The sequence below is a fragment of the Coregonus lavaretus genome (genome assembly GCF_964263955.1).
Source record: "Coregonus lavaretus genome assembly, chromosome: 19".
Taxonomy (NCBI): Eukaryota; Metazoa; Chordata; class Actinopteri; order Salmoniformes; family Salmonidae; genus Coregonus; species Coregonus lavaretus.
In genome coordinates, this window is record NC_140006.1 from 34,746,657 (window position 1) to 34,880,462 (window position 133,806).

The window sequence follows — 133,806 nt, forward strand, 5'->3', positions numbered from 1 at the left end:
TCTCCAGCTTAAACAGCATCCCTGAAGACCAAATTGAATGTGCTGAGGGAGAGAAGAAAGAGAGAGAAAGAGAGAGAGAGAGAGAGAGAGAGAGAGAGAGAGAGAGAGAGAGAGAGGGGGAGAGAGAGAGAGAGAGAGAGAGAGAGAGAGAGAGAGAGAGAGAGAGAGAGAGAGAGAGAGAGAGAGAGAGAGAGAGAGAGAGAGAGAGAGAGAGAGAGAGAAGGAAGGAAGGAAAGAAAGAGAGAGTGACTGGTGATAGACAACTATGAGAAAAGGAGAGACAGTGTGAAACAGAGGTGCATGCATTTGAGATGCTTTGGGTGGGAACTAAGGAGTCCAGGAGTTACATTGAGTTAGAGACTGGTCACTACAGCTTTAGAAGAGATGCAGAAATCAATGTCCACCCACAACAGGTAGTGGGCTCTGTCATGGAGCTCCATGATGGAGCACTGGAACAGGTAGTGGGCTCTGTCATGGAGCTTGGGGACAAAGAGTGGGTTCTGTGGTGGAACAATAGCATGCCCTGTGATGGAACTATGTGACAGAGCAATAGTAGGCCCTCTGTGACAGAGCAATAGTAGGCCCTCTGTGACAGAGCAATAGTAGGTCCTCTGTGACAGAGCAATAGTAGGTCCTCTGTGACAGAGCAATAGTAGGCCCTCTGTGACAGAGAAATAGTAGGTCCTCTGTGACAGAGCAATAGTAGGCCCTCTGTGACAGAGAAATAGTAGGTCCTCTGTGACAGAGCAATAGTATGCCATCTGTGACAGAGCAATAGTAGTTCCTCTGTGACAGAGCAATAGTAGGCCCTCTGTGGCAGAGCAATAGTATGCCATCTGTGGCAGAGCAATAGTAGGCCCTCTGTGACAGAGCAATAGTAGGCCCTCTGTGGCAGAGCAATAGTATGCCATCTGTGGCAGACCAATAGTAGGCCCTCTGTGACAGGGCAATAGTAGGCCCTCTGTGACAGAGAAATAGTAGGTCCTCTGTGACAGGGCAATAGTAGGCCCTCTGTGACAGGGCAATAGTAGGCCCTCTGTGACAGAGCAATAGTAGGCCCTCTGTGACAGAGCAATAGTAGGCCCTCTGTGACAGGGCAATAGTAGGCCCTCTGTGACAGAGCAATAGTAGGCCATCTGTGACAGAGCAATAGTATGCCATCTGTGGCAGAGCAATAGTAGGCCCTCTGTGACAGGGCAATAGTAGGCCCTCTGTGACAGAGAAATAGTAGGCCCTCTGTGACAGGGCAATAGTAGGCCCTCTGTGACAGGGCAATAGTAGGCCCTCTGTGACAGAGCAATAGTAGGCCCTCTGTGGCAGAGCAATAGTAGGCCCTCTGTGACAGGGCAATAGTAGGCCCTCTGTGACAGGGCAATAGTAGGCCCTCTGTGACAGGGCAATAGTAGGCCCTCTGTGACAGAGCAATAGTAGGCCCTCTCATGGAGCAAAGGAACAAAGTGATAGCTGCCCTTGTGTTAGAGCCCTGAAACCATTATGCCATCCGAGATTGGAAAATGAGAAAAGATTTTCCACTATGAGGGTGAACGGCCTTCAGTTTGATAAAAAAAAAAATTCTAATTGTCTGTATTTCTGCCATGTTTTTTCCTCAGGCACAGTAAATGGCATAGCAACAAGACAATTGCAAAGAGCATACAGTATCTGTTCTCAGCACATCGACAGCAAATATCGTAGATTAATCCTTTATTATTTCAAATCTGCTGTAGGGATTCCATGATTGCAGCAACAATGCAATAGACACAACCCATTGGACACAGATGTCAATTCAATGTCTATTCCACGTTGGTTCAACTAAATTTTAATGAAATTACATGGGAACAATGTTGATTCAACCAGTGTGTGCCCATTGGGAGGGTACTGGGTCTAAATCATGCATTCATATTTCAGATGGATTTCAAGGGGGTTATTCTGTCAGGGCCAATACATGATTCCTTGGCTCCAGTATCTGATGCAGTCATGTGCAACAATTGAGTCCTGTCGACATCTTGGAGGAACAAGAAAAACCATGAATGCAATAATGTACAACATAAAAACCCAATCTACAGTACATGGAGCTCCATTGGACACGACTCTTCTTCACCACATTGTATGCTTTCTTTTTTCTCTCCCTAGCAGAGCACACACACACACACATACACACACACACACACACACTCACACACACACACACACACAAACAAACACACAGACACTGGTGTCCTATTTAACCGTCACCAGCAGCCTCTGAATCTGTGCAGAGAAGTACCGCAACTTTGCTGTCTCAGCCGCGTTGCCATGGTAATCCCGGAGAGGCGAGAGCTCTAGTCCCTGTTCTCCAGATAGAAGAGAGCCTGCGTTACCAATCAATGCTTTTTGTCAAAAGATGGGCATGAGTGTGCAGCATTGTGGACTAGACATTATTAAAAAGCCAAGACAATCGTGTTGTTTGTAGTTCAAGATGGAGGAGCTGTCAGTATCTCTGTGTTGCTATGTGTGCTATGAGAGAAACAGTCATCCCTGTATCCGCCTGATCCGTCTATGTCGTATTACTCCCCAACTCTATGAGGTTTTCAAAATCAGAGGCGGGGAGGGAAGAGAGGGAAGAGAGGGAGGAGAGAAAACAATCCAAGAGCTGTAATGTGCTCTCTGGCCCTGAGGTGCAAAAACAAAATGAAAACCCAAGTCCAATATCTCTCCCGAGGGGGATATGTTTTTTTATTTCTGCATTTTTGATGAGCCTCTGCGAAATACTGTATAATGGTGGAGCCTAGGGAGGTATATAGACAGAAGGATATTGAGGCATAGACAAGTCATAAAAGCATGATAGTGATGGCTAGATCAAGGCCAGGGGCGTCGATATGACAAACTACTCTAATTAAGTTGTTTCATTCACTGCTTTTATGTGTCTGGGGCATTCCTTTGAATGTTGAATGAATGGTTGATAAGACACTGTAGGGCTTCACTTACTCTATCTTTCTCTCTATCTACCTCACTCTCTCTAGTTTTTTATTTATTTATTTCAATTAATCTCACTTCTCAGGGCTACTCTCTTTCTCTTTGTCTCTTTGTCTCTCTCTTTGTCTCTCTCTTTGTCTCTCTCTTTGTCTCTCTCTTTGTCTCTCTCTTTGTCTCTCTCTTTGTCTCTCTCTCTCTCTCTCTCTCTCTCTCTCTCTCTCTCTCTCTCTCTCTCTCTCTCTCTATTTATTTAAATCCATCTCTCTTCCCTTTCTGGGGTATTCCCAAATGGAGCACTAAGGCAAATTTTCCAATTAGTCGACATGTTGGGACTGCTAATGTGGGTGGGACTGCTAATGCACCCAATTATTTATTTATTTCTCTTTATATTTATTTATTTACATATTTATTTATTTCTCTCTATATTTAGCCACCCACAACATCTGAGCCAAACAAATGTGGTCAGGAAAATCTAGCCACTCATTTCTCAATGAGACCTCTCTTCCCAGTCAGAGAGTTGGCACTGATATTGAAATACTATGCTCCGCTGACAAAATACTGTTCCAATATATCTAGTGTCCTCTTCAAGGTAATTTGATGGAGGTCGGCCACACATACACAAAACATAGAATGTTAGCCTAACAAAATATCTCAGCATTCACTGTCAGTATCATATAACTTGTTGCATAACGCTTGCTTGCGAATAATGTATCATTTTGTCATTGCTATGTGATTAGTAGGAACATAAATGTACAGGGAAATGGTGAGAACCATCTTTCTATTGAAGCCAATGCACAAGTGGGATATTTCTCTCTCACACATGACACACTGTAATATAATCAATTTACTACAGTGTGGGGGATGCAGTTGTGACCTTGCCATTGCACTTATGAGCTGCTGAACAGTTGAGTGAAATCATCAGAGCTCTGCAATAGGGGTAATTCTATGGGTGCGACCTGGCTGCAACACGGAACCATTAAAATAATTTTCCCTGTCAGAGAGTTGAAGACACTGTACTGGAAGGTCTTCAGGTTCAACTCTATGGTCGTTAATTACTCACTGGCTTTCAACAGAGTTTTATGTTAGCACACGTGTTGCTCTGAATTTAAAGGTGCGGATTAAGTCTATCCTTGACTAAAAACCAATGGAGGATCTCCAATAAAATAGATTTTTGGTCCAGGATTAGGTTTATGAGCCCAGGAAACCCCAAATGGTCCAAATGCCATTCAATATGTTAGGATAAAGCAAGTTATCTTTGTGAATAGGTTTTTACAGCCGTATTTAAGTAATGTTTGTCCTTGATAGATTTTTACTGTTAATTTTAAATTATGCTGCAACTTTGATGCACTTCTGCATCATCTGTTCAGTTTGTCTCTCCCCTCAGTTTAGCTCTTACTCAGCTCTTGTTTAAGCTAAGTATCTTTTATTTATTTGTATTATATTGTTTTATCCTTTTTTAGTTGTTTCTCTCTCGCTGTACAGTGTCCTTGGGTTTCTTGAAAGGCGCTTTAAATCCCATATATTATTGTTTGTTAGTTTGTTTATTTGGATCCCCATTAGCTTTTGCAGAAGCAGCAGCTACTCTTCCTGGGGTCCACAAAAAACACAAAAGATGACAAGTAACAAAAAACTGATTGACAAGGAAAGTCACACAAATGTAAAATACAACAATATACAAACAATAAAACAACAAACATTATGTGTGTGTTAATGTGTCTGTGTGTGCGTGTGTTTGTGTGTGTGGCCCCTCACAGTCCCTGACCTTCCATGAGATGTTTAATCCGTTTTTTAAATGTAATTTTGCTGTTTGCTTGGGTAATTGGAGATGGGAATTACATGCGATCATGAATTCGTTTTGAACTTGGGGACTGTGAAGAGACCCCTGGTGGCATTTCTTGTGGGGTATGTATGGGTGTCTGAGCTGAATGTTATTTGATTATGCAGACAATCTGGAATGTTCTATCACAGTAATATTTCTCATAAAAACTAGAAGAGAAGCAGTTAATCTCTCCTCAACCCTCAACCAGGAAATACTTGCATGCATGTTGTTGATATTAATTATGTATGTGCAGTTAAGGGCAAGGTGTGCTGCTCTGTTTTGAGCCAGCTGCAGCTTTGCTAGGTCTTTCTTTGCTGCACTTGACCATATTCCCGGACAGTAATCAAGATGGGACAAGACCAGAGACTGAACAACTAGTACTGTTGATTTTTGTGTCAAAAAACACAGAACATCTTTTTATAACAGAAATACCCCACCCCATCTTCACAACAACTTTGTCAATATGACTTGACCATGATAATTGACAATCCAATGTTATACCTAGGTGTTTAGCTTCCTCAACTTGCTCAACGGTCACACCCTTTATGCACAACTCCAATTGAGGTTTAGCTCTTAGAGAATGTTTAGAACCAAATACAATGCTTTTAGTTTTAGATGTATTAAAGACCAGTTTATTATTAAGCACCCATTCTGATACTGACTGTAACTCCTTACTTAGAATTTCAGTGAGCTCACTGGCTTTGGGTGCTGACATGTAGAGTGTGGAATCCTCCGCATACATACATAGTCATTATAGCTTCTTGTATGACCAGGATTTTCATAGCTAGGGGATACACAAATCCTTCCTCCTTCCTTTGTTTCTCATTCCCACTGAAATACATGAGAGGGTTTCATGGCTCCTTGGTTCCTTATTTGGTCATCATCACACTTCTGCTCCTCTCTGTTATTCCCCTCTCAGTGTGAGGTCATCACACAGACATGACGGAGAATATGATCCTTCCACTTCCAAGATGGCTCCCCTCTTGGCGGACGTGTGGCATCTCTCAACCCCCAATCCACAATACAAATCTACAGAAGGCAGCTGTCTGCTGACCCCAAATACATTCCACTCTGCATGCATATACACAGACACAGAAACAGACACACATACATACACACACATACACACACATACACACCACAAACGCACACACACACACACCCTACGTCATTGCCTGAACTTGTCTGACACTTTATGTGGAGCCAGTTCAGCCTCAGAGTCCACACCTCTGCTGTTTAGTGAGGTCTATCAGAGATAAGGGCCTCAGAGTCCAGTCCTCTGTTGTTTAGTGAGGTCTATCAGAGATAAGGGCCTCAGAGTCCAGTCCTCTGTTGTTTAGCCTCAGACTGAGTCAGTAATGAAGTGGCACACTATCAGACATCAATTAAGCTCATCTCTGTCTGGCTGGAGAGAGAGAGAGAGAGAGAGAGAGAGAGAGAGAGAGAGAGAGAGAGAGAGAGAGAGAGAGAGAGAGAGAGAGAGAGAGAGAGAGAGAGAGAGAGAGAGCTATAGCCTCAGATAATACAATTTAGTGCTAGAGAGGTCAAAAAGTATATTACTATACAGCTATTATACTGTAAGAAGTCATCCATCTATTACATGCCTACCTGTGTGGTATGAATCAGTCATGATACTAATTTTGTCAAAGATAGGGGTGTTATGGGTGCTATAACCGAGATGTTTCATTACTAGTGTCTATCTTCAGTATCGGTGGAATAAAACAACAATCGTTATAAGCAATTGTTGTGACAAACAGCTTTTCTGTTGCCCTGAAGCACCCCCCATAGACTTCAGTTCTACACAAAATAAATGGAAAACTATTCCTATTGAGATCACTATTATAGAGCTATCATGTCTTATTCTGGCAGAGATATTCATGGGGGCTTATTCTCTCTAAGACGAAGAAGATGGTTGGTCTAGAGAATGTAGGTCAGGCCATGAGAGAGAGATCCTGTGAATGAGAAGAGGAGACGAGAAAGAAGGAAAAGTTAACTGATCTTCAATTAACGCTAATATAGCCATTACAATAATTGTTCCTGGTCCCTTTGTGGGGTAAATTACTGAGTCTTTGTCTGTTCTTGTTCCCACTGGTTATTCCACTCAGAGAATAGAGAGAGAATGTCAACCATTTTGATTTTGAGTACAGTACAATGATACATGCTGCCCAGAAGCAGTAAGACCTTTCTTTATTGCCCTTAAGTAATAAATAAAAAAAACTCAACAACTATGAAACAACAGTGTTACTACATAGTATAACAACAATATCAAATATTATCTAGAAATCTATCACCGGTGACAATACAGGCTAGGAAAGATGACAAGTGAAATGTGACCACACATCAATGTCAAATGTACTGTATATATCGAGTGACATGTCCTGGCGATTGCAGCCATAAGACACCAGTGACGACATAATGCGCTCCGCTTAATGTACGGTTCAGTGCTCGGCCAAGTTTTACATGAATTTAACACAAATACTCCCACGGCTATAGAATATCTTCTGCCCGCAGTAATGTAACGTGACTCTCTCAACAGCCCCTCACAAACTGATACCTCAGCTGAATTTCATCCCACAGGGCAAACTGAAGGTTTGATGCTCAAGCTTCAGTACATATAAGGCTGGCAGAGATTCAAACACTACCCTGTGGAGAGCTGCTTCTGGGGATCTGTGGGGCGAAGCTGCATAGGTACAGTTTGAAGTGAAAGTGAAGTTCTGTCCCAAAGCAGGAGTGCTAGAATAATACTGTAAGAGGAAAAAGAGAATGTAAGTGATAGGGGTAAGTGAGTAGTAGCAGTTTCCCACACTGTCACTATAAATAGGTATGTAGGTGTTACTACTAACCCTGACTTCATCCCAGTCAAACTGCATGGCTAGGTTGGAAGTAGGAAAAGTTAGTAAAACTAAAGAAATGGCTTATGGGCTGACTATAAACAGCTAGGTCAGCATTTGTGTTCAGTAATCAGGTGATCTCCACAGGATGAGCTCCATAGCAGGAGTTCCACAGGGGGAGGTGTATCGGTGGAAGCCCCATGGAGAGGCACCCCTGGGCAGGTAGCCGAGGCTGGAGGTGATGGAGATGACAGGGGATTGATTGAACAGCGCAGGACCCTGGTGCTCTGCAGGATCTGAGCTCTTATTCACTGATAGGCTTCATTCATTAAGACCCAGGAGCACAGGAGCAGAATACTGAAGACCTTAGCAGAGCGAGGTTGGTGTGGTGTGGTGTGGTGTGTGTGTGTGTGTGTGTGTGTGTGTGTGTGTGTGTGTGTGTGTGTGTGTGTGTGTGTGTGTGTGTGTGTGTGTGTGTGTGTGTGTGTGTGTGTGTGTGTGTGTGTGTGTGTGTGTGTGTGTGTGTGTGTGTGTGTGAGAGAGAGAGAGATAGAGAGTGAGAGAGAGAGCACGAGAGAAAGAGAGAGAGAGAGAGAGAGAGAGAGAGAGAGAGAGAGAGAGAGAGAGAGAGAGAGAGAGAGAGAGAGAGAGAGAGAGTTTGTGTCAGACGATCTTATGGGTAATCAACACTCATATGCAAGTATGCAATAAATCCTCAATAGCATAGAGGAAAATTGGCTACGTAGCAAACAGCATGTTGCTTGGGAATATTTCATGTATAGCTAAATGAATGTTTTCAAACATCATGTTTTCAAACACCATCTTTCCACAATAAGCACAACACTATCAAAGCCACATTAAACCTCCCTTAGATGTGAACGCGATTAAAGACAATCCTACATAGATCTAAGTCACTGAGCAGAAGCAGGTCTCAGGAGGACCAGTGTGTTTCGATACTCTCCGTCAGCTCAGCCAGGCATTACTTCTACATCAGTCACACACACACACACTGATGTGCTAAACTGACATTTTGGGCAAACGTTTTAAACATGTCTTGACCTGCTGTACTAGATGGTTTTCTCAAGCTCAAAGAACCTAGGCCTGAATTTGCAAAGAGTCTTAGAGTAGGAGTGCTGATCTAAGATCAGTTTTATGTTCTAGATTTAATGTAACGTAACGCTATATGGACAAAGGGGGACCTGATTCTAGATCAGCACTCCTACTATCAGACTTTATGAATACAAGTGCGATAGTAACAAGAATAAAAACACTTCTACTTTATTACAGTTATTCCCAATTGTTTACACAGTAAAAATGGCCCATGAGGCACAATGACCCAAACCTGTAACTCATTTTGCAGAACCAGACACCACATCTGCAATACTACTGGCACATGTTTTGCTTTACACTCAGATTGCAACTCTATAACAAACATTTGGCAAAACACAACACACACTTCTCTACCTTTGGCACAACCTTCACAACTAAAATATATTGTGTGCAAATGAAAAGCAACACTGTTCAACAAGCTAAGCTCAATTACCAATTGATCACTTTCACTCTTCACATGTGCAAACACTAATTGCGTAAATGTTAACTTTGAAATCAGACTTTTGGTATGGTTAAAAAGGCTACAGGTGAGTACTCCTGGGAGCAAACTTAGCAGGTGGAGGTGGAGGTGGAGGAGGTGGAGGTGGAGGTGGAGGTGGTGGAGGTGGAGGTGGTGGTGGAGGTGGAGGAGGTGGAGGTGGAGGTGGAGGTGGAGGTGGAGGTGGAGGTGGAGGTAGAGGTGGAGGTAGAGGTAGAGGTAGAGGTGGAGGAGGTGGAGGTGGAGGTGGAGGTGGAGGTGGAGGTGGAGGAGGTGGTGGAGGTGGAGGTGGTGGTGGAGGTGGAGGTGGAGGTGGATGTGGAGGTGGAGGTGGAGGTGGAGGTGGAGGTGGAGGTGGAGGTAGAGGTAGAGGTAGAGGTAGAGGTAGAGGTGGAGGTGGAGGTGGAGGTGGAGGTGGAGGTGGAGGTGGAGTTGGAGGTAGAGGTAGAGGTAGAGGTGGAGGTGGTGGAGGTGGAGGTGGAGGTGGAGGTGGATGTGGAGGTAGAGGTGGAGGTGGAGTTGGAGATGGAGGAAGACCAAGAACAAGGAGTAATCTCTGATGAAATTTGGGCGACTGTGGTGGACCATGTGGTCAACCATGGTTTGACCATGAGAGAGGCTGGGCAGAGAGTGCAGCCCAATCTGAGCCACTTCACTATAGCATGATTATCCGGACGTTCCAAAATGAGAATACTGTAGGTATGTACTGCAGACATTGGACCTGTCTCCTACTTTTACTACTTGACAGTAGTTAACATAAAGCACAGTAAAGACTGTAGATACCAATACATACTGTAAGTGGAAACAAAGTAAATATTTAATGTATTACTGTATGTATGAAATTGGGAGCTATACTACTTTGTAACATGTTTATCTGGTATACTGTATTACTGTAGTGTTTACTGTACTGTATGCTATTCTGTTTTTGTAGAACTGAAAGACGACCACCACGTGGTGGTGGAACGTGTCTATTTACAGACGAAAAGGAGGCTGCCATTGTGCAAATGGTAGTTGAAAATAATGCCATAAGACTGCGGGAAATCCAACAACAGATTATTGAAAACCCTGACATCTTCCATAACATCATAGTGAGCTTATCAATCATAGCCCGCATCCTCAAGAAACACCATTTCCGGAGTCCCATTTGAAAGGAATTCCCAAAGAGTGAAGGATAAACAGTACAAATATGTGCAAGTAAGTAATGTACTAGTATTACACTCTTGAAACATTAGAGACTCATGGATGTTGCCAGTGAACTTTACTATACAGCAATTACAGTATTTACTGTCGTTTCAGAGAATCATGGAGTTGGATGCAAGTCCCATCCCCCAGGAACTCATATTCATAGATGAGGCTGGATTCAATTTAGCGAAGATGGGAGGAGAGGAAGGAACATCATTGGTCAATGCGCCATCATTGAGGTACCTGGCCACATTGGGGGAAATGTCACCATATGCGAAGCTATAAGCCACAAAGGGATCCTCCACCTCCATGCCACCCTTGGACCATGCAACACTGCCCATCTCCTTAATTTTCTGAACATCTTACATGACAATCTTTTTCAGCCAGAGCAGAGACGGCCAGGTGATCCTGAGCAGCAAATGCACGTTCTAATTTGGGACAATGTGAGTTTCCATCGGGCTGCTCAGGTCCGCAACTGGTTCCATGACCATCCCAGGTTTACAATTCTATATCTCCCACCATATACCCCATTTCTCAACCCCATTGAGGAGTTGTTTTCAGCATGGCGGTAGAAGGTGTATGATCGCAAACCCCATGAACAAATGGCCCTTCTTCCAGCAGAGACCTGTCAGGGGTGGATGCGTCATGCCAGAAGATATTTCCCCCGCTGTCTGGCCAAGGAAAATACCGCCTGTGATGTTGATGAAAATCAATAGCCGGACCAAAACACAAGACATGACTGATTTTGTTTTCGCAATGGAGTATTTGTTTCTTGACTTATGAATTTGATTTTACTGTATTTTGACAGTTTCTTTATCTATTCCGTACAATTGATCTAACATACAGTACTGTAGTACAAACAGGCCTATTTTTCTTCCTTTGCATATGCAAAATATATTTCCTGTATGTTTGCATGTTTACTGTATGTGTGCTTACAGTATGCGGTTTGACATGTATTGAGTCATGTTGAAATATAGAACAAACATTTTTCCATTTGTGTTCCTTTCTTGTTTGAGTACACAAACAATATACAGTGTAATAACAAGATCTTAGTCTTTACACTGAAATAGGTTCTGATAGTAATGTTTTGAATATGTCACATTAGTGTGATCTTGGTTGTCACTAAGTTAGATTCATTTGATGTGTGTGTGTGTCTCATTTGTACACAGAGTTTCATTTTGAGCAGGGAGTACATGATTTCGATTGCTGTGTTTCATTTTGCAAGATGTCTGTGGGGTTTGGGGAAATTGTGTTTTGTGTTTTGTGTTTTGTGTTTAGAGTTTTGAGTACCTGAGATGTAGTTTCAGCAAACGTGTGTTAACAATTTGGAAAAACTGTAATTAAAACCTAGAGTCGATGTCCACGACCATGTGAAAATCTAATTAGCATTATACAAAAATCTCCATCAAAATCTGTCTGTTTAAACTAGAGATATCTGGTCTCAATCCACCACAAGGCCTTCCGCATCTGCGGTGGAAGGTGACCGAGCTACAGTGGTGCTTGTCAGACCATGAGACATCCCGAAAATCGGTCTTCTCACGAAAATGTCTGTAGGGTCCGAACAATTTGGCCTACAAATCTAATATGACCCCTCTATGGAAAGATGAAAAGCCTTACAAGACGCGTCTGAAAGTACGAAAATGTATGCACTCACTAACTGTAAATCGCTCTAAGAGCATCTGCTAAATGACTAAAATGTAAAATGTAAGGTTGTCCAGTATCAGTATATATGGAAGTACTTTCGTCACAAAACAAATTGGTTAAATATGGGTCAAAAATAATAATAATAATACATTCCTGATCTTTCTTATATCTGTCAGATTTACATTTATTTTTTTACTATCTGTTTTTCCATGTATGAATCTGTTATTCAATGCGTTTCAATGGGCTAATAGCAGTAAGGCCAAATTCAATGTTTCATCAAATAAATGTGTCATATTCTTTTATACCTAAAGGGGTCCTAAAATTCTAAATCAAATACCTAAATGATCCTTGGTATGACCATTTTATAACAATTCCATATGTTAGCTTAGTAGAACCCTGGCTTAGACTCTTAAGGATTAAGACATGAAAGCAAATTCAGTAGCTACACATTGCATGACTGCCTGTACCTCCAATGTTCTGACATACAGTGCATTCGGAAAGTATTCAGACCCCTTCCCTTTTTCCACATTTTGTTATGTTACAGCCTTATTCGAAAATATATTAAATTAAATGTTTTCCTCATCAATCTACACACAATACCCCATAATGACAAAGCGAAAACATTTTTTTCCAATTTATTTACATAAGTATTCAAACCCTTTGCTATGAGACTCGAAATTGAGCTCAGGTACATCCTGTTTCCATTGATCATCCTTGAGATCTTTCTACAACTTGATTGTAGTCCACCTGTGGTAAATTCAACTGATTTGACATGATTTGGAAAGGCACACACTTGTCTATATAATGTCCCACAGTTGACAGTGTATGTCAGAGCAAAAACCAAGCCATGAGGTCAAAGGAATTGTCTGTAGAGCTCGGAGACAGGATTGTCGAGGCACAGATCTGGGGAAGGGTACCAAAAAATTTCTGAAGCATTGAAGGTCCCCAAGAACACAGTGGCCTCCATCATTCTTAAATGGAAGAAGTTTGGAACCACCAAGATTCTTCCTAGAGCTGGCCGCCCAGACAAACTAAGCAATCGGGGGAGAAGGGCCTTGGTCAGGGAGGTGACCAAGAACTCGGTGGTCACTCTAACATAGCTCCAGAGTTCCTCTGTGGAGATGGGAGAACCTTCCAGAAGGACAACCATCTATGCAGTACTCCACCAATCAGGCCTTTATGGTAGAATGGCCAGACAGAAGCCACTCCTTAGTTAAAGGCACATGACAGCCCACTTGGAGTTTGCTAAAAGGCACCTAAAGGACTCTAACCATGAGAAACAAGATTCTCTGTTCTGATGAAACCAAGATTGAACTTTTTGGCCTGAATTCCAAGCGTCATGTATGGAGGAAACATGGCACAATCCCTACGGTGAAGCATGGTGGTGGCAGCATCATGCTGTGGGGATGTTTTTCAGCGGCAGGGACTGTGAGACTAATCAGGATAGAGGGAAAGATGAACGGAGCAAAGTACAGAGAGATCCTTGATGAAAACCTGCTCCAGAGCGCTCATGACCTAAGACTGGGGCGAAGGTTCACCTTCCAACATTACAACGACCCTAAGCACACAGCCAAGACAATGCAGGAGTGGCTTCGGGACAAGTCTCTGAATGTCCTTGAGTGGCCCAGCCAGAGCCCGGACTTGAACCCGATCTAACATCTGTGGAGAGACCTGAAAATAGCTGTGCAGCGACACTCCCCATCCAACCTGACAGAGCTTAAGAGGATCTACAGAGAAGAATGGGAGAAACTCTCCAAATACAGGTGTGCCAAGCTTGTAGCGTCATACCCAAGAAGACTCAAGGCTGTAATCGCTGCCAAAGGTGCTTCAACACAGTACTAAGTAAAGGGTCTGAATACTTATGCAAATTTGATATTTCCATTTCTTTTTTTATACATTTGCAAACATTTCTAAAAACCTGTAGATTGATGAGGGGAAAAAAAACAATTTAATCCATTTTAAAATAAGGCTGTAACGTAACAAAATGTGTAAGTCAAGGGGTCTGAATACTTTCAGAATGCACTGTAGAACATATAGCAAAGCATAGCATCATCTCTCCTGTGTCTTCTCCACTGATGTAGAAAGAACATTCTATTCAACAGCCAGATTATCCTCCCGAAACAGCTTTTCAATGAGGAAATCTCTCCTCTCATTTCTTCACCAGCCAACCCACCGTGTTATACAGCGATACCAGTGGTCTATTCAGGAGAGTACAGTGTTACAGACCATTCAAATAGAAATGTATTGTATAGAAAATGCATTATTCTCTGTCATATACAACAATGAATTGTGTCAGCTTTATACATTGCATTTCTATCTGCATCGCTCCAACAGGTTGCACTACACTGAATAATCCCTATGTGTAGACTTGCCATAGTTCACAGTCTGATGTTATATAACACTGTGCGTGTGTGAGTGTATAAATTGAAGGGGTGCTTACAGCTGAATGCTGTTTTTTCTTTTGTATTTTTCAGAGTTTTTGTGGGTCTCTCCACAGAAAGCTGCTTGACACACAGTGGAGGGCTGCGGAACATGCGCTCCTCGATTGCCCATGTAGACATTTACCATGGCAACCATGCCATGGAGACAGTGTAAACTCAGCAGGTTGGAGCGGTCAACTCAAAGAGCTCACAAACACACATACACACACACACTGCGTGCACAAAAACACACACAATTACACACACACCCACATCTGGACCAATCAGTCATTCAGATATCAAGGGTGTGTGTGCGTGCGATTGTGCGTGTGTGAGTTTGCGTGGGTAGGTAAGTACGTGCATGTGACACATTCGAGAGAGGGAGAGTGCGTGACTATTCAATACAGTATGCATATATCTGCGTGAGTAAGTGGTTCTGAGTTGATTCGAAGTCAGATTAATGTTCTCCACAGCAGAGAACACAGTATGAGCACAATATCTGTATGGGGTCTGTGCAGGGGTGTACTGGCCATCTGGCATTTCATGCAAATGCCAGATGGGCTGGTCCATTTTTAGCCCAGTGGGCCTGTCTCACTTGGGTATTTTGTGCAAAATGATAATTATCTGGCAAATAATGGGGGCCTCAAAGGAAAAAATGGGCCGGTGTGGGGGCCTCAAGGAAAAAAATGGCCTGGTGTGTTAGAAATGGCAGGGCCGATTTCTGGTCCCAGCCCACCCCTGGGTCTGTGGTTGCCTGGTGGTTAATATTCAACCTCCAGGCAATCCCAAAGAACCCCACACTCTAATCCCAGGGGTTAATCCCATTTGATTTCAGTTTGACTGAACCCAGAACAGTCAACAACAAGGGTGAGACAGTGTCAGAATTCACAAGCTGATCCACAGACAGACAGAGAGGGAGGATGTTCAGTAGCTGTAGCTATCAGGCTGCCAACAATCTGTCTCCCCTGATAGATTCTGTTGTCCTTTTCAAATCGGTTAGGATTGCTATTATGACACAAAATAAGAGTGGTATGCTGTACACTCTTAGAAAAAAAGGGTTCTTTGTTTGTCCCAATAGCAGAACCCTTTTTGGTTCCAGGTAGAACACTTGGTGGTGAGAAAGGTTCCACTTAGAACCTTTTAGAGACGAAAGGGTTCCACGTAGAACCTTGTATTAGTGAAAGGGTTCCACTGAACCACATTTTTTTATTTGCAGAGGGTTCTCCTATGGGCACAATTGAAGACCCCTAAATGGTTCTATGTAGCACCTTCTTTTTTAAGAGTGTAGCCCAGGGGTATTCAATTTTTGGCCTGCAGGGCCAAAGTGCTGTTGGTATTCTTTTAGTAGTTCATTAATTGATTCATGTTCTGATTGGCCACCGAGTCCACTCCCCTAGTCTCCCAGTTCTGATTAACTTCCTGATTAGAAATAGAGAAAACCAGGAGTGTTTCTGCCCCTGCTCTATTCATTCACCAATGCTGAGTGGATTTGTGACAGACACTTTGAGAGGTCTTCTGCCTCTGTTGCCTCTTCCTCTCTGGTGTCACTCAAAAGAAAAAACCTCTGGAGATGTGACCTGCCATCCCATATTCATCACTGGATTAGTCTCTCGTTCCAGTTTTAGATGAGATGTATCATACTGCCACCTGCTGGTTCTAAAGTTTCACCAATATCTGATCAGCAGTGTTTATAATCATTAAGGGATACCACAAGCAATTTGAGAGAATTGGAAAAAGGAATTGAAATTGGGGAAGAAATACTACTTTTCTCTTTAGGGCCACCATATTTATACACATTTTGTTGATGTCGTTTATTTTACTTCCTAATGATTCCTGGTCATCTGTCTTTGCCCTGCTGTAAACCACTTGACATTCTAATTTACATCATGGACATATTTTCATGAATAATTCTGAATCTGCACTTTCACATCAACGTCAATGCAGCAGATCACTCTCATCTATCCCATAGACATATCATTGGTGTAGCCTATCCCCGCTCTGTGTTGAGGTGTACTGAGATCATGTTGTCTAGATATGACCTGAAAAATCCCTGAATGTTCTGAAAGTGTTGAAAGCCATGGCATATGGGGGTATAGTGAGATACCCAACGAGCTGATGGATTCTTTTCTCATCACTCATCTTGAAAAAACGTATACTAAAAACTTGGAAATCAATCCGCCATCATTAACACATTAAATATTGAAATAGCATGGGCGACCGAGAAAAACAAATTGGTACAATTTAAGGCCATGTGGCAAACAATAATGCAGGCAGTAAGGATGGGGGTGTGAGCATGCGGGTCTGGGAAGATGAGATGTAGTCGTTGTTTGTGTGCATCTGTAAGTTGTTGTTCATTTGTGTATGTTTGTATCTGGTGTGAAAAATAAAAAATAAAACAATTATAATAGTAATATATGAACGTGTTGAAAACCAGGTAGGTGAGAAGATTGTGTTTGCTTCTGAAGGTGACCGCAGCCAAAACTTAACTTGTGGCCCATTTGGCAAAATAGGAAGCTTCAGGGTATGCTTTGAACTTGGAACAAAATGACATCATCATTCATCATTCTCTCTTAATAAGCAATAATATATAGGGGGGCTTATAGTGATTTTAGCGCAGCTGTGATGCGGTTGGTCATAGGTATGCTACAAGGTGCTAGGTCATAGGCTACAGCAGTGTTTCCCAACTAGGGGTCGCGAGCCTGATTTGAAACCACTAGATGAGGTTGTAATGAACATAGCGGTTTCGGTTTTCTTCCTACAAATGTGGATCTATTTTTTTAACCGTTTCATCTACAAAATATTATGACCCCATCACTGAAAGATAAGACTCTCAGGAATACATATATTCCCTCTACAATGCCCACAAGCCTCACAGAGTGGACAAGACCAGGCACTAAATCAGACTGGGGGGAAAAGAACATCAATGATGATGTTCTTTTCTACACAGAAGACCATACAAAATTATTGCCTGATGATCTTCTGAACTTTCCAATACCTTTCTGATGCATTTCAGTCACTTCAAACCATACTTCCTTCAGATTGAAATACTGTCAAAACTACTGTCCGACTGCTTTGTAATAAACTGTCATAGCCCCAATTTAAAAAGTAAACATTGCCCATTGATTACATCACTTTCTTTACATGGTGGGGTTGCGAAAACATTTTGATATCAAAATGGGGTCGCGGCCCAAAAAACTTTACAGTGTTGTAATGATGCAACTCTCAGAAGTCACACGGACCTGTGTCTGACAAAGTAACCAGAAATGTCTCACAGAGTGGCATTCACTCACACGTACAGGGCACACACGCAGAAGAACCTGCTAAAACTGGAGCCAGACACTCATTTGCAAACCATTGATCAATGACAAATTTGCCTCGGCTGCCAGATTGACCGATTAATTAATGGCAAGTCGCTAGAATTCAGTATCCATGACAACACAACAGAGCCCACACTGCACATGAACTTGAGGTCGAAAGACACTTATATATAAAGTAGATGGCCTATAGATAGTAGAATCTGTCTGTTGACTCAACATTTGACTCATTTTCATATGGTTTGTGCGATTTCATATCATTGGGGTTTACTTCTGCTCCTAGCCATGTAATCACATCAGAACTTTGATTGAGGGATGACCTGATTTTGCATGTAAACAGGCAGTCTACAAATCATATTTTTCTGGTTAAACCTAATATTACAAATGTTTTGTCAGACAACTGTTCCTTTCAGTCCAAAATGTTGCTGAATCATCAACAATACAGCGGACTTGCCTGCTAGATGAGGCAACAGAGTGGGTGTCACAGTTCTTACGCAACCCTCCTTATGTACAGTCAGAAAGAGTCTTTTAAAAGACCAGCTCCCAGATGCTGGATGTTTTTATGGGAATGACCACACCATGTGGTTGTTTCCCACTAACCTGACACATACCTCTCTCATTAGGTCAGTCATGACACAAGGCTTTGTGGTAAGATAGCATTGTGACCTAGAAGCTAGAAGAACCACGGGTCTACCCACTGGTCAATTCAACGTCTATTCCACATTGGTTCAACGTAATTTAATTGAAATTACATGGAAACAACGTTGATTCAACCAGTGTGTGCCCAGTGGGTAGCAATTGTGGTTCTCAATGTTCAGCCCATTTTTACTGATATGAACAGGTCATGAAGTAAAAGATTTATTCAGCAGATATTCAAGCCGAATGGACACATTTGCAACTATGTCATGTAGGCTATTTTATTTGCTCCATCTGATAATCAACTTGTCTTCTAGAGTATAAACCGTCTGCTAAATGGCATATTATTTATTTATTGTTATTTATATTATTATAAACCGTGTGGATCCATTCACAATGGCTACAGTTCAAAAGCCTCCGCAGCTTTTCTTCTATGGCAGACCTCTGCTGGCCAATTGATGAAGAGGAGAAATTATCAAACACAAAGCCTTTGTCTGACCACATCCATCTGTCTGGACTGGAGAAGGGTCATAGGAGAGAGAAACAAGGTAACATGCGGAGAGGTAATGGAAGGAAGAGATGGATAGGGAGACACAGGTAGATGATTAAAGAGGAGGATGAGACAGAGAGAGAAATATAAGAGAATTGGAAAAGCAGAGGAGAAACAGAGAAAAGGGTGATAGAGGGTGATAGTCCCGTGTAGCTCAGTTGGTAGAGCATGGTGCTTGCAACGCCAGGGTTGTGGGTTCGATTCCCACGGGGGGCCAGTATGAAAATGTATGCACTCACTAACTGTAAGTTGCTCTGGATAAGAGCGTCTGCTAAATGACAAAAAATAGAGAGAAAGAGAAAAGATTGTTTGGAAGAGGGTGAGAGAAAAAAAACAAAAGAAGAGGAAAAGGGTGAGGATCTTGTAAGAGGTCGGATTTCTTGGGCGTAGTCTTGAATATTGTCTGAGGACTATGGCTTACGGTCTCTCTCAGTCGTGGAGGCAGATAGCCTAGCGGTTAAGCGCGTTGGGCCTGACCTTCTTGCCCTGGGTTGAACTTCTATAGCTAAACCTTGTAATGGTCAGAGGAATGTCCAAGGTTGCCTAAGCTATGTAACCTATAGCTATACCATACACAGGCACAGGAGTTTTTCCTGACAATGTTTCCTGAACAGGAACAACTCTGGACCCTAGTTATATAGACTATTGCAGGCCCAGTAGTTTTTCCTTGTCAGATCACATGATCAGGTAAAACTCCTGGCCCTAGCTATTTGTGTCCCTTCCTTGTGCTATTGGGTGGCAGGTGGCCTAGCTGTTAAGAGCATTGGTCCAGTAACTGAAAGGTTGCTGGTTTGAATCCCTGAGCCGACTAGGTGAAAAATCTGTCGATTTGCTGTTGAGCAAGGCACCTCACCCTAATTGCTCCTGTAAGTAACTCTGGATAAGAGCGTCTGCTAAATGACTAAAATGTAAAAAAATAAATAACATGTAATTGCCTCAGTGTTGAGGCAGGACAGGGAAAGGCGACAGATGCTCTCTCTGGGTGGTGCGACTGTAGCTGTCATTGAAGGGGACAATAAACCTGCTGGCCAACAAAATACTTTAGATGATATTGGAGCATTTAAAGAACACTGTAATGTGATGGCTGTACTTGGATGACCTTTGTTAGAGTAGTGCAACTTAGAAAATAAATCTACTGCTGTGTGTACAATTATTAAACACATATATGATTTTTGCTTCTGTATGGGATTTGAGTACTCAAATACATTTGACACTCAAATCCCACAAGAAGCCTTTTGAGGAGTAGGAATTCTGTTAGATATACTGTTATAACTCAATCTCCTCTATGTGTTTTTGTGTATGTGTGTGTGTGTGTGTGTGTGTATGTATGTGTGTGTGTGCATGCGTGTGTCACTTCCAGTGTGTTCTGACCGCTACTGACGTGTTCCTGTTCATTAGAGGCTGCACTGAGAATGTCCCATGCCACCGAGGGTGTAATTTTTTAATGGGAGCGCAAACAAACGCAACACCATGTGGGAATGTCTCCCACCTGGGTGTGTTCTGGTGCAGTCTGTGAGCTGTCCCAAGCTGAGGTGATTTGTGGATGCATTATTGTTTGACCAGCAGGTATATTCTGTACCTATGAGCTCACTGTTGGACATTCCACTGAGATGAGAGAAAGAGGCCTACAACATAGCCCAAAAATGCATTCATAGAAATTCTCAAACAGAAATAAACACACTGAGCTTAGAGGAGAAAACAGGCAGAGAGAAGCCACAAGTGCAAAACCTTATAACATGACTCACACAGACAGACAAGGGTATTTGGAGACGTGTGTTGTTGCCATAGCTACACTCCCACTTCCCACACCTGTCCCCTCATGCCTGCATGAGGGATGTGCTTAGAGCGCGTGTCAGTTATTTATGGAATCTTTAACGACTTGGCCGTAAACATGCATGTGCTATGGGTGTTCAGGACACTGTCTGTCCCAGGGTGGAAGTGGTTAACAAAAAACTCCAAAACATTCCCTGGAATAAATTCAGATATGGAATACATTTGAAATAAAACATTGGGGGTTGCAGTATCACATTTACGCACAGAATGACTGTTGGTAAAAACTATTGTTCGATAGAAATAACATGACTGTGATGGATGACTACTTTAGGTTTCTAATTCTTCTAGGTTCTAGCTCAATGTCTGTCCATGTTTGTCAAGGAGGACCAAAGCAAAGACAGCTGTGCACATTTAGAGAAAAGGCCAATTTAGAACTTTACAAGGAAAGCAAAGAGGAGCTTTGTTTCACAGTGAGATGATGAGAGCAAGCACACGGCTTTCTCAAAGCTTCAGTTAAAGGGTAGGAAGCAGTTTTTAGTCACCAATGTAACAACACAGTGTGGTCAGACTCAGTAACTTAGTTGTAGTCACGATCTGGTTACCTATAAGTACAAACATACTTATTTACGGAAAACATCTAAACTACCCACAGTGCACTATTTCTCAACGTCATATGGAGGGCCTACTCTGTGCTATCATATGTATCATATATATCATATGCTAGTTCATATGCTAGCTCGGTAGCTGGCTCAAGCTGGCTAACGTTAGCCACACCTCATGCTATTCACAAACTTTGTGGCTCTGTTATCTAGTGGGAACCCGTTAGCACAGCAGGCTCTGGTGCTTTCTTGCCATGGGCTCAAAATGAAAGAGAAAATCGTCTGTTCTCCTTTTTCGTTATGTCAACTTTTCGGCATATTCTCTGTGAAGTAGGCTACGGGAGTTTTGTAACTTTTTCCACATTGGCTTAGTGCTAGCGCGCTAGCTGACTGACACATGTACATATTACCTCAACTACCTCAACTAGCCGGTGCCCCCGCACATTGACTCTGCAACGGTACCCCCCTGTATATATAGCCTCCCTACTGTTACTTTATTTTACTTCTGCTCTTTTTTTTCTCAACACTTTTTTTGTTGTTGTTTTATTTTTACTTTTTTTTGTTAAAAATAAATGCACTGTTGGTTAAGGGCTGTAAGTAAGCATTTCACTGTAATGTCTGCACCTGTTGTATTCGGCGCATGTAACCATTAAATTTGATTTGATTTGATTTGATCTGGAATCTATCTATTTTGGACTTTGGCCTGGTGAAGCACCCGCCTACCCCTTGCTTTGGTAGCTAACTCAGCCTGCACTCTTTCAAAAGTTTTACCATCAGATGGGCCCCAACCATCAATCTGTAAGTCTCTGCTTGTCTTTGCTTTTAATCTGCAGTTATGTTTTAGTTGTGTTGTGTTAGTTGTGTTCTAGCTGGTCTCCAGTAGTTGGGCTCTAGCTTGCCGATCATAACCGTGGTGGTTGGCTAGGCTCACTAGACTAATAGCTAGTTGGCTAAACAACTAATGTTAGCTGGCTGGCTAGCTTTCTGGCTAAAAACTGCATATAGCTAACATTCTTTGATAAGTGGTTAGATGCCGTTATTTATTTCCAAAACTTTTACTTTAATGTAGCTGTAAGCTAGGTGTTGATAGCAACTGGCTGACTCATTCAGTGCTAACATTATGTTAGCAGGCTGGTAGGGCTAACGTTAGCAGGCTAGTAGGGCTGACGTTATCAGGCTAGTTGGCTATAAACCTTGCAAGTTGATTTGTAAGAATACATTTGTAAGTTGGCTGAAAGTGTAATTAAAACCAGTAGTCATGAATGCAAACGATTTTGTTTAATTTGAAGTTATTTCTGTTGGAGTTTAAATTATAGGGAATAGGCTGGCTTGCCGGGTCCTCCATGTTCCATCACACCCTTGAAAAGTCATGACTTCGGCATTCTTCGGAATACTGATCAGTTTTATGTAATAACTCCAAAAATAGAAAAGTGAGGTGTAACTTTGTATTGGGACTTTTGATACATATACTAATGCAAATCCATATGTTACATGTGGTTATGTTTATGCTACCTACCTTTTAAGCCTGCCAGTCAGTGAGAGGTGTTACTTCCCACTGGGCAAAAACTGGTTGAATTAACATTTTTCCATGTCATTTCAACCCAAAAAATCAATGTGATGACTTTGAATCAAGGTGGAAAAGTGATCGCATTTTTTTGTTTATTTTTAGGAACTTTGAGGGTAAATCCAATGACATGGTGACATTTTTGGTTGATTTAACGTTGGTTGATTCACGTAAGTCGACAATTCAACAAAATGTGAATCAAAACTTGACGTTGAACTGACGTCTGTGCCCAGTGGGTTTCAACACTTGCCCTGTTGCTATTGGTGTAAAGGCAAGCTGCCAATCATGCCTAACCATGGTTCTGGTCAAGCCACCCACACTGTACATTACTGTCGTGTTGTGCGGGACAGAGCGCTGTCCACTGTCCGCCAATAGTGAACTTGGGTCACGAAGGCATTTATAATCCATATCCAGCACTTGTTCACGCACAATTGGTGAGTGTTCTTGCCATTTTCTCAAACCGTTTTTGTTTGGCAATGTTGTAAAATAAGGCTAATAGCCTAACCACCGATCAAGCAACATTATGGACTAAACTTTAAAATCCTGTTGCTGTTGTGTATTTTGTCAAATTAAGATCCTGCATATATAACTATGCAATACGTTATAACTTTGTATAGGTTTTAACCTGAGTTCGTTATATTGAAATAGTTTCAACATAAATTCACTCTCATATGTTCAATTGCTGTTTTAGCGTGCCTATATAAAACAATTGGACAGGGGCACTGCGGGGTCTCCAATAATCTCTTAATGCTTAATTTAAACCGCTTCAGTTTTTACTGTCAGTGTTCCTCTTCTAACATGCGAAAGCATGGGGATTTAATGTCATCTTATAGGAACTTTTACTTGGCACACTGTTGTTTCACTCATGCGAGAGCTGCACACTCACAGTCGACTATTTCTCAGTCCAATGTTTGTGCAGTGCACTCAAGCGCTTGTTCTCCCTTTGTTTGATTAATTGTGTGTATAGGCTATTCTAATTTAGGACTTTGGAAAAGTACCAAAATAGGTCTAGAATATTATATTATTGACAAATGCTTTGCATGAGCCCTAATCAGTCATTTTTACCATTGGAATGAAATACACACCAATGAAATAATAGAATAAAGCATAAAGAAAAGTAAGGAAGAGTTGTATACTACAAATATGCATACTGTTTCACCATCCTACTGTACATGTGCCCTTTTGAAAACCATGTGTCCATGCATTTATTGTTGTGGAAGCAGATGCCCCAACAGATTTGCTGCCTGGCTAAGTCACCACAGTGATCAGCTTAGGGCAGGCAGTTTAGCGAGAACCTCCTTCCACTAGAACTGTCTGTCTGCCTGAGGAGGGATTGGAGCTGACCATCACAGCTTAGAGCTGCCACTCTTCAAATGGGGACATACTGAAACATATCCGATTGATCTGGGCAGGTGGTGCTGAGGAAGAAGTAGCCTATAATATGTCTATAAAGAAAAGAAAAGAGTCTGCATACTGCAATGCTCTGTATGTGCCCAAGTGTGATGTATCAGGCCAGCTAAACAATGCATTGTTGCTTAGGTCTTTCATCAGGTCTCAAACCTTCTCAGAAGTGATGAACTAAGGGTCAAAGCAGTGTCTAGCCTAATTAGGCTGTGTTTACACAGGCAGCCCAATTCTGAGCTTTTTTTCACTAATTGATTTTTTGACCAATCAGATCAGCTCTGAAAAAGATCTGATTTGAAAAGATCTGATGTGATTGGTCAGAGAAATGCAGCCTTTGTCACACGTGGGAGGACATATGGCACAGTTCATAATGCTGACCAGGGTTGGGATCAGTGAGTCCCATTTCAATTATTTATATGCAGGAGATTAATTGAAATTCCTCTTCAAGAATTGAAAAGTGCCATTCATTTTCAATGAGGATTTTTCTAATGTATTCTTGTTTAAAATCCTATTTAGACTTTTCATTTTAACCAGGAAAATATTATTGAATTGGAATTTCATTGTTTATACAGAGCTGTGTGATGATGTCACTTTGTAATCATGATAGACATAACTGGCCCTATGCCACATGGCAATATTTCATCACAAGAGCTTTATGTCAATAACATTTAATAGCTACATGTATTACAACCATAACAGCTGCCCAAATGTTTCTACATCACCCAATTTCATCCTACAATATCAGAGTAGTGTATCTCCCATGCCCTCATAGGAGAACCAACAAAATAGAATAACATGTAAATGAAGAACAAGAACTATACTTTAGTTCTAAACAGTTCTACCACCTGTTTGCTTATCTCTGTTTTGAAGAGAGAGGCAGACACATGCTTTGCCGCAGAGTGCAGCACTTGTCTATTGCTGTTATGACCTCCTATTTTTAGACACTCCTTGAGTTTACAGTGTTTTCAGAAAGTATTCATACCCCTTGACTTATTCCACATTTTGTTGTGTTACAGCCTGAATTAAACATGGATTAAATGTTTGTAAAAAATCTCACCTATACCCCATACTGACAAAGTGAATGTTTACACATTTCTTGGAAATTAAATACAGAAATATCTCATTTACTTAAGTATTCACACCCCTGAGTCAATATTTTGTAGAATCATCTTTGGCAGCGATTACAGCTGTGAGTCTTTCTGGGTAAGTCTCTAAGAGCTTTCCATACCTGGATTGTGTAACATTTGACCATTATTATTTTCAAAATTCTTTAAGATCTGTCAAATTAGTTGTTGATCTTTGCTAGACAATCATTTTCAGGTCTTGCCATAGGTTTTCAAGCAGATTTAAGTCAAAACTGTAACTCGGCCACTCATGAACATTCACTGTGTTCTTGGTAAGCAACTCCAGTGTAGATTTGGCCTTGTTTTTTAGGTTATTGTCCTGCTGAAAGGTGAATTCATCTCCCAATGTCTGGTGGAAAGCAGACTGAATCAGGTTTTTCTCTAGGACTTTCTCTGTGCTTAGCTCCATTCCATTAATTTTTTTATCCTGAAACACTCCCAAGTCCTTAACGATTACAAGCATACCGATAACATGATGCAGCCACCACTATGCTTGAAAATATGGAGAGTGGTACTCAGTAATGTGTTGTATTGGATTTGCCCCAAACATAACACTTTGTATTCAGGACAAAAAGTTAATTGCTTTGCCACATGTTTTGCAGTATTACTTTAGTGCCTTGTTGCAAACAGGATGCATGTTGTGGAATATTTGTATTCTGTACAGGCTTCCTTCTTTTCACTCTGTCAATTAGGTTAGTATTGTGGAGTAACTACAATGTTGTTGATCCATCCTCATTTTTCTCCTATCACAGCCATTAAACTCTGTAACTGTTTTAAAGTCACCATTGGCCTCATGGTGACATCCCAGAGCGGTTTCCTTCCTCTCCGGCAACTGAGTTAGGAAGGGTGCCTGTATCTTTGTAGTGACTGGGTGTATTGATACACCATCCAAAGTGTAATTAACTTCATCATGCTCAAAGGGATATATTTTTTACCCATCTACCAATAGGTGCCCTTCTTTGCAAGGCATTAGAAAACCTCCCTGGTCTTTATGGTTGAATCTGTATTTGAAATTCCCTGCACGACTGAGGGACCTCACATATAATTGTATGTGTGGGGTACAGAGATGAGGTAGTCATTCAAAAATGTCCATTTGTATTTGTGTTTGTATTTATTATGGATCCTCATTAGCACTTCCTGGGGTCCAACAAAATTAAGGCAGTTCATACAATTTTAAAAACATTACAATACATTCACAGATTCCACAACACACTGTGTGCCCTCAGGCCCCTACTCCACCACTACCACATATCTACAGTACAGAAATCCATGTGTACGTGTGTGTATAGTGCGTATGTTATCGTGTGTGTGTATGCATGTGGCTGTGCCTATGTATGTTTTTTTTTTAATCTGTTTTTTTAATCTAATTTTACTGCTTGCATCAGTTACTTGATGTGGAATAGAGTTCCATGTAGTCATGGCTCTATGTTTTATTTTTATTTATTTATTTATTTAACCTTTATTTAACCAGGTAAGCCAGTTGAGAACAAGTTCTCATTTACAACTGCGACCTGGCCAAGATAAAGCAAAGCAGTGCAATAAAAACAACAACACAGAGTTACATATGGGGTAAACAAAACAAACAAAAAAATACAACAGAAAATATATATACAGTGTGTGCAAATGTAGCAAGTTATGGAGGTAAGGCAATAAATAGACCATAGTGCAAAATAATTACAATTTTGTATTAACACTGGAATGATAGATGTGCAAGAGATGATGTGCAAATAGAGATACTGGGGTGCAAATGAGCAAAATAAATAACAATATGGGAATGAGGTAGTTGGGTGGGCTAATTTCAGATGGGCTGTGTACAGGTGCAGTGATCGGTAAGGTGCTCTGACAACTGATGCTTAAAGTTAGTGAGGGAGATAAGAGTCTCCAGCTTCAGAGATTTTTGCAGTTCGTTCCAGTCATTGGCAACTCGTACTGTGCATCTCCTATAGTATGTTCTGGACTGTGAAGAGACCTCTGGTGGCATGTCTTGTGGGGTATGTACGGGTGACCGAGCTGTGCGCAGGTGCATCCAACATGTCAATACCTCTCATAAACACAAGTAGAGCTGAAGTCAATCTCTCCTCCACTTTGAGCCAGGAGAGATCAACATGCACATTATTAATATTAGCTCTCTGTGTACATCCAAGGGCCAGCCGTGCTGCCCTGTTCTGAGCCAATTGCAATTTTCCTAAGTCCTTTTTTGTGGCACCTGACCACACGACTGAACAGTAGTCCAGGTATGACAAAACTAGGGCCTGCAGGACCTGCCTTGTTGATAGTGCTGTTAAGAAGGTAGAGCAGAGATTTATTATGGACATACTTTTCCCCATCTTAGCTACTGTTGTATCAATATGACAGTTTACAATCCAGGGTTACTCCAAGCAGTTTAGTCACCTCAACTTGCTCAATTTCCACATTATTTATTACAAGATTTAGTTGAGGTTTAGGGTTTAGTGAATGATTTGTTCCAAATACAATGCTTTTAGTTTTAGAAATATTTAGGACTAACTTATACCTTGCCACCCACTCTGAAACTAACTGCAGTTCTTTGTTATGTGACTTGTTAAGCACATTTTTACTCCTGAACTTATTTGGGCTTGCCATAACAAAGTGATTGAATACTTATTGACTCAAGACATTTCAGCTTTTCATGTTTTATTAATTTGTTACAATTTCGAAAAACATAATCCCACTTTGACATTATGGGGTATTGTGTGTAGGCCAGTGACCAAGAATATCAATTTAATCAATTTTAAATTCAGGCTGTAACACAACAAAATTTGGTCAAGGGGTGTGTGTGTCTACTGTCTGTAGTTAGGGTGTATATTGTAGTTTAGGTTGCAAAATAGAAACTTTCCCCAAATTCCCCAGTTTAAAAAAATATAAAAATAAAAATTCCAGTGTGAGGATTACCAGAATCAGGAGGGAATGAGCAGTTATGTACAGAACATTTTAGCAATAACTGGAAGGGCCCATACTCTCCTCACCTATTAGACTGCTATCTCTTTCAGGTTCCTACCTCTTTGTGAAGAGCAGATGTGGAGGCTGCTGCTGAGTCATCCCATTAAGGGGGCTGTCTGAGGAATTAGCTAGTCTAGAATATATGTGGAGCATGGTGAGAGACAGGAAGTCTGCGGTAGGGCTCGCATTTCGTGGAAAGATGTAAGAAGAGACCAGGGAGATGCTGGCATGCCCTTTCAGGGCCATATGTCATCACTGTCACCACACACAGAAGCACACCCCTGAAGTGCCCTAGAGTCCATATGTTTTTGCACTTTATGAGTTTTGTAAGTATGCGTATCGGCATTCCTGTTGGAGACTCTTGTCTTGTAGGTCAGTACATTTCTGGAATAAGATATTAGGGGCCTGAATGCCATGCTCTCTCAGACCAACAATTACAGTTGAGTGTGTTAGTGGCTAGACCAGACTCTTGTTTCAGATCTGGTCAGGTAGACTTGAGTGTGAAACCCCTCAGCTATGACTAAATCATCTGTCATCTGTGACATGGTGGAACTCAAACCCTCTTGTTCCTGGTCAAATTTTTCAAGTCACTTTTTCAAAGTGTGTCAATCACCACTGGCACTATTCCTGGTTCAACGGTTAAAGGGGTAGTTCACATAAAAAGGTGAACTAACCCTTTAACCTTCCCTCTCAATGGATTATAAAGCTCTATTCACTGGATGACTGGTTTCTGTGTCAACACATCACTTTTTAGCTGCTGTTTTTATTCCAGAGTTTCCTTCTCATCACCACTGTTTTTTCTTTCTTCATTTTTCTTTGGTCCAGGGTCAGTATGGAAGAGGCAGACCTGGTCAAGGAGCGGCTCCAAGCCATAACGGTAAACTGACATCGAGTCCTGGTTCTCTTACAGCAAATAAACTACTGAATAATATCTGTGTCAAGTACTTTAAGGTTCACAACTTTCTTTTTTAAATACTTTATCTGCAGGATAAGAGGAAAGTCCAAGAGGACATTGCTCATAAAAAGTTGGAGATTGACAAGGAGAAACTAAAGCTTCAGCACTTAAAGGTACAGTTCGGTAATTTGACCATCAATGAAGAGATAACATTACAGTTTATCTTACTGCCATTTTGTCAAACCACATTGTTTCAACAACATTTGCTTAATTCGTAAGTATCTAATGACAGTGAGAATACCAAGTATCAAAGCTTGCTGACAGTTTTTTGTGTGCAAAAATAACATGTCAGACATGACAGTTAAGACATAATGCTGTGTCACCCTGTCTTATTGTGAACAGAAAAAGTCCTTGAGAGAACAATGGCTCATGGATGGAGCAGCAATGCAGAGCCCACAGCAGAGAGACACCTTGAGGGGAGATCAACAACAAACTAAGCTCCTCCAGAACAGCATTCACAGGTACAGTAAGCCAGGACAACTGATACTCCATTTGTGCATGTCTAAACTGATCTACAGTATGTTTACATTACTGGTTTAACATGGCTGCCTGATGGAATATAGACCTTGTTATGTTGAGATATGTTTTAACAAATATTTCATCTTGGATGCTTCATTTGTTAAAACCTTACCCATATAAAACATTGGTACCACTTACGGTGAAGTTTTCGCTTTTAAATGGGGACACCTGTTTTATTTATTTGATTTCTATGCTCAACGGACAAGCACTGCATCACGTTGCATGCATGAACACCCTGGCAACATGTATTGGACTGTTTGTGGTGAAGGGCAGTCCATCAACTGTCCAGTTAGACCTACATTTGTCCGTAGATTGGTCTAAGTGGCAGTCAGTGCATTTCCTGAAAACCCTAAGGTGCTGGTAATAAGACAGCAGCAGAGTGAGCTTTAGGTTCACCAACTCCCGTAACTGAGATGGAAGTAACAGAGTTATTTTTTTTTACCTAACGAAAACCACCTTGGATTTAAACAAACAGTGCATTTGGAAAGTATTTAGACCCCTTCACTTTTTCCACATTTTATAACGTTGCAGCCTTATTCTAAATTAGATTTAAAAAATATATTTGTATCAATCTACACACAATACCCCATAATGACAAAGCGAAAACAGGTTTTTAGAATATACCTTATTTACATAAGTATTCAGACCCTTTGCTATGAGACTCGAAATTGAGCTCAGGTGCATCCTGTTTCCATTGATCGTCCTTGAGATGTTTCTACAACTAGATTGGAGTCCACCTGTGGTAAATTAAATTGATTGGACATGAAAAAAGGCACACACCTGTCTATATAAGGTTTCACAGTTGACAGTGGATGTCAGAGCAAAAACCAAGCCATGACGTCAAAGAAATTGTCTGTAGAGCTCCCGAGGCAGGATTGTGTCGAGGCACAGATATGGGGAAGGGTAACAAAAATGTCTGCAGCATTGAAGGTCCCCAAGAACACAGTGGCCTCCATCATTCGTAAATGGAAGACGTTTGGAACCACCAAGACTATTCCTAGAGCTGGCCACCCGGCCAAACTGAGCAATCGGGGGAGAGGGCCTTGGTCAGGGAGGTGACCAAGAACCCAATGGTCACTCTGACAGAGCTCCAGAGGTCCTCTGTGGAGATGGGATAACTTTCCAGAAGGACAACCATCTCTGCAGCACTCCACCAATCAGGTATTTATGGTAGAATGGCCAGACAGAAGCCACTCCTCAGTAAAAGGCACATGACAGCTCGCTTGGAGTTTGCCAAAAGGCACCTAAAGGACTCTCAGACCATGAGAAACAAGATTCTCTTTGGCCTGAATGCCAAGCGTCACATCTGGAGGAAAACTGACACCATCCCTACGGTGAAGCATGGTGGTGGCAGCATCATGCTGTGGGGATGTTTTTCAGCGGCAGGGACTGGGAGACTAGTCAGGATCGAGGAGCAGATGAACAGAGCAAAGTACAGAGAGATCCTTGATGAAAACCTGCTCCAGAGCGCTCAGGACCTCAGACTGGGGCGAAGGTTCACCTTCCAACAGGACAACGACCCTAAACACACAGCCAATACAACACAGGAGTGGCTTCGGGACAAGTCTCTGAATGTCCTTGAGTGGCCGAGCCAGAGCCCGAACTCAAACATCTCTGGAGAGACCTGAAAATAGCTGTGCAGCGACGCTCCCCATCTAACCTGACAGAGCTTGAGAGGATCTGCAGAGAAGAATGGGAGAAACTCATTTACATTTACATTTTAGTCATTTAGCAGACGCTCTTATCCAGAGCGACTTACAGTTAGTGCATAATTTTTTTTTTTATATATATATATTTTTTTAAATATATATATATATATATATTTTTTTTTTTTCATACTGGCCCCCCATGGGAATCGAACCCACAACCCTGCCGTTGCAAACGCCATGCTCTACCAACTGAGCTACATCCCTGCCGGCCATTCCCTCCCCTACCCTGGACGACGCTGGGCCAATTGTGCGCCGCCCCATGGGTCTCCCGGTCGTGGCCGGCTACGACAGAGCCTGGATTCGAACCAGGATCTCTAGTGGCACAGCTAGCACTGCGATGCAGTGCCTTAGACCACTGCGCCACTCGGGAGACAACTCCCCAAATACAGGTGTGCCAAGCTTGTAGCGTCATACCCAAGAAGACTTGAGGCTGTAATCACTGCCAAAGGTGCTTCAACAAAGTACTGAGTAAAGGGTCTGAATACTTATGTAAATGTAAATTTCCGTTTTTGATTTTTAATAGATTTGCAAAAATGTCTAAAAAACAGTTTTTGCTTTGTCATTATGGGGTATTGTTTGTAGATTGATGAGGATTATTATTTTTTAAATCCATTTTAGAATAAGGCTGTAACGTAACAAAATGTGGAAGAAGTCAAGGAGTCTGAATACTTTCCGAATGCACTGTATACAGTAGGTATTTGTCACTATTAAAAGATGGTATAGTGTTCTGGCCATTTTGTTTCTTTAGTAAGAGTGAGGAACATCCACAAATACACTCATTCTGCCTCCCCCTTCCTGCCTCCACCCATCTCAACGGAATGGACACTTGTTAGTATTTCACAGGGTAGGTGCCAATCTGTTAGGGTCGTACCGCTTTGGGGTATAGCCATTTGGACTGTAGGTGTCAAGTGGCAGGGTTGTGCCATTCTAATGGGGTGATTTGATGCCAGTTGGGTGGGATGGCACAGCATTGGATGGGGTTGGCAGAGGTGGGATGCCCGGGTGGTTGACCCTGAGTCTGTCTGGTGCCAGCCATGATCAGTTTGCCAAGTTACACCTCTGACAAGATAACAGTCAGAAAAGGAAATCTTCAGAAGATGAGAAAACTGTCAGTCCACTGATCCGTTCCTCATCCCTTCTCTGCCTGTCTATGAGGTGATATGACCTTTGACCCTTTCTGTCTCGGCTTGCAGGATTGAGAAAGAGATTGAGGCTCTGGAGAGGGAAGAGACGATGATATCGAAAAACGAGGGCTTCATACTGAAGAGGCTGAAAGCTATCGAGAAAACCCCTGAGGAGATAATAAAGGTACTTGGACATAACATAATTGATATTGAGATATTTCTGGCTTAGATGTTTTGCTTTGGCCACAATGAGGGTACTGTTAATCTGAGGATTTGTTGATCTGAGTTGTATCTCTAAAAGTGCTGTTTTTATGTTGTCTTACAGGAGGCAAATGAGAATTTCAAAGAAGGTAAGTCCTTTTGCTAGCTTGCTGATTGCGGTTTTCATTTAATGTATTTGATCAAGCATATTACACTATACACATAATTGGAAATACAAAAATAAACATTGCTCCTTTTCTTTCGCAGAGCCAATCCATATCGCCCCAGCTAGTCCAGATGTCCCAAAGTACTACAAACCTCAAATTTCAAGGAAGCAGTCTAATAAGGACACACCCAAACAAAGTAAGAAACTTCATAGTAACATTAATTACAACAATAGCATGTACTGTAGATATGACAAAACCCTATTTTTTTAAATCTAACTTCAACCCCTCTCTCTCCATCTCTCCCGTCCTCGTACTCTTTGTCTCTCCTCCTTCTCTCCTCCTCCAGCCATGTTTGCAATGGAGATCAATGTCCAGAAGGACCTCCGTACCGGGGAGAGCCGGGTCCTGTCTACATCCACCGTCACTCCCCTTGAGCTCCAGCAGAGAGGAGTCAAAGTCTATGACGACGGCCGCAAGTCCGTCTACGCCCTGCGGTCTGATGGGTCTCACCTGGGGGATGGCTCTAAAGGAGTGGATGAGCTCAGCCCTATGGAGGTGGAGGAGCTGCTACGAGCAGCCACAGAGCAGAAGAAGTCTCAGAGTGGACCTCGGGAACCAGCACCTGCATTCTCCTCCAACTGTGGCCCTCGTGGCCCCCAGGAGCTCAGCCCTATGGAGGTCGAGGAGCTGCTCCGAAAGGCTACAGTGCAGAAGATGCCTCAAAGCGGGGCTTTCCCACGGGACCATCAGGTTCACCAGGAATCAGTGCCTGCATTCTCCACCACCTCCGGTAGGAGGGCCTCGGCCTCAAACAGGCCCCAACAGAGTCATGCTAAAGTCCTCCATGGAATCAACGGGAACGGGTATCAGCAGGAGTTGTATGAGCATGACGTCCTCTCCAGGAAGGAGCTCCACTACAATGATGGAGTCCACTACTCAGGGCCGAAGAGTCTCTCCTCCTCCCCTCACATTCCAGTCCGCTCTATCATCTGCAGGCAGGACGAGGAGTACTACCAGCCAACCAGTGGGTACAACCAGAACCCTTTCTCCTACGGCGGGGAGTTTCACCCCACCCACAACTCCTACCATAGCCCTAGAGAGAGCCAGCAAGGCGGGATGTTTTACAACTCGTCGGCTAAAAAGGAAACATCTCCGATCTACCAGGAAGACTCACACTTCAGTGTCCTGAACGCCATAGACACGTCTGAGCCTGTCTCTGCGATCTTTATGGGCTACCAAACCGCTGAGGATGATAGTGGACGTGGTCTGGGCTACGAAGGATCCATCCGGGCCGAGCTTGTCGTCATTGGCGATGAGGATGGGGTGGACGAGAGTAACCCTCAGCTTAACTCCTACAACCCGGACGGATACAACAACTGGGGTTACCATCACTCTCAACCTCAACAGAAATTAATACAGTACATGGCAGAGCCCACCGCTAATTTTAACACTAACTACGTGTCACCGTACACAGCGTCAAAGAAGTTGGTCTACCCTGGTCAACAGACCAAAGAGGCACACTACCCGTATTCAGACGGACAGTTCGACAAGGACAGAACAGTGAAGTACTCAGCCCCAGGTATCAGAAATATTAAAAATATTAAAAAGAGAACGAAGCCATGCTGCTCGCTCATGTAACCAACCTGCAACTGCTGACACTAGCTAACTAACATCACTTCCTTTGCTTTCACTTTTGAGGTCTCTCATTGGCTGGCTAATGTGTTGAACTGGATGCTGGGTAGTTGGGTTCTCTGTTGCATAAGTTTTTTCTTGTCTTAACCATTGTAACACAGACTGACCTGAAACTCTCATTCTAATCACTATCACTGTATACATACATAGTGTATCCATACCAGAGCTTGTTGTGATGCTTCAAATCAAACTCTGCCTCTCTCTAGTGGCTGAGAGGCAGTAATGCTGTAACTTTGGTTTCCGACACAAGGCCAAAATGTGCTTGACTGCTTGTATAATATGTTAAATATTATTTGATATTTTTTATGTTTCTACTTTTGGATAACAACGATAGAATTGACTTTTTTACTGACATATTTTAAATAACTAGTGTGAAGGTACAGTGCAAATCAAATTACGCTCTGATTAAATAATTGTTTTGCACTAACTTAATATTTATTATTTTGAATGTGTGTTTTTTTAGAATCTCTTTTCTACATTGTAATGTTGTTATACCATGGCTGTCCTCTGTATACTTACAGTAATATGCATGATTGCTTGCCCTGTAACTTAAATAATAATTAACTCATTATTGACTGGCTTAATCCTCGTGTAACAATGATCTGTTTGATTATGTGAGTGTGTGCGTACATGAGTGTGTGCATATAACATGCACGTGTGTGTGTGTGAGAAAGCGGTTGCGCTTTTTGAAATAAACATGTAACAATATGCACTGAGTATACAAAACATTAAGAACACCTGCTCTTTCCATGACATAGACTGACCAGGTGAATCCAGGTGAAAGCTATGATCCCTTATTGATGTCACTTATTAAATCCACTTCAATCCGTGTAGATGAAGGAGAGGAGAAAGGTTAAAGAAGGATTTTTAAGCCTTGAGACAATTGAGACATGGATTGTGTATGTGTGCCATTCAGAGGGTGAATGGGCAAGACAAAAGGTTTAAGTGCCTTTGAACGGGATATGGTAGTAGGTGCCAGGCACACCGGTTTGTGTCAAGAACTGTAACGCTGCTGGGTTTTTCACGCTCAACAGTTTACCGTGTGTATCAAGAACAGTCCACCACCCAAAGGACATCCAGCCAACTTGACACAACTGTGGGAAGCATTGGAGTCGACATTGGCCAGCATACCTGTGGAACGCTTTTGACACCTCGTAGAGTCCATGCCCCGACGAATTGAGGCTGTTCTGAGGGCAAAAGGGGGTGCAACTCAATATTAGGAGGGGGTTCCTAATGTTTTGTACACTCAGTGTATTTCTGCTGAACTATTTTTGGGTATTTGTTCAATGTTTGCTTTATTTATCATTAATACATTTCATCGCACCGACACTATGTAGCTAATGAGATTCAGTACAAAGTGGAAGAAAGTGCATGGGAATATGTTAAGGTCTTCAGTAGAACTGTAACTGAAGCTGATGTCAAACAGATGAATAATTTCCTAGACATAACCATCACCGTGTTATTTCTAATCACTTCACATCTGAGGAGTCAAAAGAAGACGGATAAGACATATGTTTCACCCAACAACACTCTCACCACATCTGACAGTGCTAACGACCTCTCGGTCCAGACATCAATCAGATCATTAGACATGGATGTCTCCCGAACTAAGAGGTTTTTAAAACGAATGTGTCATCCTGTAATATGCGATTGAGACACACTTATATAACTATAATTTGAGTTACATAAATGCCGATGACACATAACTGAGGACATACACCAATCTTAGCTCACCAATCTTCGCTCTCCTGTGGATGGTTCAGACAGTGTTTTTCCTCACAACTGTGTCTGCTTGGTGAGTAGTTGGAAGGGGGGTGTTACTAAACTTCACAGAAAGGCTTGTCCCATACTTTTGTCATGAGGTTATTTCAGGACACACATTATTACAAACATAACACGACTAATCTGGATGAACCTTAATTAGTCCTAATTGATGTGATATGATATTTACATGGTACATTTTCTCTTACATTCCCTACAGCTTCAAGTACGTGTATGGAGAAACCTGAACAGTTTGTGTAGAAATACGCCATGAAAGACTCATCAGCCCTTCAAGTTCCATGACGAGAAAGGAAGAAAACCAACTTTGCACAACACATTCGACTAACACCAAGCACGCTTCTGTGAGGCCATCAATAGCTAAAACCAGAGCTTTATATTTGGATTCTAAATATAACTCTCAATATAAGGTTCTGTTTAAAACTGTAAAACATATGTTTGCTCATAATGTTTCCTTACACAGAGTATTAGAGCTTAAAATATACAAATTGTCATTTAAAGAAGGAACAACCAGTCTAAAACAGACTTTTGAAATGAATATCTGATTTTAATGCAAAATCTGCAAGTTCCATGTTCCTGAAGATATACAGTGCATTCGGAAAGTATTCAGACCCCTTGACTTTTTCCACATTTTGTTACGTTACAGCCTTATTCTAAAATTGATTAAATAATTTTTTTCCCCTCATCAATCTACAGACAATACCCCATAATTTTTTGACATTTTTGCAAATGTATTAAAAAACAAAACTGAAATATCACATTTACATAAGTATTCAGACCCTTTACTCTTTACTGTACTTTGTTGAAGCACCTTTGGCAGCGATTACAACCTCAAGTCTTCTTGGGTATGACGCTACAAGCTTGGCACACCTTTATTTGGGGAGTTTCTCCCATTCTTCTCTGTAGATCCTCTCAAGCTCTGTCATGTTGGATGGGAAGCGTCGCTGCACAGCTATTTTCAGGTCTCTACAGAGATGTTTGATCGGGTTCAAGTCCGGGTTCTGGCTGGGCCACTCAAGGACATTCAGAGACTTGTCCCGAAGCCACTCCTGCATTGTCTTGGCTGTGTGCTTAGGGTTGTTGTCCTGTTGGAAGGGAAACCTTCGCCCCAGTCTGAGGTCCTGAGCACTCTGGAGCAGGTTTTCCCTGACCAAGACCCTTCTCCCCCGATTGCTTAGTTTGGCCGAGCGGCCAGCTCTAGGAAGACTTGGTGGTTCCAAACTTCTTCCATTTAAGAATGATGGAGGCCAATGTGTTCTTGGGGACCTTCAATGCTGCAGAATATTTTTGGTACCCTTCCCCAGATCTGTGCCTCGACACAATGCTGTTTCGGGGCTCTACGGTCAATTCCTTCAAGCTCATAGCTTGGTTTTTGCTCTGACATGCACTGTCAACTGTGGGACCTTATATGGACAGCTGTGTGCCTTTCCAAATCATGTCCAATCAATTGAATGTACCACAGGTGGACTCCAATCAAGTTGTAGATACATCTCAAGGATGATCAACGGAAACAGAATGCACCTGAGCTCAATTTCGAGTCTCATAGCAAATTGAATACTTACAGTGGGGGAAAAAAGTATTTAGTCAGCCACCAATTGTGCAAGTTCTCCCACTTAAAAAGATGAGAGAGGCCTGTAATTTTCATCATAGGTACACGTCAACTATATGACAGACAAAATGAGAATTTTTTTTCCAGAAAATCACATTGTAGGATTTCTAATGAATTTATTTGCAAATTATGGTGGAAAATAAGTATTTGGTCAATTACAAAAGTTTCTCAATACTTTGTTATATACCCTTTGTTGGCAATGACACAGGTCAAACGTTTTTCTGTAAGTCTTCACAAGGTTTTCACACACTGTTGCTGGTATTTTGGCCCATTCCTCCATGCAGATCTCCTCTAGAGCAGTGATGTTTTGGGGCTGTCGCTGGGCAACACGGACTTTCAACTCCCTCCAAAGATTTTCTATGGGGTTGAGATCTGGAGACTGGCTAGGCCACTCCAGGACCTTGAAATGCTTCTTACGAAGCCACTCCTTCGTTGCCCGGGCGGTGTGTTTGGGATCATTGTCATGCTGAAAGACCCAGCCACGTTTCATCTTCAATGCCCTTGCTGATGGAAGGAGGTTTTCACTCAAAATCTCACGATACATGGCCCCATTCATTCTTTCCTTTACACGGATCAGTCGTCCTGGTCCCTTTGCAGAAAAACAGCCCCAAAGCATGATGTTTCCACCCCCATGCTTCACAGTAGGTATGGTGTTCTTTGGATGCAACTCAGCATTATTTGTCCTCCAAACACGACGAGTTGAGTTTTTACCAAAAAGTTATATTTTGGTTTCATCTGACCATATGACATTCTCCCAATCCTCTTCTGGATCATCCAAATGCACTCTAGCAAACTTCAGACGGGCCTGGACATGTACTGGCTTAAGCAGGGGGACACGTCTGGCACTGCAGGATTTGAGTCCCTGGCGGCGTAGTGTGTTACTGATGGTAGGCTTTGTTACTTTGGTCCCAGCTCTCTGCAGGTCATTCACTAGGTCCCCCCGTGTGGTTCTGGGATTTTTGCTCACCGTTCTTGTGATCATTTTGACCCCACGGGGTGAGATCTTGCGTGGAGCCCCAGATCGAGGGAGATTATCAGTGGTCTTGTATGTCTTCCATTTCCTAATAATTGCTCCCACAGTTGATTTCTTAAAACCAAGCTGCTTACCTATTGCAGATTCAGTCTTTCCAGCCTGGTGCAGGTCTACAATTTTGTTTCTGGTGTCCTTTGACAGCTCTTTGGTCTTGGCCATAGTGGAGTTTGGAGTGTGACTGTTTGAGGTTGTGGACAGGTGTCTTTTATACTGATAACAAGTTCAAACAGGTGCCATTAATACAGGTAACGAGTGGAGGACAGAGGAGCCTCTTAAAGAAGAAGTTACAGGTCTGTGAGAGCCAGAAATCTTGCTTGTTTGTAGGTGACCAAATACTTATTTTCCACCATAATTTGCAAATAAATTCATTAAAAATCCTACAATGTGATTTTCTGGATTTTTTTTTCTCAATTTGTCTGTCATAGTTGATGTGTACCTATGATGAAAATTACAGGCCTCTCTGATCTTTTTAAGTGGGAGAACTTGCACAATTGGTGGCTGACTAAATACTTTTTTTCCCCACTGTATGTGCCTTGCAAAAGTATTCATCCCCCTTGGAATTTTTCCTATTTTGTTGCATTACAACCTGTAATTTAAATTGATTTTTATTTGGATCTCATGTAATGGACATACACAAAACAGTCCAAATTGGTGAAGTGAAATGAAAAAAATTACTTGTTTCAAAAAATTCTAAAAAATAAATAACGGAAAAGTTGTGTGTGCATATGTATTCACCCCCTTTGCTATGAAGCCCCTAAATAAGAACTGATGCAATCAATTACCTTCAGAAGTCACATAATTAGTTAAATAAAGTCCACCTGTGTGCAATCTAAGTGTTACATGATCTGTCACATGATCTCAGTATATATACACCTGTTCTGAAAGGCCCCAGAGTCTGCAACACCACTAAGCAAGGGGCAGCACCAAGCAAGCGGCACCATGAAGACCAAGGAGCTCTCCAAACAGGTTAGGGACAACGTTGTGGAGAAGTACAGATCAGGGTTGGGTTATAAAAAAATATCAGAAACTTTGAACATCACACAGAGCACAATTAAATCCATTATTTAAAAAACGGAAAGAATATGGCACCACAACAAACCTGCCAAGAGAGGGCCGCCCACCAAAACTCATGGACCAGGCAAGGAGGGCATTAATCAGAGAGGCAACAAAGAGACAAAAGATAACCCTGAAGGAGCTGCAAAGCTCCACAGCGGAGATTGGAGTATCTGTCCATAGGACCACTTTAAGCCGTACACTCCACAGAGCTGCGCTTTACGGAAGAGTGGCCAGGAAAAAGCCATTGCTAAAAGAAAGTAGTTATGCATGCTCAAGTTCTGTTTTTTTGTCTTATTTCTTGTTTGTTTCACAAGAAAAAATATTTTGCATCTTCAAAGTGGTAGGCATGTTGTGTAAATAAAATTATACAAACACACCAAAAAAACATTTTAATTCCGGGTTGTACGGCAAGAAAATAGGAAAAATGCCAAGGGGGGTGAATACTTTCGCAAGCCACTATAAATAAGGTATTTCCGTTTTATATTTTTAATACATTTGCAAACATTTCTAAAAAACCTGTTTTCACTTTGTCATTATGGGGTATTGTGTGTAGATTGATAAGATGTTTTTGTATTTTTTTTATCCATTTTAGAATAAGGCTGCAACGTAACAAAATGTGGAAAAAGTGAAGGGGTCTGAATACTTTCCGAATGCACTGTAAGTGCCTTTGATGTTTACTGTACTCTCCAGCCTTTGATGCTGCTGTCAGATGTATTTTCCTCATCTACTGTCGGCTACTAGCCAGCACTTTTGATATGCTAATGAACCTTTTTAGAGTGCCTTAATGTAATTTGCTGTTGAAACTGTAACCTGTGTGCATATTTGCAAAAGATAATCATGCTAACTAAATAATTAAAAAGCTAATTGTCACACAACTGTGTGTTAAGCTGTTATACAAAGGAAATGACAATAAGTAGTTGAAACTGAGATTTTCTTATAATGTCCCTTGATAAAGGCTACATGATATTAACTTTCTTTAAGTGGTGCAGTGGTCTAAGGCACTGCATCGCAGTGCTTGAGGTGTCACTACAGCCCTGGGTTCGATCCCAGGTTGTTCCCCGTGACTGGGAAACTCATGAGGCGGCGCACAATTGTCCGTGTTCGGGGAGGGTTTGGCCGGCCGGGATTTCCTTGTCCCATCGAGCTCTAGCGACTCCTTGTGGCGGGCCGGTTGCCTGCAACCTGACTTCGGTTGCCAGTTGTACAGTTTTTCAACCGACACATTAGCTTCCTGGTTAAGTGAGCAGTGTGTCAAGAAGCATTGCGGCTTGGCAGGGTCGCATTTCGGAGGACGCATGGCTCTCGACCTTCGCCTCTCCCGAGTCCGTACGGGAGTTACAGCGATGGGACAAGACTGTAACTAACTACCAATTGGCTATCACGAAATTGGGGAGAAAAAGGGTAGAAGTAAATAAATATAAAAAAGCATAAAAAAACAAAAATATATATACAGAACAATTTCTTTAAGGCACAAAATAGATATTTGTCGATATCCATTATAAAACACAGAAACCTATATATATATACTTTCTAGTGCCCCAAATGTCTCTCACTCAAAATATAATTATCTTCACTGACCCTATAGTGTCACGATCGTTACAGGAAGCGGCGGACCAAGGCGCAGCGTGATATGCGTACATTCTTTTATTTCAGTACACAACACGAACCAAAACAACAAAACAAACGATACGTGAAGTCCTGGGTTGAACACAAACCTTCCGGAACAAGATCCCACAATCAACTGTGGCTGCCTAAGTATGGTTCCCAATCAGAGACAACGAGCTACAGCTGCCTCTGATTGGGAACCACCCTGGCCAACATAGATCTAAACGATCTAGAATAAACACACAGAACAACTAAACATAGGAACTAACACCCTGGCTCAACATTAAAGAGTCCCCAGAGCCAGGGCGTGACAGTACCCCCCCCCAAAGGCGCGGACTGCGACCGCGCCAACCAAACACCACAGGGGAGGGGCCGGGTGGGCATTCCGCTCTCTCGCCCTCGTGGTCTGGCCCTGCTGACCGGAGCTGGACTGAACACCGGTGGAGCGGATTGCTCTGGCTCTGGCGTGGAGCAGCTGACCGGTGCCAGACCAGGCACAGGTGGAACAGGCACGGACCGTGCCGGACTGACGACGCGCACCACTGGCTTGGTGCGGGGAGCAGGAACGGGCCGGACCGGGCTGACGACGCGCACCACTGGCTTGGTGCGGGGAGCAGGAACGGGCCGGACCGGGCTGACGACGCGCACCACTGGCTTGGTGCGGGGAGCAGGCACGGGCCGAACCGGGCTGGCGACGCGCACCACTGGCTTGGTGCGGGGAGCGGGAACGGGCCGGACCGGGCTGACGACGCGCACCACTGGCTTGGTGCGGGGAGCAGGAACAGGCCGGACCGGGCTGGTGACGCGCACCACTGGCTTGGTGCGGGGAGCAGGAACGTGCCGGACCGGGCTGGCGATGCGCACCACAGGCTTGGTGCGGGGAGCAGGAACGGGCCGGACCGGGCTGGTGACGCGCACCACTGGCTTGGTGCGGGGAGCAGGAACGTGCCAGACAGGGCTGACGACGCGCACCACTGGCTTGGTGCGGGGAGCAGGAACGGGCCGAACCGGGCTGGCGACGCGCACCACTGGCTTGGTGCGGGGAGCAGGAACGGGCCGGACCGGGCTGACGACGCGCACCACTGGCTTGGTGCGGGGAGCAGGAACGGGCCGGACCGGGCTGACGACGCGCACCACTGGCTTGGTGCGGGGAGCAGGAACAGGCCGGACCGGGCTGTGGAGACGGACTGGAGGTCTGGAGCGAAGAGCTGACACAACCCATCCTGGCTGAATGCCTATTTCTACACACTCTGTGTGAGGCATCAGCACAGGACGTACAGGGCTGTGCACTCGTACTGGCACCACAGCACGTGGCACTGGCGCAGGATATCCGGGACCGAGGAGGGGTACTGGAGGCCACGAGCGTTGAGCCGGCACACTCCGTCCTGGCTGCATGCCCACCTTAGCACGACACGTGCGTGGTGCTAGCACAGGACGTACAGGACTGTGCCGGACCACTCGCGGCACAGTACGCAGCTCCGCATAACTCGGAACCTGCCCAGTCTCACGCTGCCTAGCCTGAGTACGGGGAGTTGGCTCTGCTCTACCTCTAGGCTCCGCCAACCTCCCTTCCAGCCCCCCAAACCTGGTGGCCTCCTCTCCTAATCCGCCGATACGTCCTGTAGCTGCCTCCAGCATCCCCATCGTCCATGCCGTGTGCCCCCCCCAAAAAATGTATTGGGGTTGCCTCTCGCCTGTCCGACGACGACCCGGTTGGCGCCGCTTCTCCTCTCCTGCCTGGGCATCCTCCCTCATTGCCCTCCGGTAGCGGACGGCCTCCTCCTCCGTGATTCTCCCCCAACCGAGGAGGACATCTACCAGAGTAACCTCCTGTTCCATACCCGGAGTTTGCTCCTGCACACGCTGCTTGGTCCTATTTTGGTGGGATCTTCTGTCACGATCGTTACAGGAAGCGGCGGACCAAGGCGCAGCGTGATATGCGTACATTCTTTTATTTCAGTACACAACATGAACCAAAACAACAAAACAAACGATACGTGAAGTCCTGGGTTGAACAGAAACCTTCCGGAACAAGATCCCACAATCAACTGTGCAAAACAGGCTGCCTAAGTATGGTTCCCAATCAGAGACAACGAGCTACAGCTGCCTCTGATTGGGAACCACCCTGGCCAACATAGATCTAAACGATCTAGAATAAACACACAGAACAACTAAACATAGGAACTAACACCCTGGCTCAACATTAAAGAGTCCCCAGAGCCAGGGCGTGACATATAGAGCATTGTTTCCCAACCCTGGTCCTCCTGTACCCCCAACAGCACACAGTTTCGTTGTAGCCCTTGACAAACACACCTCATTCAATTCATTGAGGGCTTGATGATTAGTTGACAAGTTGAATCAGGTGTGCTTGTCCAGGGTTACAATAAAAATGTGTACTGTTGGGGGTACTCGAGTACCAGGGTTGGGAAACACTGCTATAAAGGAAAGATAAAATGTGATGCCAGAAAAAAATCCATATTCACAGATCTTAGTGATTATTTTACCATTCAAAAGTAATATTTTGTATATTTTCTTAGGATCCCCATTAGCTGCTACTAATGCAGCAGCTACTCTTCCTGGGGTCCACACAAAACCCGATAGGCAAAAAGAGTAGCTAACAGCTAGCTGTGTAGGAGGCTGCGTGGGGGAGTCTTTGTATTAATTCCCAGCTGTTGGTGCCATGCATGTAACAACAACACATCAAATAGTCAGGTTGTTGTTTTGCATCTTCATTCTGCTGCTGCTCTGAGCCAGTGTGATTAATGAGGATGAAGGAGATTAGAATGTCAAGTTGAGAGATAAAACACGTGCCATATGTGAAAAGTAGTAAGTCCTTTGAAAAGGTTGTGTGTGTGAGTGTGTGTGCGTGTGCGTGCATGCATGTATGCTCTACACTGAGTGTACAAAACATTAGGAACACCAGCTCTTTCCATTACATAGACTGAGTGCACAAAACATTAGGAACACCTGCTCTTTTCGTGACATAGACTGACCAGGTGAAAGCTATGATGACTTATTGTCACTTGTTAAAACCACTTCAATCAGTGTAGATGAAGGGGAGGAGACGGGTTAAAGAAGATTTTTAAGCCTTGAGACAATTGAGACATGGATTGTGTAAGTGTGCCATTCAGAGGGTGAATGGGCAAGACAAAATTTTTAAGTGCCTTTGAACGGGGTATGGTAGTAGGTGCCAGGCGCACCGGTTTGTGTCAAGAACTGCAACGCTGCTGGGTTTTTTCACGCTTAACAGTTTCCCGTGTGTATCAAGAATGGTCCACCACCCAAAGGACATTCAGCCATCTTGACACAACTCTGGGAAGTATTAGAGTCACCATGGGCCAGCATCCCTGTGGAACGCTTTCGACAACTTGTAGAGTCCATGCCCCGACGAATTGAGGCAGTTCTGAGGGCAAAAGGGGGTGTAACTCAATATTATTAATGTTTTGTACAGTCAGTGTATTTACCATGTGGCTGCCCTAAGTTTGTGATATTCATTGTGTGAGCCTGTGAATGCATGTCACACACAACTGTCACCAAAGCTTCTGTTTTGTGATTGGCTGATTCCTACGCAACCGATTTGTGTCGCTGCCTGCCGCTGTGGTGACTGTGTGAGTGTCAGACAGATGCAGACAGGCACACTCCACTTCATCACTCCACCACTAGACCGGTCCGAGCCCGAATCACCGTGGAAACACCCTGAGAGGTAAGAGGGCAGTAGGACAACATGACGTTTGGTCATCACCTAGATATTCAGCATCAGGCTGATGACCATTAGAGACGGTGACCAAAGTAGGAAGTTCACAAAAATGTACTTTGCACTTGACAGTCTTGTAGAGGTTGTTACCAGTTCATTGAGTTAATACTGCTGGGACAGTGTTCTGGAAGGCAAAAAGAGTGATAAAGATGGAGAGAGTGAGAAAAACGGGGAAAGAGAGATACAGAGAGAAAAGGTGAGAGATGGGGAGTGAAAGATAGAGAGATGGAGGCCAGAGTTTGAGAAAAAGAGGGGCAGAGAGCTCTGCTTAAACATAAGTAGGTTGTGTTTTCGGTATTTGGTTGATTCTGTTCTTACTGAGGCTTCAGTGTGTGGGTGAAGTGGATAGAAACAAATCTCTGCCCCAGTGAGCCAGCTGAGCTGAGGAGAAAATAGAGTGAGGGTGGATTAAACTGTAGAAACACTCACAGCAGCACTGAGCATTCCTGCACACACTGGAGAGGTTGTCAAGTGTACCACTGGTTTAAGACTGAGAGTAGTGTTTTTTAAATTAGTTTTATAGGTTTTAATGCTGGATGGAGGGCTAAGAAAAGTTGTTGTGAGTTGAGGAAGCGCTTTTGAAAGCTACTCTGACATACAGTTTCAGGAATTTTGTACAGCTGGAACCCAAAAGGTCAGAGTTTACAGGCCATTCACATTACAAGAGATAGAGATATATACGGGGTATACCATTTTAACTAATTTGGGCCACTAAAACGAACTGTACGTTGTATCGATTTCTTGACGTACGTGGTAGATATGGTGGCTTTTGTTGGGGTTATCCTCTTATTTTTATTTTTTATTTTTATTTAACCTTTATTTTATCAGGGAGTCATACTGAGACCAAGGTCTCTTTTACAGATGAGCCCTGAGTTACATAAATTACAGAAAATACACACATCAAAATATAAATACAAAATGCAAGCAGAAAGAAAAACACGGTCATAAAAAACAAACATTCATCAGATTAATTTAACACCTTTAATGGTAGGCATACTGCCTCATTTATCACAACATGTCCAAAGTGAACAACTGATCCCAAATTTTGGACACAGAACAGCAGAGGAGCATTAAAAGATTAAATAGCCAGGCCTCCCCTGGCACTCGCATCCACCTCACTTAAAGATCCATCATTTCTCCAGATTTTAATGGCTTTTTAATAGCAGTGAGTTAACTGTGTCTAGGGGTTAGTCTTAAATACATGTGCCCTCACCAAAGGCTTCACTCACTGGCACCACTCAGCTCTGGTTTATCCTTGAAACAACTGAAGCCGATTTCTCCTGGAAATATTTAGATGTTCTAATTGTCCACTTAGTTACAGAATGTTAATACTACAAACCAGACAGCCCAAGCAATGAACTTTGGGGTCAGTCATATTAAATAAATGTATGGACAAACTGACAGCTGATTAACCTATAAGAGTTAAGATAAGGGACAACACTGAAGCCCTTTGTGGAACGGAATTATAATGGACCACAATGAATAATCAGTGAGCTAATAATTTCAGAGCACCAGTGACCTTGGTCATGGAAATCGACAGGGTTCTAAAAAGTGCAGGCAAAATCAAACACTCAATAGCTGGTCTCTGAAAGAGATGGAGCCTGGGGGCGATACCTTGATGCTACAGTAGCCGATGCATACGCGCCCAACGTATCTATCTGTATGGGGATTGGGGGAGGATGCTGTGAGAGAAGCGCGGGGGGTCGCGGGGGATGCAATGCATTTCAGTGGCGTTTATGCCAATACTTATTGCGTCTGCTCTAGTTAACTTCAGACAAATTTGCCTTTAGGATCGATAATTCCGACCGACACCCACCACACACACCCACATAAACGCGAATCTCTTCCTCCTTCAAATTAAACCGATGAATTACTCGCGACGGGTGGCCGCTTGGTTGAGTTCTCTACCTGTGAATGTAGTTCAAATAATATGTGGCCGCTTCGGTAAGTTGGAGATGATATCCTTCTGGTTGCTCTGTTGGAGGCTGCTGGTAGGTACCAGATATTTTATGCTATCCACGTATGCTGTATCTTTTCGCCACGGCCAGCTTGTTTTGATTGGCAGCATGCTCAAGGCTTGGATGGGTACATAAATCACATGGATTTTGCTCGGCTACGGCAAGTGAGTTTATCTGTCACCATTCTGGGCATTTGCTGGTCGGTGCATGTCTATTTGCTATCTACATCACCCTGCAGAATAGTGGAAATGTCTGTAATTTGCGCAGTGGGCATTTTGCGCGTGACTATTTTATCTGTCGTCCAAAATGTCCTTGGTCCTCAGCCATATGACAGGTGGTTTGCCTTTATAATAATATGCCATTTAGCAGACGCTTTTATCCAAAGCGACTTACAGTCATGTGTGCATACATTTTTACATATGGGTGGTCCCTGGGATCGAACCCACTATCCTGGCGTTACAAGCGCCATGCTCTACCAATTGAGCTACAGAGGACCACATCTTTATGAAAGAAAAGTGTCACTTTAAATTAAGGCATTTTTCACATTATCAGCAAAGCAATTCATTCTCATAAACATATTTGCTCTCTGAGATTACCTATAATTGTATTTTCACATTCTGGCTCCTTTTCCCATTGGTTGGGTATCCTGGGAAAATTGTGAACAGGTTATTCAGAGTACATCACGCAACCATTGATGCAACAAGGGAAGGGGTGTGAGGGACTCTCCTCATACTCAAAAATCAAGTCATCTTTCAGTTGTATTTTCTACCTCCCACATAACAGAACTGAGGGATTTCATCCTGCTGTAACCAGCTGTTGATATAATCATTGCGTCTGCAGATGATCAAAGCAGTAAAGCTATCTTGGCTGTGCAGACAGCAGACTTCATTTTGCAATGATTGAGTAGAAAACAGAACACATTACCTGTAGGATGTGCTGGTCCATCTGCCTACAGCAGACCACGTGGTCATGATATAACAGTACACATGGACAACACAAAGATACATGGCCATGTAGGTGAAATTAGTTGCTGATAGCCTGGCAGGTGAATCCATCCCTAGTTAATTTGACCTTCTGCAAAGCACTCAAATATATTTTCAAAGTGTACTGTACATGTAAACATTCATAATGCTATTCAGTAAAATATTTCTTTATGTGTGTGTAAAGTAAAGCTTCCCACTGGGCACAACCTGGTTGAATCAATGTTTTTTCAACGTAATTTGTCAAGGTATTGTGATGTGGAATCTAAATGAAAAATACATTGGTTTGCAAAAAGTCATCAAAACTATTGTTTTGAGGGTAAAATTTCAACCACAGAATTATGTCATCATGGTAACCAATTTTCAACATAGACAAACCTATGTTTAGTTTGTACCTTTGAAACAATGTCAGATCTTCAATGTTAAATCCACTATCAGAAAAAACAACTATAGGCCTAGCAGCACCTCCTACTGGAGAGTAGATGTATCTACAGTGATGCATTTGGTCTCCCATCCAGGGGTTTAACCAAGCCCAGCCCAGCTTTGATATTTGTCACTAACTACTACCAATGTACTACCGTGAGAATGATTATTTAGAGATTTCTTAATAACTAAATATATTCACTATTGCTATCGAAGTCATTCCAAAGGGTAGGGTTAACAGTGCAAATGAAATGTAACCATACTGTATAAGCATTTGCGAAGAAATCAACATCTATTGTTACAATTCAGCCCAGGGTTCAACTAAAAATAGACAATACATATATCCCTAGGGTTTCAAGCTTTAGTTGATGTCAAATTTAATCTTCAAGTTAATAATAAATATGTTGGATTCACATCTCCATTTCAACCAGAAAATCTAAGTTAAAGAACAGGACTAAATCAAATCAAACTTTATTTAAAGTGCATTTAAAGTTTGATTTGATATAGTCCTATTTTTTTACTTCGATTTTTGGTTGCGATGGAGACGTGAATAAAACAAATAAATGATTAATTTGTAGACAAACTGGAATTAAAGTCAGACTAAGCCAGTGGCATAAAATATATATCTCCATCAAATGTTGATATTTGGTTGCGTTGACAACCAAACACAATTCAATCTCACTTTTGCAATAAAGTAAATAGCCTATTAACTTGTCTACAAGTTAACACATTATATGTTGGATTCACATTTCCAACTAAACCAAAAAATAAAAGTTAAAGAATAGGATTAAGCCAGTGGCTCAGATGAAACTATCCAAGCATTAGATACATCTCCTTTAAAATGTTGATATTTGTTTGTGTTGTCAACCTAACACAATTCAATATGACTTTCGTAATACAGGAAATAGCCTAAAGTTAAGGCTATGTAACAGTTTTTATTCAACCTTAAAATGAGCAACTCATACATGGCCACATTTTGAGGCTACTATTACTCTAAAAGTCTTATTATGTAATCATAGAAAGTGTGCATGTTCAAGATAGCATGCAAAGGTAGCAGGTCTGTGGAGATCTTCACAATATAAATATCTGTGCAGATACTTTAACAGATATTGTAATATAATCTAAACTACAATCCAGGTCATTTGGTAGTGCTATTAGATATAGCACAGTGATAAAAAAAATTAAATTAAAAATATGCCATTTAGCAGACGCTTTTATCCAAAGCGACTTACAGTCATGCGTGCATACATTTTTTGTGTATGGGTGGTCCCAGGGATCGAACCCACTACCTTGGCGTTACAAGCGCCGTGCTCTACCAGCGCCGTGCTCTACCAGCTGAGCTACAGAGGACCACGATAACACATTAAGTTGTTGTATAAATACAAAATATCTGACATTGTATTCCCATTTTAACTTTGTTGTGTTTTTAAATGGTTGAAAGTGAAGTGATAACACATTGGGAATTCAACAAACTTCTAGCTGGGTTAATAAAGGTTGAGATCTCATTGATCAACGTCTCAACCAAAAATTAGCCACATTTCTATGTTGAAATCACGTGGTGTGCCCAGTGGGTTAGGCTATGCTACTTTTTAACACATGTCCCTGCTGTATCATTCAAGATAAATCTGGTCCATCTGGCAGATCTAGCCATTACTGGTATTGCAGAGAGCTTACTGTACATTTAATACTGCTCTATGTACATTAAATATGACCCAGAGGATAAAAAATATGAAAAGGCATCTCTCTTACAAGCTGCTCCCAGGAGGGCTTGGATTTTCATATCAGCAAGTTTCTAGGCAACCGTTCCAAAGCTATATTTATACCGTATACAGTACAGCATGTTTGCTAAGAGATTCACACCAAGTGGACTTGATCTCCAGCCAGAAAGCAGTCAGAAACACCAGTAAGATGGGAGGAATAGTTTGTATGGTGGTGCACTGGAGAAGTAAAACTACTACAAGTTAAGCGCTTCCCATTGGAAACTATACAAAGAAACCACTCCAACCATCGGCTTTAGGATTGACACACCATTATGGATGAACCAGTACAGCTTGAATTCAGGTCTTAGTACAGTGTTGTGGATGGAGGCTGGGTTGGATGCCCTGAGGGCTCGAATGTACTGATTCCCTGTACTGCAGTACCAGGACCCAATGTTCAAACGCTATGGGGACACAACCGAAATGGCGGAGGCGAGGTATTTCATCCTTACATAATGGATCCAATTTGTTCTTTCAGATGGGTTTATTCTGTTCTCTGCCCAATGCCATTGTCACAGTACGCAGTGCCATATGTGCGCAAACAAACAAACAAACACACACAAACATGTGCAACGCTTTCATTATGTTTTTGTTTATCTTCAGATAAAGCAACTGTCGATTCTTTGCAGATATGTGGTCTCCAAGCTTTCAAACAACTTAGGCAATAAGCACACTATGCAGCTTGACTTGAAAAATAAGTGCTGTCCAACTGGTGGACAGTAGCCTATGCCAACTCCAATGGTGTGAATTAGCAGTGTTGTTGTGTGGGTGTATTCACTATGCAATACATGTTGTCTTAGCAATAGCTAGGTATGTTGATTAGGGATATTGTGTGGGGTGTTTGTGTGCAGGCTGATTTGCACACATCCCCTAATCAAGAAGTCAGTTTTAATCACATGTAAACTGTTATTAAGGGTCACAGAAAATGGTCTGGTCACCATATTTCATGCATACATGTACTGCATGTAGACAGCTTGCATCTCTTGCATGAAAACCTCATCCAAATGTTCATCTAAAGACACATACAGTATGTATGAGAACAAGCCCATCTCCCTTCACCTAGACATAAAAATGTATGTATGTTAGCAGCGTGTTCTTTTTGACATCCACGTGTTATCCCTGGCAGAATCACATGCTTGGCTGTGAAACGATCGAAATCATGCTAATTCTCACCCACTTACAGCGATGCCATGCTCGGTTTGAAGCATGTCTCATGGTGTTTTATGCTTTCAAAAGATTTCCTCCCACCCTCTGGGAGTACCAGAGTGAAGATGGCGTTTTGATGAAATGAAAGTGGCGTGGTGAAGCCCTTGTGTGTCTGCTAAATGACTAAAATGTAAATGTTAATATCAAAGAGAACCAAAATGATAACCAGTTACTGTGGTGGGTGTTAAAAGGATAACATTATACCACCTATAAGGAAAAACTATATATTTTTACATGGAACTGAGGGTACTGGCTGGTATAGGTGTTTCTTAATTTGAGATTCAATATCTAAGGAATTCCACTCGCCACCACACTTCATCAAAACTGCCATCGAAGAAAGACAAACATAGAAATACATCATACCAAGACAGTTTCAGTAGGCTATCCATTGATCTATTCAGAATACATCATACCAAGACAGTTTCAGTAGGCTATCCATTGATCTATTCAGAATACATCATACCAAGACAGGTTCAGTAGGATATCCATTGATCTATTCAGAATACATCATACCAAGACAGGTTCAGTAGGATATCCATTGATCTATTCAGAATACATCATACCAAGACAGGTTCAGTAGGATATCCATTGATCTATTCAGAATACATCATACCAAGACAGGTTCAGTAGGCTATCCATTGATCTATTCAGAATACATCATACCAAGACAGGTTCAGTAGGATATCCATTGATCTATTCAGAATACATCATACCAAGACAGGTTCAGTAGGATATCCATTGATCTATTCAGAATACATCATACCAAGACAGGTTCAGTAGGCTATCCATTGATCTATTCAGAATACATCATACCAAGACAGGTTCAGTAGGCTATCCGTTGATCTATTCAGATTCTTTATTTTTTCTCTCCCCCTTATTCTCCCCTTAACGTGTTTTATTTGACTTCCATAGAGAGCCACAGCTGGAGTGAAGAGGATAAAGGGGAATGAAGTGAGAGAGAGCTGCAGTGCCAGCAACACTCCACAAGAGAAACAACAAGAACAAGAATCCCACTCTGGGGCCGTAGCCATGGAGACCAGCCAGCTTTCAGAGATGGATGACCGAACAGACAATAAAATGGATTCTGGGGAAACGGAGGACCAGAGACGCCTGCTTAGCGAGAGCGAGGAAGAATGTGACCAAGAACCTTTCGCAGAATACAGAGGAACAAAAGAGAACATAAAAACGTCAGTGGATGAACCAGACGAGGATAATGAAAGTGGAGATGGAAACAGAGAGGAGGGGATTCTCAACTTTGGGACAGGACAAGATGACTTCAGTCTAACAGAGTTACTCAACTCCTCAAGTATATTTGGAAGTGAACCCATTTGTAAGGTGGAAGACCTGCTTGCAGAAGATGACATGGACAACTCTGCTCCATCAGAAATGACGGTGACACAAGAGTCCATCTTGGAGCAGCTTATCCGAGAGGAGGTCTCCTCCGACGTCTCAACGGGGTCCTGTCACGACCTTGACCGAGACGACCTGAGTGACTGTCTCCAGGTAGAAATGGCCATTGTGTCATCTGACAGCGAGACTGACGAACAATGGAGGTCCACTTTTGCATCTACAGTCAACAAGGAGGAAGGGTGTGACGGAAATGCTCAAGATGCTCTCGAGAAGGACAGAGCCGCAGGGGAGGCAGAGAATGGGGCCAAGGATGAAACTGCGGATAGTCCTCACAAGCTTGAACAACCCGATTGCCCCACAGAATGCGAGATCCAAGACCAAGATATGTCCTCTGGCCAGTTCCAGGGCTTATCAGAGATTCCAGAGGATGAGGAAGAGGCCAGCCAAGGTGGGACTTGCAAAGTACGTCGTTCTACATCTGCAAGCTCTTCTGCAAGCTCTGACCCTGACAAGAAGGTTCCTCAAGACTACTGTGTGATACAAGAAATGACGAGCAAGAACGTTAGTACAGAGCATGTGGACTTCCAGGGGGCTCGGAAGCAGTGGCGCCAAATGGAGGAGCAGACCAAAGGACAGGTCCAGGTCCACCAGCCCACTGTCAGACAGCAGGGGACGTGCCAGGGAGGCCACAGCGCCATGTACACACCCGTCAGGAACATCGACCGACCCAGGAGGGACCCCGAACTCGACAGCCTCGCCCTGGGCGACTTTCATCACACCCAGTTCAGCCCATGTTCAGAAGACTCAGGTCTGGATGACCTCAGCTACAGGTCCCCTTACGAGGACTCAGACAACCCTGTCGAAAGGGAGATACGACAGACCATAGAGCGTGAGGAAAACTTCAGGCGGGAGAGAGGGATCGCGAAACAGGGTCAAGCTGGAGAATCATCTGCGCATCCCAGACCAACTACTCTCTACCCCGGCAAGTACGGGAAAGGTTTTTGCCAGGAGGTGGAGGAGAAACGGAAGATGTTTGACTCTAGTGATCCCGGATGCAGGCCATTGAGGTCTCCCGACGCAAAAAACCCAACCTTCTCCATAGCCACCTCCCCCTCACCCACACCGAGGGGTGCGACCTACCACGAGATGACCGCCCAAAACGTGATCATCCTGGAGCCAGACTCCTACCCCACCAGCCCAAGGCACCGCACCCGAGGATCCCTGCTCTCCCCGGGTCCCAGCCGTTACAGCGAGTGGCCTTTGGAGACGTCAGCCAACGTCATCATTCTGGAGACGTCCAACCTGATCATCCGGAGCGCCTCAGAGTTCTGCCTGAGTTCTGCCTCCTGCCAGGAGACCCAGGAGAGCACATTTGTCAACAACCCCTTCTTCAAGCTGCGCTCGCGGAGCTCCATGTCCCTGGTGGACCAGGAGATTAAGATGGTGAAGCAGAGGGAGGAGGAGTGGAGGAGGCAGAGGAGCCAGATGCACACCAGGGAGAAGTATGACACTGTCGTGGTGTCCCCCAACCTGGAGAACCTGAGCTTTGATACAGCAGGTATGTGCTGATGACTGATGAAGAGCACAGTTAATATGGGAAAGAGTTTGTGGTTTGTAGCTGTGTTATGTTTTCATTGCATCACTAGTGGTCACCACTAGTCCAAATTCATGATGTCTCTAATCATATGAATGTATGAGCATTAATGGTTTCTCTCTCTTCTTCAGAAGTGCCACTGAAATGTGTGTCTTCCCCTTCATCACCATCAAGGACTCGAAAGCTGGACCGCTCTGCCCTGTCATGTGACCATAGGGTATGCCCTATCTTCTCCAATAACAATTAATCAACGAACAGATGCTAGCCTAGTCACCTGATCAAATGTTTGTGCTTTAGTCAACTCCCCTGTGGTGTTCGTTGTCATCCGATTGCCTCACTGAATGTAATCTGAATGCCTCACTAAATAACAATTGCATGTGTTCATGTTTAATTGTGTTCATTACATTTTCTGAAACAGTTTTTTCATTACAAACCATTTTAAACACCATCCATTTTCACCTTGAAACTGGAAACTGCATGCAGTTTTACAGGTGAAACTCTTTCCCCCAGTTCCCAGAATCACTCTCCACAGGACCAAGGAAAAAGAACGCCATGGCTCAGAGATGGGAGGCAAGACTACTTGTCAACCATGAACAAGAGTGAAGAACATCAAACCAGAATAATCCCATTCCATATTACTACAGCTTCCAACTTCCTGAACTTTGCTAGATGTTTCCAGTTCTACTATTGATACAGCTTGAATATACATATTCATTACCGGTACTGTACTTTTAAAGTTATTGTGAAATAAATATGTAATATGTAATTGGTATTGTAAGAGATATGACACAATGTAATGAACATAGATGGACTACCGGATGAGTACGTTACAATATTGTCCAGTTAAGGTCTTTACATATTTTTAAGTACTGTCTTGGTTATACAAAAGAAAGATATTTATGGTATTTTCGTATTGTATTTTCTTCTAAATAGAGTTTTAACTAAAAAGGCTATAAGAATATTATGAGAAATGTGGTAATCCAAAGCAGTAAAAAACAATTATATCGCTGGTCTAAAATAAAGTATGTATGTATATTATGCTTACCTGTATAATTAACTTCATTCAAAATGTTTAATATGATAGCCATTTATAGTATAGGATATTCAAAGCTTGACCTGACATTGCCGTTTTGAGATGCCTTTTTCAACTATATTACTGTTTTTTATGCTTCAAAATGTGATATTTTTGGTTTGCAGCTGGTTTAGTTTTACGTACTAAACTAATCCAAAACTCCAAGGTGAATACTTGAAAGTTTAAATTGCATTCTCGGTTATTTTAAGTGTTAAGTTGTTTCATGGAGATTTCGCTTTTGTTTAGTTTTTGTTATTCTCAATTGATAATTCTGCATCAAAATAAAGTTGTATTGACATTAAGGAAAATAATTGACTTTGTCCTCTTGTTACCTAGACATGTGTGTGCCTGTAAGCATGTATGGTTGTGTGTGTTGATTGGGTTATTGACTGGGAAGTCCTCACTAGCAATAACACCAATAAAATAAAACCACATGTACAGTAGTCACAGGATGGGATAGTTAACTCTACAAATTCATGCATCATTCAATTATACAGTATTATACTACAGAATAAATTCAGTTTTGGAAAGATATCTGACATGCACATAAAAGTTGAACAAAAAGTGATTTATTTTATGCAATTTACAGCATAAATAGTTACATTAAAATGCTTTTCTCAATCAACCTTTCATATTTTTTTTATCTGAAATTACAAGATCTATATTTAAAGTGGCCTGTATGAATTTAGCTGCATTACATTGAGTATAACAACTTTAAGGAAACACTTGATTCTTGCCTATATGGCATGCAGTACAGAGATTCTCTGTTCAGATTTAGACTAATTATAGTTCTCTTTTCAACAAAATGTGATTTAAATGTGATTTAAAATGTGATAGATTTACAGTACTGAGAAGTTGGGATAATAACATTAGTACAAAATCAATAGTGCAAAAATGCTTTTGGTATGTGTGTGTAAAATTGATAAGCTATCCAGTAAAAATATTTTTTGTTTAAAATATTCCCTACCATTTCCTGTCCCTCGATCCAGAGATTTACATCTGGTTCAGTGCCTTGATCTGTCTGTGGCTGAATCTGAATAAGAATCTGGATCCTTCATCATTCTAACAGCCAGTGAGTTGTCTTGTACCATGAAATGGCCATCCTCACAGTTTTGTCACAATACACCGATGGTGTAAATAAAGCTGACTAGGAATCCGCTATTCCCAATAACAAAGGCAACCATTTTGAACCATGCATCCTGTGAAAAAAGGATGACATTATATTAAATTGTCAAAAGTGCACAATTAAATCATATCCGCATATGATATCCGACAAATAGAAAGTCTCTTTGCACCAATCTGTCAAGACATAATATGAAACTGTTAATGAGTAGCTAACAAACAGCAGCTGATTAGGTTCTGGGGGCCAAGATTATACTTTGCACAATCAGTTACTAGTAAATACCATATATTTATTCATGAACAGTACAGCTTCTTGCAGTATCTAGTCAGACCAAGACGACTTCATCAAAATATCAGGTCCAGGAGAAGAGTTCCATCCTAACTATCCGTCATTGGCTTTAAACCGGAATTCTTACTGGCCCTTACACTTCAAATCACTTCAAAGCTTCACAGAGATAACTCTTAAGTCTGTGCTTATGGCCTTACCCAAGTGCTGCCCTCTGAGTGGTCAGCAAGAATCCCCTGCTGGTCATCAGGGTCACTCGTTGTGGAAACAAGGTCACAACATCACATAACAGGAAATTGGTGCTGAAAAGCTTTTTACCTTTGAATATTGAACAATGACAGCTCTTTCTACAGAATGTGATCAATCAGGTACACAACCTTTAACCTGCTATATATGTTAAAATTAATGGAAAAAGTGCATTGTCTGAAAATAAGGGATAAAATCCTATGACTTACTGGTCATTTTATATATTCAAGCAACAGACCTATCAATCATGAAACAACTCACGTGTTTTAATGTAGCCTTTTTTATGGTGCCCAAGGAACACCCTCAAGAAGAAACCCTGCCAGAACCCCCAGCCGCCAGGGGTGAGGCAGACTGCTGACCCATCCCCAAAAACATGGCCGCCACTGCATCAAAACAGGAAGTGAGCATCACATGAGAAGGGTCGTCACTAGCTTCTATAGCCACAGTCACAAGCCATGCCCATTTCTACAATTTATCTTCTTAAAATTAGATTTTAAACCTAACCTTATGCCTAACACTAACTTTAAATTAAGACCAAAAAGCTCATATTTGTTGCCAATTTTGACTTTGTGGCTGTGGAAACTGACTTTGTGGCTGTGGAATGTGACTTTGACCTGACCAGGAAATTGATGTGCCCAAGTTATAGATAGGACCAAGAGATTTTCCTGTTAAATTCAGGAAACACTACTGGCTCTAAACAACAATTATTCAATGATGGGAAGTGGTCATAATCAGCTAACTGCGCAGTAACAGTGTCATTTAATATGATAAAATTAGGATAAGGTATGCATTTTAAGTTGACTATCAAATAGAAACAAATATATCTTCTAAAAGAACAGAAGAAGTTCCAGAAGGTGGACTAACCAGCCATAATCTCAGCAACAGTGCCGGCTCCCCAATACATCCAATTAAACACCCACCTCCTGCATAGAGAGAACAGCTAATCAGTGGTAAGAATACAGGTTAATAATAGAAGCACACATTATAACAGCCATGGAGAGGATTTACAGAAAACAACAGCACCCCATTAAACACAGCATCCATCCACACATGACATACACAGGTAATAACCAAACATCCACACCAGCAGTTTAGAGAAACCTTATTTTGCAGCATCAGCATCTTTAGAGTATGATCATGTATGAGATGTAGATGAGAGTTGGGCTTTATCTGGAGGAGTCAGGGGGAGGTCTGAGAGAGGCCATTATGGGCTGAATGAGAGCCAGGGCTGGGGCAGTACAGCCCAGGAGATGACAGGCACAGTAGCGGTGCATGGGTAAATTCACTGTGTTGTGATAATTGCGTTGTTTGCTCTATAACCTTAGTTCATATGCCTTGACACCGTGACAATAAGAAGACACAGTGGCAGAATAAATTCAACCACACCTTTGTTTCATCACAAAACCAGAGAGCAACAGCTGTCTGGTGAAATCCACAAAGCATATGGTATGCAACTAACAGTTAAATGACCTACGGCATGGTCAAGCAAGTTAATGTTTCCGACATTTTCGGACTACTAAACAACTATTGATTTAGAACCACAGAGAGTTACCGCAAGTCGCAAAGAAAACAGAAGTTGCCTCCACTATTCCAGCACCATTTCAACTTTAACATTTCAACATCATCAAATCGCCTATGCTTAGTCTAATACAGTGACAACTAAGATACCAAAAACTATTTAGTCCAATAAATGTAAGCTAGATATGATGTGGCTGTCGATGGTACTGATTTCTCTGTGTGTGTGTGTGTAATTGTGTGTGTGTGAGTGACTGAGTGCAAGTAGAAAAAACATGTTGACTCACCCTACTTGTAGAGAAAAGCCAATGCCATCCTCCTCTCTTTCATGACTCTACATACATACAGTGCACGCCTTTAGATTTTGTTGTCCTAGGCTACCTGGCTAAAATGCTTGCTTGCTTGCTAGCTAGCCTAACTTCCTTTCATGGGCAACGATGTGCCAAGCCAGCTAGTTAACATTAGCCTACTACATCTAGTTACATATTGAACTTCTGTCCTCTCAGGCCAGCGGCACAATGTATGAATTTATGATTAGATCAGAATCGCCATTATAATCATAGGCTAGCATGGAGAATTAAGTAAAACCACAAGTCCAAATCCCTATCTCCATCCATGGCTAATTTAGGAAAGGGACAATTTTAACTAGCTAGCTAGCCACCGGACGACAACAACACAACGAGATGCAACAATTCAAGTTTTTTCTGTAAATGATATGTTGGTTTTGATGTAATGTGATTGGTGTGAAGCCAAATCCAAACTGGCTTCCCTTGCATTCAATACTACAGGTGGAAACAATGTCATACTCTTTTTGACCAGACAGCATCAGATAGATGGCCTACACGTACTGAGACAGAGGGGCGCTGTTTCGCTCCGCTCGGATGCTTTTTCCAATTAAATACATGTGAAATACTTGTGAATTGAAGGAAAATTAGGAAACACAGAGAGACGAAAGATCAATTATTGTTTGGGGGAAGCCTGGCTTCCCTTGGCATCCATGAGTACACGCTACTGGATAGGCAACATACTGTACATAAAACAATGTTTCCACTGACAAGATATGATGCCCTCTGCTGGCAAACCAAAGTTAAAGCAGGGCATAACATAGCAAGAGTGAGGCAGAGTAAGAGGGGGACCTGTATGTTTGCTGTAGCTCACCTTACACTATCCACCTTTGTAGATGAAAGGAAGAGTGAAGGTCACACAGATAAGCAGCACTGTTAACACCATCAACCCTCGATGCACCTGAACAAACACAGGACACATACACTGTATCTTTGATGCTTATCACCTTCAAGCAGTGACATATCAATATAAGGAGACAGCTTATTGTCCATGGACAGTATATTGCCTGAGCCGTTACGTCTACAGCCTGTACATCTTTAACCTTTTACCACAGATGTTACATTTTACTTAATCAGTTTGTTGTTACATACCTGGAACCTCATTTTCTGACAGAACAATGTTTTCTCTGGGCAATCAGGTTTGAAGTAGCTGGCTATGAAAGTGCCCGTGATTCCAGCCAACATCCAAGAAATCAACATGAGAGTGCTTGATATTGCAAAATAGATAATGTAAACAACTTTAGAGTACCCTTAATCATTCACAAATCAAGTCAATTAATGCCATATATATCAAATTGTTGACGAAAGTCTAACATTATACATTGAAATGTTTTCACCGACAGTTCTGTGAAGGGTACATTCTTATGTATTTGTTTGCCTGCTATTTTCAGTGTCCAGTCCACTCACTGTGAAATTTCATGAGGAAGGGTGATCGGGAGCCAGTGAGAATCTCTGCTGGGACATTGATGACCTTCTGCCGTGAGGATATGAGGGGTTAGCGGTCATGCCTCTGCACTTCGCCTCAAGACAATAGTCACAGAGGGGGATGAGTTAGCAGCAAGTCACTTACAGAAAGTAGGCTTCTTATACCATCAGTGACATATACTGTGACTAATATGTCAGTGAAGGTGACATACAATGGGTAGACACCATCGTTAGAAATAGGGCCAACAATTCATAAGATGCATGCTGTTGTATGACAGCATGACTGGAAGCCATTTCAGAGGCAGAATTACTAAATCCTTTCGCCAACCTTCATCCAAAAAACCTTTAATCTATATTCTCCATTCTTTGACAGTTTATCATTACCGTCATAAACAGGTCATAAAGTGGCCATTGAGGGAAACATTTATTTATTTTCTCTGCAATGTATCTAAATGATAGAACGCCTCAATCTAGATCTCCACATATTCTATTGATACCACAATTTATCTGACATTTACTGTAAATGTAGTCAGTAGCAGATGCTCAGACAGAACAATGAGCCAGATGTTTCACCGGATGTATATATCTGGTTGGAATTTCCACTTACCACCAAATATGGTGATGAGAGGAAGCCCAGTGGCCTGCAGTGGGAGAAGATGGATTTTGGCCGACATTCTGCACATTTTCTCATCAACTAAACATTTTTTGTTCCCAAAACTAGAATATCTTACAAACAGAGTGCACTATGTTTTAAAGACTTTACCTTTTGCCAAAGTTTTTTTAAATTGCATTGTTTAAAAGAAGTGCAAGCGCGAATTGAGTCATTGCACACACGCACTTCACAGTAGGCGTTTCCTAATGGAATATGCAAATACCTGCTAGAACGTGCCAATAGGATCTCGCTAGCTCGTGCTTGGCTCTGCCCACCTCCTTGCTTGTTCTGCCCAGTATGATTACTTTGCTCCCTTTGGAAATGACAGTCTACGGTCTATCTTGGGTTAGTTATAAACATGCGTGGGTGTCATTAAACAATAATGTGACATATATGTTTGATGAGACTTTTCCCCAGGGGCAGTAAGACAAGCCAATCTCAAACCACAAACCCCTTGACCTCATGGAAGAAAGAAAACATTGACATTACATCATTGAGAACTAGGATATAACTAGTAAAGCCAGGAAGCTGAGAAGACCAGATCAAAGTTGAATTTTTATTTTATGTACAAAGAAAGATATGTGTGGAATACAAAATCCACTAACAGATGTAATAAAGGAAACAATTTGAAATGAAGCACATCCTGTAAAGTAATCAGATACATATACAAACAGTTGTGTAAACAGTTATGCAACTGTATGCAATAGTAGAATGACAAGGGAGATAGCCTTAAAAACAGGTTATTGCAAGGGCAGTGTATTCCCAGGTGAATCAGCTACGTGGCCTAATCAGCTAAACAAGATAATGTGAAAGTATAAGAGGGTTTCACTTTCATATCAAAACCACTCAAGACTATATCACAGACCAAAACTACTTGTCCTAAAATGTAATAGCCTTATCACTGCATTTTCAATTTCTGCAATTTTGAGACCTCATCATATTGGAGTGGAAACCGACAAGACCACACAATGAATGTATTTATCAGCAGTTCTCCAAGTGGGTTCCGCAGAGGTATTGCAGGGGTTCCACGGCCAGATCTCAAAATGTATATAAAAAAAACAGTTAACAGATTTTGGCCAAGAGATCCGTAGAACAAGTTTAGAGAGTGTAATATAATACAATGTAATATTATGAATCAACAATTTATATTCTTAACCCTGGGCAACATGGGCCTGGGAGGCTCACAGGGATATTGGTAGCAACAGTAATCCACCAATTAGTACTGTAATACAAAACTAAGTCAGAAACACATTCATCTTTAACTGTAAACACAGGTTTTCATTTTATGCTGTAGATTTTGATTGTGAGATACCACAGTAAGTTACATGGAAAGATATGTTGAGGAGAGAGAATGCTGAGGGAATCAGACAGAAGACCTGAACTGGGTACTGGATATGGAAATGCACCACATGAAGGCAGTGGTGTAAAGTACTACTTAAGTCATTTTATGGGGTATCTGTACTTTACTACTTATATTTTTGACAACTTTATATTTTACTTCACTACATTCCTAAAGAAAATAAATGTACTTTTTACTCCATACATTTCCCTGACACCCAAAAGTACTCATTACATTTTGAATGCTTAGCAGGACAGAAAAATGGTCCAATTCACACACATTTTCTATTAAGGTATCTTTACTTTTACTCAAGTATGGCAATTGGGTACTTTTTCCACCATTTTATTTGTATTTTATTACAATCAATATTAAAATAGTACAACAAGGATGTATGCTGGCGGGCTTGGGTTACCACAAAACACAGCTCTCAAAAATAAAATAATATGAAAAAAACTTTGACTCAACATATATATACACACTGTGTCATCCTCCGTCGCCCTAGGCTCCCTGCCTACAAGCGATCTCACTCCACACTCAGTTTGGCAAACATGGTTCTTCGCATGTGTTCTGCAAATCTGCATGCTGTCCTACACTGTCAGTGAAAGGTTGCGACGCTCCCTGGGTTGGTAGGGTGGCCATGTCCTCCTCAGCCTTTCTCTTCCTTGGGGAAAGGGTCAGTGTAAGATCTTTATCCTGTGGGACAAGGGCTTTCATTTCCTGCAATAGGCTTTGCAGATGTGAAGACAGGCCAGTCAGGTACTGTTCATCTTGAAGATGATAGGTGAGGTCTGTGATTTCTTTTAGATAGCCTGCACATTGCTTCTGCAACACCTTCAAGTTCTTCTTAGAGGACCTCTTTGGGATAAAGAATATATGTGTTTATCACAAAGGGGTAATTTATTAAACATTTTTATATAATTCTTTAGGTAGGACCGCATGCATATATATACATATACCTCGCCAACAAGTGCGTGTGAGCTATGCTCAGAGAGAGAGGGGAACCTGACGCAGTAGACAACCTCTGCCTTCACAGAGCTGGGTTTTTCACTTAGTGCTGCCTTCAGGTCTTTGGAGGCCTCCTTTTTAGAGCGAACAGTACTCTCCTCAATCTAGATAGGAAATAATGTGGTTGTCAAATGTGTACTGTTATGTACAGCGTTAGACTGTCACCTACAGGCCTAAACCTTGATATAGTTATTCATATTTACCTTAAAACCAGGAAAGCGGATAATGTGGGCAATGTTTATTAAAGCCTTGCAGTCCACCTTCTTCGTATTTTGTTTCCGTCTCTTTAAGGCATGGTCTTCAAGCTATGGAAGGTGGCAAAACATTTAATAATAATTGATTGGACTTATATAGCAATTTGAGACACCCAAAGCGCTTTACAGTGTAGGGGGAACTCACCTCACCCACCACCAATGTACATGTAACTGCCAAAATAAAGGAAACACCAACATAGTGTCTTAATAGGGTGTTGGGCCACCACGAGCCGCCACAGCAGCTTCAATGCGCCTTGGCATAGATTCTACAAGTGTATTGGAGGGACGCAACATCATTTGGTGTTTTGTTGATGGTGGTGAAAAACGCCGTCTCAGGCACCGCTCCAGAATCTCCCATAAGTGTTCAATTGGGTTGAGATCTGGTGACTGAGACACAGCCCCTATGCTCCTTGGAGACCCCTCTTTCAAAGTCACAGATCTCTTCTTCTAGTCATGGTAGCCAAAATAATGGGCAACTGGGTATTTTTATACATGACCCTTAGCATGATGGGATGTTAATTGCTTAATTAACATTTACATTTACATTACATTTACGTCATTTAGCAGACGCTCTTATCCAGAGCGACTTACAAATTGGTGCATTCACCTTAAGATAGCCAGTGGGACAACCACTTTACACATTTTTTTTTTGTTTAAATTTTGAGGGGGTGGGGTGGGTAGAAGGATTACTTTTATATTATCCCAGTTATTCCTTAAAGAGGTACCACACCTGTGTGGAAGCACCTGCTTTCAATATACTTTTTATCCCTCATTTACTAAGTGTCTCCTTTATGTTGGCAGTTACCTGTATCTCACCCACTACCATTTTGAGCCAGACGGCTCACCACACATTAGCTATCATGGTGGAGAGGCGAGGAGATACACTACCAGTCAAAAGTTTGGACACACCTACTCATTCAAGGGTTTTTCTTTATTTTAAAAATGTTTTACATTGTAGAATAATAGTGAAGACATCAAAACTATGAAATAACACATATGGAATCATGTAGTAACCAAAAAAGTTAAACAAATCAAAATATATTTTATATTTGAGATACTTCAAATAGGCACCCTTTCCCTTGATGACAGCTTTGCACACGCTTGGCATTCTCTCAACCAACTTCACCTGGAATGCTTTTCCAACAGTATTGAAGGAGTTCCCACATATGCTGAGCACTTGTTGGCTGCTTTTCCTGCACTCTGAATTTAGAAGTCAAGGCTCACTTAACCAGCATGGCTACCACAGCATTCTGCAGCGATACGCCATCCCATCAGGTTTGGGCTTAGTGGGACTATCATTTGTTTTTCAACAGGACAATGACCCAACACACCTCCAGGCTGTGTAAGGGCTATTTTACCAAGAAGGAGAGTGATGGAGTGCTGCATCAGATGACCTGGCCTCCACACTCCCCTGACCTCAACTCAATTGAGATGGTTTGGGATATGTCGGACGGCAGTGTGAAGGAAAAGCAGCCAACAAGTGCTCAGCATATGTGGGAACTCCTTCAAGACTGTTGGAAAAGCATTCCAGGTGAAGCTGGTCGAGAGAATGCCAAGAGTGTGCAAAGCTGTCATCAATGCAAAGGGTGGCTATTTGATGAATCTCAAATATAAAATACTTATTTGGTTACTACATGATTCCATGTGTTATTTCATAGTTTTGATGTCTTCACTATTATTCCCTTGAATGAGTAGGTGTGTCCAAACTTTTGACAGGTACTGTATATGCCAATTAGAAGAATGATTATGGAATGAGGCCCAGTTGGGAATTGGATTTTAGCCAGGGCTACTCTTGCAATAAGTGCCATGGGATCTTTAGTGACCACAGAGGGTCAGGAAACCCATTTAACGTCCAATCTTCTTCAATTTCATTAAGGTACAGTCTATAGTTAGTTAGCCTAGTACACTTCAACATTATCGAAATGAAATTAATGTTGTAAAAGTGTATGGTAGAAATGACAGCGATCAGTCTTTGAACTTACCGCCTTCTTGTTCATTTTAGCAGCATGTTTCTCTTTAGCTTTTACTTGTCGGTCTTTCCCCTGATGGCATTCATATGTGCTTGTGCCCACAACCTGAAATGGAACTCCACTGAATGGGTGACTTTTTACCTCCCAGCTGATCTTCTTTCCTGCCAAAGGGTGTGCATCTGTTGAAGGACAAGAACCTGATATATTACTGTTGGGAAACTAACGTAGGGCGGCAGGCCAGTAACCGAAATGTCGCTGGTTCGACGCCCGAGCCGACTAGGTGAAAAATATGTTGCTGTGCCCTTGAGCAAGGCACTTAACCCTAATTGCTCCCGTAAGTCGCTCTGGATAAGAGCGTCTGTTAAATGCAAAAATAAATAAATATAAAGTAACAAAGTTGCTCTATCCAAGAACTCCTCTGTGCTTGGAATGGAATCCCTTATGCTAGGAACTATTCAAAATGATGCCTGTTCCAGCTGGCTGATGGGCGTTATTAGATGGGTACTGTTTGGCGTTATTAGATGGGTACTGTTTGGCGTTATTAGATGGGTACTGTTTGGGGTTAATAGATGGGTACTGTTTGGCGTTATTAGATGGGTACTGTTTGGCGTAACACAGATCATTTGACCAACCTTAAATTGTCGATACTTCCCATCTTGGAAGATAACCAATGTCTTCTAAACATCCATGTCTAGTTGCAGGGGGTTCGTTTGAATGTATAAAATGATCAGAAGTCTACAACAGCTCAATACATTGGAGGTGCCATTTTTTCGGTTGCATGTAGCTTTTTTGGAAGTACATACCAGCCGTGACGGCAATAAATGACGATAGTAATCTAAACTCCATATTTGGTGAGTATCTAACATATTTTCACATTATTAAACTTGAAAAGCTGCTGAATGCCAAGTTGCATGGCTGCTTCCTGGGCTTAAAGGAGATTCGCCATATCAACGGCTCCTGTAAGGCTAGTCCTTGATCATGACTCTCAGTTCCATTACATTACAGATAAGTCATTGGATGAAGGTGTCTTCCGTACGGGGGAGTTTTGTTAAGAGCACGGCGCTCAATCTGAACATTAACATCTCGCTTGCGGTACAGTTTTGGAAGCATAAGGACCTTATCGTTCATATCAGCGAGAAACAAAATTCCAAAACAAAAGGTTAAATTGATACACACCTTGATAAGGTTAGGGTTAGCGTTCCCACACGGCCATATCTCCATGTTACAGCGCATGTTTACGGAAAACAGACAGAAGACAAGAGGCGACCACTGTGCTAATTAGCTATCTAACATGCTCGGAACACTTGTGTGTAAGCGTAACTCGGGAAGTGTCGTTTTGTCGGCTGGAGGCACCCATAGCTGTAGGGATCTGTGCAAAACTGCTACAGTTTGTGTATCTTTCTATTTGAAGGATTCTTTCTCGCTGATGAAAGATATGGGCCAGATGTTTCGAAAGGTGTATCGCAAGCGATGATTATTGATGTTTCTAAACGTTAAAACACAGCGTAGGGCCTGTAGTTCACATGAGCTAGTTGTGGGCGACGCTATTGGCTGAAAACTGTAGGGCAGGGTTCTTCAATTCCGGTCCTGGAGGGCCGAAACACTTCTGTTTTTTATTTCTACCTGGTAGTTAATTGCACTCACCTGGTGTCCCAGGTCTGAATTAGCCCCTGAATAGAAGGAGAGGATGAAAAACAGAGGTGTTTCGGCCCTCCAGGACCGGAATTGAAGAACCCTGCTGTAGGGAGAAGGCAGAATGCTGCAAGAGTGTCTGTAAGGCCAGATTCTGGTTCAGCTAAACCCCACCTATTTCTACAATTTCTCTTCTGAAAATCTGATTTTAAACCTAACCTTAAGACCAAAAATCAATGTATTTTCTTCATGAATCTTTATCATACAGCCAATGTTTTTTTTGTGGCTGTGGTAACTAGTGACAACCTCCATGAACCTGTTACCAAATGGTCATGGCTAGAAGGGATCGAGCTTGTCAAATTAACTTAAAAAGTTTAAATGTTATGCATTTTAGCTAACCTTTTTCCGAACGTTATTCTCCTATTCTCCTAACCTGCTGCGTAACTTTTCCTAACCTGCTACGAAAAGTCAAATCTGACGTTAATTTGACCAAAGCTCGATGCCTTCTAGTCATGACTGTTAAAATCAGTTTTGCCAGGTCCAGCAAAAATTTCTAGCCCAATGACCTCTGAAAACCTGCGCACAAGGCCTGATAACTAGCCCCCCAAAACAATTTCGCAGCAAGAGAGGAGTTACCACTTGTCCATGAAACCCTTTTTCCATAAAGTTATTGAGCAAATTAAGAAGGAATATTTACGTCAATTTTAACGACATAGGCTAAGGAGGAAAATGTGGTTTTCCATCAAAATAATAATTATTGCAAGTTTAAGAATATGTCGCAAAAAAACAGCATTCAGGGCTCAAACCACTCAGTTTATAATTGTAAATCAATCATGTTTGTGTATGTGCATAACTATAGATAAATCCGACGGGAGAGTTTGAGTGATGAAAGTTGGACAGAGGAGCTCAATCTCTGTGCAAGAAACACTTAGACGAACTTCCAAAAACGAATGTTTGGCTATTTTCTGGCAATTGTGCCTTCATTGTGTGAAAGATGTTAATACTACAAACCGTTATAAATGGCCTATTTGCGAGATTGACTTGTTATTTCAATAGGCATAGTCTACTGACTCAAATCTGGGTTTATAATTGCAATTAAACTCTGCCATGGTTTGCTGAGCTAGATGCCGGTAGCCTATAGCCCCTGAAAGGACAACATCTCATTTCAGGGAAAAGTCCACAATGAAACTGACATTAAATGTGGATAATGATACATTCGCGATAGAGCTGTGACCATGATCACAATTTATAACTTCCAATTTAATTAACTAAACATGGCCATTAAGAATTGCATAATAACACAAGGCTACAACAAAAAACTGAATTATAGGCTATTTATTACATCTGTTTGCCAGCTCCAGGTAGCCTACACAAGTGGCACAAATTGATTTGCAATGACTCCAGTGATTTCAACATATTTATTGTACTGTATCAAATGGTAGACTACAGTAGCCTACAATGGCATATAAATTAATAGCCTACTTGACGGCCAACAGATGCAAATGTAGCCTATCATTGCCCACATTTAATGTCATTTTCATTGTGGACATTTGACCATGACAGAAGCACGCGAAGGAGTTCCATATCTCACATTTCAAATTTCTATTCGCACAGCGCTCCAGACCCCAGAACTGAGCATCAGTAAACACTTCGCTTGATATGGTTAGCCATAAGAAAAGTCGACATTTGAATGCAGTTTACTTTAAACCACCTCTTACAGAATGTATCTAAAGAGCTCTAGTGCGCCTAAAGTCCTTTCCAATGTTTGGCGCCGTTATATCAGTTCTAGCGCGTTAATATGTTTTATGGAAAAAGGGTGTCTCCATAATGACCAATCCAAATAGCCTACCTACAACTGGTAAAAAGTTGTCACGATGTGCGTGGGTGTTGTTCTGTCTCCTTGACTCAGCTGCCTCTGCAGCACTCTCTCAACGCACACACAACCATTCATTCATTCACTCACTCACTCACCGTTCACTGCCTGAGTCAGCAGCAGCAGGTTACAGTTATATATATATATATAAGAAATGCCATGGCGGCCGCGGCACAATTTAGAAGTAGCCCAAAAACCCGCCACATCGTTTTCAAAGTAGCCCAATTTGGCAAGACTACCGCGAACATGGCAACCCTGGTTACAATCTGTTAGCTAGCGTTAGCTCATTTTAGGAGGTGGAGTAAGTAGTTAGTGTGAAGGAAGAGGCAGTCCTTTACTAAATGACCAGACCAAAAGATACAGACCTAGTTAGCTAACTATTCCCACAGTATGTCTACACCATTTTTTGTTACTGTATACCCCAGTGGTCTGGCGACACCAACTCAGCATACACAGTACAAGCCACAGTGTTACTAGCTAGCAACGTTAACGTTAAACCATCTTTGATATAACGTTAGCCACTTCGCTCCGGGAGTAAGTAGCCTAGTACATCAGACGGTGATAGGCAACTAGCTTACCCATTCGCCCAAAACGTTTGTCTTTGCGCAAGATTATGTATTTCAACGACGTTGTCTCTTCTTGTTTTGCTATTTCTTTAGTTATTTGGTCTTCACTATCAAACTCGCTAAATTGCAATGTTGCTGCCATTTTGAAAATGACGGGGTTATCACTGCCTCATCTGATTGGTTGGATGATGGTGCTTCCGACTTTGCAACTTGGACGAATAAAGCAAATCAGTGTGTTGTTTGATTTGATAACACTGAAAATGTTTCCTTATATTATTTTGGGATTTATCATTGGGCACATGGACAGTGAAAATAAATGACAACCATTCCAGTTTCGTTTTTTGTTTATGTGTAGGCTACTCCTGCACAGCAGGTGGTGCTATGCCTATTGACAGTGGACATGCAGCAGGCAAGAATGCCCCGTAGAAGATTGTTTACACTCGTTATATTGTTACCCTACCAAACACCGTCAAGTGTGGACTTTCACGATCATTGTAGCTTGTGTAGTTAAACATAATGGAAGATCGAAGCCTTCCTCGTATTGTGGTCATTGCACTGTCTGTGCTGATCTACATTTCTGCTTTAGCAATTAATGCTATGGCAGGCGCTGGAAAGGGTGAGTCTATCATGTAATTTAGCTAACAAAAAAAACAAAAAAAGAAGCTAACTCATGTGAATTCAGTGTTGTAATTTACTATGTTTTAACTGTGTAGCGCTTCCTAAATGGCTTTTCATACTAAACTGTTGTACAGGAAATAAACATTTTATGGCAGCACAGTTACCCAATGCCATTATTCTGTTATTTATTCTGAAGTAGAAGCATGAAATGTTCCTAGCTTCATGTTTAGCTAGGGAAATGAAGAACCCACCCTATTACACAAAGTCAATGACAACCTTGTCCTCAGGGGAGGATGTCTGGTGCTGGAGACTACATAACTGACACAAACCCTGTAGTTTCCCCATCAGTTACACTGTACTTGTTTTGCAATCTCCTCTCTCCTAGGACCATTCCATTCGAGTACAGGGAACATTTCCAAGAAGTATGAGACCGACATAACTCCGGCCGGATGGACCTTCTCTATCTGGGGGCTCATCTACTCCTGGCTGACTCTCATGCTCATCTATATCATCTCCTTTCTCTACAGAGGGTACAGACACAACTATTCACCTACAGTGGGGAAAAAAAGTATTTAGTCAGCCACCAATTGTGCAAGTTCTCCCACTTAAAAAGATGAGAGAGGCCTGTAATTTTCATCATAGGTACACGTCAACTATGACAGACAAAATGAGATTTTTTTTCTCCAGAAAATCACATTGTAGGATTTTTTAATGAATTTATTTGCAAATTATGGTGGAAAATAAGTATTTGGTCAATAACAAAAGTTTCTCAATACTTTTATATACCCTTTGTTGGTAATGACACAGGTCAAACGTTTTCTGTAAGTCTTCACAAGGTTTTCACACACTGTTGCTGGTATTTTGGCCCATTCCTCCATGCAGATCTCCTCTAGAGCAGTGATGTTTTGGGGCTGTCGCTGGGCAACACAGACTTTCAACTCCCTCCAAAGATTTTCTATGGGGTTGAGATCTGGAGACTGGCTAGGCCACTCCAGGACCTTGAAATGCTTCTTACGAAGCCACTCCTTCGTTGCCCAGGCGGTGTGTTTGGGATCATTGTCATGCTGAAAGACCCAGCCACGTTTCATCTTCAATGCCCTTGCTGATGGAAGGAGGTTTTCACTCAAAATCTCACGATACATGGCCCCATTCATTATTTCCTTTACACGGATCAGTCGTCCTGGTCCCTTTGCAGAAAAACAGCCCCAAAGCATGATGTTTCCACCCCTATGCTTCACAGTAGGTATGGTGTTCTTTGGATGCAACTCAGCATTCTTTGTCCTCCAAACACGACGAGTTAAGTTTTTACCAAAAAGTTATATTTTGGTTTCATCTGACCATATGACATTCTCCCAATCCTCTTCTGGATCATCCAAATGCACTCTAGCAAACTTCAGACGGGCCTGGACATGTACTGGCTTAAGCGTCTGGCACTGCAGGATTTGAGTCCCTGGCGGCGTAGTTTGTTACTGATGGTAGGCTTTGTTACTTTGGTCCCAGCTCTCTGCAGGTCATTCACTAGGTCCCCCCGATTTTTGCTCACCGTTCTTGTGATCATTTTGACCCCACGGGGTGATATCTTGCGTGGAGCCCCAGATCGAGGGAGATTATCAGTGGTCTTGTATGTCTTCCATTTCCTAATAATTGCTCCCACAGTTGATTTCTTCAAACCAAGCTGCTTACCTATTGCAGATTCAGTCTTCCCAGCCTGGTGCAGGTCTACAATTTTGTTTCTGGTGTCCTTTGACAGCTCTTTGGTCTTGGCCATAGTGGAGTTTGGAGTGTGACTGTTTGAGGTTGTGGACAGGTGTCTTTTATACTGATAACAAGTTCAAACAGGTGCCATTAATACAGGTAACGAGTGGAGGACAGAGGAGCCTCATAAAGAAGAAGTTACAGGTCTGTGAGAGCCAGAAATCTTGCTTGTTTGTAGGTGACCAAATACTTATTTTCCACCATAATTTGCAAATAAATTCATTAAAAATCCTACAATGTGATTTTCTGGATTTTTTTTCTCAATTTGTCTGTCATAGTTGACGTGTACATATGATGAAAATTACAGGCCTCTCTCATCTTTTTAAGTGGGAGAACTTGCACAATTGGTGGCTGACTAAATACTTTTTTTTTTTGCAGATTTTGCAGGTTTTCCTACTTACAAAGCATGTAGAGGTCTGTAATTTTTTATCATAGGTACACTTAAACTATGAGAGACGGAATCTAAAACAAAAATCCAGAAAATCACATTGTATGATTTTTAAGTAATTAATTTGCATTTTATTGCATGACATAAGTATTTGATACATCAGAAAAGCAGAACTTAATATTTGGTACAGAAACCTTTGTTTGCAATTACAGAGATCATACGTTTCCTGTAGGTCTTGACCAGGTTTGCACACACTGCAGCAGGGATTTTGGCCCACTCCTCCATACAGACCTTCTCCAGATCCTTCAGGTTTCGGGGCTGTCGCTGGGCAATACGGACTTTCAGCTCCCTCCAAAGATTTTCTATTGGGTTCAGGTCTGGAGACTGGCTAGGCCACTCCAGGACCTTGAGATGCTTCTTACGGAGCCACTCCTTAGTTGCCCTGGCTGTGTGTTTCGGGTCGTTGTCATGCTGGAAGACCCAGCCACAACCCATCTTCAATGCTCTTACTGAGGGAAGGAGGTTGTTGGCCAAGATCTCGCGATACATGGCCCCATCCATCCTCCCCTCAATACGGTGCAGTCGACTTGTCCCTTTTGCAGAAAAGCATCCCCAAAGAATGATGTTTCCACCTCCATGCTTCACGGTTGGGATGGTGTTCTTGGGGTTGTACTCATCCTTCTTCGTCCTCCAAACACGGCAAGTGGAGTTTAGACCAAAAAGCTCTATTTTTGTCTCATCAGACCACATGACCTTCTCCCATTCCTCCTCTGGATCATCCAGATGGTCATTGGCAAACTTCAGTCGGGCCTGGACATGCGCTGGCTTGAGCAGGGGGACCTTGCGTGCGCTGCAGGATTTTAATCCATGACGGCGTAGTGTGTTACTAATGGTTTTCTTTGAGACTGTGGTCCCAGCTCTCTTCAGGTCATTGACCAGGTCCTGCCGTGTAGTTCTGGGCTGATCCCTCACCTTCCTCATGATCATTGATGCCCCACGAGGTGAGATCTTGCATGGAGCCCCAGACCGAGGGTGATTGACCGTCATCTTGAACTTCTTCCTTTTTCTAATAATTGCGCCAACAGTTGTTGCCTTCTCACCAAGCTGCTTGCCTATTGTGCTGTAGCCCATTCCAGCCTTGTGCAGGTCTACAATTTCATCCCTGATGTCCTTACACAGCTCTCTGGTCTTGGCCATTGTGGAGAGGTTGGAGTCTGTTTGATTGAGTCTGTGGACAGGTGTCTTTTATACAGGTAACGAGTTCAAACAGGTGCAGTTAATACAGGTAATGAGTGGAGAACAGGAGGGCTTCTTAAAGAAAAACTAACAGGTCTGTTAGAGCTGGAATTCTTACTGGTTGGTAGGTGATCAAATACTTATGTCATGCAATAAAATACAAATTAATTACTTAAAAATCATACAATGTGATTTTCTCGATTTTTGTTTTAGACTCCGTCTCTCACAGTTGAAGTGTACCTATGATAAATATTACAGACCTCTACATGCTTTGTAAGTAGGAAAACCTGCAAAATCTGCAGTGTATCAAATACTTGTTCTCCCCACTGTATATCAGTCAATCAATCAATAATTCAACCATGCAGGCTTCTTAACAGCTTCTACCCCCAAGCCATAAGACTCCTGAACAGCTAATCATGGCTACCCGGACTATTTGCATTGCCACCCCACCCCAACCCCCTCTTTTACGCTGCTGCTACTCTGTTTATTATTTATGCATAGTCACTTTAACTCTACCCACATGTACATATTACCTCAATTACCTCGACTAACCGGTGCCCCCGCACATTGACTCTGTACCGGTACCCCCCTGGATATAACCTCCCTACTGTTATTTTATTTTACTGCTGCTATTGCTATTTAAAAAAAATTCTTAAACTGCATTGTTGGTTAAGGGCTTGTAAGTAAGCATTTCACTGTAATGTCTACACCTGTTATATTCGGCGCAGGTGGCAAATAAAATTTGATCTATCTTTTAGGCTACTATTCTATAATATTCTATTATTTTAGGCCACCATCCTTCTGCTGTAGTATCAACACGTAGACAGTGTAATGCACTAATGAATTTATTAGATAGGAACATTGTATAATTATGATTGTAAATGATGTAGGTATTGCAACATAATGGTGTTGATGTTGGTAGCTACAGTAGAATGTTTGTTCTAATACCAACTTTCTTTTCTATTCCTCAGGAGCTGGAGCCTCTCTGTGCTGCCGTACGGTTTCTACATGTCCTGGATAGTCAACATGGCCTTCAACATGACCTGGCTGGTCCTATGGGATAAAGAGTGCGTAACAGTCTTTTAACACCTTAACCAATGAATTCCTGTTGCCTGACTAATCTGATTGAAGTGGATGGGTGGAAGCAAAATGGCAGCATCTCCACTTACACAATGGCTAGACCGGCCCCGCGCCATCGTTCACGTGATCATTTTGTCTCTCCCCAACAGACGCAATCATGACACGCAGGTTAAAATACCAAAATCAACTCTGAATCAATTATATTAATTTCCGGACGGGTCGAAACACACATGTTGCTAGCTCGTTTGTTTTGGGAGATTAACATTGGGTTGTTGTTTAACCTGACATGCATATGGTCCTCTTTTTAGCTGGTTCTTTGTAGAATTTTGACCCGGATTCATACAAAATTGTGTGTTTCTCTACTCCGACGATTAATCCACATATAAAAAGGGAAACCTAGTTAGTTTTATGTTAGTTAACTTTGATTAATCTCTCCCCGTTTTGTCTTTCAATCATCAACATGGGTTTGTATCTTCCTGATAACCAATAAGGAGGGGATTTGCAGCGCGTCGAGCGTCTTAAATATAACCAACTTCTATTTTACCGCCTGGCTACTCAGACACTCTGTGATGAGTTTGGTTGAAATTATTGAATAACGTGTATGTGTACATTTATTTTGCAAAGCTCGCACACGTAACATGGAAGTTGTATTCAGGGTGTTACTATAACCATACCACACCTACCCACGTTGTGGGCCTCTGCCAGTCTGTAGAGAATTTTGAGAGAAGTTGAACCTCATGGGCCTAGCATTCCCCCATTTCTTTTAACTCCTTTGCTCTACAATTAAAATACAAATACATAATGTATGAATACAAAGTTGTTACTACACAAGTTATATATAATTGTACCCATTTGAGATTCATTATATTGTTCTGGGTCTCTTACCAGGCCTATAGATTGTCAGCTCAAAACACCAAGGTAACTTGTGGATCAATGAGAGTGGTCTTTTTTACTGTTCCTTATAGGCAGATGACTGCTGCGTTGATTGTACTGGCAACCATTGCTGTCACCAACTACTCTATGATCTTCTTCTCCTGCTATGGGCTGAGTGTTTACGGAGCCTGGCTCAGCCAGAACCACCCCAGGGATCTCTGGTGCATCCGGGTGCTGGTGAGTTTAATTTGAGGCTTAATCGAGTTAGTTGTTAGACTCACACCATCCTCATGATTGTAGCCTGGTCCCAGATGTGCTTTAGCCAATTCCAGTCGGAGTAATGTTTTTCATAGGATTCATGCATGCCATTTAATTGTATGGCAACACTTACAGTGCCTTCAAAAGTATTCACACTCCTTGACTTTTTCTACATTTTGTTGTGTTACAGCCTGAATTTAAAATTGATTAAATTGAGATTTTTGTCACTGGCCTACACACAATACCCCATAATGTAAAAGTGGAATTATGTTTTCAGAAATTATTACAAATTAATTAAAAATGAAAAGCTAAAATGTCTTGAGTCAAAAAGTATTCAACCCCTTTGTTATGGCATGCCTAATTAAGTTCAGGAGTAAAACTTTGCATAACAAGTCACATAATAAATAGCATGGACTCACTCTGTGTGCAATAATAGTATTTAACATGAATTTTTTAATGACTACTTAATCTCTGTACCCCACACATATAGTACAATTATCTGTAAGGTCCCTTAGTCGAGCAGTGAATTTCAAACCCAGATTCAACCACAAAGACCAGGGAGGTTTTCCAATCACTCACAAAGAAGGGTACCTATTGGTAGATGGGTAAAAAAAAAGCAGACATTGAACATCCCTTTGAGCATGGTGAAGTTATTAATTAAACTTTGGATGGTATATCAATACACCCAGTCACTACAAAGACACAGGCGTTCTTCCTAACTCAGTTGCCGGAGAGGAAGGAAACCGCTCAGGGATGTCACCATGAGGCCAATGGTGACTAAAATTAAAACAGTTACAGAGTTTAATGGCTGTGATAGGAGAAAACTGAGGCTGGATCAACAATATTGTAGTTACTCCACAATACCAACCTAATTGACAGCGTGAAAAGAAGGAAGCCTTTACAGAATAAACATATTCCAAAACATGCATCCTATTTGCAACAAGGCACTAAAGTAATACTGCAAAAAATGTGGCAAAGCAATTAACTTTTTGTCCTGAATACAAAGCGTTATGTTTGGGGCATATCCAATACAACACATTACTGAGTACCATTCTCCATATGTTCAAGCATAGTGGTGGCTGCATCATGTTATGGCTATGCTTGTATTCATTACGGACTGGGGAGTCAGGATAAAAAATTAACAGATTGGAGCTAATCACTTGAGGAAAACCTGCTTCAGTCTGCTTTCTACCAGACACTGGGAGATGAATTCATCTTTCAGCAGGACAATGACCTAAAACACAAGGCCAGATCTACACTGGAGTTGCTTACTAAGAAGACAGTGAATGTTCCTGAGTGTCCGAGTTACAGTTTTGACTTAAATCTGCTTGAAAACCTATGGCAAGACCTGAAAATGATTGTCTAGCAATGATCAACAACCAATTTCACAGAGCTTGAAGAATTTTGAAAAGAATAATGGGCAAATGTTGCACAATCCAGGTGTGGAAAGCTCTTAGAGACTCACAGCTGTAATTGCTGCCAAAGGTGATTCTATCATGTATTGACTCAGGGGTGTGAATACCTATGTAAATTAGATATTTCTGTATTTCCTTTTCAATAAATGTGCAAACATAAAAAATTAAAAAAACATGTCTTCACTTTGGCATTATGGGGTATTGTGTGTAGACTTTTGAGAAAAAAACAACATTTAATCCATTTTGAATTCAGGCTGTAACACAACAAAATGTGGAATAAGTCAAGGGGTATGAATACTTTCTGAAGGCACTGTATATTGAGAGTAGTTGGCTAAAGCACATACAGCTCTGGAGCCAGGCCATCCTACTGCATTTTACTTTATATAATCATTCTATTGTGATGTATTTTCCCTAGCCATCTTAGGTAAGCCACTTTTCAGTTGCTCTATCCTTCCTTTGTCCTCTTATGAGGAATTCTACAGTCGTATACTACAAGTAACGTTTTCTTAAATCTTAGGTGCAGAATGGCATTGCCCTGTATACCACATGGACAACCATCGCCACTCTGATCAACTTCACCCTGGTGTTGGACCTCTCTGGAGTGGCAAAGAACACTGCAGCCACTGTGTCTCTCTGTATCCTACTGGTGGAGGTGATCGCATGGTAAGCACAGTTTTACAAACAGTCTTTCTAATGACAATCAGGCTCATCTTTTGATTACAGTTTTGGGCATGTGATACATATATTTTATGTGTTAATTAAGTAGCTGTTCCCAATGTAAATTAGAACTCTCAGCACGTTTGTGCACACAGCCACACACTCAATGTAATTGTAATGTGTTGTTTATTGTAGGTTTGGTATTGAGAACTTCCTGCTGGATCAGCATGTGAGGTACATCCTGACTATTTACCCTGTGGTGATAATTGCGCTGGTTGGAAATGTGTTCAAGCACTATGACCCTGCAGCACCAAGCGCTAACGCTATCTTCATGGGTGAGTAGGCCTCATCTTTCAGATTAGAGATCTATTACCAAGTACAAAATCAATCCTTACCTCCTATACCTGAAAACGTCTTGTGGATTAGTCATTTGATGGGTGTAAGTAATATCTCCACCGAGTCATTTGATAGGCTAAATGGAGTTCCCACCATATTGCTCAGACCCAACAGATTCTTTCAGATCTACGAGATGCGTCTAGCTTCATTTGGGACTGGGCTAAAATCTCTTCATGTGAAACACTTAAACGTTGTGGAACCTCCCTCTCTATTCTCTATAAATCATATTAGAAACGAATATACATGTTAAAGATATATAGGGTCATTTACTCTGTCTTCTATCACTTCCAGTTGTGCTCTTGGTGGTTTCCTGTGTGCTCCTGGTGGTGCGAGTCGCCTTGGTGTTCAGGAGAAACCAGAACCAGCCCCTGTACGCTGGCATGAGCCTGGAGGCTCTGATCTCGCCCAGCAGCCTGACCAAGAAGCAGAAGAAGATATTAATGTAGAAGACTGGTACACACCACAATACCATACGATCTGTCTTTTCACCGACGTGGCAAAGCTCAATCGCCTATAACATACATAACACATCTGCCTATATTAAACTATACACATTCGTTATTCAGTTTGGACAAGAAGCAGAGGAAGATATTCATGTAGAAGACTGGTAATCTGTTATACACCATAGTACGATCTGTATACAATACGAAGTGTCAAAGCCTATGCTGCCTATAAAACATCCTGTATTGCGCACACTCAGTATTCAAGTATTAAAATATCTGTATTCATCCAATCATAACACTCCACTACACTGTAATGCATGACACATTCAATGTTTATAATACATGTAATAAGACATTTTTGTACACTAATCAATGCACTGAATAATCGTATAATCAATTCCAGTGTAAATTACACTATTTTTACTTGATTCATATTTTGTATTGATTTGATAAATAAAAACATTTTGCCTAGCCTACAGTGTGCTGTATTGATAATGATATGTTCACTTGATGAAACTATTAGTCTACACACTGATGATGAGTATGAGTAGAAAGATGGAATACTAAAATAACATGGGATGTTAGTGTTTTATTATATGGCTTTATGTGGGGCTAGGACATTTTGTCCTACATCTTTATCAAATAATGACACAGGGCTCGTTTGCGTGGTGAGGCTGAAACAACCTGACTGCAGACGAAAGTCGAGGAGAGAAGTCGGTGGAAGGTGCATCTGGACAGGTGAAAGTCGGACACTGATGTGGTTTTCCAACATTTACATTTAAGTCATTTAGCAGACGCTCTTATCCAGAGCGACTTACATTTCTTCACACATTAAATCACAAAACTACAGTGCCTTTCAAAAGTATTCAGACCACGTGGATTTCTTCACATCTCATTGTGTTACAAAGTGGGATTAAAATTGGTTTGTCATTTTTTGTCATCAATCTACACAAAATAACCTGTAATGTCCAAGTGGAAGATAAATTCTAACATTTCTGAAAGATTAATAAAAATTATATGAACTAAAATATAGTCGTATTCAGCTCCCTGAGTCAATAACTGTTAGATACAACTTCTGCATCGAGTCTATAAGAGCTTTGCACACCTGGATTGTGCAATATTTGCCCATTATTCTTTTCAAAATTCTTCAAGCTCTGTCAATATGTTGGGGATCATGGCTAAACAGCAATATTCAAGTCTTGCCATAGATTTCCAAGCAGATTTAAGTCAAAACTGTAACTTGGCCACTCAGGAACATTGACTGTATTCTTGGTAAGCAACTCCAGTGTAGATTTGGCCTTGTTGTATGTTATTTTCCTGCTGAATGGGGAATATCTCTCCCAGTCTCTGGTGTAAAGCAGACTGAAGCAGGTTTTCCTCTTGGATTTTGCCTGTGCTTAGCTCCATCCCGTTTCTTTTTATCCTGAAAAACTCCCCAGTATTTGCCTATGTCAAGCATACCCATACCATGATGCAGCCACCACCATGCTTGAAAATTAAGGAGGCAGTTACTCAGTGATGTGGTGTTGGATTTGCCCCAAACATAAGGCTTTGCATTTAGGCCAGAAAGTCTATTCCTTTCAAATCAAAATCAAATAAAATGTTATTTGTCACACACGCCGAATACAACAGGTGTAGACCTTACAGTGAAATGCTTACTTACAAGCCCCCAACCAACAGCAAGGCTTAGTGCAACATGGCAGTGTTGCCATTGTTTATAAAAAATAAAAAAAATATGTCGAGATACTCTCCAACCCCCATATCACACACTAGCATACTAAAATAGGTGTTTAATTAACGAGACAAACTCAAATACCACATTAATTTTGTATAGTGGATTATGCATCCACTATACATGAATCTCTGCAAAGTTTGTTCCAGTTTCAGTCATGTCTTTGGTTACGTTCGGGTGTGTCAAACAAAAACACCCTAATGATCGGTTGACAATAGAGCCTCCCACAATGCAGCCGATGGCTGCAGAATGAAGATGGTGAAGAGCAACTGCAGAAACTTACAGTCGACTGCAGTCAAAACTTCATGACCTTTGATCACATGATATTTGTAAAGTTCATGCAGTTGACATGTAGGCGCAAGTCGGACAATTGCTATCCCCATAATGCAACACACTATGAAAGGCGATGACCGACTTGACAAAAGTGATCCGTTCCAACAGTCTGCAAGGCAAAGTCAGATATAAGTCAAATTGGAAATTCTCTTGTAGCGTGAAATAAGCTGCAGAAAATGTTCCATACAGTGGGGGAAAAAAGTATTTAGGCAGCCACCAATTTTGCAAGTTCTCCCACTTAAAAAGATGAGAGAGGCCTGTAATTTTCATCATAGGTACACGCCAACTATGACAGACAAAATGAGATATTTTGTTTCCAGAAAATCACATTGTAGGATTTTTAATGAATTTATTTGCAAATGATGGTGGAAAATAAGTATTTGGTCAATAACAAAAGTTTCTCAATACTTTGTTATATACCCTTTGTTGGCAATGACACAGGTCAAACATTTTCTGTAAGTCTTCACAAGGTTTTCACACACTGTTGCTGGTATTTTGGCCCATTCCTCCATGCAGAATCTCCTCTAGAGCAGTGATGTTTTGGGGCTGTCGCTGGGCAACACAGACTTTCAACTCCCTCCAAAGATTTTGCTATGGGGTTGAGATCTGGAGACTGGCTAGGCCACTCCAGGAACTTGAAATGCTTCTTACGAAGCCACTCTTCCGTTGCCCGGGCGGTGTGTTTGGGATCATTGTCATGCTGAAAGACCCAGCCACGTTTCATCTTCAATGCCCTTGCTGATGGAAGGAGGTTTTCACTCAAAATCTCACGATACATGGCCCCATTCATTCTTTCCTTTACACGGATCAGTCGTCCTGGTCCCTTTGCAGAAAAACTGCCCCAAAGCATGATGTTTCCACCCCCATGCTTCACATTAGGTATGGTGTTCTTTGGATGCAACTCAGCATTCTTTGTCCTCCAAACACGACGAGTTGAGTTTTTACCAAAAAGTTCTATTTTGGTTTCATCTGACCATATGACATTCTCCCAATCCTCTTCTGGATCATCCAAATGCACTCTAGCAAACTTCAGACAGGCCTGGACATGTACTGGCTTAAGCAGGGGGACACGTCTGGCACTGCAGGATTTGAGTCCCTGGCGGCGTAGTGTGTTACTGATGGTAGGCTTTGTTACTTTGGTCCCAGCTCTCTGCAGGTCATTCACTAGGTCCCCCCGTGTGGTTCTGGGATTTTTGCTCACCGTTCTTGTGATCATTTTGACCCCACGGGGTGAGATCTTGCGTGGAGCCCCAGATCGAGGGAGATTATCAGTGGTCTTGTATGTCTTCCATTTCCTAATAATTGCTCCCACAGTTGATTTCTTCAAACCAAGCTGCTTACCTATTGCAGATTCAGTCTTCCCAGCCTGGTGCAGGTCTACAATTTTTGTTTCTGGTGTCCTTTGACAGCTCTTTGGTCTTGGCCATAGTGGAGTTTGGAGTGTGACTGTTTGAGGTTGTGGACAGGTGTCTTTTATACTGATAACAAGTTCAAACAGGTGCCATTAATACAGGTAACGAGTGGAGGACAGAGGAGCCTCTTAAAGAAGAAGTTACAGGTCTGTGAGAACCAGAAATCTTGCTTGTTTGTAGGTGACCAAATACTTATTTTCCACCATAATTTGCAAATAAATTCATAAAAAATCCTACAATGTGATTTTCTGGATATTTTTTTCTCAATTAGTCTGTCATAATTGAAGTGTACCTATGATGAAAATTACAGGCCTCTCTTACCTTTTTAAGTGGGAGAACTTGCACAATTGGTGGCTGACTAAATACTTGTTTCCCCCATTGTATTTACCACATTATTTAATAGAAAGCTTTGGAGCGGATCACTTTTGTCAATTCGGTGACCGTCGGTGGTCAAAGTGTGTTGCACTCTGTGGATAGAAATTGTCCGACTTGCGCCTACATGAGGATTGCATGAAATTGACAAAAACCATGTGATCAAAGGTCATTAAGTTTTAACTTCAGTCGACTGCAAGTTTCTGCAGTTGCTCTTCACCAACTTCATCCTGTAGCCATTTCCTGCATTGCGGGAGGCTCTATTGTCAACCAATCATTAGGGTGTTTTTGTTTGACCTACGAGAACGTTACCAAAGATGTGACTGAAACAGGAACCAAGGGGATATGTACAATTGTATGTGATATTTGAGGCTCTCTCTCACCAATTGGTAGTACAATACACACACATTTATTTACAGTTTGTGAGTGTGTGATATGGGGGTTGGAGACATGTTTATTTCGACATTACAAATAATAACTTTTATAAACAATGGCAACAATGCCATGTTGCACTGAGCCTTGCTGTTGGAAAACCACATCAACCTCCAACTTTCGGCTGTCGCAGATGCATCTCCCCGACTTCACTCCTCGACTTTCGTCTACAGTCGGTTGCTCTCGCCTTGCTACTCAAACGAGCCCATTCTCTATGGCGCTTGAACTCCATAGAGTTCTGCACTGCAGTCATGTAGCCTACATGTTACGTAACACATGTCCTCTTCATGTAGAAGCAGCGCAACCCTGCTCACGGTTTAATCTTGTATCGTTTCTTATTTAATGAATTCCATTTCAACATGTGGTGTTTCAGTCGAATGGTGCTCTTTAATAAGGCCAGATAATGTTGCCAAACAGGTAAGATTCGCATTGCACCTGTCTACAAGAAAGTATGATAATACTTTTTTCTTATATTCGTACATGTACGGTAGTCGGGTTAAAGGGCGTTGCAAAATTGACACTCCCCCCTGCTCAGATGCCAAGCCTATTCTTCAAAAAAAAAAACGATACTTTGTGTCTTTGCAAATGACATTAACGCGACTGTTCACGATGCATTGAGTATTTGAAGTTGGATGTAACAGGTACATAACTTTTGCTTTTCGACAGTTTGTAAGCTAAGCATAATGATTCAACACAATTTTGTGTACAGTGTGCGCATCTTGCAGATGCAGGTTGTGTGGTTGTCTGCTTGGTCCTTATACTTTAGTGAGTGGCAGACTGAGACTGGACACGGTAGATCGAGCATTTAAAATAGCTTGGTTGGCTTTTAAACCGACTGAATTCTGGACCTTATCCATAATGAGTTATGATTTAAATATGGACACTCATGCGCTGCGCAATATCAAGTGGGCGTTTGTTGACAGTGCGTTTTGGTGATGCGCGCATTGTAGACGCGAGAGAAGCTGTGGGATACATGCAGTGAACAACTGAAAAGGATTCAAACTTAGGTCTGCCGAATTTAGTTGATAGTGGAAAGAATTTAAACTGGACCTGTATGTTTTGATTTTGCTTGCGCCATTGGCTACATGGTTTCCAGTTCTGGATAAAAGGCTGCCTGCCAATTGCATCAAGTGACAGCTCCACTTCTAAGAATTTCACCTTTGTGGTGACTATTATCACATTTCAAATGCATTGATCTTTAAGAAATGGATCCAATAGTCCAATTTCAACCTCACCATTTCAGCTGTCACAATGTGTCAACAATGTTATGTTACAAACTGCAATAGGCTGCTGAAATGTAACTATTTTTAGACAGCTGGAATAGCCTACAATTTCTGTTAATTGCTTACATTTTATAATATATAATAATATAATATGCCATTTAGCAGACGCTTTTATCCAAAGCGACTTACAGTCATGCGTGGTTGTGCTGTAACCATCCATGTTTTGGGGAATAGACTGGACGTGTACAACTAAATGTTAAATGTTGTTAAATGTACAGAAAGATGTGTAGCTTATGAGAGCGAAAGATGTTAGTCAAATTTCAATATGAATGTATTTGGAAACATGGGCTACTTGGAAATATGGGCTACAGTTGCCTGCATGTAAGTTGCAATGTTGTTGATGGCTGGTGACATATTCATTTTTTTTTTCAACAGGGGGTTCTCGATCGTTTTTTTCCAAAGCATCATCCCCGGTACAGTAAAGGACGACCTAAATAAGGAAAGTCAAAATGTCCCTCCAGGCAAAACAAGTCAGAGTCCTGGTCCTCAACGATATGGAACAGCTGGGAAGGACACTCTTCCGCCTGGACCAAGGTACCTGGACATTATTTCCTTTTTATGCATGGCTTAGGCTACCATGGTATTGATTTATTGAGACTGAGAATAACAAGAAAGTTTAGGTGGTATTTTAACATGAGACGTGTAGAAATATTTGCTAGTGTGCTATTTCTATAGATAGCCCATGGGGACTGGGGATTGTGGTTGCAGGCAGACACAGGCATGTCCCTCCCAGTCTTGTTGCATTGCAGTTTTTGAACATTTTATTCTTTGTTCTTTTGTAGTTCTTTTGTTGTTGTTGTCGTGAGGCGGGAGTGTTGTCTTTTTAGTTTAATATAGACCGAATTATTGTATCGATTCAGACATCTGTTGGTCGGTCATCCAAGATTTCCAGTATACAAATGCATCAACGTTTTCTAGATAGCACTCACATTATACATTATCAGTAATAACCTCATCCCAGCCATTATTCATTTTAATTCAGTGATATCTGGTAACGTGAGACTATTATGAGACATATCCAACATAGTTTGCTTCCTTAAGAAGAGATTCTGGTTTAGATGATTCAAATATTTCTAAATTATTTTCATAAGCCACAACTACAGTTGAACAGCAACAACAGGAACTAGTAGAGATCCAGTATCACTCCACTTCTCCAGTTGAGCAACTGCAGGGCTGCAGTCTCAACCACACTTGATAAGGCAGCTGCTGCTGAGCTTATTAGCAAAATAAATGTTCAAAGATCAGAAAGAACTCATTGTTATTCCTATTAATAACTTATAGTCAATGGCAGGGATGGGCAACTTTAAAGCGGTGGGGGCAAACAAAAAATCTGAACTCATCATGGGGGGCCGCAGTGGCTCGCGGGGTCTGCGCACCCACATTCATACCAGCACGTGCAGTCAGAGCCGGCCCTAGACTTTTTGGGGCCCTAAGTAAAATATTTTGTTGGCCCCTCACCTTGCGAGCAAAACATTTTAGCAGCCTCCCCTCTTGACAGCGGAGAGAAGAAATTGACCTTTCAGAGTTAATTTCTTGACATTCTTCATATTTTGCCATGGGGCATAGAGAAAATGTTGCAGTTTTAAAGCAAGTTTTCTGAAATTCTGCACATTTTGCCATGGTGGCGGAGAGGAAAATGTGTAAAAGTAAGTTGAGACAGCGACTGAGTTCCTACAAAAGGCATGCTGCCCATCCCTGGTTTTAGAATAAGGCTGTAATGTAACAAAATGCGGAAAAAGTCAAGGGGTCTGAATACTTTCTGAATGCACTGTATAAATATATTGTATGCTCAGGCCTGTTTGTACTATATGTTTCTTCTAAGGCTTTGAGCTCCAGTTCCGTCTGGGCCCTACTCTCCAGGGAAAACATGTGCATGTGCACACTAACTACCCTGCCCTGGGCAAACACTTTGACCGTCACACCTTCCAGGCCCTGGACTGGCACAACCCCACGGGAAGAGAGGACGACTCTGACAAGTTTTGCACCCTAGACCTGCAGATCGCTGGATCGTACCAATACTACTTTGGTCACGGGTGAGAGTTAACACTATTGTAATACAGACCAGTATTCATATTGCATTTCTACATGAGCCACAACATCACTGGGCAACTCACTGGAGCAACTCATGCTGTATGTTCAAGTTGGAACGTTGTCAAGATTGTCCTCATATAATAATTTATTGTCCTCATATAATAATTTATTGTCCTCATATAATAATTTATTGTCCTCATATAATAATTTATTGTCCTCATATAATAATTTATTGTCCTCATATAATCCTTGAAATCCCCACTATAAATAAATATTCCAAATTTTCACCCCCAGCCATGAGGAGAAGTCAGGCGGTGGCTACATAGTGGTGGACCCAGTGCTGCGTGCCGGGGCTGACAACCACCACGTCCATCTGGACTGTATCACCATCCAGACCTACCTGTCCAAATGCCTGGGACACCTGGATGACTGGCCAGACAGACTGAGGGTGGCCAAGGAATCTGGTGAGAGAGGAGGGCGACAGGGGTCCGTCTTGATGCCAGCCTGCCTTTACGTGTGCTGGTCTTCCATCCTGGTCCTGGAGGGCTGTGTAGGGCTTTAATTGTTCCAACCCAGGACTATAATAACTGATTCAACTTATCAACTAGTCATTAACTAAATTAGATGTACAGTATTAGGTGTGTTATGCCTGTAGTTTTCCAGGATCAAGAGCGTAGAATAGTCTTGTAGTCCATCGTCTCACCAGGAAGTTTGAATCCCAATTAACAGGTTTGGCCGTAATTTTTTAGGTGACCTACGGACACCAGTTTAGTTCATGGTCCCAAGCCAATGTTTATACTACATTTTCACCTTGTCATTTTGCAATATCCCAGGCTTGTCCTCACTTGACAATAGAAAGAGGGTCCGTTTAATCATTAACAAGCTGTATGTAGTAGTAATAACCGAAGTGAAATGGAAAGCATAGATATCATGCCATGCAAAGACGGCATTCCCTGTGTTTTTTGGATGAAACTGAACAAACTAAGTAAACAAAGAAAATTCAGCTCCAATGCTTGGATATTAACATAAGCATTTTGTTTGTTTCACAGGCTACAACATGATCCACTTCACCCCTCTCCAGACTCTAGGGATATCTAGGTCCTGCTACTCCCTAGCTGACCAACTAAGCCTGAACCCAGAGTTTTCACCACCGGGAAAGAACTACACCTGGACAGAAGTGGGAGAGTTGGTGCAGAGACTGAAGAAAGAGTGGAATATGATCTGTATCACTGACGTGGTCTACAATCATACAGGTGTGTGTGGGTGGGATGGGGGATGAACGTGTGCCTACGCGATTGCATCTGTGTCTCCCTCTCTTTGGTTGAAGGATCATTGCAAAAGCTGCCTATTAGGTTAGAGATGTTGCATCACAGTCAGTAACTGTGAGGCCATACCTAAAGAGTAGTTCCTCTCAAAGTTCAGAGAAAAAGTACCAGCATTGTCAAAGAGCCAGGCTGGTCTCACAATTCATAGTTTAGTAGTCCTATATCCCTAAAATCCCTCTATATGTACAACGTTTTTAAAGTCCCACTCTAGCCAAAGTTGGACAAATATCTTTCTAGGTGTTTTGTGTAGTTTCCAGTGTGTTGACTAAGGCCTTTTTTTGAATCAGTGATGTGTGCCTGTTGCTGTTAACATCCCGTCAAGCGAGTGTTTATTGAGACGGTATAGTTCTAGTTACCTTACTGGTTGCCATAGCAGAACTCCTAATATCACAATGAGTTTGCATACTGCATGTCTCTTACTGAACGTAGGCTAGGGAAAGGTCACAGTCTCTAAAATAATGATGAGTCATGGTCCTCGAGTCTAGTGCGAGCTTTAAAGATGAGTGGCGTGTTAAAAATACCCTCCCTAGATAATTCTGCACCACTTGGTTATGGCTGCTGGTGAACCTAGTCTGTGTGTGTGCAGTTGTGCAGCCAAGCTGTTGCATAACAGTTCAGACAGACTCTGTGGAATCTATGTGACTAGCATGCTAAGCTAAAAGAGAGAATGCTTTCGCTGACTCAAGCTCCTATTGGTTATATGTGTTTTGAATAGAACCTGCGTCAAAGTGACTCATTGCCATTGGTTTCAGCAGTGGTTTCTTTTGTCTTCAGTGTTTGAGTGCAGTGCAGTGCTTGCATGGAGGTAGTTGAGTTGTTTTTCTATTGTCTACTAGTTTCTGTTCAGTGCAGTTGTATCCTTTTTGGTTTGCAAGTGTCTGTAGTAAGGTTTAGTGTAGGTAGCCTGCTTCAGAACCCTAGGGAAGGCTTGAAGAACATAAGGGCTTGAGAGCAGCATTCTATGGCCAAGACCCAGTATTGTGAAAGGTCAGATGGTCAGAGTAACCTTATCTCCATGGCAGTTTAAAGGTCATGTGCTGACTGACGCCAGCAACTTGCTGAACTCTATGGTCTGTGGTCAGTGCACCTTACAATGATGTACCAATGGGTCTGCGCTGCTGTGATATGATGTAACACTTTGAAATGGTTACCTATGTTAGAGTTCCCCTTTTCTGTCACATGTGCTCATATTATAAACAGGCACACACTATGGTTAGAATGTGTATTATCTGAGAAATAACCTAGATCAAAATGTGAACATTTCAGTGTTTACATAAAAACATCATATTTTTCATGCAAAAAGATTAAATAAAAAGTCTGTAGGGTTTATTAGAGTGAAGAGATACCACTGGCATTTTGATCATATGCCCATCGATGATCCTACCACTGATAGAAGGTTAGTTTTGACATCATCAGGGAGTGTCTGCATAGAATCAATGAACCTTCATTCCCCTCTGTAATATTCCTTGACAAAGGCCTTAATGTCCTTCATAACAGTGCTGATTTCAGTGTGGTAACTGTTGCTTTGTGCACTTCCCCTCGCCTGTGCAGCTGCCAACAGCCCGTGGATCAAGGAGCATCCTGAGTGTGGCTACAACCTGGTCAACTCCCCCCACCTGAGGTCAGCCTGGGTCCTGGACCGGGCCATATGGCACATGACCTGCAACATGGCTGATGCTAAGTACGCCGCTATGGGCCTCCCCGCCCAGGTCCAGAACGAGGGGCACCTCAATGTGAGTGTCTGAGGTTCACTTTCTCAGCTAGGGTTGTGAAATTCCAACCTTCCCAAAAGTCCCATGTTTTTTTTAGAAATCCCGGTTGGAGGATTCTTGGAATCAGTAGGGAATAAGCAGGAAGGGAATCCTCGAACCGGGAACTTAAAGGCCCAGTGCAGTCAAAAACAAGATATTCATGTGTTTTATATACAGTGCCTTCGGAAAGTATTCAGACCCGTTGACTTTTTCCACATTTTGTTACGTTACAGCCTTATTCTAAAATTGATTAAAACAAATTGTTTTCTTCTCATCAATACCCCATAATGACAAAGCAAAAACAGGTTTTTGAAAATTTTGCTAATTTATAAAAATACGAAAATCTGAAATATCACATTTACATAATAACTCAGACCCTTTACTCAGTACTTTGTCATGTGCCTTTTACTGAGGAGTGGCTTCCATCTAGCCACTCTACCGTAAAGGCCTGATTGGTGGAGTGCTGCAGAGATGGTTGTCCTTCTGGAAGGTTTTCCCATCTCCACAGAGGAACTCTAGAGCTCTGTCAGAGTGACCATCAGGTTCTTGGTCACCTCCCTGACCAAGGCCCTTCTCCACCGATTGCTCAGTTTGGCATGGCGGCCAGCTCTAGGAAGAGTCTTGGTGGTTCCAAACTTCTTCCATTTAAGAATGATGGAGGCCACTGTGATCTTGTGGACCTTCAATGCTGCAGACATTTTTTGGTACCCTTCCCCAGATCTGTACCTCGACACAATCCTGTCTCGGAGCTCTACGGACAATTCCTTCGACCTCATGGCTTGGTTTTAGCCCTGACATGCACTGTCAACTGTGGGACCTTATATAGACAGGTGTGTGCCTTTCCAAATAATGTCCAATCAATTGAATTTACCACAGGTGGACTCCAATCAAGTTGTAGAAACATCTCAAGGATGATCAATGGAAACAGGATGCACCTGAGCTCAATTTCGAGTCTCATAGCAAAGGGTCTGAATACTTATGTAAATAAGGTATTTCTGTTTTTAATTTTTTATAAATTTGCACACAAAAAAATAAATTATGGGGTATTGTGTGTAGATTGCTGAGGAAAATGTTTTATTTAATCAATTTTAGAATAAGGCTGTAACGTAACAAAATGTGGAGAAAGTCAAGGGGTCTGAATACTTTCCGAAGGCACTGTACATTTCCACACTATGAGGTTGGAACAATATTGTGAAATTATGAAAAGGATGATAATGCCCTTTTAGTGTAAGAGCTGTTTGAAAAGGTCGCTTGAAATATCAGTCTGTTTTGGCCTGCCTGGTGACATCACCAGGTGGTAAATTAGTCAATAGACCAATAAGAAAGAGTTACAAATCTCTCTACCAATAACATCTAGTTTTCAGTTTTCCCCTCCCCACTCAGACCACTCCCAGACAGTCCTAGCAAAATTCTTACTTGAGAAATTGCTATTTATGTTTATTTTTGACTATTTTAATTGAAAGCAATCACAGTAATGTACTTAATTGTTACCCAGAAATTATTTGATATTGAGATAAAAACTGCTGCATTGAACCTTTAAGGAATGTTGACAGATATCATTTACCCTGGCCACAGCACTATAATGGTTGTTGTCCAGAGTTTTTCCTGGTCATGCCATGATGTGGTCAGGAAAAACTCCAGGGCCTTACACATAACACCTCATGGGATTTGTCTTAATGAAATTGTGAGCTCCTTTTGTGAAGACCTAAACCTTTATTTTTTTGTTTCACCTCTCTAAGGCGATCCGCGATGTTTTGTGGGGGCAGGTGTTCCCTAAGGTCAAGCTGTGGGAGTTCTTCCAGGTCAAAATCGAGAACACTGTGGAGGAGTTCAGGACCCTGCTCACAGAAGGCGAGAGCATTCAACTGAGCACTGTTCAGTACTGTTTTTATCTTTCTGTTCATGATATCTGCTGTGCCATTATAATAACTGGGGTGTATTCACAAGGAACCAAAAAGGAAGCAAGTAGGCCGAAACGTGGAGAGACCTACCTACTTACCTGAACTTGTCTCGTTTTCGTTGCAAAATGTTTCATACGGTTTGCTACGGTGTGCACTGATGAATACACCTGTGCTTTATAAACACCTTATGTCAGAGGGTCGTTCGAAAGAGTAACCATCTCCTCTTCTCATGAGCTCCACCTGTCCAAACAGTGACCGTGTATGGATTCGCACGAGAAGTAGAGCCAAGTCACAGTCAAACAGGCATCTACCTCCACCTCAGTGGGAGTTTGCCCATTTCTAATGTGAAACAAAATGACTCAATAAAAAATAAAAATCATGGGCCTCCCGAGTGGTGCAGCGGTCTAAGGCACTGCATCGCAGGGTTCGAACCCAGGCTGTGTCACAACCGGCCGTGACCGGAGTCCCGTAGGGCAGTGCACAATTGGCCCAGCGACGTCCGGGTTAGGGTGGGCTTTACTTGGCTCATCGTGCTCTAGCAACTCCTTGTGGCGGGCTGGGCGCCTGCAGGCTGGCTTCGGTCGTCAGTTGAACAGTGTTTCTTCTGACACATTGGTGCAGCTGGCTTCCGGGTTAAGTGGGCGGATGTTAAGAAGCGCTGTTTGGCGGGTCATGTTTCGGAGGACACAAGACTCGACCTTCGCCTCTCCCGAGCCCGATGAGACAAGATCGAAGTTGGGTAGAAAAAGGGGGTAAAATACAAAAAATATATATAAATATAAATGGGGAGAAATTGCAAATGTGTTGATTTATCATTATCCAATTTTCCTTTTTTGGCAGCTATAATTTCTCAATAGCTGTGTTTTGGTATTGAGGATATGCTTGAATGTGTTGGTATTGATGAAGTAATTGTATGTTGTGGTATTATGTGATTGTCCTCAGGAGCGAAACCAGACCAGAAGAAGACTGGGGGTAAACAGGGACTTAAGATCATCCAGGACCCCAAGTTCAGACGCTTCGGAAATAAAGTGGACATGGATTCTGCTCTGGAGACCTTTGTGCCTCACAGGTTAGTGTGTGCGTGTTATCATGATGAACTGATGATAATGACTTAACATCAGTTCATTGAGTAGATTATTTCGATCCCCAAATCTAAAGCCAAGTCTCGTCCTGCACATTGTCAATTCTTTTCCCTGTCCAGCCGCAGTCCTCAAGCCATTCTGGAGGCCTGTAACTGGCTGTGGGGGAGACTGGAGGAGATCAATAAAGAGCAGTACCAGCAGATGCTACACCACCAGGAGCAGGTAGGGCATCAGTAGCTTTGGTATGTTCCATATGTGTGTCTGAGTAATGTAGTCCATCCGTTTTACAATTCTTTGTTCTGCTTCTTGTTTTCCAAACAGGCTGCTAACTGCATCGTGGGAAATGTAGTTTATGAGCGCCTGGCTGACCACGGACCCAAGCTGGGCCCCGTCACCAGGAAAGACCCTATTGTTACCAGGTAGGCTATGTGTGCTGACTGCTTGTAGATGTTAAAAGGCTTGATGAATTAGTTTACTTCACTCATATTAATATAAAAACAGATTTAGAAACAAGGTCTACAGTATTATGACTGTAATGGCAAAGAAGGAGATGAACTTTATTCCTTGGCATTGAAAAAAGTGGGTTCCATTCGTGACATTAGCGATTATATCATGCTATGCTTATTTAAACAGGAGTGCCCTCCTTAGCAGTCATGCACATGTAAATACAATTTGGGTCCTTTGTTTACAAATTTTATTGTGGATCCAAATAAATAAATGCGTTTGTATGTTGACAGATACTTCACCTTCCCGTTCGAGGAGAAGAGCCTGGAGGATGACCTGCCGATGATGGACCAGCCAGACAAGGCCTGTCACTTCCTGGCTCACAATGGCTGGGTGATGGGAGACGACCCTCTTAGGAACTTTGCTGAGCCAGGTCCGCACTTTTTATTTGACATTCATTCACTCCTGCCCATTGTGCCGGCTGGCACTTAGGCAGCAACAAAATAATCTCCACTTCTGACACTCTTCGGCTGTCTTCTCCACTGTGCCCCAGCTCTGGGGATGTTGGAGCTCAGTCAATTGTTTTAAATTATAATAATTAAAAAATGTGCTTTTATCTAGATCAACTTACAATACGTGCATTCAGCTAAGGAAGAGGATAATACTTTACGCTCACTTTTTCCGTCAGGGCAAAGATCTGTGTCTCTCTATGGGTCAATGACACGCAAACCGTGTGGAGATACGTGATCAAGTCACTCTGAATAAGAACAACTGCTATCTTACCAAATATTTAGCCTAAGTGATATAGATGAATGTAAAGATGAATGCATAGTTTAGACTTTATAGACAAAAAGCTGGAAATAGTGATGCTGGTTCTGTGGTAATATGATAATTCCACAAAGGGGAGCCAGTGAGCTGTAAATATCATTCCCAGTGTTACTAAAGGCCCAGTCCCTGAGAACTTAAAGAAAACAAATGCCTTTCCATCTTTCCAGGCTCCAACGTGTACATCAGGAGAGAGCTGATCTGCTGGGGCGACAGCGTCAAACTTCGCTATGGCAACAAGCCCGAAGACTGCCCCTACCTGTGGGCCCACATGCAGAAGTACACAGAGATCACGGCCAAGCACTTCGCTGGGGTCCGCCTGGACAACTGTCACTCCACCCCTCTGCACGTGGCTGAGGTACTGTACATAATTCCATTCAGTCTGAGCCATTGAGTTTGTTATTACACTCCATGTAGCCCATACCATCTATGAAACCCATATCGTTACTGTATGGCCAATTAATATGATTCAGGTATCTTCCAAGATAATTGATACAGTAGATGTATGAATAAAGTTAGGGATCATTCGCTGTAAAGTGACAAAACAATGTCATAACTGAAACCACTCTCCTTCCGTAGCACATGCTGGCTGCAGCCAGGGCGGTCAGGCCCAACCTGTATGTAATCGCTGAGCTCTTTACGGGCAGCGAACTGATTGACAATGTGTTTGTTAACCGCCTGGGGATAACCAGTCTTGTCAGAGGTACCGGACGTTGACATGTAGTGGACACAGCACTGGAGTGGTGGGGGTTAAACCCCAGGTTACACTTTATTTTACATATCTGGTGTTTACTAGACTTTCAATTGAAAATGTTTATTTAAATGACGTAATAATTGCATTTTGGTGTCTTTTGAGATTTATTGAAAAACATCCATTTGTATAATCTGGTACCAGTTTCTTCAAAGCAAGTACCAGAAAGTATCGTTGGTTACAACTTAATGTTTGAGTAAACACCAAATACCATCTAAGGACTGTAAAATAGTGTTACCAAAAATGTTTTGTTTTGGCATGACACTAAATCTCTGTTTTTGTCTCTTTCTGTGTGTCTCTCTAATATCTACCATTTACAACCCACATTTCATAATTCCTATACCTCACTTGACATACTATCTTGCTATCTGCTAAACATTTTTGCATTGTACATATCACCTTTCGCTTACTTCCCGGTCTGAACACCTCATTGACCTTTTGACCTTTACCATTGGCATCCTCCTCACCCCTTTCTCGGTTCTCTTCTCATATTTCTGTCTCTTTGTTTGGTTTGTGTTTGGCATGTTTTCTTTTGCACCTTGAACCCCCCATGACCCCTCTTCCATACTAACCTGCTCTCCTGCTTAGCTTCGCCGTACCTCCCTACATTTCGACTTCTTCTCCCTCTCCTTCCCCTCCCTCCACCCTCTCTCTGTGCTTTAACCCACCGTTGACTGACCTGTGGATGTGTACATGTAGTACATGTTGGACGTGGCTCGTGTGTTGAGGCCCAGTCTGTACGTGGTGGCTGAGCTGTTCACGGGCAGCGAGGACCTGGACAATGTCTTTGTGACTAAGCTAGGCATTACCTCGCTCATCAGAGGTAGGATTGCACACCACTAGCCTGGTCCCAGAATGGTTTGTTCCGTCTTGCCAACTCCTTTGGTTCTTGTCATGAATGACCATATGAGTTGGTAAGACACCACAAACAGATCTGAGACCAGGTTAGCGCATATGTGAATGAAATTTTTTACCAACGGGCATTCTCAATTCCTGCATGTTGACACCATTTGTATGTGATTGAAAAGACTACAAACTAATACGGTGGTGTAACTGTGAACCCCTCCCTCTCCCTCCCTTCCTGGCCCCTCCAGAGGCAATGAGTGCAGGGGACAGTCACGAGGAGGGCAGGCTGGTGTACAGATACGGAGGGGAGCCCGTCGGGGCCTTCGTCCAGCCCAGCCTCCGCCCCCTGGTGCCGAGCATCGCCCACGCCATGTTCCTGGACGTCACCCACGACAACGAGTGCCCCATTCAGGTACCTTATTCTTAAGTGCCCTATTTAGGTAGCCTATCCTTCTGCTATTCAGGTACAGCACGGTGTTATAGTGACCATTGCTAGTTCATTGCTGTAAATAAAATATCTAGGCTCGATTTCAATATGCACAATAGCTAGCATACTACTGCTTAAAATTAAGCAATTATATTGGGCATGCATTCTAAGTGGTATGCTAGTGTGTGCATTGCAGGAAAGTTATCCTGCAACAAGGTGATCAAATGCTATATCTGTAGGGGCTTCACACTGTTGGGAACCTGGTTGATTTCAGTATGAACTTTGGGTTTAATTGCAGTACTATATGAAACTCCAGTGAGACGGGGGAGCGGTACCCCTTTGTTTGCTGTCTCCATGTTCACTCTCTGGGAACATTTCCCCCTAGTGAAAAAAAGAGAGACAACCACAAACCTGGGTGTGTGCCAATTCCTTTGTTGTTGTCTATGTTCCAGCTCCGCTCTGCGTACGACTCGCTCCCCAGCTCTGCCATTGTCTCAATGGCCTGCTGTTGCTCTGGCAGCACCAGGGGATATGATGAGATGGTGCCCCACCAGGTAACACACACACATTTTCTTTGTCATAACAGTATAATGACTTTTATCCAGATATTTGTATATCTTAAATGCATATACACCGCTATAGCGTCACAATATCTTAAATCACTTTAAGTATAAAGCCAAGGAGTTTTGAATGATGGTAACTAGGTACCCCTGGTATCATATGAAAACAGAAGACATGGCAAAATGTGTAGAATTGCAGGAAATGAGATTTAAAACTGCAACATTTCTCTCCGGCCCATAGCAGAATTTGTAGAATTGCAGGAAATTATGTTTAAAACTGCAACATTTTCTCTCTGCCAATAAGAGGGTGTGAATAGTTTGGGGTAGCGAGGTGGTGGTTTGTTACTACGCCAATAAATGACAATATCCATCCGGACCTTTGCCACCTAGGACATTTGTGTGACTGGACCTTCTCAAATAGTACTTGAGTACCCCTGCCTGGACTAGACTCTTTAGGGACCATCTCCCCTGCCTGGACTAGACTCTTTAGTGACCATCTCCCCTGCCTGGACTAGACTCTTTAGTGACCATCTCCCCTGCCTGGACTAGACTCTTTAGTGACCATCTCCCCTGCCTGGACTAGACTCTTTAGTGACCATCTCCCCTGCCTGTCTGCCTGTAGATCTCAGTGGTCAAGGAGGAGCGTTTCTACCCCAAGTGGAACCCTGAAGCCAAGGCCTCGTCCCCCGGGGAGGTCAACCTGAAGACGGGTATCATCGCTGGCAAGCTGGCCCTCAACAAAATGCACCAGGAACTGGCTTCCAAGGGCTTCAACCAGGTGGGTGTGTGGGGGAATGGGTGTTCGTCTTACTCAATCCCAAACCAAATCCTCGCCCATATCCATAGGCCTTTTGAATGGTTATTGGCAACATGGTGAATTGTGATTGTAGACTATTAGTAGGCTGGATTAAATAGATATGACATAGCAGTTACTCCTATTTAGTCCTTTGAGATGTGAAGAGGAGTCGATAATAACCAAGGGATCATTTTGGCATTGGCCCTACAGTATGTGTGTGTGAATGTATAAATGTATTTGCATGATAAGAGTTGTTTGTAACACTACTTGTCCCCTGTCCCTCTCCTAGGTGTACGTAGACCAGGTGGACGAGGACATTGTGGCAGTGACGCGTCACTGTCCCAGCACCCACCAGTCTGTGGTGGCCGTGTGTCGCACTGCCTTCCACAACCCCAAACACCACCAGTACAGGAAGGAGGTTCCACCCATGTTCATCCCTGGTGTGATGCTTCGCTGTTACCATAAACAGGACACTGTCCTCAGAATGGACCTATATAGAAATACAATTATACTAGAGTGGCCTATGTCATTCATCTTCGGAACTCTAGAATGTGCTGATAATGGCAGCCATCTTGGTCAGGGATAATTTCGAAACCAGTATGATTGGAGAAAAAAATGTCAAGAGAGGCACAGGAGATGACTTGAGATCACTACTGACCTGGATGCACCTACTTTTTTAACACAATCCCCTTCATCTCTCTCCAACTCCAGGTAAAATTGAGGAGGTGGTTCTGGAGGCGCGTATCATCGACAGGCAAGCCGGCACCTACAAGAAATGCGAGAAGTACATCAACGGCATGCCGGAGTACACCGTGGAGATTAAGGAGCACATCCAGGTAATGTGATGCTGGGGAACGTGGGTAATAATTACAGTTGTTTAGGCCCCCTGTCACAATGGGCTTGAGCGGTAAAGATCGCTGTGTGACAAGTCTTTCCTCTCAAACAAAACAAATCCATTCTCAGACTGGGTCTTCAAAAACAAGAAGCTTCAGTGGCATCCGGTTACATTTCACAAGCTGGTATTGTGTCTGTATTCTGTCTGGCTTGTTTGTCAGTTTCTATTGAATGCCATTTAGTTTACATAGCTATTTCCTCAGTGTTAGCTGCTTAGTTCGCTTGAGCAAGGCACTTACAGTGAGGGAAAAAAGTATTTGATCCCCTGCTGATTTTGTATGTTTGCCCACTGACAAAGAAATTATCAGTCTATAATTTTAATAGTAGGTTTATTGAACAGTGAGAGACAGAATAACAACAAAAAAATCCAGAAAAACGCATGTCAAAAATGTTATAAATTGATTTGCATTTTAATGAGGGAAATAAGTATTTGACCCCCTCTCAATCAGAAAGATTTCTGGCTCCCAGGTGTCTTTTATACAGGTAACGAGCAGAGATTAGCAGCACACTCTTAAAGGGAGTGCTCCTAATCTCAGCTTGTTACCTGTATAAAAGACACCTGTCCACAGAAGCAATCAATCAATCAGATTCCAAACTCTCCACCATGGCCAAGACCAAAGAGCTCTCCAAGGATGTCAGGGACAAGATTGTAGACCTACACAAGGCTGGAATGGGTTACAAGACCATCGCCAAGAAGCTTGGTGAGAAGGTGACAACAGTTGGTGCGATTATTCGCAAAAGGAAGAAACACAAAATAACTGTCAATCTCCCTCGGCCTGGGGCTCCATGCAAGATCTCACCTCGTGGAGTTGCAATGATCATGAGAACGGTGAGGAATCAGCCCAGAACTACACGGGAGGATCTTGTCAATGATCTCAAGGCAGCTGGGACCATAGTCACCAAGAAAACAATTGGTAACACACTACGCCGTGAAGGACTGAAATCCTGCAGCATCCGCAAGGTCCCCCTGCTCAAGAAAGCACATATACAGGGCCGTCTGAAGTTTGCCAATGAACATCTGAATGATTCAGAGGAGAACTGGGTGAAAGTGTTGTGGTCAGATGAGACCAAAATCGAGCTCTTTGGCATCAACTCAACTCGCCGTGTTTGGAGGAGGAGGAATGCTGCCTATGACCCCAAGAACACCATCCCCACCGTCAAACATGGAGGTGGAAACATTATGCTTTGAGGGTGTTTATCTGCTAAGGGGACAGGACAACTTCACCGCATCAAAGGGACGATGGACGGGGCCATGTACCGTCAAATCTTGGGTGAGAACCTCCTTCTCTCAGCCAGGGCATTGAAAATGGTTAGTGGATGGGTATTCCAGCATGACAATGACCCAAAACACACAGCCAAGGCAACAAAGGAGTGGCTCAAGAAGAAGCACATTAAGGTCCTGGAGTGGCCTAACCAGTCTCCAGACCTTAATCCCATAGAAAATCTGTGGAGGGAGCTGAAGGTTCGAGTTGCCAAACGTCAGCCTCGAAACCTTAATGACTTGGAGAAGATCTGCAAAGAGGAGTGGAACAAAATCCCTCCTGAGATGTGTGCAAACCTGGTGGCCAACTACAAGAAACGTCTGACCTCTGTGATTGCCAACAAGGGTTTTGCCACCAAGTACTAAGTCATGTTTTGCAGAGGGGTCAAATACTTATTTCCCTCATTAAAATGCAAATAAATTCATAACATTTTTGACATGCTTTTTTCTGGATTTTGTTGTTGTTATTCTGTCTCTCATTGTTCAAATAAACCTACCATTAAAATTATAGACTGATCATGTCTTTGTCAGTGGGCAAACGTACAAAATCAGCAGGGGATCAAATACTTTTTTTCCCTCAGTGTAACCCTAATTGCTTCTGTAAGTTGTTCTGGATAAGACTCTCTGCTAAATGATTAAAATGTAAAAATGTAAATGTAGAACCATGTACTTTTTCCTGTTTAGTCAAAGCAAAACATTTTGTTATGTTGTGTATAGACCAGCAAAAGTCGATTCATAATTGTCCTCAACTCTCCTCTCAATCGGCCATTGTGGACGTTCTTTTATGTGGTAGTGAAACATTATTCACCCCTGTTCTTCTATGTCCCCTGTCACCCCAGCTGAAGGACAGTGGCGTTGTGAAACACGCAGGCGTGACGTCTAAGGGCAGCAGTGAGTTTGTCCAGGAGATCGTCTTCGAGCGCCTCACCCCCGGCAGCGTCATCGCCTTCAGGTCAGAGGTCATGATGAGCAGCCCAGTAAATGTTGAATTTCAAAGTATACTCTACTATAACACACACCAATGTTAGTGAGGGATGGGGATGTTCTCTGGCCAGTTTGGACCCCTATTGTCCACTCACAGCTCACAGATAATATTGTTGACTCTGCACCCCTTCGATAGCTCAGTTGGTAAAGCGGAGGACTGTAGGTAAAATAACAGTGATCCTTAGGTCGCTGGTTCAAATCCGGCTCGAAGGAGGAAACCTTTTCCTCTAGCTTTTGGCTGACTTTTCATGGCAGGAATCCAGGAATCTCTCCAGCCCTGCAGATTGTATGTCACCTAGCCTGGTCCCAGATCTGTTTGTGCTATGTTGACAACTCCTGTGTTCATTGTCAGGCCAATGGCACAATCAGATCTGGGACCAGGCGAGATGTCTCCCTCTCTGAGATGTATATGTGTTTCCCTCACCAGGGTGAGTCTGGACCCTAAGGCCCAGGAGCTGGTGGGAGTCATCAGACATCATCTGATCCAGTTCAGCCCCAAGTACAAGCCTGGCAGTCTGCCTGACCAACACACACCAACCATACTGGAGACACCACTGGCACAGTGAGTATACATCATACAAACACACACACAAATGTACCGTTACACACACACACACACACACACACACACACACACTGCATTGCAAACACACACAGTGCATTCGGAAAGCTATCAGACTCCTTCACCTTTTCTAAATTTTGTTACATTACAGCCTTATTCTAAAATGGATTAAACACTTTTTTTCTTTAATTTTTGCAAATGTATATAAAAATTAAAAAAAACTGATACCTTATTTACATAAGTATTCAGACCCTTTGCTATGAGACTCGAAATTGAGCTCAGGTGTATCTTGTTTCCATTGATCATCCTTGAGATGTTTCTACAACTTGATTGGAGTCCACCTGTGGTACATTCAATTGATTGGACATGATTTGGAAAGGCACACACCTGTCTATATAAGGTCCCACAGTGCATGTCAGAGCTAAAACCAAGCCATGAGGTCGAAGGAATTGTCCGTAGAGCTCAGAGACAGGAATATGTCGAGGTACAGATCTGGGGAAGGGTAACAAAAAATGTCTGCAGCATTGAAGGTCCACAAGATCACTGTGGCCTCCATCATTCTTAAATGGAAGAAGTTTGGAACCACCAAGACTCTTCCTAGAGCTGGCTGCCCAGCCAAACTGAGCAATCGGGAGAGAAGTGCCTTGGTCAGGGAGGTGACCAAGAACCCGATGGTCACTTTGACAGAGCTCCAGAGTTCCTCTGTGGAGATGGGAGAACCTTCCAGAAGGACAACCATCTCTGCAGCACTCCACCAATTAGGCCATTATGGTAGAGAAAGGCACCTAAATGACTCTCAAACCATGAGAAACAAGATTCTCCTGTCTGATGAAACCAAGATTGAACACTGGCCTGAATGCCAAGCGTCACGTCTGGAGGAAACCTGACACCATCCCTATGGTGGAGCATGGTGGTGGCAGCATCATGCTGTGGGGATGTTTTTCAGCGGCAGGGACTGGGAGACTAGTCAGGATCGAGGGAAAGATGAACAGAGCAAAGTACAGAGAGATCCTTGATGAAAACCAGCTCCAGAGCACTCAGGACCTCAGACTGGGGGCGAAGGTTCACCTTCCAACAGGACAACGACCCTAAGCACACAGCCAATACAATGCAGGAGTTGGTTCGGGACAAGTCTCTGAATGTCCTTGAGTGGCCCAGCCAGAACCTGAACATGAACCCGATCGAACATCTCTGGAGAGACCTGAAAATAGCTGGGCAGCGACACTCCCCATCCAACCTGACAGAGCTTGAGAGGATCTGCAGAGAAGAATGGGAGAAAATCCCCAAATACAGATGTTTTTGCTTTGTCATTATGGGCTATAGTGTGTAGATTGATGATGGAAAAAAACAATTTAATCAATTTTAGAATAAGGCTGTAATGTAACAAAATGTGGAAAAAGTCAAGGGGTCTGAATACTCTTTCCGAATGCACTCACCAAGTGTATTGGAAAAGCGTTACGCTTACAATGGCTAAAAAGGAATAGTATGTTTGTTTTTTCCTGGTAGTAATATATTTGTATAGTGATTCATTGTGTCCATACAGTATGTGTTGAGATACTGATCAACAAGACTATGTTGTCTCCAGTTGTGCTCTCAGCTGGGTGTGTTGTAATGCTATGTGACTCCATCTTCTATCCCCATTCAGGATCATGTCTAAGCTGACCCTGGGCGACATGAACATGCTGCTGTTCCGCTGTGACTCTGAGGAGCAGGAGGACGGAGGAGGATGCTACAACGTCCCCTCCTGGACCAGCTTCAAGTACGGTGGCCTGCAAGGTACAGGACAGTTCACAGTGAGGTGGTCCAGTCAGCACCAGGGTTGGGGTCAATTCCATTTCAATTCGGTCAATTCAGAGTAAATTTGAATTTGAATTTTACAGTTTACTTCCTGAATTGACTGAATTGATCCTAACCCTGGTCAGCACACATTGTGGAAGTTGCCCCTAACCACTGATACAGGGTCAGATATTTTTCCATCCCCCATAATGGTTAGGGTTTGGGTTGGAAAGCTGATCCTAGATCTGTGCCTACAAGCAGCTGTACACATATTGTTGAATGAAACTGGACTTAGAAATTGAAAACGGGATTCATTGTTTTCATACAGGTCTGCTGTCAGTGATGGCGGACATTCGTCCCAAGAACGACCTGGGCCACCCAGTGTGTGACAACCTTAGACAGGGTGACTGGATGATCGACTACGTCAGTAACAGACTATTGTCCCGCGGTGGCGCTCTAGGAGAGGTGACAGTAATTCAAACTGAATGAATGAATCCCATTTAGATTTTTCATAGGCCTTATGATGGTAAGAAGTAGACAGACAAGACCGTCTGATGAACTTGACAATGATTATTGTAATTGGAAAGAAATTAATCAATTAACAACTCTGCCCAGCTAAGGTCTAAGACATGAGTTTTAAAAAAACGACCAGTGTGGTAGCAGTATGATAAAAGGAAGATGATTATCATCATTGTCATCATTTTCGAGTTTGGTTTTATCCAGATAACATGTGTTGTCTCGGTTGTTTCCAGGTGGGGAAGTGGTTCAAGGCGATGTTCCATTATCTGAAGCACATCCCTCGCTACCTCATCCCCTGCTACTTTGACGCCATTTTAGTGGGAGCCTACACCACGGCTCTTGACACCACCTTCAACAAGATGTCCAGGTACAAGCTTAGGATCTTAATCAAATCAAATCAAATCAAATCAAATCAAATTGTATTGGTCACATGCGCCGAATACAACAGGTGCAGACATTACAGTGAAATGCTTACTTACAGCCCTTAACCAACAGTGCATTTATTTTAAACAAAAAAAGTAAGAATAAAACAACAACAAAAAAAAGTGTTGAGAAAAAAAGAGCAGAAGTAAAATAAAGTGACAGTAGGGAGGCTATATATACAGGGGGGTACCGTTGCAGAGTCAATGTGCGGGGGCACCGGCTAGTTGAGGTAGTTGAGGTAATATGTACATGTGGGTAGAGTTAAAGTGACTATGCATAAATACTTAACAGAGTAGCAGCAGCGTAAAAAGGATGGGGTGGGGGGGCAGTGCAAATAGTCCGGGTAGCCATGATTAGCTGTTCAGGAGTCTTATGGCTTGGGGGTAGAAGCTGTTGAGAAGTCTTTTGGACCTAGACTTGGCACTCCGGTACCGCTTGCCGTGCGGTAGCAGAGAGAACAGTCTATGACTAGGGTGGCTGGAGTCTTTGACAATTTTGAGGGCCTTCCTCTGACACCGCCTGGTATAGAGGTCCTGGATGGCAGGAAGCTTTGCCCCAGTGATGTACTGGGCCGTACGCACTACCCTCTGTAGTGCCTTGCAGTCAGAGGCCAAGCAGTTGCCATACCAGGCGGTGATGCAACCAGTCAGGATGCTCTCGATGGTGCAGCTGTATAATTTTTTGAGGATCTGAGGACCCATGCCAAATCTTTTTAGTCTCCTGAGGGGGAATAGGCTTTGTCGTGCCCTCTTCACGACTGTCTTGGTGTGTTTGGACTATGATAGTTCGTTGGTGATGTGGACACCAAGGAACTTGAAGCTCTCAACCTGTTCCACTACAGCCCCATCGATGAGAATGGGGGCGTGCTCAGTCCTCTTTTTTTTCCTGTAGTCCACAATCATCTCCTTTGTCTTGGTCACGTTGAGGGAGAGGTTGTTGTCCTGGCACCACACGGCCAGATCTCTGACCTCCTCCCTATAGGCTGTCTCATCGTTGTCGGTGATCAGGCCTACCACTGTTGTGTCGTCGGCAAACTTAATGATGGTGTTGGAGTCGTGCCGGGCCATGCAGTCATGGGTGAACAGAGAGTACAGGAGGGGACTGAGCACGCAACCCTGAGGGGCCCCCGTGTTGAGGATCAGTGTGGCAGATGTGTTGTTACTTACCCTTACCACCTGGGGGCGGCCCGTCAGGAAGTCCAGGATCCAGTTGCAGAGGGAGGTGTTTAGTCCCAGGATCCTTAGCTTAGTGATGAGCTTAGAGGGCACTATGGTGTTGAATGCTGAGCTGTAGTCAATGAATAGCATTCTCACGTAGGTGTTCCTCTTGTCCAGGTGGGAAAGGGCAGTGTGGAGTGCGATAGAGATTGCATCATCTGTGGATCTGTTGGGGCGGTATGCAAATTGGAGTGGGTCTAGGGTTTCTGGGATTATGCTGTTGATGTGAGCCATGACCAGTCTTTCAAAGCACTTCATGGCTACAGACGTCAGTGCTACGGGTCGGTAGTCATTTAGGCAGGTTATCTTAGAGTTCTTGGGCACGGGGACTATGGTGGTCTGCTTGAAACATGTTGGTATTACAGACTCAGTCAGGGACATGTTGAAAATGTCAGTGAAGACACTTGCCAGTTGGTCAGCACATGCTCGGAGTACACGTCCTGGTAATCCGTCTGGCCCTGCGGCCTTGTGAATGTTGACCTGCTTAAAAGTCTTACTCACATCGGCTACGGAGAGCGTGATCACATAGTCATCTGGAACAGCTGGTACTCTCATGCATGCTTCAGTGTTGCTTGCCTCGAAGCGAGCATAGAAGTGGTTTAGCTCGTCTGGTAGGCTTGTGTCACTGGGCAGCTCGCGGCTGTGCTTCCCTTTGTAGTCTGTAATAGTTTTCAAGCCCTGCCACATCCGACGAGCGTCAGAGCCAGTGTAGTATGATTCAATCTTAGACCTGTATTGACTCTTTGCCTGTTTGATGGTTCGTCGGAGGTCATAGCGGGATTTCTTATAAGCGTCCGGGTTAGAGTCCCGTTCCTTGAAAGCGGCAGCTCTACCCTTTAGCTCAGTGCGGATGTTTCCTGTAATCCATGGCTTCTGGTTGGGGTATGTACGTACGGTCACTGTGGGGACGACATCATCGATGCACTTATTGATGAAGCCAGTGACTGATGTGGTGTACTCCTCAATGCTGTCTGAAGAATCCCGGAACATGCTCCAGTCTGTGCTAGCAAAACAGTCCTGTAGCTTAGCATCTGCGTCATGTGACCACTTTTTTATTAACCGAATCACTGGTGCTTCCTGCTTCAGTTTTCGCTTATAAGCAGGAATCAGGAGGATAGAGTTATGGTCAGATTTGCCAAATGGAGGGCGAGGGAGAGCTTTGATCACCCTATTGCAGGAAATGCACACCTGTAGGGTATTCAAGGTTAAAAAATGCTTCTAAAGTTTGTAATTTCCCCTTAAACATTTCAGACTTGATTTGCCCTAATTATGTATCAACCCCTACAAAAATGTCCATTCATTATATGCCACACAATAATTCAGATTTCCTGTAGCTGCAGGATTATTTTCCTCCTGTGAGAAACTGGTCAAATTAAGATTCTACACCTGGATGTCTCACATAAACAACCCTATAAAGTTTCTCTCATGCTTAACATACGCTTAGGAAATTATGCAATAGAAGAATGGAATATACTTAAATGATTAGATTTAGTGAGAATATTTGTATTAAGAAAGGCCCTGCACCTTTAACGGTATTGGTGCCGAAACCCGGAACCATACCATTAAATGTTTTTGACAACATCTTTTAACCTCTATCCTTTTTTACAACATATGTGTTTTCTCATGGTGTCTTCAGTTTTGTCCAGAAATGGTGCACAGTATTTTTTATGTAAAACCATGTTTTTCTCCTGGTTTCTGTCTCGTTCAGTTTCGTCCAGAACGGCTCAACCTTTGTCAAACTGCTAGCCCTGGGCTCGGTCCAGATGGGTAGTGTGGGCAGTTTCCCGGCTCTGCCGCCCTTATCTCTGGAACTACCCGACGTCCCCTACCGCCTCAACAAGGACACTGGCAAGAAGGAGCAGTGCTGTGTCTCCCTGGCCGCAGGTCTGCCTAGAAACAACCAATTTCTATTATATTCTACTATTCTACTTCAGTAAACAGTAGTGGGACGCCAACCTAATCACCATAATGCTTCTCTGTTGATATTCAGGAAACAAATAAGTGGTGTTTAAGTCTATTGTTGATCGGCAAAATGGTCTATTGTTGTCAGTCGCTTGGTATTTTAAGCTGAAACAATTCTACAAGCTTCAGTTCATGACCAATCCAGTAGCTATCAGCTGACAAAGTCCTATTTGTATCTCTGTACCATTTGAGAATTGGTGTTTGAATTTCAGCTGCATTTGAACATCTTGTTCCTTTATTCATCTCTACCTTCATGTTTCACAGGTCTGCCTCACTTCTCCTCTGGAATCTTCCGCTGCTGGGGCCGAGACACCTTCATCTCGCTGCGTGGACTCATGCTGATCACTGGTCGTCACCTGGAGGCTAGGTGTGTATTCTCTCTGCACTGTAATAGTATCCAAATGTAACTTCTTAGCTATTAGAAAATATATAACCAGTGGTTTAAAGTACTTAAGTGAAAATACTTGAAAGTACTACTTAAGTAGCTTTTTTGGGGTATCTGTACTTTAATATTTATATTTTTGACAACTTTTACTTTTACTTCACTACATTCTTAAAGAAAATAATGTACTTTTTACTCCATACATTTTCCCTGACACCCAAAAGTACTCGTTACATTTTGAATGCTTAGCAGGACCGGAAAATTGTCAAATTCACACACTTATCAAGAGAACATCTTTTGTCATACCTACTGCCTCTGACGGACTCACTAAACACACATGCTTTGTTTGTAAATTATGTCTGAGTGTTGGAGTGTGCCCCTGGCTCTCCGTAAATTAAAAAAACTAGAAAATGGTGGCGTCTGGTTTGCTTAATATAAGGAATTTGAAATTATTTATACTTTTAATTGTGATACTTAGTATATTTTAGCAATTACATTTACTTTTGATTTAAAACCAAATACTTTTAGACTTCTCCTCAAGTAGTATTTTACTGGGTGAATTTTACTGGGTGACTTTTACTGGGTGACTTTCACTTTTACTTGAGTCATTTTCTATTAAGGTGTCTTTACTTTTACTCAAGTATGACAATTGGGGACTTTTTCCACCACTGGATATAACACTGGAGTACATTTGATATATTAATTGAATGTCTATTTTTCCTACAGAAACATCATCCTGGCATTTGCAGGCACCCTGAGACACGGTCTTATCCCCAACCTGTTGGGCGAGGGCATCTGTGCCCGCTTCAACTGCCGTGATGCCGTGTGGTGGTGGCTGCAGTGCATCCAAGACTACTGTACCTTGGTGCCCGAGGGCATTGCCATCCTCCACTGCCCCGTGGTCAGGATGTACCCCCATGACGACTCCGAGCCCCAGGCCCCCGGCACTCCGGTAGGTCACATCTATACACATACAGTACACACACATTATGCCTGAACACATACACTTACACACTTTCGTTTCATCCCTCTCTCTCACGCACACACTCTCACTGCACAAATATAGACACACATATGCATAAACGCATATATGTCCACACATACACCTACAGTGCCTTCAGAAAGTAGTCATACCCCTTGACTTATTCCACATTTTGTTGTTACTGCCTGAATTCAAAATTGATTAAATGTTTTTTTTTTATCTCGGCCATCTGCACATAATACCCCATAATGACAAAGTTAAACTTTAGCTAATTTATTGAAAATGAAATATATAATTATCTAATTTACATAAGTATTCACACCCCTGAGTCAATACTTTTTAAATATATATATATATATATATATATATATATATATATATATATATATATATATATATATATATATATATTATGCATATGTGTGTCTATATTTGTGCATGTAAGAGTGTGTGCGTGAGAGAGATGGAGAGTGTGTGTGTGTGTGTGTGTGTGTGTGTGTGTGTGTGTGTGTGTATGTATGTGTTTATGTATATGTGTGTTTGTGTCTATGTGTACATGTGGGTGTATAATTTTTTTTTGGGGGGGGGGGGGTAGATCAGCTTTAATGTTGCAAATAGATTCTGTCTCTTCGCACCAAAATCTGCAGAGCTGGGGTGGGATAGTTGTATCCCCCATATATGTAGAACGTTCTATTGGTTGCAAGAATTTTGTATAATAATTTAAATGGAAAAACTCTGTTGTTTTGTGTATCAGTTCATAAACTATGTGCCATGGAATCGGTACATCAAATCTCTTTCCAACTATTTTGCAACCTGTATGGCATAGCTGTCATTTTTTTGGTCCTTAAATGAAACTTGTATACTTCTTTATTTATAACAATTTTCTTTAACCAGTTTTGGTTTTTATTGCAGGGCCGACAGACAAGTTCCTTTCCTTCTCCCCTTTCCACTTGCCTCTTCCATTTTTGCGGAAATGCTGCAATTATATACTGAACAAAAATATAATGAGGGAAATAAGTATTTGACCCCTCTGCAAAACATGATTTAGTACTTGTTGGCAAAATCCTTGTTGGCAATCACAGAGGTCAGATGTTTCTTATAGTTGGCCACCAGGTTTGCACACATCTCAGGAGGGATTTTGTCCCACTCCTTTGCAGATCTTCTCCAAGTCATTAAGGTTTCGAGGCTGACGTATGGCAACTCGAACCTTCAGCTCCCTCCACAGATTTTCTATGGGATTAAGGTCTGGAGACTGGCTAGGCCACTCCAGGACCTTAATGTGCTTCTTCTTGAGCCACTCCTTTGTTGCCTTGGCCATGTGTTTTGGGTCATTGTCATGCTGGAATACCCATCCACTACCCATTTTCAATGCCCTGGCTGAGGGAAGGAGGTTCTCACCCAAGATTTACGGTACATGGTCCCATCCATCGTCCCTTTCATGCGGTGAAGTTGTCCTGTCCCCTTAGCAGAAAAACACCCCCAAAGCATAATGTTTCCACCTCCATGTTTGACGGTGGGGATGGTGTTCTTCGGGTCATAGGCAGCATTCCTCCTCCTCAAAACACGGTGAGTTGAGTTGATGCCAAAGAGCTCAATTTTGGTCTCATCTGACCACAACACTTTCACCCAGTTCTCCTCTGAATCATTCAGATGTTCATTGGCAAACTTCAGACGGGCATGTATATGTGCTTTCTTGAGCAGAGGGACCTTGCGGGCGCTGCAGGATTTCAGTCCTTCACGGCGTAGTGTGTTACCAATAGTTTTCTTGGTGACTATGGTCCCAGCTGCCTTGAGATCATTGACAAGATCCTCCCGTGTAGTTCTGGGCTGATTCCTCACCGTTCTCATGATCATTGCAACTGCACGAGGTGAGATCTTGCATGGAGCCCCAGGCCGAGGGAGATTGACAGTTCTTTTGTGTTTCTTCCATTTGCGAATAATCGTACCAACTGTTGTCACCTTCTCACCAAGCTGCTTGGCGATGGTCTTGTAGCCCATTCCAGCCTTGTGTACGTCTACAATCTTGTCCCTGACATCCTTGGAGAGCTCTTTGGTCTTGGCCATGGTGGAGAGTTTGGAATCTGATTGATTGATTGCTTCTGTGGACAGGTGTCTTTTATACAGGTAACAAGCTGAGCTTAGGAGCACTCCCTTTAAGAGTGTGCTCCTAATCTCAGCTCGTTACCTGTATAAAAGACACCTGGGAGCCAGAAATCTTTCTGATTGAGAGGGAGTCAAATACTGATTTCCCTCATTAAAATGCAAATCAATGTATAACATTTTTGACATGCATTCTTCTGGATTATTTTGTTGTTGTTGTCTTCTTGGTAAGCATCTCTAGTGTAGATTTGGCCTTGTGTTTTATGTTATTGTCTTGCTGAAAGGGGAATTCATCTCCCAGTGTCTGTTGGAAAGCAGACTGGACCAGGTTTTCCTCTAGGATTTTGCCTGTGCTTAGCTCCATTCCATGTGTTTCTTATCCTGAAAAACTCCCCAGTCCTTAACGATTACAAACATACATATAACATGATGCAGCCACCACTATGCTTGAAAATATGGAGAGTGGTACTCAGTAATGTGTTCTATTGGATATGCACCAAACATAACGAAAAAGTAATTGCTTTGACACATTTTATTGCTGTATTACTTGCCTTGTTGCAAACAGGATGCATGTTTTGGAATATTTGTTATTCTGTACAGGCTTCCTTCTTTTCACTCTGTTGATTATGTTAGTATTGTGGAGTAACTACAATGTTGTTGATCCATCCTCAGTTTTCTCCTATCACAACCATTGAACTTTGTAACTGTTTTAAAGTCCCCATTGGCCTCATGGTGAAATCCCTGAGTGGTTTCCTTCCTCCCTGGCAACTGAGTTAGGAAGGACACCTGTATCTTTGTAGTGACTGGGTGTATTAATACACCATCCAACGTGTAACTTCACCATGCTCAAAGGGATATATTTAATGTATGCTTTTTTATTTTTCCCCATCTACCAATAGGTGCCCTTGTTTTCGAGGCACTGGAAAACCTCCCTGGTCTTTGTGGTTGAATCTTTGTTCGAAATTCACTGCTCGACTGAGGGACCTTACAATTATTTTTATGTGTGGGGTACAGAGATGAGGTAGTCATTCAAAAATGTCCATGCAACTTATTATGTGAGTTGTTAAGCAAATGTTTACTCTTGAAATTATTTAGGCTTGCCATAACAAAGGGGTTGAATACTTATTGACTTAAGATATTTCAGCTTTTCATTTTTAATTAATTTGCAAACATTTCCACTTTGACACTATGGGGTATTGTGTGTAGACCAGTGTCACAAAATCTCAATTTAATCAATTTCAAATTCAGGCTGTAACACAACGAAATGTGGAAAAGTCAAGGGTTGTGAATAATTTCTGAAGGCTCTGTACATTAAGCACAGGTACAGTCTAACGTGGCCTTCTGTGTTTCAGTCCTTGCTCACACAGCCCTTGTGTGATGTCATCCACGAGGCCATGACACGTCACATGCAGGGTATTGACTTCAGAGAGCGCAACGCAGGACCGAAGATCGACATGCACATGAAGGACGAGGGTGAGTTTGCCACGGTCTGGTCACCTCTGGTTTCGGTCAAACTTTGAGTTAATAAGTAGTACCAGGAGTTTTTCCAGACCAAGTTACCTGACGAGGAATAATTCTGGCCCACCTGTTATTCCCTACAAGTGGCTCTTGTTGGTTTTTAAGGTTTTTATTATGAGGTGCACATTGTCTTGGTGTTTTGCTTCAGCAAACATGGTATATTGTTATTATTCTCCTTGCTCCCAGGCTTCAACGTTGTGGCCAAAGTGCACCGTGATACTGGCTTTGTTTACGGTGGTAACCGCTTCAACTGCGGGACATGGATGGACAAAATGGGAGAGAGTGACAAAGCTCGCAACAAGGGCATGCCTGCAACACCCAGGTAAGACTCTATCCACTGCTTACCCCTCTTTCTTAAAGGTCCAATTCAGCCGTTTTTATCTCAATATCAAATCATTTCTGGGTACTATTTAAGTACCTTCATGTGATTGTTTTCAATTAAAATTGTCAAAAAGAAACTAAAAATAGCTTCTTAGCTAAGAGTAATTTCTCAAACAAGAATTTTGCTTGGACTGTATGGGAGTGGTCTGAGTAGGGAGGGGACAACTGAAAACGAGCTGGTAATGGCAGAGAGGTTTGGAACACTCTTTCTTATTGGTCTATTTACTAATTTACCGGTCACCAGGCAGGCCTAAATTACATCCCTCCACGACAGGCTGAAATTTCAGGCGGTCTATTCCAACAGATCTTACACTAAAAGGGCATTATCATAATTCCCACAATTTCACAGTATTAGTCCAACCACATCGTGTGGAAGAAAGTATATACAATATAGGAAAAAAACGCTTTTGACTGCACTGGGCCTTTAAACCAACAAAAGAATACAATTAAACCAAACTAGGGAAAAGGGAAAAGCCAGTGTATGTTTAGTTGGGCGTCTTTCTTGCTTCTCCTGAAGTTCGTAAAGATGTGATAATGAATATTCAATTCATTTGATTTGATGTGACTTGTCTCCCTGGTTGTGTGTGTCTCCAGAGATGGGTCAGCGGTGGAGATCGTGGGCCTCAGTAAGTCTGTGGTGCGCTGGCTGGTGGAGCTCCATAAGAAGGGCCTGTTCCCCCACAGCTCCATGAAAATACACAGGGACGGTGAGTGCTGCCTGGACACACACACACATGCATACACATGCACCCACACACACATGCACCAGCCGTGCCGGCACACAAACACATTGACATGTATGCAAACATATATGCGCGATGTCCCTCCCTCAGAGCCATAATTGTTTTACTAATAAGACATCATGAAAACATTTGTATTATATTATTGTTTTCCCTTGCAGGTAAGGAGGTGAAGGTTTCCTATGAGGAGTGGAACCATAAGATCCTGGCCAACTTTGAGAAGAACTTCTATGTGTCCCACGACGAGAAGGACCCCAACGAGAAGCAACCCGACCTGGTCCACAAGAGAGGCATCTACAAGGACAGCCACGGAGCCTCCAGCCCCTGGTGTGACTACCAGCTCAGGCCAAACTTTTGCATCGCCATGGTGGTGGTGAGTTGCCATCAGAGTGGCATCAGCCCATGCCCAGTTCCATTTCAATCCTTTGCATGTTTTTTCTCATAGAGAAGAATTTGAATTTCAGTTTACTCCCAGCATTGACTGAATTGAAATGGAATTGACACCAACCCTGGTCCTTAGCCCATTTCCTTGGCTACTCCTTGGGTGTAAATAGATCTAAAGCCCTGGGTCAGTGGAAGACATATAGCATGACATAGTGGTGGAGTTTGTGAGGTATTAAAACCCCCTAATGTCGAGGTCCGCGCCCCCGCATACATCTAATTAGCATAATAAAGAAATCCCCATAAAAACCTGTCAGTTTAAGCTAGATGCGTCTCAATCCACCGCATCCGCCTATATTGCACTTCTGCATCTGTGGTGAAAGGTGACAGAGCTAGAGCAGTGTTTGTCAGACTGAGACTTCTGTAGCGTCCGAACGGTTTGGCCTACAAACTATGACCCCTCTATGGAATGATGAGACTCTGTGTTTTTCTCTACCACCCCCACAAGCGTCTTGGGACTCGTTTAAAGTCGGTACAGCTGATCTGTCAACTTCTGTCTGTAGAGTCCGGACAGTTAGGGCTACACACTAAGACCGCTCTGTGGAAAGGTGACTCTCACGAACATGTACATGTCAGTTGTTTTGCTCTAGGGCGCCCACAGGCCTCACAAGACTCGTCTGAAGTTCCCCGGTACCATTTGAAATAATGAACGGAAGTATATATGGAGACTTGTTAGTGCCAAAAATAAGGGGAGAAATACATGTATAAAAGTAAACATTCCTGATCTTATATCGCTCAGATATAGGACAAACACTTCAGAACAAACTTCCTTTAGATTCTTTTTTTGGGAACTATCTGTTGTTCCATGTAGTGAATCTGTTATTCAATGCGTTTGTATGGGCTAATAGCAGTAAGCCCCAAAATAACTTTTCATCAAATACACTACATGACCAAAGGTATGTGGACACCTGCTCGTCAAACATCTCATTCCAAAATCATGGGCTTTAATATGGAGTTGGTCCCCCCTTTGCTGATATAACAGCCTCCACTCTTCTGGGAAGGCTTTCCACAAGATGTTGGAACATTGCTGCGGGGACTTACTTAAAATTCAGCCACAAGAGCATTAATGAGGTTATGCACTGATGTTGGGCGTTCCAATTCATCCCAAAGGTATTCGATGGGGTTGAGGTCAGGGCTCTGTGCATGCCAGTCAAGTTCTTCCACACCGATCTCGACAAACCATTTCTGTATGGACCTCGCTTTATGCACTGTGGCGTTGTCATGCTGAAACAGGAAAGGGTCTTCCACAGAGTCGTCTAGAATGTCATTGTATGCTGTAGCGTTAAGATTTCCCTTCACTGGAACTAAGGGGCGTAGCCCGAACCATGAAAAACAGCCCCAGACCATTATACCAGATTCGTCCATCGGACTGCCAGATGGTGAAGCGTGATTCATCACTCCAGAGAACGCGTTTCCACTGCTCCAGAGTCCAATGGTGGCAAGCTTGTGTGCGGCTGCTCAGCACTGGAAACTCATTTCCTGAAGCTCCCGACGAACAGTTCTTGTGCTGACGTTGCTTTCAGAGGCAGTTTGGAACTCTGTAGTGAGTGTAGCAACCGAGGACAGATGATTTTTACGCGCTTCAGCACTCTGCGGTCTCGTTCTGTGAACTTATGTGGCCTACCACTTCACGGCTGAGCCGTTGTTGCTCCTAGACGTTTCCACTTCACAATAACAGCACTTACAGTTGACCGGGGCAGCTCTAGTAGGGAAGAAATTTGACGAACTGACTTGTTGGAAAGGTGGTATCCTATGACAGTGCCACGTTGATACTCACTGAGCTCTTCAGTAAGGCCATTCTACTGCCAATATTTGTCTATGGAGATTACATGGCTGTATGCTCGATTTTATATACCTGTCAGCAACGGTGTGGCTGAAATAGCCAAATCCACTAATTTGAAGGGGTGTCCACATACTTTTGTATATATAGTGTGTTTTTTAAATATATTTTTTTGATACTTCAAGGGGTCTTAAAATTCCAAATCAAATAGCTAAATGATCTTTGGGATGACCTAAAAAATAATTCCATATAACTTAGTAGAACCCCCCTCCCCGGCTTAGACAGGGCTTAGACTCTTTTGGGTTAATGAGTTGACCTGAATGGTGTTCTCTATCCTGTCCCTGAGGCTCCTGAGTTGTTCACAGTGGAGAGAGCCTGGAAGGCCCTGGGGATGGCTGAGAAGAAGCTGCTAGGACCTCTGGGAATGAAGACCTTGGACCCAGAGTAAGAGACCTCATTATCACTCATAATTAGAACCATGTGACCTGACCAGGAGAATTTAGGGCCCTGAGGTCAAATGTTCAGGAAAATCTCCTGGCCCCACTCTTACTTGTTCATTGACTGATTTAATTTTCAATACATCTTTTCTTGGCACGTATACTGACATCACGTTTATTTCTCCCCTAGTGATATGGTGTACTGTGGTGTTTATGACAACGCCCTGGACAACGATAACTACAACGTGGCAAGAGGCTTCAACTACCACCAAGGACCGGTGAGTGCGCCTTACTGAGAATTGAGTTGTACTACACCTTGAATTAGCCGTTATTGTTAACCTTATTATGGCAATGCTCCCGAGGGTATAAATAAAGTTCTATTGAATTGATCTGATTGATGTAATGACTTGTTTGTATTTTAGGAGTGGCTGTGGCCAATTGGTTACTTCCTGCGAGCAAAGCTCTATTTTGCCAAGAAGCTTGGGAAGGAGACCTATGAACAGACAGTGTACCTGGTGAAGAGCATTCTCTCTCAGCATTATGTCCACCTGGAGAGGTAAATACACACACTAACACACACATTTGCGCATGCGAACACACATTCTTTGAACATTCATCCATGTCTCTTCTAACCCCCTAAGGTCTAGCTGGAAGGGTCTGCCAGAGCTGACCAATGAGAATGGCCAGTACTGCCCCTTCAGCTGCGAATCACAGGCCTGGTCCATCTCCACGGTGCTGGAAGTCCTCTACGACATATAGCACCTCACTTCCTGTGGGCGAAGACTCACCCTATGATCTAATGTTCTATTGTAGTCCGGCACTGTTTTAATTCACCTACATAATGTGGTATTTGTTGTCTTGTTTTGGACCACGTGTACACCCTATGCACTAACCCTATTGGGCTCTCAAGTATACAGTAATGCCTTGTGAACACCAGCACTTGGAGTGGTTGTGGAGGGCATTGGGAAATTGTAGCTCACAGCCTCATTTGACGGCTGACTTAATGTTGTCAAGGTATGATCCCTATGTTACAGTAGATACAGTGGGGAGAACAAGTATTTGATACACTGCCGATTTTGCAGGTTTTCCTACTTACAAAGCATGTAGAGGTCTGTCATTTTTATCATAGGTACACTTCAACTGTGAGAGACGGAATCTAAAACAAAAATCCAGAAAATCACATTGTATGATTTTAAAGTAATTAATTAGCATTTTATCGTATGACATAAGTATTTGATCACCTACCAACAAGTAAGAATTCCGGCTCTCACAGACCTGTTAGTTTTTCTTTAAGAAGCCCTCCTTTTCTCCACTCATTACCTGTATTAACTGCACATGTTTGAACTTGTTACCTGTGTAAAAGACACCTGTCCACACACTCAATCAAACAGACACCAACCTCTCCACAATGGCCAAGACCAGAGAGCTGTGTAAGGACATCAGGGATAAAATTGTAGACCTGCACAAGGCTGGGATGGGTTACAGGACAATAGGCAAGCAGCTTGGTGAGAAGGCAACAACTGTTGGCGCAATTAATAGAAAATGGAAGAAGTTCAAGATGACTGTCAATCACCCTCAGTCTGGGGCTCCATGCAAGATCTCACCTTGTGGGGAATCAATGATCATGAGGAAGGTGAGGGATCAGCCCAGAACTACACGGCAGGACCTGATCAAAGACCTGAAGAGAGCTGGGACCACAGTCTCAAAGATAACCATTAGTAACACACTACGCCGTGATGGATTAAAATCCTGCAGCGCACGCAAGGTCCCCCTGCTCAAGCCAGCGCATGTCCAGGCCCGTCTGAAGTTTGCCAATGACCATCTGGATGATCCAGAGGAGGAATGGGAGAAGGTCATGTGGTCTGATGAGACAAAAATATCGCTTTTTGGTCTAAACTCCACTCGCCGTGTTTGGAGGAAGAAGAAGGATGAGTACAACCCCAAGAACACCATCCCAACCGTGAAGCATGGAGGTGGAAACATCATTCTTTGGGGATGCTTTTCTGCAAAGGGGACAGGACGACTGCACCGTATTGAGGGGAGAATGGATGGGGCCATGTATCGCGAGATCTTGGCCAACAACCTCCTTCCCTCCGTAAGAGCATTGAAGATGGGTCGTGGCTGGGTCTTCCAGCATGACAATGACCCGAAACACACAGCCAGGGCAACTAAGGAGTGGCTCTGTAAGAAGCATCTCAAGGTCCTGGAGTGGCCTAGCCAGTCTCCAGACCTGAACCCAATAGAAAATCTTTGGAGGGAGTTGAAAATCCGTATTGCTCAGTGACAGCCCCAAAATCTGAAGGTCTGTATGGAGGAGTGGGCCAAAATCCCTGCTGCAGTGTGTGCAAACCTGGTCAAGACCTACAGGAAACATATGATCTCTGTAATTGCAAACAAAGGTTTCTGTACCAAATATTAAGTTCTGCTTTTCTGATGTATCAAATACTTATGTCATGCAATAAAATGCAAATTAATTACTTAAAAACCATACAATGTGATTTTCTGGATTTTTGTTTTAGATTCGGTCTCTCACAGTTGAAGTGTACCTATGATAAAAATTACAGACCTCTACATGCTTTGTAAGTAGGAAAACCTGCAAAATCGGCAGTGTATCAAATACTTGTTCTCCCCACTGTACATGAGCTAATGTTAAAGCACTTAAAGATAAAGTATTATAAGGGTTTGGAAGACCGACTGTTTTAAACCAGCTAACCTCATAGGCAGTTGAACTTAAACCGTGTGTCACCTGTGCTGCTACCCGGTCCCTGGTGATCCTTTTTAAAGATGGTATCAAAATGTACTGTACTATGAAATTAGTGACGACCCATTGCTTTGTGCTTCCATGCCTTTTATTAGAGTTTAGATCCCTAAAAAGAAACCTCTGGAAACTATCACTGTGACAGAATAACTTATAGAGTTGATGTTCTATCCATAACCCACTCTAAATGTGATGCATCTCCTTGTGAATCTGGTGCCTCTTTTTTAATGGTCAGCATGCTCCCAGCTTATAGTGTGATTTGATTTGTGTCTGTCTACATAGTGTTGTCATGACATTTAGCGGTATATAAACAGTGTGCAACATGACCCATTCTGTGTCTTTGACTTCATGTCTGTGTTGAGGTAAAGAAACACCTAATAGGGTTACTGAAGGAGTAGCCTGTTCACCAGCTCCCAGTTGACTCTGGATTGTTAGACGTGTTAGACACAGCACAAAGTAAATGTTTTTATATCTATTTATTTAAACATCATCTCGTTTTTTATAATCTATCTGGTCAGACAGCAGCAGCGTCAACAGTTTTGACATATTTTGAAACGTATGTCATGAAGAACAGTTATTATTAATAAATATTGGCTCTAGTCATGTTCATCAGGATCAACTGAAGACTGAGAGAGATATCAGGGGATCCCAAACACTGGCAGAACACAGGCAGAGAACAGCTGAAAAGAGAGAGAGAAACAATAAGCTAAATCTGGAAAGAACCTGCTCAGGAGAAACTTAAGGTTGTGAATTCCAGTGACGAGGTGTACATTCCCGTGAATTTCAGTGAAGGAGCGAGCGTAAATTCCCTTGAATTTCAATGAAGGAGCGAGCGTAAAATCTCTTGAATTTCAGTTAAGGAGAGAGCGTAAATTCCCTTGAATTTCAGATGTGTTACTTATGTGAATCTTCATCCACTGGCGCACAGTACTCACTGGGGCAGGTGAGCTGGCCACACTCATCACTGTGGTGCTGTTCACCTTGGGCCAGAACACTGTAAAGTCCCTCACAAATGTGCCACTGCAAAAAGGTATTACAATAGTAGCCATTAAATATATGTTAGACATCACCTCAGAAACAGTTTTTAGGCAGTAGTATTTAGTTTGTAAATGGAGTATTACCAGAATTGAATGTCTCCTAGTGATGTCACTAGGTGCTTCCCACGTAGCTTGTAACTGGGTTTTTTACACCTGATGCTTGACTCAGAACAGAATTCTGTAGAGCAGAATCCTAAATTCAGAACAGGACTAGACACGCTATATATACAAACGTATGTGGACATCCCTTCAAATTAGTGGATTTGGCCGTTTCAGCCACACCGGTTGTTGACAGGTGTATAAAATCGAGCACACAGCCATGCAATATCCATAGACAAACATTGGCAGTAGAATGGCCTTACTGAAGAGCTCAGTGTCTTTCACCATAGCACTGTCATAGGATGCCATCTTTCCAACAAGTTCATCAAATTTCTGCCCTGCTAGAGCTGCCCCGGTCAACTGTAAGTGCTGTTATTGTGAAGTGGAAACGTTTAGGAGCAACAAATTGGTAGGCCACACAAGCTCACAGAACGGTACCGCCGATTGCTGAAGCGCGTAGCGCGTAAAAATCGTCTGTCCTTGGTTACAACACTCACTACCGAGTTCCAAACTGCCTCTGGAAGCAACGTCAGCACAAGAACTGTTCGTCGGGAGCTTAATGAAATGGGTTTCCATGGCCGAGTAGCCACACACAAGCCTAAGATCACCATGCACAATGCCAAGCATCGGCTGGTATGGTGTAAAACTCGCCATCATTGGATTCTGGAGCAGTGGAAACGCGTTCTCTGGAGTGATGAATCACTCTTAACCATCTGGCAGTCCGACGGATGAATCTGGGTTTGCCGGATGCCAGGAGAACGCTACCTGCCCGAATGCATAGTGCCAACTGTCAAGTTTGGTGGAGGAGGATTAACGGTCTGGGGCTGTTTTTCATGGTTCGGGCTAGGCCCCTTAGGTCCCTTAGTGAAGGGAAATCTTAACGCTGAAGCATACAATGACATTCTAGACAATTCTGTGCTTCCAACTTTGTAGCAACAGTTTGGGGAAGGCCCTTTCCTGTTTCCGCATGACAATGCCGCCGTGCGCAAAGCGAGGTCCATACATAAATGGTTTGTCGAGATCGGTGTGGAAGAACTTGAGTGGCCTGCACAGAGCCTTGACCTCAACCCCATCGAACACCTTTGGGATGAATTGGAACGCTGACTGCGAGCCAGGCCTAATCGCCCAACATCAATGCCCGACCTCACTAATGCTCTTGTGGCTGAATGGAAGCAAGTCCCTGCAGCAATGTTCCAACATGGAACGCCTTCCCAGAAGAGTAGAGGCTGTTATAGTAGCAAAGGGGGGACCAAATCCATATTAATGCCCATGATTTTGGAATGAGATGGTCGACGATCAGGTGTCCACATACTTTTGGTAATGTAGTGTATATATGAACCATGACTGCATTGGTTTGATCTCTACAATATGCTGTGTCATGTCTGACCTACCCTGGACCTGAGGTCCTTCGCATGCACAGAGCATTCCCACATTAACATAGCTTAAAGGTTGTTGCAGTCCAGCGCTCGGGACGTGTTGGGATTTATGGAAGTGAAGCGACCCACTGTGACTTGTCCTCCCACTTCCCGGGCCTGTAACAGTAAACCCTGGAATTACGAGGAATTCCCAACAGTCTCCAGAGTCACTGTGGGGAAGAGGTGAGGAGCGGAGTCTCAAACAAGGGTCATGCTCAATCCTAAACACTTGACCTTTGACCTCGTTACACAAGAGTTTCAATATTCCATGGAGGGGCAGAGGTTTTGAGTGAGAGACTAAGACAAGCATGCAAAGCAAGCAAACTGAAATCGACTTTTTCAACCAAGATGAACAAGCTATTGACATTATGTACTAATTATAAGACAGATTTTCCATGATCAAAAACACAATAGTTGTTATTACTATGTAACAACTATCAACTGCACGCTGCCATACATTACCTTAATTTCCTTGTATGTGGTTTAGTGCAACTTCATCTAAACTCAGAGATATATAGAGGACTGTATCTGTCTCTATTAGTTTTTAGCATGGACATTGGCATTGAGGGCTTCCTATTTTAAAGTAGTCAACTTGGTGGGGATTGCTATGGGATCACTCAGCCAATGAAGAATAAGAAAATGGACTACTTTAAAATGGAGATAGCCTCAATGGTGCTGCCCATGCTGTCACAGACGCTATAATGGCACAGATACAAAGATGAGTCCTCTATGCCTAGATCCAAACTGTTACAGACCTATATCCATCCTGCCCTGCCTTTCGAAAGTATTTGAAAGCCAAGTTAACAAACAGATCACCGACCATTTCGAATCCCACCGTACCTTCTCCGCTATGCAATCCGGTTTCCGAGCTGGTCATGGGTGCACTTCAGCCACGCTCAAGGTCCTAAACGATATTATAACCGCGATCGATAATAGACAGTACTGTGCAGCCGTCTTCATCGACCTGGCCAAGGCTTTCGACTCTGTCAACCACCGCATTCTTATTGGCAGACTAAATAGCCTTGGTTTCTCAAATGACTGCCTCGCCTGGTTCACCAACTACTTCTCAGATAGAGTTCAATGTGTCAAATCGGAGTGCCTGTTGTCTGGACCTACGGCAGTCTCTATGGGGGTGCCACAGGGTTCAATTCTTGGGCCGACTCTTTTCTCTGTGTATATCAATGATGTCGCTCTTGCTGCTGGTGACTCTCAGATCCACCTCTACGCAGATGACACCATTTTGTATACATCTGGCCCTTCATTGGACACTGTGTTAACAAACCTCCAAACGAGCTTCAATGCCATACAACACTCCTTCAGTAGCCTCCAACTGCTCTTAAACACTAGTAAAACTAAATGCATGCTCTTCAATCGAACGCTGCTGGCACCCGCCCACCCGACTAGAATCACTACTCTCGACGGGTCTGACCTAGAGTATGTGGACAACTACAAATACCTAGGTGTATGGTTAGACTGTAAACTCTCCTTCCAGACTCACATTAAGAATCTCCAATCCAAAGTTAAATCTAGAATCGGCTTCCTATTTCGCAACAAAGCCTCCTTCACTCATGCTGCCAAACATGCCCTCGTAAAACTGACTATCCTACCGATCCTTGACTTCGGCGATGTCATTTACAAAATAGCCTCCAACACTCTACTCAGCAAATTGGATGTAGTCTATCACAGTGCCATCCGTTTTGTCTCCAAAGCCCCATACACTACCCACCACTGTGACCTGTACGCTCTTATTGGCGGGTCCTCACTACATGTTCGTCATCAAACCCACTGGCTCCAGGCCATCTATAAATCATTGCTAGGCAAATCCCCGCCTTATCTTAGCTCATTGGTCACCATAGCAGCACCCACCCGTAGTCTGCGCTCCAGCAGGTATATCTCACTGGTCATCCCCAAAGCCAACACCTCCTTTGGCCGCCATTCCTTCCAGTTCTCTGCTGCCAATGACTGGAACGAATTGCAAAAATCTCTGAAGCTGGAGACTCTTATCTCCCTCACTAACTTTAAGCATCAGTTGTCAGAGCACCTTACCTGTACACAGCCCATCTGAAATTAGCCCACCCAACTACCTCATCCCTATATTGTTATTTATTTTGCTCATTTGCACCCCAGTATCTCTATTTGCACATCATCTCTTGCACATCTATCATTCCAGTGTTAATACTAATTGTAATTATTTTTCACTATAGCCTATTTATTGCCTTACCTCCATAACTTGCTACATTTGCACACACTGTATATATATTTTCTGTTGTATTTTTTGACTTTATGTTTTTTTACCCCATATGTAACTCTGTGTTGTTGTTTTTATCGCACTGCTTTGCTTTATCTTGGCCAGGTCGCAGTTGTAAATGAGAACTTGTTCTCAACTGGCTTACCTGGTTAAATAAAGGTGAAATAAAAAATAAATAAAAATCTATCTCTATGATCTAAACTAGCCTTTAAAACTGATGCTTGGCTGCGTATGATAACCCTAGCGTTATGAGGCCTCAACTTCTCCCCCATCCATTTACAGTAAAATGATATCCCATTTTCCATCCCCTCTGACCTGAGAGTGTAGCCCCTGAGCTGTAGGTGTAGTTTCTGGCTGAGAAGCTGTAAGGGACCACAGTGGCCATTGGGGAATGACAGGACTCTCTCCATAGAGAAGGCAGACATCAGGATGATGGTTAGAAAGTGTGGATCCATCTGAAAAGCCACCATCAAAAGGAGACTATCACTGTCATACAACAGACAATAGGCAGTATTTCTCATGTACAAAATGCAGTGAAAATTGTTGAATTACCATACACACTGAAAACAAGGCGTCACCAAACCATTTGTTTACATCACAACATGAAAAACAAGACTACTGCAATGACACATGCCTGTGACATACACTAAGAAGGATTTAGAAAGTATTGTTATGTAATAGGCCCTACTTCATCATTATGTCAATCATTCTTGTGGTTTTCTTTTCTATAGACAAATTCACTCTCAATGGCCTACCTAGATAATTCAAGACAAATTGTTCAATTTAAATACAGACTAATTGAACAGAAAAAGAACAGACAGAAACTTACAGTTAACACTGAAATAGCCCACAGGTGTCGTCGGTCAGCAGTGATATATCCAAGTGCTATACTTAAACTGTTGAGTGAGTTTCATTGATGATGGTAGTAATAGATTGATGCGAGGGAGGGACCTCTTTTCAAACCAAATGATTGAATTTCAGGTGGGGGCGTAATAAGGAAGTGAAGGGGTTAACTTCACACTGAACTCTTGCCCCTCACTTACTAACATTGTCCTCAAAGTGGAGTTAAACTGGATTAAACTGGAGCTCAGATTGCTTATGACATGATAAAAACAAGTGATGACCAGTTATGGCAAGTACACAGGACTGGTGTTTCATGGTTTTCCCAGCATCTCCAACTCAACACAACAGTCAAGAAAAAAGGACATGGTTGTCTATTCTAATAAGGGCTCTATTCAATCCGTAGTGCTGAAGATCCGCTTTATAGCGCGATTGACAAATAAAGGCAATGTTCCCACGGTCGCGGAGACTGCATTCACAGTAAATGCTGCATATGTCGCCTCAATCGGGAATTACGTTTACATATTAACACGGATCTTCCGCGATACTTCGGTGATATTGATTTAATCCAGCCCTAAATTATTGTGACATCTGAAAAAAAAGCCTTGTAATTTCAGTCTGTGCTTAAAACAATGCATCATTTGAAGTCATTTTTTCTTGAAGGTCTTTCCAGGTTCCGTAGTTCTTCTGTGGCACCTACGTTTATTGTATTATCTCTAACCATGCTCTATAACTGTTGTGGAAATGTCCAAGGTACTATAGTAGCCTGGTAAAGCAGTGTAAACTCAAAAACAAGGAGGAGGGGGTAAGTTACTGGAGGGGGTTAGGGAGGAGAGGTGAGGTGTTTGTTTCTTGTAGCTATGGCATGAAAACAGGTCACAGTCACAGGAGTTGGCTACAGCCCATACGACTTCTGGAACCAGGCTATAGGACAAGTCTACAATCTAAAGGAAAAGAGTCCAGGGCACAGTGCAGTGTGTCCTGTATGGGGACTGTCTTCAGATTCTGTGGGGGGCCATAGTGAGTGCAGGCCCCTGGCCTGTCTGGCCCCTGGTCCTTACGGGGCCTTGCTCTTACAGGACTGGCAGCAGGCCTTCCTGTAGAACCAGTGTGTACACAGCCTCACCTTCAGTACCAGGGCACAGTTGGCCGTCGCTTTGTCCTGACATACCTTTTCAATTTGGGGAGAAGAGGGGGGACAATATTACAGTGGCCATTTTGACAGACACAGACAGACAGACAGACAGGCAGACAGACAGACAGAGACAGACAGACAGGCAGACAGACAGAGACCGAGACAGGCAGACAGGCAGACAGACAGACAGTGTTCTTCCTACCTGGGGTCTCTGTGGGACAGGTCTGCACCTCACACGTCTGCCTGGCCTCAGGTTTGAGGGCGGAGTCACAGCTGTGGCCTAGCTCCTCCCCCTGGTAGCACTTTACCTCCTGAACGCGGCCCCTGCTGCCACACGTCTTACTGCACTGTGACAGGAGAGGAGAAGCAATGACATCACTCACACACAGGATCAAAAAGCAATGTCCACATTTGCACTCGAGAAGGTAGAGAGTGAGAGCATCTCACACACAACCTGCTATTGTTCTTTCACATTAACTAAACTAAGACTTAAACACTGATAAAATTGTATAACAAACACTGGCATGAGCTAGAGGAGACTGCCCAAAACAGAGTGCGATGGAGAGGAGTCATCGATGGCCTTAAGTAAGTGAGTAACAGTGACAGGGGTTGGATTGATCTAATGATAGTTACCTGAGACCAGGAAGTGGTAAACCACTTGGAGCAGGGCCTCTCGAAGCAGGCGGAGCTCTCCTCGGGTTGTGTTGAGCGGTTAACAAAGAAACTGGTCCTCCTATATGCTTAATTTAGTGTTATTTATGCAACTTTAATTGTGATACAAACGTAGGGCTATATGTTTTGATTTTTTATACATTCTAAGGCTGCATGATGCGTCTCCAATGATGATTTGAAAAAAGTATCATGAAAGGCATGAGCTCTGCTTTGTTTTTTGCGCAGGCTGCACACACTTCATCAGTCTCTCATTCACAATTTGACAAGCACTTGATAATGCCTCGAATTTCCCGGTGGCATCCCCTTTGTGTGGCCGTAATGCCCCCTAAAACAATCCATGCCTTTTTGCGGCCAGTGGCCGTTGTGCCCTTGGGCTGAATATAATAATTATAATTCCCTTCTCCCGGCTGTGTGCTCCGAAGCACCTCTCACTCACATGGCTCCCTCAGATATCTCAATTCTTATTAGCCAATGCCCGTCACGTGATCGGGTCCTTCTCACAGGCTACAAGTGAAGACAAACACATTGAGGTCACAACTGTGCGCATCCTTATTGAATTCCAAGGTGCATATTGAAGATGTTGGAAGAACTGTCCACATTTACTTTTCGTTAACCAACAAGATGAGCAGGCCTAACGAACAGCAAAAGCACTAGCCTATGTCAGTCTACTATCCCCCATAGTACAAAAGTTGACCTATTCTATTCTGTGCGAGAAATAAATATTCCAAACATAGTGTGGAACAGTTGTGGGATGTGATAGATCCCAAATTAATACAACCACTAGCATCAAACAATTTTTTTAAAGCAATGAGGTTTGACGCAACAGATAGAACATTTAGCTTAAAATGTTGATTTTAGGCTATACTCCTGTTGTAAAGAGAAGCAATGTGCTTAATATTAGGAAAGTTGATAAATAAATATAGTAAGCCTATAGAAAGCTGATGTGATCCTCCTCTTTTTAAGAGGCCATCGAAACTCTGTTTTTTTGAAATTCTGTTTTGCATAGCCTATAAAAATATAAGCTCATGGGCTCTCATGAAGTGTTTGATTGGATTTTCGATTACATTTGCATTGATGTCAGAGTGATTAGAGGGACAATAGAGTGCTGAATACCAGGCAGTTAGCAAGTTTGGCTACTAATGACCATCAGCAGCATCAGAGCTTGAAGAAGCCTAATTACCGTGACTAAACGGTCACGTGGAATTTGACTGCCGTCATGACTCGTGACCGCTGGTGTGGCGGTAATATGGTCACCGTAACAGCCCTAATTCACACCATCAGGTCCTAGTCCTGTCACGACTTCCGCCGAGGCTGCCTCCCCTCCTTGTTCGGGCAGGCATCGGCGTTCGTCGTCACCGGCTTACTAGCCACTGCCGCTCCATATATCATCATTCCATTTGTCTTGTCTTGTCAATAACACACACCTGGTTCATATCCCCTCATTAGTCCGTGTATAAGCTATCCAGCGCAACTGTGTACGACGGCATAAACTCTGTATTCGGTGATTTACCCTCCTGCGCCTGACTCCTTCTAATCACACTCATCACAAGTCCTGGTCCATGAGAACCCCAATCTGATGTTACAGTAAAACCTGTCATATGGGATATCTCACCTTGGTGGACACTCTTTCCCAGTGCAGAATTCATGTGTGGGTTCAGGTCTGGTCATGGCGTCACAGTAAGTCTTGTCCACCTCAGAGCCATCGTAGCGGACACACAGAGTATAGGACGTACTGATACCTGGCAGAGCATAGACTACCAATATAATACTTAAACTCACACAGGTGTTGAACAATCAGGCTTAAACTAAATATCCCAGTGAACATGCATCGTTTATGTTCATTTTGTTCATGAGACTAAACTATCTTTAGTGGGAGGTATTATTAATGTGGAGAGAAGAGACAATAAATAATTTGCCAGTACCGGTATGTGTGTTTGTTGATGTTGGTGTAATGTATGTGAACATGTGTGTAAAGTGTGTGTACAATGTGTATGTGTACATTGTATGTGTGGTTGGTAGCTGCACCTGTGGTACATGTTGAACTGCAGGGTACATACGCAGATACCTTCCATCTGTACATGTCAGCAAGGCTGATGTCATGGTCTAGCATTCCCACCTAAAAACTCATTGCTGCTGGAACACACGGGAGAGAGAGGGAGAAATAATGATAAAACCGGAGGATGAGAGGAGACACAGAAGGAGAAAGGTGATTGAATGTCTGAATTGAACTAAATTGAACCAAACTGAACCTAACAATGTAGCTAATTAATATAAAGGTAGGTAGTATTGGGGGGAAACCAAGTCATGAAGGTGCAAAGAGCCAACAAACAACATCAAACAAAAGCACATCTATTTGGGCAGACCCTCCTCACACCCACTCCCCAAAGCTTTCCCCCCACCCATTTACATTTACGTCATTTAGCAGACGCTCTTATCCAGAGCGACTTACAAATTGGTGCATTCACCCTATAGCCAGTGGGATAACCACTTTACAAATGTTTCTTTTTATTAAAATTTTTATTTCTTTTTTTTTTAAATGTTCCTTTTTGTTATTTTTTTTATTATATATATATATATATATATTTTTTTTTATATATATTTTTTTTTCATAATTTTTTTTTAGGGGGAGGGGGAAGGTAGAAGGATTACTTTATCCTATCCCAGGTATTCCTTAAAGAGGTGGGGTTTCAAATGTCTCCGGAAGGTGGTGAGTGACTCCGCTGTCCTGGCATCGTGAGGGAGCTTGTTCCACCATTGGGGTGCCAGAGCAGCGAACAGTTTTGACTGGGCTGAGCGGGAACTATGCTTCCGCAGAGGAAGGGGAGCCAGCAGGCCAGAGGTGGATGAACGCAGTGCCCTCGTTTGGGTGTAGGGACTGATCAGAGCATGAAGGTACGGAGGTGCCGTTCCCCTCACAGCTCCATAGGCAAGCACCATGGTCTTGTAACAGATGCGAGCTTCAACTGGAAGCCAGTGGAGTGTGCGGAGGAGCGGGGTGACGTGAGAGAACTTGGGAAGGTTGAACACCAGACGGGCTGCGGCATTCTGGATGAGTTGTAGGGGTTTAATGGCACAGGCAGGGAGCCCAGCCAACAGCGAGTTGCAGTAATCCAGACGGGAGATGACAAGTGCCTGGATTAGGACCTGTGCCGCTTCCTGTGTAAGGCAGGGTCGTACTCTCCGAATGTTGTAGAGCATGAACCTGCAGGATCGGGTCACCGCCTTGATGTTAGCGGAGAACGACAGGGTGTTGTCCAGGGTCACGCCAAGGCTCTTCGCACTCTGGGAGGAGGACACAACGGCGTTGTCAACCGTGATGGCGAGATCATGGAACGGGAGGAAGAGCAGCTCCGTCTTGCCAAGGTTCAGCTTGAGGTGGTGATCCGTCATCCATACTGATATGTCTGCCAGACATGCAGAGATGCGATTCGCCCCCTGGTTATCAGAAGGGGGAAAGGAGAAGATTAGTTGTGTATCGTCAGCGTAGCAATGATAGGAGAGGCCATGTGAGGATATGACAGAGCCAAGTGACTTGGTGTATAGCGAGAATAGGAGAGGGCCTAGAACTGAACCCTGGGGGACACCAGTGGTGAGAGCACGTGGTGCGGAGACAGCTTCTCGCCACGCCACTTGGTAGGAGCGACCGGTCAGGTAGGACGCAATCCAAGAGTGAGCCGCGCCGGAGATGTCCAGCTCGGAGAGGGTGGAGAGGAGGATCTGATGGTTCACAGTATCAAAGGCAGCAGACAGGTCTAGAAGGACAAGAGCAGAGGAGAGAGAGTTAGCTTTAGCAGTGCGGAGAGCCTCCGTGACACAGAGAAGAGCAGTCTCAGTTGAATGACCAGTCCTGAAACCTGACTGGTTTGGATCAAGAAGGTCATTCTGAGAGAGATAGCAAGAGAGTTGGCTAAAGACGGCACGCTCAATAGTTTTGGAAAGAAAAGAAAGAAGGGATACTGGTCTGTAGTTGTTGACATCAGAGGGATCGAGTGTTGGTTTTTTGAGAAGGGGTGCAACTCTCGCTCTCTTGAAGACGGAAGGGACATAGCCAGCGGTCAAGGATGAGTTGATCAGCGAGTTGAGGTAGGGGAGAAGGTCACCGGAGATGGTCTGGAGAAGAGAGGAGGGGATGGGGTCAAGCGGGCAGGTTGTTGGGCGGCCTGCAGTCACAAGTCGCGAGATTTTATCTGGAGAGAGAGGGGAGAAAGAAGTCAAAGCATAGGGTAGGGCAGTGTGAGCAGGACCAGCAGTGTCATTAGACTTAACAAACGAGGATCGGATGTCGTCTATCTTCTTTTCAAAGTGGTTGACGAAGTCATCCACAGAGAGGGAGGGGGGGGGGGGGGGGGGGGGGGGGGGGAGGATTCAGCAGGGAGGAGAATGTGGCAAAGAGCTTCCTAGGGTTAGAGGCATATCCTTGGAATTTAGAGTGGTAGAAAGTGGCCTTAGCAGCAGAAACAGATGAAGAAAATGTAGAGAGGAGGGAGTGAAAAGATGCCAGGTCCGCAGGGAGTCTAGTTTCTTCCATTTCCGCTCAGCTGCCCGGAGCTCTGTTCTGTGAGCTCGCAATGAGTCATCAAGCCACGGAGCTGGAGGGGAGGACCGAGCCGGCCGGGAGGATAGGGGACACAGAGAGTCAAAGGATGCAGAAAGGGAGGAGAGGAGGGTTGAGGAGGCAGAATCAGGAGATTGGAGGGAGAAGGATTGAGCAGAGGGAAGAGATGATAGGATGGAAGAGGAGAGAGTAGTGGGAGAGAGAGAGCGAAGGTTGCGGCGGCGCATTACCATCTGTGTAGGGGCAGAGTGAGTAGTGTTGGAGGAGAGCGAGAGAGAAAAGGATACAAAGTAGTGGTCGGAGACATGGAGGGGAGTTGCAGTGAGATTAGTAGAAGAGCAGCATCTAGTAAAGATGAGGTCAAGCGTATTGCCTGCCTTGTGAGTAGGGGGGGACGGTGAGAGGGTGAGGTCAAAAGAGGAGAGGAGTGGAAAGAAGGAGGCAGAGAGAAATGAGTCAAATGTAGACGTAGGGAGGTTGAAATCCCCCAAAACTGTGAGGGGTGAGCCATCCTCAGGAAAGGAGCTTATCAAGGCGTCAAGCTCATTGATGAACTCTCCAAGGGAACCTGGAGGGCGATAGATGACAAGGATATTAAGCTTAAATGGGCTAGTGACTGTGACAGCATGGAATTCAAATGAGGAGATAGACAGATGGGTTAGGGGAAAAATTGAGAATGTCCACTTGGGAGAGATGAGGATTCCTGTGCCACCACCCCTCTGACCAGATGCTCTCGGGGTATGCGAGAACACATGGTCAGATGAGGAGAGAGCAGTAGGAGTAGCAGTGTTTTCAGTGGTAATCCATGTTTCCGTCAGCGCCAGGAAGTCGAGGGACTGGAGGGTAGCATAGGCTGGGAAGAAGTCAGCCTTGTTGGCAGCAGAACGGCAGTTCCAGAGGCTGCCTGAGACCTGGAACTCCAGGTGTGTGGTGCGTGCAGGGACCACCAAGGCAGCTCACCTCTCTGTGTTCGGGGCCTGTACCGGTGCCACCTGCTGGAGGTTGAAGCACTCTGTCCCATTGGGCTCTGGTTCGAAGAGGAGTCCATAAGGGGCGTTGTCCTCGGCCGTGCCCCCTTGGAGGTTGAGGCTGCCTGTGTAGATCTCCAGCCGGGTCAGGCTATTGTCCAGGGAGCTGCTGGAGTTGAGCTCCAGGAGAGGGCAGAGGATGGAGCCGTCCTGGCAGGCTCTTCTGGGGCCTCCAGGCTCCGGTGGAGGGGCTTGCATAGTCGATGGGTGACGTTTGGACCGGGAGAGTCACTGTCGATCAAGTTTGAGTCTGTCCCTGGTGGTGTACAGTGAGGGAAAAAAGTATTTGATCCCCTGCTGATTTTGTATGTTTGCCCACTGACAAAGACATGATCAGTCTATAATTTTAATGGTAGGTTTATTTGAACAGTGAGAGACAGAATAACAACAAAAAAATCCAGAAAAATGCATGTCAAAAATGTTATAAATTGATTTGCATTTTAATGAGGGAAATACGTATTTGACCCCTCTGCAAAACATGACTTAGTACTTGGTGGCAAAACCCTTGTTGGCAATCACAGGGGTCAGACGTTTCTTGTAGTTGGCCACCAGGTTTGCACACATCTCAGGAGGGATTTTGTCCAACTCCTCTTTGCAGATCTTCTCCAAATCATTAAGGTTTCGAGGCTGACGTTTGGCAACTCGAACCTTCAGCTCCTTCCACAGATGTTATATGGGATTAAGGTCTGGAGACTGGCTAGGCCACTCCAGGACCTTAATGTGCTTCTTCTTGAGCCACTCCTTTGTTGCCTTGGCCGTGTGTTTTGGGTCATTGTCATGCTGGAATACCCATCCACGACCCATTTTCAATGCCCTGGCTGAGGGAAGGAGGTTCTCACCCAAGATTTGACGGTACATGGCCCCGTCCATCGTCCCTTTGATACGGTGAAGTTGTCCTGTCCCCTTAGCAGAAAAACACCCCACAGAGCATAATGTTTCCACCTCCATGTTTGACAGTGGGGATGGTGTTCTTGGGGTCATAGGCAGCATTCCTCCTCCTCCAAACACGGCGAGTTGAGTTGATGCCAAAGAGCTCGATTTTGGTCTCATTTGACCACAACACTTTCACCCAGTTCTCCTCTGAATCATTCAGATGTTCATTGGCAAACTTCAGACGGGCCTGTATATGTGCTTTCTTGAGCAGGGGGACCTTGCGGGCGCTGCAGGATTTCAGTCCTTCACAGCGTATTGTGTTACCAATTGTTTTCCTGGGGACTATGGTCCCAGCTGCCTTGAGATCATTGACAAGATCCTCCCGTGTAGTTCTGGGCTGATTCCTCACCGTTCTCATGATCATTGCAACTCCACGAGGTGAGATCTTGCATGGAGCCCCAGGCCGAGGGAGATTGACAGTTATTTTGTGTTTCTTCCATTTGCGAATAATCGCACCAACTGTTGTCACCTTCTCACCAAGCTGCTTGGCGATGGTCTTGTAGCCCATTCCAGCCTTGTGTAGGTCTACAATCTTGTCCCTGACATCCTTGGAGAGCTCTTTGGTCTTGGCCATGGTGGAGAGTTTGGAATCTGATTGATTGATTGCTTCTGTGGACAGGTGTCTTTTATACAGGTAACAAGCTGAGATTAGGAGCACTCCCTTTAAGAGTGTGCTCCTAATCTCAGCTCGTTACCTGTATAAAAGACACCTGGGAGCCAGAAATCTTTCTGATTGAGAGGGGGTCAAATACTTATTTCCCTAATTAAAATGCAAATCAATTTATAACATTTTTGACATGCGTTTTTCTGGATTTTTTTCTTGTTATTCTGTCTCTCACTGTTCAAATAAACCTACCATTAAAATGATAGACTGATCATTTCTTTGTCAGTGGGCAAACGTACAAAATCAGCAGGGGATCAAATACTTTTTTCCCTCACTGTATGTCGGAGTGGCATTGACTAAAATACAGTATATACATATGAGATGAGTAAAACAGTATGTAAACATTATTAAAGTGACTAGTGTTCCATTATTAAAGTGGCCAGTGATTCCATGTCTATGTACAGTGGGGAAAAAAAGTATTTAGTCAGCCACCAATTGTGCAAGTTCTCCCACTTAAAAAGATGAGAGAGGCCTGTCATTTTCATCATAGGTACACGTCAACTATGACAGA

The 133,806-nt window shown here is 42.9% G+C and overlaps 4 protein-coding genes and 1 long non-coding RNA gene across 8 annotated transcripts; 4 read left to right on the forward strand and 1 right to left on the reverse strand.

Annotated features, from left to right (window-relative positions):
* Window positions 1–29,190: 29,190 nt before the first annotated feature.
* palmda (palmdelphin a) lies at window positions 29,191–34,831 on the forward strand (the record flags this gene model as incomplete). Its single annotated transcript, XM_084182770.1, has 7 exons — window positions 29,191–29,235; window positions 29,346–29,426; window positions 29,656–29,774; window positions 32,735–32,849; window positions 32,991–33,015; window positions 33,380–34,612; window positions 34,827–34,831. The coding sequence occupies 7 exons, from the start codon at window positions 29,191–29,193 to the stop codon at window positions 34,829–34,831; spliced, it is 1,623 nt and encodes a 540-aa protein (XP_084038896.1).
* A 17,972-nt stretch (window positions 34,832–52,803) lies between these two features.
* On the forward strand, window positions 52,804–56,205 carry LOC311147199 (uncharacterized protein). The gene is made up of 3 exons (XM_084183836.1): window positions 52,804–54,793; window positions 54,961–55,046; window positions 55,340–56,205. Exons 1-3 carry the CDS (start codon window positions 52,915–52,917, stop codon window positions 55,430–55,432), a joined length of 2,058 nt encoding a protein of 685 aa, XP_084039962.1. The 5' UTR covers window positions 52,804–52,914; the 3' UTR covers window positions 55,433–56,205.
* A 5,821-nt stretch (window positions 56,206–62,026) lies between these two features.
* On the reverse strand, window positions 62,027–70,296 carry LOC311146235. The gene is made up of 5 exons (XR_014614665.1): window positions 70,143–70,296; window positions 66,072–66,238; window positions 64,039–64,140; window positions 63,787–63,939; window positions 62,027–63,685 (listed from the first exon to the last, which is right to left on the reverse strand). It is a non-coding gene; the product is annotated as an uncharacterized lncRNA (long non-coding RNA).
* Window positions 70,297–70,517: 221 nt separating this feature from the next.
* Window positions 70,518–79,723, forward strand: LOC311146371 (uncharacterized protein). The gene is made up of 7 exons (XM_084182857.1): window positions 70,518–70,746; window positions 71,134–71,278; window positions 75,099–75,194; window positions 76,173–76,317; window positions 78,271–78,416; window positions 78,606–78,745; window positions 79,098–79,723. Exons 1-7 carry the CDS (start codon window positions 70,647–70,649, stop codon window positions 79,250–79,252), a joined length of 927 nt encoding a protein of 308 aa, XP_084038983.1. The 5' UTR covers window positions 70,518–70,646; the 3' UTR covers window positions 79,253–79,723.
* A 4,355-nt stretch (window positions 79,724–84,078) lies between these two features.
* Window positions 84,079–118,995, forward strand: agla (amylo-alpha-1, 6-glucosidase, 4-alpha-glucanotransferase a). Of its 4 annotated transcripts, none has more exons than XM_084183675.1 (34): window positions 84,079–84,171; window positions 85,189–85,347; window positions 86,636–86,846; window positions 87,139–87,308; window positions 87,894–88,097; window positions 89,721–89,902; window positions 91,660–91,771; window positions 92,764–92,890; window positions 93,023–93,125; window positions 93,225–93,322; window positions 93,641–93,780; window positions 94,343–94,530; window positions 95,623–95,746; window positions 96,018–96,181; window positions 96,649–96,750; window positions 97,379–97,534; window positions 97,842–97,992; window positions 98,264–98,388; window positions 100,547–100,659; window positions 101,119–101,253; window positions 102,899–103,029; window positions 103,358–103,494; window positions 103,782–103,915; window positions 106,897–107,072; window positions 107,415–107,517; window positions 108,259–108,484; window positions 111,967–112,087; window positions 112,319–112,454; window positions 113,108–113,220; window positions 113,415–113,626; window positions 115,821–115,918; window positions 116,102–116,189; window positions 116,334–116,467; window positions 116,553–118,995. In XM_084183675.1, the coding sequence occupies exons 2-34, from the start codon at window positions 85,263–85,265 to the stop codon at window positions 116,668–116,670; spliced, it is 4,617 nt and encodes a 1,538-aa protein (XP_084039801.1). In that variant the 5' UTR covers window positions 84,079–84,171; window positions 85,189–85,262; the 3' UTR covers window positions 116,671–118,995. The 4 variants fall into 4 exon arrangements, with proteins under 4 accessions (XP_084039801.1, XP_084039802.1, XP_084039803.1 ...); XM_084183676.1 differs by lacking the exon at window positions 84,079–84,171 and adding an exon at window positions 84,469–84,537; XM_084183677.1 differs by lacking the exon at window positions 84,079–84,171 and adding an exon at window positions 84,548–84,695.
* Window positions 118,996–133,806: the final 14,811 nt, after the last annotated feature.

Coding starts and splice junctions, on each gene's coding strand:
- agla (XM_084183675.1), top strand. CDS start 85,263: ATGTCCCTCCAGGCAAAACAAGTCAGAGTCCTGGTCCTCAACGATATG. Junction 103,495..103,781: donor GCGGTGGCGCTCTAGGAGAG/GTGACAGTAATT, acceptor GGTTGTTTCCAG/GTGGGGAAGTGGTTCAAGGC. Junction 107,518..108,258: donor GGTCGTCACCTGGAGGCTAG/GTGTGTATTCTC, acceptor TTTTTCCTACAG/AAACATCATCCTGGCATTTG.
- LOC311146371 (XM_084182857.1), top strand. CDS start 70,647: ATGGAAGATCGAAGCCTTCCTCGTATTGTGGTCATTGCACTGTCTGTG. Junction 70,747..71,133: donor TATGGCAGGCGCTGGAAAGG/GTGAGTCTATCA, acceptor CCTCTCTCCTAG/GACCATTCCATTCGAGTACA. Junction 71,279..75,098: donor ATCTCCTTTCTCTACAGAGG/GTACAGACACAA, acceptor TCTATTCCTCAG/GAGCTGGAGCCTCTCTGTGC.
- LOC311147199 (XM_084183836.1), top strand. CDS start 52,915: ATGGAGACCAGCCAGCTTTCAGAGATGGATGACCGAACAGACAATAAA. Junction 54,794..54,960: donor CCTGAGCTTTGATACAGCAG/GTATGTGCTGAT, acceptor TCTCTTCTTCAG/AAGTGCCACTGAAATGTGTG. Junction 55,047..55,339: donor CCCTGTCATGTGACCATAGG/GTATGCCCTATC, acceptor TCTTTCCCCCAG/TTCCCAGAATCACTCTCCAC.